Source organism: Aplidium turbinatum, chromosome 3, assembly GCF_918807975.1.
Source record: "Aplidium turbinatum chromosome 3, kaAplTurb1.1, whole genome shotgun sequence".
Taxonomy (NCBI): domain Eukaryota; kingdom Metazoa; phylum Chordata; class Ascidiacea; order Aplousobranchia; family Polyclinidae; genus Aplidium; species Aplidium turbinatum.
The window spans coordinates 10146095-10254681 of NC_137474.1; the positions used below are offsets into that span (position 1 = coordinate 10146095).

The 108587-nt window shown below is 37.6% G+C and overlaps 5 protein-coding genes across 5 annotated transcripts; 4 read left to right on the plus strand and 1 right to left on the minus strand.

The window, feature by feature from the left end:
• Positions 1–23674: 23674 nt before the first annotated feature.
• Positions 23675–38405, plus strand: LOC145766413 (alanine aminotransferase 2-like). The gene is made up of 12 exons (XM_082578120.1): positions 23675–23792; positions 26648–26781; positions 30000–30089; positions 30597–30705; positions 31180–31313; positions 31602–31715; positions 31901–32110; positions 32757–32839; positions 33389–33551; positions 34044–34265; positions 35435–35547; positions 36083–38405. Exons 2-12 carry the CDS (start codon positions 26656–26658, stop codon positions 36174–36176), a joined length of 1458 nt encoding a protein of 485 aa, XP_082434246.1. The 5' UTR covers positions 23675–23792; positions 26648–26655; the 3' UTR covers positions 36177–38405.
• Positions 38406–42495: 4090 nt separating this feature from the next.
• On the plus strand, positions 42496–51639 carry LOC145766529 (uncharacterized; the record flags this gene model as incomplete). The annotated part of the gene is made up of 10 exons (XM_082578254.1): positions 42496–42751; positions 43294–43503; positions 43864–44079; positions 46412–46603; positions 47130–47330; positions 47566–47736; positions 48638–48838; positions 49141–49398; positions 49721–49945; positions 51545–51639. Coding segments are annotated over exons 1-10 (2025 nt in total), but the record flags the coding sequence as incomplete, so codon positions are not given.
• A 1393-nt stretch (positions 51640–53032) lies between these two features.
• On the minus strand, positions 53033–59728 carry LOC145767181 (peroxisomal membrane protein 11C-like). The gene is made up of 4 exons (XM_082578953.1): positions 59447–59728; positions 59029–59207; positions 54634–54690; positions 53033–54078 (listed from the first exon to the last, which is right to left on the minus strand). The coding sequence occupies exons 1-4, from the start codon at positions 59684–59686 to the stop codon at positions 53856–53858; spliced, it is 699 nt and encodes a 232-aa protein (XP_082435079.1). The 5' UTR covers positions 59687–59728; the 3' UTR covers positions 53033–53855.
• Positions 59729–61540: 1812 nt separating this feature from the next.
• LOC145767012 (conserved oligomeric Golgi complex subunit 3-like) lies at positions 61541–99180 on the plus strand. Its single transcript, XM_082578743.1, has 21 exons — positions 61541–61795; positions 65373–65513; positions 66789–66950; positions 67696–67836; positions 68329–68421; positions 69020–69148; positions 69670–69824; positions 70243–70354; positions 71156–71262; positions 71599–71738; positions 72086–72246; positions 72576–72675; positions 73368–73510; positions 74344–74457; positions 74891–75008; positions 75640–75784; positions 76078–76159; positions 79764–79842; positions 80299–80426; positions 81802–81900; positions 96865–99180. Exons 1-21 carry the CDS (start codon positions 61637–61639, stop codon positions 96898–96900), a joined length of 2544 nt encoding a protein of 847 aa, XP_082434869.1. The 5' UTR covers positions 61541–61636; the 3' UTR covers positions 96901–99180.
• On the plus strand, positions 90908–96858 carry LOC145765939 (dopamine receptor 4-like). The gene is made up of 6 exons (XM_082577598.1): positions 90908–91558; positions 92429–92629; positions 92899–93115; positions 93466–94013; positions 94900–95040; positions 95534–96858. Exons 1-6 carry the CDS (start codon positions 90908–90910, stop codon positions 96119–96121), a joined length of 2346 nt encoding a protein of 781 aa, XP_082433724.1. The 3' UTR covers positions 96122–96858.
• Positions 99181–108587: the final 9407 nt, after the last annotated feature.

The following is a 108587-nucleotide window of genomic DNA, read 5'->3' on the forward strand; positions in this document are numbered from 1 at the left end:
ATATGTTGGATAGCGTGTATCCATGGGAGCGTTTCATCTGAAAATCATAATATTCAGAAATAAACATTACTGCATTTGTTAATGATGTACGGCAAACATCTGCCCTAATGGCATTAAACAAAATGAAGGAAAAAATGGCCCATTGCACAACATTATCAGTAGGAATATTTAAACCCCCTCTATCCATGGATTCAGTGTACTGGCCATATTTTTTAAAATAAAAGCTTGTTTTGTACATTAATTGCACTTCATCTGTGGCTTGGTCATAGCGTGTCACAACTGTCACATATCCTGATATATAAATCAAGGCCATGACTGTCTCAATCGGCACTGACTTCTCAAGTTCGGGCAACGAGTCAAATATCTCAACACTACATTCATCAAGATTATAGTTACATTTATCACACAAGTGACCAGAAGCAAAGCTAAACTCCGACATGTCAACGTCCCTTGAAAGTATGAGAGCAGCTTTACTGATGTTGCTTTTTTCCAGGATTTGTTGAACTGTGATGAAGTAAGTTCCACCACAGCCTTGGCAAAGTTTTCCGAATTCTTTCTTAAGCGGATCTGTAGTGAACCGACCTAGTGAAACATATGACTTTGAATGAGAATCATTTAACAAAGACTTGCACAATTCCACTAACCCATAGCATGTATGGTGTATAGAAAACGCAGTATCCTTGGTCAGTTGTTTTGTTCTTCTGCCTTGCTTGCTTGCCATCTTAAGAGCCATATCACCAAACTTCAAAATGATGTCGAGTCGTTGGTCACAATCATCCCTAAAAACAGCTTTCATTTCGTCATTGGAGCAAACATCGAGATACGGTCCTTTCACATTTACAATGTTCCACCATGTAAGAACAATATAAATAAATTCTGCTGTATATATCTTCTTTTCCTTTGATTCCATCCATACCGGGATGCTTTAACAGGGCAGTATAAGTTTTTTCACAAAACACCCTTAGACATGTCGAAGTTCTCTGCCGTTCTATTGGTTTGGGGTAGACTGCTGTAGCATTTAAGCTTGATAGTTGGACCAGATTTCCACTTTCAAGTTTATGCAACTCTTGTAAATGGGACCACTTGGCAACTTTTTCTTTTCCATCAACGTAAAATTTAAGCTCAGCAGTTGGTTCAGTAAGCCAGTTGTTTCTAATATTTTTTAACAAATGCACAAAATCGTACAGCAAAAAAGTTCAAGATTAAGTTAGCCAAGGTTTTTGTGAAACTGTGTCGTATAATTTAAAAAATGCTTGATTATTTCTATTTCCGTCACAAACAATAGATTTAACATGACCAGAAGATTCTTCGATTGACTTTAAGGTTGGTTCAATTTGGGATTACAAAAATCGCGAGTTCAACCTGCTAATGGGCAACATTTTTGTGATGAATTTTGGTCCTCTATACAAGCACTTTACCATTATTCCCAACACTGTTTTTGCGAGTGCTGTAGGATCATCCACAGCTTTACCAAACAAGATACCACCATGATACAGCAGCATTTTCTTCACAAATCTCATCATGTAATAATATGCAAATCTTTTGGTTTTCATCAAGTGATTCAAATATCTTTCTTATGAAACTTTTTTCATCAACTTTTGACACTTTTGATGTGATACGTGTAAGAGTATTTCTGGCGGGCAACTTATAATCAACGCGCAAACGTTGATACAGTAGAATTTGCCTATAACGGCATCTCTAGGGGATTGCAAAAATTGACGTTATAGCCGAATTGACGTTATAGACGAACTACCGGAAACTATTCCAAAACTGTCTTTTGATTAAAGAAAGAGGTGTATAATCCAGCCAGGTTTACTGTGTACCACCAAACTGACAAAAGTCACGCAGAAAATACAGTAAACAAAGAAATTGTTTTTAAAAAAAAAAGCCTAAAGCGAAAAGTACAGGAAATTTGCGCAATACAGCTCGTTACATACAGTAGTAGAAAAGTTTATTAGCAAAAAAGGCATTGATCTTTAGCTGTTAGGTTTTGACACGGATTTCTCTACTACATAGCGTTCAGCTTTTGCTAAATAATGTAGGATTTGCTCGCTATCGCCGTGACTTCGGAAGTATCGGTCTAGTTGTCTGATTGACTTCAGGGTTTCTACTGGGGTTGAAACGACTTTTACAGGATTGTCGCCATCACCATCATCATCGGCCTCCTCTTATACGACGTCTTCTGCGGCAGTTTGTACAATTGTACATGTATGTCATGCAAAATGTCACTCTCTGTTACTGTTTCACAAGTTATGACGTTTGCATCACTTTCGGAATACTCAGTAAAATCACACGTTTCTGGATTTAAAGTCCCTGCTGCGAACGACGTAGCAAAATAAAGAGAAGACATTTTGCAAGCAGCAGCGCTAACTGGATTAAAAGACTGACCGTTCGTGGTGAAGGTGATGGCTTAAAGTGACGTTATAAACGAACAAAAGACGTCTGGGGACCAATAAAGGGTGCTGTTACATGCGAATTGACGTTATAGGCGATGCTGTTATAGCCGAACTACAATGTATGTAAAAGATAGGAATTCTGCCGGGACCGAGCAAAATGTGACGTAATAGGCGAATTGACATTATAAACGAAGCCGTTATAGGCGAATTCTACTGTACAAAGCTCGTGAAGTTGCAAAATATTCAAACGCTCTTACTGTAGTTTCTGAGGTATACATTGGAACAGTTGGAAAACAACTTTTACTGGACCTAGTTCAGCAATGTGTTGGAGGATCACATTTTTGAAATGGTTAGGTTTTAAAGTGTTTAAGAAATTAATCATTTCTTCCAGGAGAGACCATGTCTTCACTTTTCTAACTCGATTTCCGCCTAATGCCGGTACTGCACATTTGATTCCAAAATGGAAGGGTTCAAAAGTGAGATCAGAGTGAAGTTTTATGACGAAATGTGGAACGCCATTTTCAAAACTTTGTGCTTGGATGTATAAATCAAAGTCCTTCATAAAACATGTCAAGTGAACTTTAAACTTTTTATCCCCCTTTGTCAATGTTTCCTTCATAGAGTCAAAAGTCACATCGTCATTGGCAAGAAAAGTAGACATCTGGTCAATATCTGGATTGCGACTAGAGCTTGTAGCCCGTTGAGTGCTTTATGGAGTTGCAACAGCTGTAGGTGTTTGACTTGTCGGTATACCAGGCCATACTGAAGGGGGATGCCTTGGGCGAAGTCTTCCCTTAATAGATTCTGTTTCATAACCAGGCGGCCAGTGCAACTCAGTCAACAGTTTCATTATTAACAGTTAAATTTGCATTCGGAATGGCTTGCTGCCACCTCTGTCTTTCTTTTGGATTTTTTGGAAACCGAAAAACAGAAACCTTGTTTCTACTTTCTTTTTTTTTCAGACAAATAATTAACTTTGCAATGATACACGCAGCACTTTTTACCCATTATTTAATGTTTAACACCTGTCATGTGATTGCAGTAAGATTTATACTTTAGTAGTAATAGGCTAGTAGTAACTTCTTAAAACTTAGCCACTGATTCAGTTACTACCAGTACTACTAGACTTATTTAACACCATCATCATAATCCATCGTCGGTTTGTTCCCCACTAGTGGGTGATTGCAGTAAGATTTATACTTTAGTAGTAATAGGCTAGTAGTAACTTCTTAAAACTTAGCCACTGATTCAGTTACTACCGGTACTGGGTCTGCTACTATTCGGTGAGTCCGATTCGGTGAGTCCGACTCGGTGAGTCCGACTCGGTGAGTCCGATTCGGTGAGTCTGATTTGATGAGTTCCTAACCTCTAACCCTAACCCTAAAACGGCAATGATAATTAGGCTACGGTACCCAATAATTTAAAAAAAAAATGAAAAAATCTCCCATTAAGGGATCGGACTCACCGAAACGGGCCATTCCGACCGGTACTACTAGACTTTGCTTTAAGCAAACACCTTCAATTTTAGTTGCATGAGTTTACAACAAATTTCATACCCTATAGGTTAAGTAAATGTCCATTTGCATAATTTGAAACCTGTTCATTTCTAAATGTTATGCTTATGTAAAGCCTTTTCCTTAACTTGTATCACAAACTAATCTCAAAACTATCAAGTTTACAATGCTAACTTCTGCACACAGCAACTCTTAACACCATACTGCAGTAGCAGCCTATACACAAATGAAACAATGCAAGGCATCCAACTGTTAAACATTTGTGCGAGATCTCTGCTTCAATTCTACACAGCCCACCATGTTGAATCGCCAGCGGTACATTTCAGTTCTAAAAAACTAACCTGGCCATGGCCTGTCTAGTAATGCTCATATGGTATGTGCTGACTAAAAATAACTTTGTAGTGTTGCCAGAACAGTAAATAAACTTCAAAAAAAAAAATATGACTGACAAAACACTTAACTAACAAATAAAGTAGACAAAAATTATTGTAAATAAATGCAAGCAAAAGTTACCGGTACTTAAAAACTTCAAGCTTGCCATGAACCATTACTTGATTTCTTTAACAACTAATCTGCAACAAAACTTGAGGGAAAGTAAAACTACACAAGTGGCAACACTGAACAGCATCTTTGTAGTTTAACCAGTATGAAACTTTCATAACACTCAGTATGTTAAAAAATTCATTTTCTAATCCAGAAGTATTTGTTTGTTAGTAATAATTCATGCAAAGACACCTTTTTATGCGCCTAATACCTGTTAGTTCCCAAAATTTAGTAGGCCCCCCTCCCACACAGGGGCGTATCCTCAATGGAAGCAAGGGAAGCATTGCTTCCCCTGCCAAAATTGAAAAAAGAGACGATGATATTTTTAAGTAAAACGATTTCGTAATTTCTTTACCTGAATATAAATTAGAACAGTTTCTAACTCACGTCCCCGTATGATTTCATTTTTTTTTTTTCTTTTTCAGCTCGGTTTTAATTTTAAAAAAGTTGGAAGCTTACGGATGCAAAGATTGTATCGCTTCTCTTACTCTCGTTTTTGCTATAAGGAGAAACAAGCGAGAGAGAAAGGAAAAAAAGCAGCGCAAAGTTTGCGAGATTTATGTTTCTTTTAACAAATCGATGGAAGCAACATTTAAATTGCTTCCAGAGTTGCCAGATTGGACGAATTCTTCAAATTAGGCTTTTTTTTAAGTTAACTCTTCAAAATGCATAATCAATATTTCCTAAATATCGTAACTTTACCAGATAAAACCATATTCAACATTGTTCAATACATGTTCTATACTTGTTTATACTCGTAATGTGGCCGATTAAAACTCATCCGCTACAGTCTTTTTATATTTGCTATTTTTTGGGCTACTTTCAGAATTATTTTTGCTACAGTTTATTAAAATCCGCTACAAGTCATAAAACATATGTAGCCTACATTTTATAATTTTTAATAGAAACAGGTAAATAGGCCTATATCCATTTGGTCTTTTTGTCTAATATTTTCCTTGTTTTGGCCTTTTTTGTATTATTTTGGCTTTAAGACCTTTTCATAGTCTGGCAATTCTGATCTGTTAGATATTGTGTCAGTGGGCTAGAACCATAGATATCTTACATAAGATATTGTGCAAGATATTATATTATGTAAGATATCTATGCTAGAACCAGGGCTGCGATTATTTCTTTCTTGTCGAACGACCAAAAATTCTGCGTTTGTTTGTCGAATAGTAATATGACGTCATAAGAGTCAGATTATAAGCGTTTGGCCGCGAATTACCGCACAAGTTGTGTGGCATCAGAGTCACTTAAATTTTTAATCGCACGCTGGTTGAGTGATTGCAAAGGAGTATCAAGCGCTAAGTTATGTACCTACCGAACATGTATAATGTATATTATTTGTTTTGCTCCATGAAAAGAACTGTTGTAAACGCGAAACTGAGGATCGCAAAAGAAAAAATCCCTTAGGCTATACCCCTAGCGTAACCTACTGTGAGAATTTTTCCTTTGGCATCTCTTTTGTCTCGCTTAGTACGTAGCCTAAATAGTTAGGCACGTACCCGCACGCAAACACAGTTATGAGCGAAATATGCAAGTTACCAAGAAATACAGCAAAAACATAGCGAAAAATGAACTGCTGATAAAAGAAAACGGAACAATACTACGATAATACGAAACAACAGCGTAATGTTACAGCGTTTAAGGTGTGCCGAGATGGCAAACAAGCCCCTTCGTACAACATTGCAACTTCAGACCGAAATCCAGATCTTTCGATTGTTGGTGGTACTTCAACATGAGAGGTCGTTTCAACTTCCTGATGAGCTTGAACATCTAGTGAAGCCGTGCTATCGCCAGGACCTGACCTTGTATTTGCAGATGGTAGCTCACCGACCGAACTGTTTGTGCAAACTCAGAAACGTCATCACTGTCTCGTCGAGAAAAGAATATAGGCTATCGATGTGTTGTTCCTTATGCACTTGAACGGGTTTATCTATAAAATTTTATTGTTGAAAAGTGAAAACGTAGTAGGCGCATTTGACTAAGCATGCTTTTGCTTACCACTATTAAATTAAACATGTTCAAAATTGAGAATGCTTTGCGACGTTAGGCTACTAAACGCTATTATCCAGAAGTTTACCTGAATGATAAGTTCCAAAGTGACGTGACAATGCTTCTCTCGATAGCTCCTTCGAACAGATCCCATACTTCACTCGCTGTTTGCTAAACCTTAACCGCTTCTCGGTAAGATCGACCGAAGCTTTTGCTATCCGTGTTGTCGGAGGATTGTTTCGTTTTTTAGTCATTATAGGATACTGACTAACTGAAGACTATCCTATCTGTAGTTGGGCAAAGCTATGCTGTTCTTACAACTTGCCTATTACCTTGCCTTGTCCACTCCCAGTGACTACCTACTATTCTTCTAGAAGCGAACTCTTATGTATAGCGACCTTTCTTATCTGTGTTTCTGATTCTGAACATCTGGTCGGAAACTAGGCTATTTTCTTGATGTAAAAAACTTGCGTAATAAGTAGGCTTTATTGTGTTCTTTTATTGTGTGCTTCTGCGATTATTTTCTCCTGTATCAATCACCTGCTTTAAGTTATATATATAACAGAAAGGAAATCTTAAATTTGTTTTCGTCATCATGCACTGGCTACATAAATCCATCATTGTTAAATCTTTCAAAGGATGGCATCTCGCCTGGTGCGAAACAAATTTCCTGCAGATGTCCAGACTTTCCAGCCAGCAAACTTGTTTATACATGTCATGCATTGTGATTCAACGTCTGCAGACGTTGAATCAATGTAAAAACGACAGGTTTTGCTAGCTGGGTTGTGTGCTTTTGTGAATGTGGAGCATCATTACGTAACCACAGAAACTCTTTTAGTGGAAGGAAGTCGAGTTGCAACCGTGTTTATCTGTCTACTATTCTTTATTCTAATTGCAAAACATTTCTGCAATCTTGGAACAACAAGTGCATAAGTCAGACATAAATACAAACTTGCAAACACGTTGACAACTAAAAGTAGCCTAACTTCGGTTATTTTATCTATAAAAGAAACCAGTTGTGTCGAATAGCACGAAACGTGTGTGGCGAAATGTTTGATGGCAGGCGTAGAACTTCGATCAAAGCATTTTCCCGCAGTGTTCAAAATGTTCTGGAAGAGAACTCCTTTCCATAAAAATAGCGGCTTTTTCATTTGTATTTCTGAACATCTGGTCGGAAACTAGGCTGTTTTCTACATGTGAAAAACTTTCAAAGCAAGTATCCAACAGTCATTTTACCAGAGCAATATTGTTAATTGGCTCAAACGGCGAAATACAAACTGGCAATCTGGCATAGACGTTAACAACTCCACGTAGCCTAGGTTATTTCATCTATAAAAGAAACCCGTTGTGTCGAATAGCACGAAACGTGTGTTGCGAAATGTTTGATGCCAGACGTTGGAACTTCGATCAAAGCATTCTCCCGCAGTCTTCAAAATGGCGGCGCTGACGCCTTGGGAGTTTCTCGTGTGAAGCGTCGCTTTTAGACCTTGCTTTGAAGTATTGAAGTACCTGGCGCAAGAAAGTTTACAAAGTCAGCACTTTTATGATTGCATCACGTGATGCCCCCCCCCCCCCCGATTGTTCCGCGACCTGACGACGTTTAGTCCTCTCTCAGTTTTTTCCTTTTTATTTTCCTTTTTTTTTTTTCGTTTTTTTTCCCGTAAGGCACGGCGTTTGTCGAATAGTGATGGCGCGTGTCGAGAGACCTCGTCACCGAAAAAGGCAAAAATCGCAGCCCTGGCTAGAACGCTAGGTAATGAGAAAATCTAAGGCGCTGTTATGGTTATAATATCGGCCTAGTAAGCAAACGTTTGAGCCAAATGTTGGCTTTACACTGTTATCTTGGCTGGGTAGACTTTGGCATAAGACATGATATGTGAGATCTAGGCTAGAATTGACTTGACTGAAATGAATTCTGGCTTAAGCTACTTCAGCAGTAGGTAGCTGTAGCTAAGTTTTTGGTGTTCTCTAATTTTAGCAGCATATTTTGCCCGTTTGTGTGTAAGAGCTACCTTTAATAAGTTAATAGCTGTTTATCTGCTAATAAATTTCATACAAATATTACCCTAAAACTATTTCTAGAAAGCATTATAATGCATTATTTGAGTGTAATTTTGCAAAAAAATTTCCGGGGGGGCATGCCCCGGACCCCCTTAGAATACACGTGCCTTCGGCACGCTCTAACCCCCCACGAGTTATATTGCTTCCCTTGCTCAACCAGCCAGGATACGCCACTGCCCCCACATTATTAGGCTGTTGCCACGTTGGGATGGCCAGTAGAATAGATCGCCATGGTTTGGGAAGAATAAAGGAAAAGCGCAAATTCTAGCTAAATTAAATCATCGCTTTGCCATCGGTTGGCTTGGCGCATTGGGTTAGGGCGGTAGTAGTCATTACATTGACGTGGGTTTGATTCCCACCTCTGCTATAGCTCCTTTTTCTTCTGTAATTACCAAACAAAGTTCAAAGTAATTATTAATTCTCTGGCTGAATGCTGGAATGGTCACAATAGCAGATAACGTAGCATCTCATTGGTTCGTAGTTGGATTGGATAAGCGCATGGATTATTAGAAATCTGCTCGTTAAAGTGCCTACCCCTTGCGACGTATGCTTGCGAAAGAGAACTATCGGCGTTGCCAGATAAAATATAAAAATTTGAAAAGAAATAGTGTTGCCAAAAACAATATGATTTTTGATAGGTTATTCTAAACCAGGAAACTACTGATTATTCCTTCGCATACTTGTAGAGGGTCTTGACGCTGGGCCGGTTACCGAGATTGGCACATTGAATTTTTACGATTTTGGAGTGTTGTTGCCGGGGTATTATTCCATTCACTAGGTGCCGCTGATCAAAAAGTAGTCCAGCATTGCGCTGCTCAAGAGCACACCCCGAGAGTCGAACCAGCACCGCGTGATCTTGAGCCGTGCGCGTAGCCAATGAGCTAACGGGGCGGAAACTTTTAGGTGATTTAGTGACTGAAGTGGCCTACTTGACTAGTTTTCCAATAGTCTTTTGGCCAGACATCTGAGACATAGTGAGTCAGCTGAATAAATACCGGACAAACACAGACATTCAAAGAAAATGAAGGGGTGTACCAGCAAACATGTATAGGATTGGCCCATGATACTAGAGAAGGATCCACAGAGGATAAAAACTGATATGAATGAATCAACAAGTGAATAAAAAAAAATTTTTTTAAATAAAAAAATTAAATATAAAAAAATGAATAAAAAATTTTTTTTATTCATTTGTAAACACAGACATTTTAAAAAATTTATTAGATGAGAATAAAAAAAATTTTTATACCGTACGTCACTTTGAAGAATTTAATAAATTGTTAGCTTGTTTGCAAAAAACACAAATATTTTTTTCTAAATTTATTTTGGAGAATTGTAATATTTTATCGCTTCTGACCAACAAGTTTTCAGAACGAAATTCGCAAAAACAACTATCCTCTGGCAACATTCAGCTTCAGCTTAGCAGAGCACTTTTGAGGGTCTCCACTCTACCACCGTCATTCTGGCAGATTAGTTTTTCCGCTTTCCGCCTAAAAAAGTCATCCGTGAATAAGTGCGAGGCATAAAATGCGACCTGACATACCTTCGAAAAACCTTAAATAAAACAAAAACTCGCAACACGTGCCACTTAAATTTTACATGCATCGGATTCAGTATTAAATTACCTTTCCAGGGATGTGCACCAATAGGTGGGCATTTGGAAGGAACTCCCAGCAGAACGCTTCAAAGATGGAGGATATATTTACGATAAACATTAAAACAATACGATGTTTGCATAATAGACACCACTTCAAACATCTTCAAATAGAACTATAATCCGCAACACGTGCCACTTAAATTTTGCATGCATCGGATTCAGTATTAAATTACCTTTCCAGGGATGTGCATCAATAGGTGGGCATTTGGAAGGAACTCCCAGCAGAACGCTTCAAAGATGGAGGATATATTTACGATAAACATTAAAATAATATGATTTTTGCATAATTGACACCTCTTCAAACATCTTGAAATAAAACTTTAATCCGCAACACGTGCCACTTAAATTTTGCATGCATCGGATTCAGTATTGAATTACCTTTCCAGGGATGTGCATCAATAGGTGGGCATTTGGAAGGAACTCCCAGCAGAACGCTCCAAAGATGGAGGATATATTTACGATAAACATTAAAATAATACGATTTTTGCATAATAGACACCACTTCAAACATCTTCGAATAGAACTATAATCCGCAACACGTGCCACTTAAATTTTGCATGCATCGGATTCAGTATTAAATTACCTTTCCAGGGATGTGCACCAATAGGTGGGCATTTGGAAGGAACTCCCAGCAGAACGCTTCAAAGATGGAGGATATATTTACGATAAACATTAAAATAATATGATGTTTGCATAATTGACACCTCTTCAAACATCTTGAAATAAAACTTTAATCCGCAACACGTGCTACTTACATTTTGCATGCATCGGATTTAGTATTGAATTACCTTTCCAGGGATGTGCATCAATAGGTGGGCATTTGGAAGGAACTCCCAGCAGAACGCTCCAAAGATGGAGGATATATTTACGATAAACATTAAAATAATACGATTTTTGCATAATAGACACCACTTCAAACATCTTCGAATAGAACTATAATCCGCAACACGTGCCACTTAAATTTTGCATGCATCGGATTCAGTATTAAATTACCTTTCCAGGGATGTGCACCAATAGGTGGGCATTTGGAAGGAACTCCCAGCAGAACGCTTCAAAGATGGAGGATATATTTACGATAAACATTAAAACAATACGATGTTTGCATAATAGACACCTCTTCAAACATCTTGAAATAAAACTATAATCCGCAACACGTGCCACTTAAATTTTGCATGCATCGGATTCAGTATTAAATTACCTTTCCAGGGATGTGCACCAATAGGTGGGCATTTGGAAGGAACTCCCAGCAGAACGCTTCAAAGATGGAGGATATATTTACGATAAACATTAAAATAATATGATTTTTGCATAATAGACACCTCTTCAAACATCTTGAAATAAAACTTTAATCCGCAACACGTGCCACTTAAATTTTGCATGCATCGGATTTAGTATTGAATTACCTTTCCAGGGATGTGCATCAATAGGTGGGCATTTGGAAGGAACTCCCAGCAGAACGCTCCAAAGATGGAGGATATATTTACGATAAACATTAAAATAATACGATTTTTGCATAATAGACACCACTTCAAACATCTTCGAATAGAACTATAATCCGCAACACGTGCCACTTAAATTTTGCATGCATCGGATTCAGTATTAAATTACCTTTCCAGGGATGTGCACCAATAGGTGGGCATTTGGAAGGAACTCCCAGCAGAACGCTTCAAAGATGGAGGATATATTTACGATAAACATTAAAACAATACGATGTTTGCATAATAGACACCACTTCAAACATCTTCAAATAGAACTATAATCCGCAACACGTGCCACTTAAATTTTGCATGCATCGGATTCAGTATTAAATTACCTTTGCAGGGATGTGCACCAATAGGTGGGCATTTGGAAGGAACTCCCAGCAGAATGCTTCAAAGATGGAGGATATATTTACGATAAACATTAAAATAATATGATTTTTGCATAATTGACACCTCTTCAAACATCTTGAAATAAAACTTTAATCCGCAACACGTGCCACTTAAATTTTGCATGCATCGGATTTAGTATTGAATTACCTTTCCAGGGATGTGCATCAATAGGTGGGCATTTAGAAGGAACTCCCAGCAGAACGCTCCAAAGATGGAGGATATATTTACGATAAACATTAAAATAATACGATTTTTGCATAATAGACACCACTTCAAACATCTTCGAATAGAACTATAATCCGCAACACGTGCCACTTAAATTTTGCATGCATCGGATTCAGTATTAAATTACCTTTCCAGGGATGTGCACCAATAGGTGGGCATTTGGAAGGAACTCCCAGCAGAACGCTTCAAAGATGGAGGATATATTTACGATAAACATTAAAATAATATGATTTTTGCATAATTGACACCTCTTCAAACATCTTGAAATAAAATGTTAATCCGCAACACGTGCCACTTAAATTTTGCATGCATCGGATTTAGTATTGAATTACCTTTCCAGGGATGTGCATCAATAGGTGGGCATTTGGAAGGAACTCCCAGCAGAACGCTCCAAAGATGGAGGATATATTTACGATAAACATTAAAATAATACGATTTTTGCATAATAGACACTACTTCAAACATCTCGAAATAAAACTTTAATCCGCAACACGTGCCACTTAAATTTTGCATGCATCGGATTTAGTATTGAATTACCTTTCCAGGGATGTGCATCAATAGGTGGGCATTTGGAAGGAACTCCCAGCAGAATGCTCCAAAGATGGAGGATATATTTACGATAAACATTAAAACAATACGATGTTTGCATAATAGACACCTCTTCAAACATCTTCAAATAGAACTATAATCCGCAACACGTGCCACTTAAATTTTGCATGCATCGGATTCAGTATTGAATTACCTTTCCAGGGATGTGCATCAATAGGTGGGCATTTGGAAGGAACTCCCAGCAGAACGCTTCAAAGATGGAGGATATATTTACGATAAACATTAAAATAATATGATTTTTGCATAATTGACACCTCTTCAAACATCTTAAAATAAAACTTTGATCCGCAACACGTGCCACTTAAATTTTGCATGCATCGGATTCAGTATTGAATTACCTTTCCAGGGATGTGCATCAATAGGTGGGCATTTGGAAGGAACTCCCAGCAGAACGCTTCAAAGATGGAGGATATATTTACGATAAACATTAAAACAATACGATGTTTGCATAATAGACACCTCTTCAAACATCTTCAAATAGAACTATAATCCGCAACACGTGCCACTTAAATTTTGCATGCATCGGATTCAGTATTGAATTACCTTTCCAGGGATGTGCATCAATAGGTGGGCATTTGGAAGGAACTCCCAGCAGAACGCTTCAAAGATGGAGGATATATTTACGATAAACATTAAAACAATACGATGTTTGCATAATAGACACCTCTTCAAACATCTTCAAATAGAACTATAATCCGCAACACGTGCCACTTAAATTTTGCATGCATCGGATTCAGTATTAAATTACCTTTCCAGGGATGTGCACCAATAGGTGGGCATTTGGAAGGAACTCCCAGCAGAACGCTTCAAAGATGGAGGATATATTTACGATAAACATTAAAACAATACGATGTTTGCATAATAGACACCACTTCAAACATCTTCAAATAGAACTATAATCCGCAACACGTGTCACTTAAATTTTGCATGCATCGGATTCAGTATTAAATTACCTTTCCAGGGATGTGCACCAATAGGTGGGCATTTGGAAGGAACTCCCAGCAGAACGCTTCAAAGATGGAGGATATATTTACGATAAACATTAAAATAATATGATTTTTGCATAATAGACACCTCTTCAAACATCTTGAAATAAAACTTTAATCCGCAACACGTGCCACTTAAATTTTGCATGCATCGGATTTAGTATTGAATTACCTTTCCAGGGATGTGCATCAATAGGTGGGCATTTGGAAGGAACTCCCAGCAGAACGCTCCAAAGATGGAGGATATATTTACGATAAACATTAAAATAATACGATTTTTGCATAATAGACACCACTTCAAACATCTTCGAATAGAACTATAATCCGCAACACGTGCCACTTAAATTTTGCATGCATCGGATTCAGTATTAAATTACCTTTCCAGGGATGTGCACCAATAGGTGGGCATTTGGAAGGAACTCCCAGCAGAACGCTTCAAAGATGGAGGATATATTTACGATAAACATTAAAACAATACGATGTTTGCATAATAGACACCACTTCAAACATCTTCAAATAGAACTATAATCCGCAACACGTGCCACTTAAATTTTGCATGCATCGGATTTAGTATTGAATTACCTTTCCAGGGATGTGCATCAATAGGTGGGCATTTGGAAGGAACTCCCAGCAGAACGCTCCAAAGATGGAGGATATATTTACGATAAACATTAAAATAATACGATTTTTGCATAATAGACACCACTTCAAACATCTCGAAATAAAATGTTAATCCGCAACACGTGCCACTTAAATTTTGCATGCATCGGATTTAGTATTGAATTACCTTTCCAGGGATGTGCATCAATAGGTGGGCATTTGGAAGGAACTCCCAGCAGAACGCTCCAAAGATGGAGGATATATTTACGATAAACATTAAAATAATACGATTTTTGCATAATAGACACTACTTCAAACATCTCGAAATAAAACTTTAATCCGCAACACGTGCCACTTAAATTTTGCATGCATCGGATTCAGTATTAAATTACCTTTCCAGGGATGTGCACCAATAGGTGGGCATTTGGAAGGAACTCCCAGCAGAACGCTTCAAAGATGGAGGATATATTTACGATAAACATTAAAATAATATGATTTTTGCATAATTGACACCTCTTCAAACATCTTGAAATAAAACTTTAATCCGCAACACGTGCCACTTAAATTTTGCATGCATCGGATTTAGTATTGAATTACCTTTCCAGGGATGTGCATCAATAGGTGGGCATTTGGAAGGAACTCCCAGCAGAACGCTTCAAAGATGGAGGATATATTTACGATAAACATTAAAATAATATGATTTTTGCATAATTGACACCTCTTCAAACATCTTGAAATAAAACTTTAATCCGCAACACGTGCCACTTAAATTTTGCATGCATCGGATTCAGTATTGAATTACCTTTCCAGGGATGTGCATCAATAGGTGGGCATTTGGAAGGAACTCCCAGCAGAACCCTCCAAAGATGGAGGATATATTTACGATAAACATTAAAATAATACGATTTTTGCATAATAGACACCACTTCAAACATCTTCGAATAGAACTATAATCCGCAACACGTGCCACTTAAATTTTGCATGCATCGGATTCAGTATTAAATTACCTTTCCAGGGATGTGCACCAATAGGTGGGCATTTGGAAGGAACTCCCAGCAGAACGCTTCAAAGATGGAGGATATATTTACGATAAACATTAAAATAATATGATTTTTGCATAATTGACACCACTTCAAACATTTTCAAATAGAACTATAATCCGCAACACGTGCCACTTAAATTTTGCATGCATCGGATTCAGTATTAAATTACCTTTCCAGGGATGTGCACCAATAGGTGGGCATTTGGAAGGAACTCCCAGCAGAACGCTTCAAAGAAGGAGGATATATTTACGATAAACATTAAAATAATATGATTTTTGCATAATAGACACCTCTTCAAACATCTTGAAATAAAACTTTAATCCGCAACACGTGCCACTTAAATTTTGCATGCATCGGATTTAGTATTGAATTACCTTTCCAGGGATGTGCATCAATAGGTGGGCATTTGGAAGGAACTCCCAGCAGAACCCTCCAAAGATGGAGGATATATTTACGATAAACATTAAAATAATACGATTTTTGCATAATAGACACCACTTCAAACATCTTCGAATAGAACTATAATCCGCAACACGTGCCACTTAAATTTTGCATGCATCGGATTCAGTATTAAATTACCTTTCCAGGGATGTGCACCAATAGGTGGGCATTTGGAAGGAACTCCCAGCAGAACGCTTCAAAGATGGAGGATATATTTACGATAAACATTAAAACAATACGATGTTTGCATAATAGACACCACTTCAAACATCTTCAAATAGAACTATAATCCGCAACACGTGCCACTTAAATTTTGCATGCATCGGATTCAGTATTAAATTACCTTTCCAGGGATGTGCACCAATAGGTGGGCATTTGGAAGGAACTCCCAGCAGAACGCTTCAAAGATGGAGGATATATTTACGATAAACATTAAAATAATATGATTTTTGCATAATTGACACCTCTTCAAACATCTTGAATTAAAACTTTAATCCGCAACACGTGCCACTTAAATTTTGCATGCATCGGATTTAGTATTGAATTACCTTTCTAGGGATGTGCATCAATAGGTGGGCATTTGGAAGGAACTCCCAGCAGAACGCTCCAAAGATGGAGGATATATTTACGATAAACATTAAAATAATATGATTTTTGCATAATTGACACCTCTTCAAACATCTTGAAATAAAACTTTAATCCGCAACACGTGCCACTTAAATTTTGCATGCATCGGATTTAGTATTGAATTACCTTTCCAGGGATGTGCATCAATAGGTGGGTATTTGGAAGGAACTCCCAGCAGAACGCTCCAAAGATGGAGGATATATTTACGATAAACATTAAAATAATACGATTTTTGCATAATAGACACCACTTCAAACATCTTCGAATAGAACTTTAATCCGCAACACGTGCCACTTAAATTTTGCATGCATCGGATTCAGTATTAAATTACCTTTCCAGGGATGTGCATCAATAGGTGGGCATTTGGAAGGAACTCCCAGCAGAACGCTTCAAAGATGGAGGATATATTTACGATAAACATTAAAACAATACGATGTTTGCATAATAGACACCACTTCAAACATCTTCAAATAGAACTATAATCCGCAACACGTGCCACTTAAATTTTGCATGCATCGGATTCAGTATTAAATTACCTTTCCAGGGATGTGCACCAATAGGTGGGCATTTGGAAGGAACTCCCAGCAGAACGCTTCAAAGATGGAGGATATATTTACGATAAACATTAAAATAATATGATTTTTGCATAATTGACACTTTTCTAAACATCTTCGAATAGAACTATTATCGGTGTGATATACAAGGTTTTCCTACCGCGCCATTGAGGCAACCTCATGCGGTCGCTAGGTTTTTTGTTGAGGCAGGACCTATCGCCAGTAGCCATATTCTACCTGCCTGGTGTGTATCTGACTGAACAATGACGACAACCAAGCATAGATACGTGACAATTAATTGTGTCAGGATTTCCTTTAAACTTGATATTGGCGAGGTTGTATGCAAGTGCACTTTCTACTAATGATTCCACATCGCTCTCATTTGCAGTTTTTACAATTTAGGCCAGGGTTGTTGCCGGGGAAATATTCCATTCACTAGGTGCCGCTGAATGGAGAGCAGTCCTAAAAAGGCATTTCTCAAGCGCACACCCCGAGAGTTCAACTTGCGCCGAATGATCTTGAGCCAGGCGCGTAACCACTGAGCTAACGGGGCGGACAAGCATATTGACCCCATAACCATGAAATTTTGGTTTTACACTTTTTTTATTAATTGGTACAACTAAAAAAACGTAACTTTAGTGACAAAAAAAATCGCTTTTGTAATGAGTGATAGGCGAGCATTTATTGATTTTTCTGCTAGCGAATTCAACGACTGCTTTCGCAATTTCGCTGTAATTGACAAAGACTTAGCTGATTGCTATTTACTTCTTTCTGTGTGAACCTGATGAGGTTCAAGTTCATTGAGCTTCGCTAGACACTTCAACATAGACCATTAGGCTACTCTGTGCAATGGAGAAAAAACATCAAGAAACGCTTAGAAAACATTGTAAAGCTGAGTAGACCAGACATTTCTCCATCATTGTATGGCAAAATTGTTCCTACTTTAGCATATGTGGAGCGATGATTTTCCTTTTTGAAATCAATGCTATATCCAAACATAAATTTTGCAGACGCAAACATTGTATATGCATAGGTCCAATAAATGAAATTGTACTTAGATGCATTAGAGTTAGACATTTGAATTCTTCTTGAGATTTTGAAGTGATATAACGTAAAAGTTTGGGTTCGTTGTTCGAATATGTTATTCTTAATTATGAAAATTAGCATAAACTTGATGTTTAAAAATTAAAGTCATATATTGTCATATACAGGGTGACCCAAAAAGATTCGTACCCATGAAAATTTCAATTGTGACTTTGATTGAAAAGCTATTTATTTCAAATTACAACCACACATTATTCAGTTTATGAAAGACCATTGACCAGAGTTTTAGCTTTTTCTGTCAATTTTTAGTCAATTTATGGCTTTTCCAAGATGTGTTCCAAATGTGAAAAAATCGAATAAAACATGGGTACGAATCTTTTTGGGTCACCCTGTATCTCAAAAAATAAAGTCATATCTTTTGATTTTTTATATCATAAAAAAGCCCTTTATTAAAGCCCTTGATTAATGATGTAACAAAAGCAAACGTGCTTCCAAATTCTTATCAGCAACAATGATTCTAGCTAATTAATTATGTGAAAACAGATAAAAATGAATATGAGAAATAGCTCGCGGCACCCCAGAGTAGGCTGTTGTAAATGGCACCCAGGTTGAGAACCACTAAATTAGACAATGGAGAATTAGTTGGAGCGAAGTTTTTCGGTAGATCTGTAGGCTATCCTATTCATAACAGCGGGTTAAGTTTGGTGCAAAAATAGTAATTCTTGAAATAAGTTGGTTAATCAACACAATTGCTATATTGGTGAATAATAACATATTTCTTTGAAGAGCTAACGGGGCGTATTGATGTTAAACTTCGCTCGACGAATAAAGCGACAAAACTGGCGCTGTAGACATCAGAGGTAAAGACTGGCAGCAAATATAATATCTCGCTTGATGAGGCAGATGCCTTCCGCGAATTTATTTTCCAGTTGAGTATTTCCAATCGCCTTCGCCGCGTGGCACATTTCTCGTAGAAGTTCTTCTAATCTTCTCATGCACCTGATGATGCTGCCTTCGTATGTGTCGGTCATCTCAGCTATCTGAGCGAACGTGGAACCATTGCACCAGCTATGAACAACGTCCATCAGCATGGTCTTGAACGACTGAATGTATTCCTCCTCATCCAAAGGTAACTTCGATTCTGACGAAATCTTTGCAATTCTCCTGGCAGCTTCGTGCATTAACCGAAGAGGTCCAGCTAATGCTTCACTCTTCACTCTTCCAGCTTCGCTTCCATCTTTGAAGCGTTCTGCTGGGAGTTCCTTCCAAATGCCCACCTATTGGTGCACATCCCTGGAAAGGTAATTTAATACTGAATCCGATGCATGCAAAATTTAAGTGGCACGTGTTGCGGATTAAAGTTTTATTTCGAGATGTTTGAAGTGGTGTCTATTATGCAAAAATCGTATTATTTTAATGTTTATCGTAAATATATCCTCCATCTTTGGAGCGTTCTGCTGGGAGTTCCTTCCAAATGCCCACCTATTGATGCACATACCTGGAAAGGTAATTTAATACTGAATCCGATGCATGCAAAATTTAAGTGGCACGTGTTGCGGATTAAAGTTCTATTTCAAGATGTTTGAAAAGGTGTCAATTATGCAAAAATCGTATTATTATAATGTTTATCGTAAATATATCCTCCATCTTTGAAGCGTTCTGCTGGGAGTTCCTTCCAAATGCCCACCTATTGGTGCACATCCCTGGAAAGGTAATTTAATACTGAATCCGATGCATGCAAAATTTAAGTGGCACATGTTGCGGATTATAGTTCTATTCGAAGATGTTTGAAGTGGTGTCTATTATGCAAAAGTCGTATTATTTTAATGTTTATCGTAAATATATCCTCCATCTTTGGAGCGTTCTGCTGGGAGTTCCTTCTAAATGCCCACCTATTGATGCACATCCCTGGAAAGGTAATTCAATACTAAATCCGATGCATGCAAAATTTAAGTGGCACGTGTTGCGGATTAAAGTTTTATTTCAAGATGTTTGAAGAGGTGTCAATTATGCAAAAATCATATTATTTTAATGTTTATCGTAAATATATCCTCCATCTTTGAAGCGTTCTGCTGGGAGTTCCTTCCAAATGCCCACCTATTGATGCACATCCCTGGAAAGGTAATTCAATACTAAATCCGATGCATGCAACATTTAAGTGGCACGTGTTGCGGATTAAAGTTTATTTCAAGATGTTTGAAGTGGTGTCAATTATGCAAAAATCATATTATTTTAATGTTTATCGTAAATATATCCTCCATCTTTGAAGCATTCTGCTGGGAGTTCCTTCCAAATGCCCACCTATTGGTGCACATCCCTGGAAAGGTAATTTAATACTAAATCCGATGCATGCAAAATTTAAGTGGCACGTGTTGCGGATTATAGTTCTATTCGAAGATGTTTGAAGTGGTGTCTATTATGCAAAAATCGTATTATTTTAATGTTTATCGTAAATATATCCTCCATCTTTGAAGCGTTCTGCTGGGAGTTCCTTCCAAATGCCCACCTATTGATGCACATCCCTGGAAAGGTAATTCAATACTAAATCCGATGCATGCAAAATTTAAGTGGCACATGTTGCGGATTAAAGTTTTATTTCAAGATGTTTGAAGAGGTGTCAATTATGCAAAAATCATATTATTTTAATGTTTATCGTAAATATATCCTCCATCTTTGGAGCGTTCTGCTGGGAGTTCCTTCCAAATGCCCACCTATTGATGCACATCCCTGCAAAGGTAATTCAATACTAAATCCGATGCATGCAAAATTTAAGTGGCACGTGTTGCGGATTAAAGTTTTATTTCAAGATGTTTGAAGAGGTGTCAATTATGCAAAAATCATATTATTTTAATGTTTATCGTAAATATATCCTCCATCTTTGAAGCGTTCTGCTGGGAGTTCCTTCCAAATGCCCACCTATTGATGCACATCCCTGGAAAGGTAATTCAATACTAAATCCGATGCATGCAAAATTTAAGTGGCACGTGTTGCGGATTATAGTTCTATTCGAAGATGTTTGAAGTGGTGTCTATTATGCAGAAATCATATTATTTTAATGTTTATCGTAAATATATCCTCCATCTTTGGAGCATTCTGCTGGAAGTTCCTTCCAAATGCCCACCTATTGATGCACATCCCTGGAAAGGTAATTCAATACTAAATCCGATGCATGCAAAATTTAAGTGGCACGTGTTGCGGATTAAAGTTTTATTTCAAGATGTTTGAAGAGGTGTCTATTATGCAAACATCGTATTGTTTTAATGTTTATCGTAAATATATCCTCCATCTTTGAAGCGTTCTGCTGGGAGTTCCTTCCAAATGCCCACCTATTGGTGCACATCCCTGGAAAGGTAATTTAATACTGAATCCGATGCATGCAAAATTTAAGTGGCACGTGTTGCGGATTATAGTTTTATTTCAAGATGTTTGAAGAGGTGTCAATTATGCAAAAATCATATTATTTTAATGTTTATCGTAAATATATCCTCCATCTTTGAAGCGTTCTGCTGGGAGTTCCTTCCAAATGCCCACCTATTGGTGCACATCCCTGGAAAGGTAATTTAATACTGAATCCGATGCATGCAAAATTTAAGTGGCACGTGTTGCGGATTATAGTTCTATTCGAAGATGTTTGAAGTGGTGTCTATTATGCAAACATCGTATTGTTTTAATGTTTATCGTAAATATATCCTCCATCTTTGAAGCGTTCTGCTGGGAGTTCCTTCCAAATGCCCACCTATTGGTGCACATCCCTGGAAAGGTAATTTAATACTGAATCCGATGCATGCAAAATTTAAGTGGCACGTGTTGCGGATTATAGTTCTATTCGAAGATGTTTGAAGTGGTGTCTATTATGCAAAAATCGTATTATTTTAATGTTTATCGTAAATATATCCTCCATCTTTGGAGCGTTCTGCTGGGAGTTCCTTCCAAATGCCCACCTATTGATGCACATCCCTGGAAAGGTAATTCAATACTAAATCCGATGCATGCAAAATTTAAGTGGCACGTGTTGCGGATTAAAGTTTTATTTCAAGATGTTTGAAGTGGTGTCAATTATGCAAAAATCATATTATTTTAATGTTTATCGTAAATATATCCTCCATCTTTGAAGCGTTCTGCTGGGAGTTCCTTCCAAATGCCCACCTATTGTTGCACATCCCTGGAAAGGTAATTTAATACTGAATCCGATGCATGCAAAATTTAAGTGGCACGTGTTGCGGATTATAGTTCTATTCGAAGATGTTTGAAGTGGTGTCTATTATGCAAAAATCATATTATTTTAATGTTTATCGTAAATATATCCTCCATCTTTGGAGCGTTCTGCTGGGAGTTCCTTCCAAATGCCCACCTATTGATGCACATCCCTGGAAAGGTAATTCAATACTAAATCCGATGCATGCAAAATTTAAGTGGCACGTGTTGCGGATTAAAGTTCTATTTGAAGATGTTTGAAGTGGTGTCCATTATGCAAACATCGTATTGTTTTAATGTTTATCGTAAATATATCCTCCATCTTTGAAGCGTTCTGCTGGGAGTTCCTTCCAAATGCCCACCTATTGGTGCACATCCCTGGAAAGGTAATTTAATACTGAATCCGATGCATGTAAAATTTAAGTGGCACGTGTTGCGAGTTATTGTTTTATTTAAGGTTTTTCGAAGCTATGTCAGGTCGCATTTTATGCCTCGCACTTATTCACGGATGACTTTTTTAGGCGGAAAGCGGAAAAACTATTCTGCCAGAATGACGGTGATTCCACTCTCCAATGTTACCAGATTATCCTTTTATTATTTGTCATTGACGCGTCAGGAGCGAAAATGTAGAGCCAACTTCAATATCAGCATGCTAATGAACAGAAAAATTTGCAAAACTTTGCGAGGTTTCTCTCTAGCAATTCATAACCATCCCTTGAAAATTGTACCGGTACGTTGCTTGTTAGCATGACCGCTCACATACAGTTGTCGATGGGACGACAACACTTCTGGGCATGGTTATGGCGAGAAGTGATCAGGACACGATGATCTTCGCTTTTGATTTGTTTATTGATTTATTCCAACATATAAAAAGCTTGACGTTGAACGACAGAATCCTGGCAACAAGAGCACCAAATGAAAAACACTGAAACGACTGACAGTCACGAGAGCTAAAAATAATGAAGTCTGAACTGAACTGATGATCTAATCAAAAAATAGAGAGCCCAAAATGTAGATTCTAAACTCATGTTCAGCAAACTTTTCAAGTTGACAGTCTTGGAAACTGGGAGTTGCTAGTCTGCGACATGAAACTTGCAAGCTTTGCTGCATGCAATTGCTACTGCAGAAGCACTTTTTTTTGCAGAGATGTGTCTGCTAAGATTGTTTACATTACACCTCATGGGTCTGCTAGACAGCCTAAGGTTGTTAGCTTTGAGCATACAAATTAAGAGCAGAAAAGGCTAAGCACCTTTTTAATTGTTTTAGTATTCCAGTTTGGTTTGGTTGCCTGTCACTTGGTCTAATGTTTATATTTTCAGTGGCCAAGGCTAGTTTGTGTTTTGTGTATTGGTTAGTGTTTGTAAAGTTGTATTGTATTGCAATCCAAGTGTGAAAAAATGGTCAGTTAATTTCACGAGATTGTCCCAGATAAAGGGTAAGGATATGTACAGGAGTACAGTCTGTGCCTGTATGATATTTCAGTTCTAGCTTAAATAGGCAGTGTAGGCTACTTTGAAAGTGGGAAAACTATATGTATCCAGAGTTTTCAGAGGGACAAGCTTTGTAAAATCTGGAATAGGCTACAGTATTAATAAACATGGGTAGTGGATACCACTGAAAGCAAAATGCAGAAATTTGTCCAGCATAAATTGGCACATTGGTTGCAGCAGTAAAGAATTAAGGGTACCTCTAAATACCCATTGTCGGGCATTGTCAGCTTTTCGGGGGGTTGTGGAGCATTTCTAGCGGTTGTCGAGCATTTTCAGGGGTTGTCAGGCATTGTAGAGTACCGTAGCTACTTTCAGGTATTGTTGGGAATTTCCAGGCATTGTCTAGGATTTCCAGGCATTGTCGATCATTATCAGTGGTTGACAATTTGTTAGGCATGATAGAACATTTTCAGGGGTTGTCAGGCATTGTAGAGTAGCTACTTTCAGGCATTGTTGATAATTTCCAGGCATTGTCTAGGATTTCCAGGCATTGTCGATCATTATCAGTAATTGACAGATTTTTTAGTCATTATAGAACATTTTCAGGCATTGTCGAACATTTTCAGGGGTTGTCTAGCATTTTCAGGGGTTGTCAAGCATTGTAGAGTAGCTACTTTCAGGCATTGTTGGGAATTTCCAGGCATTGTCTAGGATTTTCAGGCATTGTCGATCAATATCAGTGGTTGACAGGTTTGGTTTGTCAGGTTGAGGGGTTTGTCAGGCATTGTCGAACATTTTCAGGGGTAGCCAGGCATTCTAACAAACCTATCAACCACTGAATATGTTCGACAATGCCTGGAAATCCTAGACAATACCTGCCAGAAAGAATCTAAAGTACTTTACAATGCCTGAGAACCCCTGACACCTGAAAATGCTCAACAACCCCTGAATATGTTTGACAATGCTTGAAAATTTCCAACAATGCCTAACAAGCCTGTCAACCATTGATAATGATCGACAATGCCTGGAAATCCTATACAATGCCTTGAAATTATCAACAATGCCTGAAAGTAGCTACTCTACAATGCCTGACATTGACTTAGACCATTTTATGAAAATTTGGGCAAAATGTAGCCTACTAGTTTTTTATTTAATTTTAGTTAATTTCTTTTGTTACCTAGTGTTGGAGTGGACTTAGGGATGATAAATTAAAAAAATTAATATTTTTCAAATTTTCCATGGCCCCCTTGAAAAAGGTTCATGACTCACTAGGGGGCCATGAACCTAGACTCTGGCTCCTAAAACTCCTGCTCCTATAGACCTTTGACCAGAACACAAAAATACTTTCAGTTTATGTCCAGAAATTACAAACTAAAACGCAGTGAAACCAAAATAATGGCAGCAAATTACTTTTTACAAATTGTGTGCGTCAATAATAGAACCAATGGAAAATGTTTGTATGCTCTGAACTAAGGTATCTCGGTCTCTTGAGATACCACTATAAAACTTGGTCATTGCCATTATGCAAAAACTGTCATATTGTGCTAAAGCATTTGCTGGTAGGCTTCACCTCGAGGAGTGGGGGTGGACAGCAGGACTACTAGGACACACTGCATGTATATATATATCATTTCTTCAGCAGAGCGTTGTGCACCTGTTTAGTACTGTAGCCTAGTACTCACTGTTACAATTATCAACATTGTGAACATTGCTCTGTAGTTGGATCCCTGCTTCCAACACCACTGAAAAATCTTCCTGATCTTGCAGAAACTCTAGCCACTGAGCTCTGTTGGATATAAATCATTCTGTCCTTCATTTAATGAGCACTAGAGCCAAACCACTGGCTTATCTCTAAAGTTAATTCTCCACACAAGAATCTTTGTCAAGTGAATTCAGAACGCTCATTTGTGCCAGCTGTTCCAATTATGTTCAGTGAAACTGGCAACCTAATCATCTCTGCTGCTGAATAGGCAAACCACGAATGGAAAAAAAGAGTGGATACTAAATGCTACAAGGCTTTGTTCCCACCTGTTTCACTTGTCTCTAAAAGACAAGCATAGATGGGCTTCAAGCATATTTACATTGGAATAGGGCATGCAAATTGCAAAATGACATTCTTCTTTTCTTGTAAGTGTGGTGCTGTTGAATAGACTACAGACCATATCATCAGTGATTGCACCAAATTCTCTTTCCACTTAATGCAGCAAAAGGTCAGCATGGTTTGAACTACAAAGATAGCTTCTTTCCAGTAACCTCTCAGTGAAATGCTGTGGTAAAAGAATAGATAAAAACACACTTTTTGTCTGCACATTATAGTATTAATCATTCTCTATTACAAAAATACATGGAAAATCAGCAGAGGCATATGCATATCATTCATTAGTGTCTAAAAAGCAAACATAACAAAGCATTACCTAAAAGCTGTCACTAAATAAATAAATGAATCTGCAGTAGCCTAACTAAGATACTGTGTACATTATAGTATATCACACTCAGTTCAGCAGGCCATGGCCTTATGACAAGACGTAGGCATTTTTCTCTTGAGCAGTGTACTGTTCATAATTGCAAAAGCCGTTAATACACAATAATATTTTGTTTACAAACGTTGATTGATATACCAGCTCTTGTAAGATTTATTTTATGCAGTTTATGAGTGAAAGCAAGTTTTGGCACCCCAACTTTCAACTATATTTGCCAAGTATCATTAGTTGTTCAGACTATAATCACTATGTTGTAGCTTTTGTAGAAGGCACCAAAGCATATTGCAATTTATGCATTGTTAGTTTGCAAGCTATCTAATGTAAATTGTATGAGCTTGAGTGGAAATTAATGAGTTTAAATTATTGTTTTTATTTTGCAGTTGGCATCATGGCAGCTCAGAATGAAAAAGTTTTAAATCTTGATTCTATGAACCAAAACATTAAAAAAGTTGAATATGCCGTACGGGGTCCTGTTGTTGCTCGGGCTACAGCTCTTAAGCGTGAATTGCAGGAGGTTAGAAATTAAGTATATAATATATATATATGAAATAATTTTTAATGCATTTACATTAGGGTGCATCATCTGCCCCTCATTTTTTTGTTTGGTTTTCTGCAGTGGATTAAAATGTTCCTTTTTATGATTGTTGAAGATGTGCAACTTTTCAGAAGAATTCATTAACATCTAGGGGTACCACAATTGGATTAAATTATGTCATTTTTTGTTATTTTGGGGTTATTTCATGGCTACTGGTACAGTTGTGGAACGATATGTTGTAAATTTCTATGAAATTTCATTTGTAGAATTTCCGTGCAATTCTGAGAAAAGTGATACCAATTTTACCAAAATCGGCCCAGTACTTTTTGAGATATCGGCGATTGAAAATTGGCCCTTTTCGTAATCGCTCATGCGTAAAAATTAACTGCAAATTTTGTTTGACCTATTATGAAGGTGTTTCAAATGGTAACTTCAAAATTCCTATGCATATGAGTTATTCAAAGTAAGGAGATTCTGAAAAGATATATTTTTTGTTTGTTTTTATATCACTACAGGCCACCAAGTGGCTAGTTTCACACATGACTATTAGTGATCAGTCATGTATGACGAAATTTTGATCGCTTATAGCAAAAAACACTCTACTTTGATTTTTCTGCAATTTGGCTTAAATGAAAGGTAATTTTTTTCGCTTTCTAGTTTCCAAATATGAAGTGGGATATTTGAGCAAAAATGAGGTAGTTTGCTGTAGTAAGTGTACCATGTATTTTTGAAAGTGAAGTAAGGACGGGTAGCACAGTTTTAACAAATGACTGAGGGGAGACGTTAAAATCAATTCCGTGACCGATTACAATGTCTTATACAACGGTTACAACGTTAAATTGGGATTCTCATGAATTAGACAAACACAAACTGAATGGGTTCCGGAAGCTCCTGCCAACACGCACCATTTTGGTCTTAATGTGCAAAATTTTGACAAACCAATCTTGATATCTGGTTGTCTCTTTTTAAACTCCTGATACAACTCATTTAGTGTCACTAAAACCAATCTTCCAAAACCTCAACCACGTCGACAAAGGGCTTTCCCTCAAGAGATTATTGATTCTGTGTTGAAGTTCTATGAAGATGATGAATTTAGTAGGTTACTTTCAGGTCAAAAGGATAAAGTGTCTGTGCGCAAAAAGTGCTATCAACAAAAAAGATTGGTTTTGGTGACACTAAATGAGTTTTAATTAGGAGTTTAAAAAGAGACAACCAGATATCAAGATTGGTTTGTCAAAATTTTGCACATTAAGGCCAAAATGGTGCGTTTTGGCAGGAGCTTGCGGAACTCATTCAGTTTGTGTTTGTCTAATTTATCAGAATCCCAAGTTACTGATAGAGGCGAGAAACTTGGCAAAATCTTACAGACTTGCTTTCTTTAATGGTCTGTGATATTACCTTAAGAGAATGCATGTTTTGCAAGTGTGACCAATGTCCATCTTCAGAAGTTTTGAAAAGCCACCTTCACTCGCTGTTTGAGGATCATGATGAAGACATCACTTACAGTGGACGACAATTGATAGAGCAGAAATTGTTACGATGATCACGAGTGTTTCAAATTTCATAGAAACCTTGATTGAAGAGCTGGTCTAACTTCTTCCACATAGTTATGTGTCCAAAGCACAATCAAATTATTACAAGACCAGAAAAGAAAATTTTTAAGAAGGTGAAGCTTTGATTGCAAAGGACTTTTCAGAGAATTATCCCTTTCTTGTGCAAAATAAAATCCAGGGCTTTCATTGGACACACGCCCAAGCAACTGTGCATCCAGTACTTTGCTATTACAAAAACACCGACTCCAACATGGTTGAACACTTATCCCTTTGCTTTCATTCAGACATACTGATTCATGATGTGTAAATGGTGTATTACATTCAAATTGCAAAGTTTAAACGTCTTGTCAAATTTATCTTGTCGTGCTATGGCTGGTAGGCTACTGGTTTTTAACACCGTGCCAAGTCAATGCACCAACAAACGACTTGCACTTTATTGAAGTCTTACACCAATACAAAGAAGAAGACAAGCTGGTAGCAGAGGTAGCGCTCAAGTATTTCATGCTACACACATGGTACTTGCTCCCTTTGCCCTTTTCAGCACCAACACACTGCCAGCTGAGAAAGCAGAAAGGGCAAGAGCAATACTAAAGAAAATGAAAAGTTTCAGATAGCCATTAAAAGATTTGTAGAAGGTTTTGGAAAACCAAGGTTGATTCCAGTGTTGCCAGCCACCAAGTTGGCTGATCTAATCAATGAAGATTCCAGGTTCCTTTTTGCAGCAATAAAGCTTGGCCATTGTACAAGTTTCATGGACGAAGATGTTCTTCAGTGAGACAGGTGTCCTTCATATGCAGCTTGCTGCACAGTTGTAAGGCAGGATGCAGCTGAACGGGGCGTCAAGCTTGGATGCGACTATCTTTTATCGGCAAAGTCTGAACAGAGATTCCAAACTGTTCTGCAGACTGAGGCAGCTATCGGCAGTGTTCGAATTTACGGAAGAAGGAAATGAACAACAATGTTCAATGGATACTGCATAATGCATATTTATTTGAGCAGGAAACTGTGCCTTATTTAACTGTGTTATTTCAATTCGGAAAATACAGAAGTTTGCAAATTCGGCAAAACAATGTGCATTTATTGGTGTTTTGTGACCAAAACAGTGAATGTTAAAGTTTAGATAAAGTTCAGCGAATATTTTTTTGCATTAGAATGATCAAAAGGTGTGCAGTTTAGAGAGAAAAGCCCTAAAATGAATGATTTAACGCTTTTGGACTAACGGTACATATGTGTACCACAGACATGCCATCTGAAACTAGGCTTTTCGCATTGTTCGCTCGACGTCTATATGTCAAAAATTCATTCGCGATGTGGTACCCCTAGATCCAAATCATTTCGCATAAAACTTCACAGGTGTGTTTACTTTGATAAAAGGAACACTTCTGACAACTGCAGAACAAAATTTAAACGAAAAAGGGCAGATGATGCACCCTAATATACATATATCATGTTACACTTTATGTTCAGGAGAGGCTTCATCTTTATGACAGCAGATAATTTGAGAAAAAATAAATCTTTATTTTGTGTTTGAAAGTTACTTTTGTAATAGAATTGCATGGCATTGTTTTCTCAACAAAATTAGAAAACTCCAGTAGTGATGCTGGTTATGTCTGACATTAGGAGTTTAACACGTTTTTTTCCTAGGGAGTGAAGAAACCATTCACAGAAGTTATCTCAGCCAATATAGGAGATGCTCATGCCATGGGTCAATCCCCAATTACATTTCTTCGTCAGGTATAAGCTTTGGTACAAATTTAGAATGTAATTTTTTTAAGTGTCAGTGTGTAGTTTACTATATTTTACAAGAAGTGCATGATGTTTTTGAGGTGTTAATTCTTTAAGTGAGGAAGAAATGTGATTTTTATAATCATGACTATTGACTACTAGTTAGTAATAATGACAATGTGCCTTTTTTTGTAAAGAGTAAAATATTTGTTCAACTTGATATTTTAAATCTAAGTGCTCTATCACTGACAACATTGGTGGATTGCACGGCCTATTTTCCAAACCTTTTCCATTCATTTAACAAAGATTATACATTTAACCACTTCGAATTTGAAATTCGTACAGTTTAAACTGGAGTGGGATTATTGTGCGGTATTCAAATAACATATTTGCCTGTATTTAAAGTTGTTTCAGTTAAGTTTTTTCTAGATATTTGAATTCTCATCAGCCGGGAACTTATTTTACTGTTGTTGTTGTTTTTCAAGAATAACGATGTTCCCATTCTTGTCATGCCAGGTTGTTGCATTATGTGTTTATCCTGAGATGATGAAGTCAAATGACTTTCCTGAAGATGCAAAAGAAAGAGCTCGGAGGATACTGAGTGGATGTGGAGGGGGATCAATTGGTTAGTCACTTTAATAAATGTAGGGTTGTGCGAAGACCATAATTATTAATTATGATTAATGTTTGAAAGGCACTGCAGATGTGGTTTATTGTGTGCGTTTGATTACTTTTGTAGGCTTGTAGCTGTAAGAGTGTTTTTCAAATCAAACATAGAAATTAAGATGCAAATAGTTGAATTAATATTTGCTCGCAGATTATACTTTCCCAGTCAACAAAGTCAGTGTTTTTTACGTTGGAACATGATGATTGTCCCTCACAGTAACGCCAAGTTTCTCACAAAATTTCCTCTACTGGTATTCAGAAACGCTTTCGTCTGTACACCTAATATTGAATAAGCTGAGTTTTACAACACGAAAGTTAAAAACCATTTTTTCACTTCGTTTATGGCTGATAATGTCAAAATCAATTGAGCTGTTGCTGCACAGTTTCATTCTCTTCACTTTGCTTTACAAATCTTGTACATTTTTTTCACTAGGCGCTTACTCCTCCAGTCAAGGTGTTGATTTAATCCGCAATGACGTTGCTGAATACATAGAGCGTCGCGATGGAGGTTTGAAAGCAGATCCAAACAACATATACCTATGCACAGGAGCGAGCGATGGTGTTGTGGTAAGAGATACTTTTTTGAATAGCACGTAGTAAAGTAATAAAATCCTAATCAGTCTTTATGCTGTAATGTGATGGCAGTGCCCGGTTTGTTTGATTCGTAATAGCAATTTAATGAATTACTTCTGACACAGTATGTTTTTTAAGGCTTGATAAGGGCTATATGCATAACCGAAAAGGTTAACGTTTACTATTTTGGTTTTATAATGTGCAATGTTGTGTTGTTGCTCAGTTACGTCTGTTTATACTTAACAATAATAAAATTTGTAAATTTTTTGACGATTTGCTCAGGCGACGCTGAAATTGCTTGTGTCTGGAGAGGGAAAGAATCGGACAGGCGCAATGATTCCAATACCACAGTATCCATTGTACACTGCGACACTTGCTGAACAAAACGCCGTAATGGTATTGTCATAATTCGTTCTCTTATTACCACAGTCTATTATGAACACTGCGATTGAATTTTCTTTCAGGAAAAGTTATGAAACCTTGCTTTGAAGTTGGCACGTCACAAAAACGTCATACCTAGTAACCGAAACGTTTTTTCTAGAAATAATATAGCTGGTAACTGAATTTTCTTTGCTTTCAAGGTGCCGTATTACCTTGATGAAAGCAACAACTGGGCTTTGGACATTTCCGAATTACAACGGGCGTTTGACGAAGGCCAAAAAACATGTCGGCCTCGGGTACTGTGTGTCATCAATCCTGGCAACCCTACTGGACAAGTTCTCAGTCGGACCAATGTCGAAGAGATTATCAAATTCGTGAAGAAAAACCGTTTGTTCTTGATGGCGGATGAAGTATGTTGTCAGCTTTCAACGGAATTCATAATCTTAAATAGTTTCCGTTATTTTTAATGAGATTATATAACCAGGCGGTATCCTGCTGTGCAGTGTCGCCTGATATGTTGCTTGAACAAACGACGATAAAAATTTACTGCACAGAATGGTTGCAAATTCCTTTTGGTTTAACAAAATGTGTCATGATGGAAATAGGTTTTCGTCTCTTTTTTTCTAGGTTATTTTCACCTTAATGCGTGATCTGATCGTGTTGTACGAACTATTATGACTTCTGTGCGTTTTTTTTTTTTACAAACTGACTGAAAACTTTTTTCACCAAAGGATTCTTCGTTTCCCCAGCTAGCAAAGATTGCTCTTTTTACAGATCGTTTTCCTGCAAAAGGGCGACTTTCCTTGGCTCGTTTTACATTGATTTAACGTTAAACACGCAATTTTGCTAACCGTGAAGCTTTAAATGGCCACAAATGATTGCTAGATCAATTAGTTTAAATTTTATGTCAACTTATCTAGGTCCTTAGCAAAGTATGAAGTTCACTTCCAAGAACGAAAAATTGTCTTTGCGTTATTATGACATAACCCATTTTGTGGTAACTCTTCACTTTTGATAATTTCCCTGAAAACTATTGTTGCTTTGGTTATATTTCAGGTTTACCAAGACAACGTCTATGCTGAGGGTTGTGCATTCCACTCGTTCAAAAAGGTTTTGTTCGACTTGGGGCCAGAGTACAGGTAGCGTTGCATGCAAACTGATCAGATGAGGCTACGACAGAAAAAACAAATTATGTTAAACTTGTATTGATTGTGAGGCTACTTGCACCTGTTTTACTTCATACAACTAAGTTTTTTGTCAACGAAAAATTAAACTTTAAAGCCAAACCAATCTAAACATTGAAAAACTAAAGCTATCAACTTTCTTTCTCTGCGCTGAAGAGATCTCTAAAAATCGAAACAGTTGTCCTCTGTCTGCAGTTAGTGTTTAGTAATGCCTTTTTTAGCATTTTCTTTGAAATCATAAAGAAGAGTTTTTAAGTCATTTAATTTTTACTTTGTGTAGAGCTACATGTTCTTGAGAGGTTGCTTATCTTTTTTTTAATCTTTTTAAAGCTATTTAAATCAGTTTGTATCCTTTGCGGATCCATCTGTTGTTTCATTGCCCGATCTGACAGATGTTTGTAGGTGCAACCCCCTCTTTTTCTTAAAATTTCCTTAGTTTCGCTGAAAATAATGACTTTACTAAGTTCTGACGCACTAACTGCCACATCTCTTTTTGTGTTTCAGTTCTAACGTTGAATTGGTTTCTTACCATTCCATATCCAAGGGATATATGGGTGAATGTGGGTTTAGGGGTGGCTATATGGAAGTAGTTAACCTTGACCCCAAGGTCAACGACCAACTTCGTAAACTTTTGTCATGCCGCCTTTGTCCACCCGTCACTGGTCAGGTAGGCAGCCATTTGTGTGCCCTTAGGCTTCATTGCACTTTTAGAAACAGCTGTGAAGAGCTACTAAAAACTTCATGGGCTTTTGTTCTGCCCCAGACAGTAAAAATCTTTGAAAAGGCTTTGAATCCCATTGTTGAGGATTATTCTTCGCTTCATCGTTATTCTTCGTTGTTTCAATGTTCTTGCTTTACAGCAGGTCGTCAAAATCCATGCTCGTTTAATGAATGATAAATGAGCCAATGTTGTAACAGACCTTTGCGTCACTTTGTTTCGAGTTGATCTAACGTCACGAAACGTTGAAATGACAAGCAATTTGCACTTCATTGCAAGGCGGACTTTTTAATTACTGCTATCTCATAAAGGTGTTACGTAGCGTGTAGCAGTTATCGCAACCCAGGCAATCAAATTGGTCATTTTTTTGCAATTTGTAAATACTACCAATTTTGCTAGTTGGGAATGTGATAAAATAATCTGGAATTTATCATCTTTCAGGCTGCTCTCGATATTGTTGTGAACCCCCCAAAACCAGGAGATCCTTCTTTCGCTCAATTCGATTCTGAGAAGCGAGTGGTGCTGGGTACATTGGCCGAGAAAGCCCGTCTCACCGCCGAAATGTTCAATTCCATACCTGGGATCAAATGCAACATAGTCCAGGGTGCTATGTATTCGTTTCCAAGGATTGAGATGCCAAAGAAAGCAATTGAAGAGGCAGAGGTAAGCAGATCTTGCAAGTTACATAAGAGACTGAAACGGACGTTTCCTACTCATTTTTTTCTGTACATGTGCTAGGCTTGACAGACGTTTCGAAATTGCAGCCTTTGTGTCTTGAGCAACTGTTAAATTAAAAAGAAAATAAAGAATCGAAATCAAACCATGCATCTACCGTTAGATTATGGAATGGAGCAGAAGGCTCGTAAAGTTGTAGCCTACGCTACCATATCATTATCAGGTTTCCCCACTTCAAAAATTCCACATTTAAAAGCAACGTAGCAGTTCTAAATAGCGTTTTTGCTGATGCATACAATACGTTGCTTATGAATGGACTTGCTGTACGAAGTCCAAGTAAGGTAGAATGAAAGGAAAAAGTGCTTTTGTGCAAGGTTGATGCTGCGCACTTTTCAATTCATCATTTGCATTTCTCTCTAAACAAAAATGTTCTTTTCTTTTTGTTGAACGGAGACGCATAGAACGTATTACATCTCAATAACAAAATAATCCTAGGTGATATTTATAAGTAGATTGTCGCGTGCTATGCTCAGGCAAGCTGCGCAATTTGCATGATCACCAAAACGGTTTATTAATCTCTCCATCCACACGTTTGTCGCTGGTAATCGTGCCGCTCGAACCAACGATACTCACTATTCTTTGTTTGCAGTATAGCAACTTTGGTAACTTCAAAACGTTTTTCTCAAATCTGCACAATTTACGGCATTGTTTGCGTTCACCATCGCTGAGTGACATCCTGTGTCAATATCTTTGGTTACTTTTCTTAGTTTAATTAGCAGCTAACGACAAATCTGTGTGGCTTGTCCTTGTCAAAGTCACCAGCTTGTGAGACGCAATTCTCGCTCGGTTAACATTTCTGTTTGTTCACTGACACCACGCTCAATGTAAAGTGGAGCTATCACCTTGGGATTAAAACTCACTTCATCTGTCATTTTGTCATTGACGTAGCCAGTGCTGCGGGCAAGCTGATTGCAAAAAAGACTACAGGCCACCGTGATAGCTATAAAATTATATATTTATATTAACAAACTGAGTAGATCTTCACACTTTTACCCCAGCATCTTGTTCTCAAGGATAGAGATAATGTGGAACTTTCCAACAGTTGCTGCAATGAATCAGTCATGTTGGAACTAAACATATTTTCATACTTATTGCAGAGAACCGGCCAGGCACCGGATAGTTTGTACGCGCATCAGCTTCTGGAGAGTACCGGGATTTGCATTGTTCCCGGCAGCGGGTTTGGACAACGACCCGGGACACATCATTTCAGGTACATGAGACGCTTTTTTTTCGGGGACTAGTGGTTTGTGAAATGATCGCAAGACCCCACATATGTTACTCCATTACCATTTAAGGTTGTGGTAAGATTACTAACTTGTAATTGTGACCAATTTGTAATCAATTTGGGTAGAGAGGTAACTTTTTTAACCATAAACAAGACATAACTCAGCAACAACACAGTATTAAAAGAACAAAAAGAAAATAGCAAACGTTTTCGGCAACATCTAGCCCTTATCAAGCCTTAAAGTAGCATCCATTCAGATTGCAACGCTTTGACATCGTGCCAAAAATTACAGAGGAGGTGTTATGACCAAATATTTTTCAGCTCGGTTTAATCTTGCCTTTTGATTGGTCGATAAACTTCATCTGCTACAGCGACCTACAGGTTACAAATGAGCATCCCATTGTGGGTTGTTTCTTATGCAGTTGGCTATTCCTAAAATCTTGTCATGTGGATGGGTTCATTCTGGAATACAATGTTCTTATTTAATCTTAAAACGTTTGTTTTACGTGATTTGTTGCAGAATGACCATCTTGCCACCCGTGGAGAAAATGAAGTCACTCTTCAAATTATTCCGCGATTTTCATCTTTCCTTTCTCAAAAAATACGCCGACTAGAGGTGCACAGGACTGTGCACACTTTTATGTCTTATTTGCGTTTAGGAAATGTCACCACACGCGTTTTTCCGCAAACAGATTGCACTATTTCTTTAAATTCATCCAGCTTCCCAGATAGCAAATCAGTTGTTTTTTTGCATTGATTCAACGTCTGCAGACGTTGAATGAAAGGAAAAAGCGATTGATTTGCGGTCTGGGATTGCAGCTTTTCCATTATCACCCATTTTGACGTCTTTCACATCTTTTGTGACATCATCAAGTATTTTCGTACCTATTTTAAAAACTAGAGCTGTTTCTGTAAATTTCTTATGAGATCTAGTCATGAAATTTATTCGTTGATTCTTTGATTTCACATTAGACTTGTTTAGTTGTAGCATGGCTACCTAAAGATACGGCCTGATTTGTCACATTTTGCAGAAATTTCCAGATTTTGCCTACTCCGGGCGACTGTTCAAATTAATTTTTCTAAAAATTATATTTTTTTCGCCTTTACTGTTTTCCCCAGGTGACACAATAGGTTTTAACATCATCAGATGTTGAAAAACAAAGACAATTTGATTTCAAAGATTTTAGTCAGACTATTAATTTTTCAATAACAGTTTTTCTACTCACTTTTTCTCATTTGCTACTGCTTTCCCAAGCCAACAAAAAGCTTTTATATCATTAAGAGACAGCAAAAAGTAAAACTATCTCAGAAAATGTCACTCAAACACTGGTAGTAGCGGTAATCAAAATGTGGCAAATCAGGCCGCATCTCCAGATGGCCATGGTTGTAGATATCTGCATTTTCAAAGCTTCTGTGCTTTTGTTCAATTATATTGCCATTCTTGATTGTTCCTTGTTTCAACTGAACGACGCTGTGACCACTCTAAAAAGTTCACTGCATCACTTGTGCATTTTAATGTTGTTGTTGTTTTTTCTGTATGGTATTTCCCATTTCATTTTTGTTTAAACCTATTTAGCAGTTTAAGGGCCTATTAATGCATGGTTATGAACAGGGTTGCCAGATGGTCTAAAATTCGGACAAAAACACGATAAATTAGCCTAATTTCATGCCCTGTTTCCGACGGCAAGCGATCATTTTGACATTTATTTGTGCCAATGTTTAAGTTTTTACAGCACCAATGAAGTGCTGGACCACAAATAAAACAAATTTTCAGCAATTGCACAAAAAATTTCGAATTTCAGACTAATGCTGTCCGAAATCTTTTGGGATTACCTAGCAACCCTGGTGTAAATGTAGTAGTAGTAGGAGTCCAGTTTTAATCCGGTGATGTCCCCGTTACCGAGGGTGGCCGGATTCACCTCCAAGTGCCGCAATCGCATTCACACCCTGCTTCCACATCGATGCTTATGAATTAATAATAGCCATTGAACCCCCACTGTCGTGTGGTTGAGATGAGAAAATAATTACCTAGTTAATAGATCTGTTTTAGTGGGCATGTGTAAATCGACAAAACAGAATTTTTTTATTGTTAAACCTATATGCATTAAATTTTCACTGCGATATCAATTACACGCAATTAATTTGGTAATTTGGTTTCCGTGCAAGAAAAAGGTGTCATTTTTTCTTGTATGACGTACAAGAAGATGCTTGTGGCTCAATATACCTCAATCCCTTAATGTAAGACTTCCTTCGTTTCAAGACAGACATGTTGTTTTGTGAAACATGCCTTGGGATCCTAAGCGTGATCCGACGCCAGGGCTGCCATTTCTTCTTCCCTTCAATCGATCCAAATTTACATTTTACTCCTGAATTCTCTTTCCCTTACACAGCCGAATTTGTAAACTCGTATTGGAGTAATCGTTTCACGTACAGTAGTATCAGTCCATCACCCTACATCATCTTCATCCATGTAACATTTTCTTCTTCCACCCAACACCATTATCATTCATCCAACACTCTTCACGATCATTTGTCTGCGCCAACATAAAAAAATTGAAACCGATTCTGTAAGTATGCAAAAATTTAAAGGATCGTGTTCCATTTTTTTGTTAATGAAGTAGTCCAGCTAAAAGTGTGTATCTTTGAATGGAATATATAGTTGATCACCGTGTAGCTAATCTACCTAGTCAGTGTTGAATGTACGATTGCTTTGTCAGTAGGACTAAAAAGTGGTTTTAAAAATAACGTTAGTTATGAAACAACGTGATGATGTGATTTGTCGATTTTATGCAAATTTTTACCAGATCTTGCGCGATCAAAATAAACTTGCGTCCTACCTGATCTGAAAACTTTTGTCTGCTCTTAGTAACAGAGGTTCACTGTAAGAAAAGGTGCTGCTGACTGATTGTTTATGTTCAATCCGGCTACACCAATGCTTTCTGCGCGGAGGCAAACGTCCTGGCAAGCTAAATGTGAAACTCGGGGTACCTCTAATTACATTGGCGTATTTAAACCACAATCCTAGCCAATCGGCCCGTTTTGCTGTATTTATTTTTCCTGGAACTAACTTTCGAATGCGCCACAGAAAGAACAACTTCCGTAATGATTACGAGGAGTTGTGTACAGACTGATTGGTGAGAATTTTCATCTTCGCACTCAGAAGGCCTCTTTGGAAATTTATTCTGCTGTTTCGCATACCGTCCTTGTGGGGCTTTCAAACCACGGTACTTATCACAGAAAATTGACAGTGAAGTTGCCGCTTGTACTTGGTATTGTCTCTAAATTATTCAGAACACTGGATGCCACTGAGCGAAAAGCTGTCCTTAAAAATGTGCTGCTCAAGCGCGCACCCCTGGCTTTTTAACGTTTCTTCGTTCACAAAGCAGGACTCTCATTCAACAAGTTGTACAAACAATGTCAGTGTTGTTTCTAATTCTCATCGTTGGTATGAGTCGTCACTCATTTCGTTTGTCGGAGCTGTTCAAAGGAAGCCTATTCCCCAACCTCCACATTTTCTCAAGGGATACACAATATGATTTTTTTGACAACCCCTCCTACTGAAGGTATTACCGAAGGTTAACTCATGGCAGCGAAAAAACAGAAAGTCATGAAAAGTTTGGTGTAAAATCTCGTGTTGTTTGCTGTCCATCTAAACTAAAGTGTTTTAAACTAATTAAAAGGTTAATGCTATCCAAGGAGATTGCCGCAGCTACGCAGACAGCAAATCAGTCGTTTTTTTTTACATTGATTCAACGTCTGTAGACGTTGAGTATGGTGAATGCCACATATCAGGCTACATTAGTTTTCTGTTCATTTTTGGAGTTTTGGTTTTAAAACAGTCGAAAATAAATTATTTAACCTTGTTATGTAGCCATGCACGCCTGTGACAATTGCAGGTTACACTACAACTCTTTACACAAACTGTTAAAAAATCATGTAGTTTCAAAACCATCATTTTTATAGCTCAGTTGGTTAGCAAGTCACTTCGTGAACGAAAAAGCTTCAAAATCAAGCAGTCCTGTTTCGATTCTCGGGAGGGTGTGCGCTTGAGCAACACATTGTATGGACTGCTCCCCATTCAGTGGCACCTAGTGGATTGATAATAAGTAATTGCCCTGCAATAACACTTTAACAATCGGAAAATTTCACTCTGTCAATTTCGGTGACCGGTCCTGCGTCAAAAACCTCTACAAGAATGCGAAACTATCAGGAATAACGCATCATGGCTTTGTCAATCCAAAGATAAAGATTCCAAACCAATCAAAGCCAAGCCAAGTAAAGAAGCGTTGCCGGCAACAACTATTAGCCTACATCGTCAATTACGGTACCAATTTTTCGAGCAATGTTTTTGTGTCTTAAACGATTTCTAAGCTATTTTATGACAAAGCTGCGCCTTTCAAACTTTGATTTGAAAAATATACAAACAAGTAAGATGATAAAGCAAACCAGAAGATCATCTTTTCAAAACGGTAATTTGGAAAGGTATAAAACCACAATGGTAGAAATACCAATCAAAGTAACCTCAATGCACCCACCTCCTTTATTGTTGACTGATTGTTGTCAAATCTGGTAGTTTTGAGTGAAATAACTTACGCCTTTTGTGTATGTTGCCGACTCTTTAGCGCAAATATTTGAAAGTTCAAATTTTTCACTTTCTGTCTTTGGAGTTTGTGATTTTAGTCTCTTGGTCAGTCGTAGATGTAGCTTGGCTTATATGGCAATTTCATATTTTTTTAACTCAATTAATTTTATTTTTTATTTTTTTTGAAAGAAGAGCAAGTTTTTGATATATGGCTTCGCAGCCCTAACAAGTCGATAGCAACTATGCCTAATAAACTGCAACAGGCTTTCCAACGAAGAAACTAGCTGGATTAAGCTGAGGAGTTAGATTAAAAGTAAAAATGTAATAAAAGCGTGACTGACTTTTTTCACTTTTGCATGACATTTAAAAAGCAACATGATTGTCTCGCGACATTTAATAATTAAAAAGGGAAAAAAAGAAAAGGAAGTATATATACGAAAAAAATAGAAAGGGAAGTACACAAATAAAAAATGTCGTCTTGTCAAATTGTTTAAACACAAAGGAATTAAGAGAAATCGTTTAATTTGTTACTCATCAGCTCAAACTGCAAAGAAAAAAAAAAAGTTTAGCTGTCATCGCTTGACTTCGTCTGGAAGATATGAAACATAGAGTTATATTAAACAATTATTATTATTTTTTTAAAGTAGCCTAAGCAAAACTAATATTAACCATGTCAATTGCAAACCTAAAATTTTCTCAAAACTTAAGTGAATTCAGACATAAATTGAAACAAAGTAATATCCTACAAAACAAAGGAAGCATTCTGTCAAAAAGTAAGAGTTAAATATAGTGATTAACATTATCACAACGCTATTTTAAAATTAGCAAATTTTGTCTAATAACTACTGTTGCTCTATACTCTATTTTTCAGAATAACTTTCTTTACTTTGTTAAAGATTTATATTACTATAATTTAACATGACAATCAAGATCTACTTTCAAATCTCTTTGATGCTAAGTTTCGTGTTCATTGTAACACATTCAACAAACGTGGGTGAGTGTACGTCATATATTTACTTATGCTAACAATAAATTTGATTCTTTACAATTAAGTGTAATATATATCAGGTTCAGTTGTAGAAGTTCATGCTATTTATACAATTTTTTGTATCAGACTGAATTGTCAATTACTTTAGTCGCATGCCAACAACTCAGTTGGCCTATTTTCTTTACGAAACCTAGTTTTTCAATCTAAAAAATCAACCAGATGTAAATGAAGTTGCAGGATAAATAACTTAGATGTTTTTGAAATGATAATTGAAAGAGAAAGATTGTTTACTTCAACCAGGTAACGCATAAGTTTAATGCGCATCGCGTATAAAATAATAATTAAGTGTAACAATAGAGTAGACCTAAGTGTAACCATTAATTTTGATCAGATTGACCAATTGCAATAACTTTTTTTCATCATTTTATATCTCTTTTATCTAAATTACGACTTTGGTGAAAGGAAAATCTTCTTCATCAACTTTTAAATATTTTGTATTTTTGTAACTACTCAGCTTGCTTCTTCGGTCTTGTGAGGAGTTAATTCAATATCATAATGCTATCCAGACAGCAGAATCCGTCATTTTTGCATTGATGTAAAATTTCAATGTAAAAATGACGGATTTTGCTCTCTGGCTAACAATATGTTTTTTATTGCCGGTTAAAACGGGACATCGTGTTTTCACGTTGAAAAAAGGTAACGCGATTAGGATTGGGAAGTGAACTAGAATTCAGCAGTGTATCAATATTTGAAACATTTTTGCCGTGAGCGAATGACGTATTTTTTTGATACAACAATGTTGATAATAATAATGCTTGTTTTTCTATAGCGCTGGATCCATCGCAGAATGCGTTGCTCCTCAACGTTCACAATAAAGTTAATTTGAATGATGTTTGTTGTAAAAATGGTTTACTAATTTTAAATTAATTTTTAAATTTTTTTGTTAAATTGTTTTGAGAAGGCATTCGTTTGCAGTTGAGCGCAGTGAAAAAAATTAGAAGCTGTCTCCAAACGTTTTTTTAAAGTTTGGCTTTTGACTTCGTCACTGACAGGCTATGCCGATTGAAGTTAGATAATGTTTTGTTACAAAATGTTATTTTACGAATGATGGGTTACAGAATAGATTGTGATGCAATATGACTACTTGAATGACGTTTCACACAAATCTTAAACTAATAACATTTATTTTCGATTAAAAATAAACTCGTCTGAATATGCACGTAGCAACCGACGTAAAACTACGCGTTTTAATTTCCTTGTTTGTTCTATTTAAACAACAAAACAACATGACCCGGCAAAGCGTCATGGATTTTGCAAGACAGTAACTTTTCAAAATGCCGCAGTTGACGCAAAACGATGACTCATGGTGCAAACGTTCAATACTTTAGATCTTCAGCCAACTTTGCCCATATATGGAGGACGGTGTTTAACGGAAAGGAGAAACAGACTTCCGCTTTTTGAATCGACGTGGTACCCAACCTGTTCCTTGTTTGGAGCTTGGGCACCTGAGCAGTGTGACATATTTGGAGACTGCTGGTGTGTGGATACTCGCAATGGCCGACCGATCTTCCAGCGTATGCATGGCCGTGGTGAAGTAAATTGTTTCAACACATTAAGATGTAAGTTTCAATCCTGGTTTATTATCAATTAAATATTGAAGAAACAAATTAAATTATATCAACAAAGGTGACAATTTTGGCAACATTTCATCTCCTGTTTTCAAAGTTGAGTAGCATTGCTGATGGTCAGCAATAGATGAATGGTAAAAAGCAATAGCATTGGCTTAACTCTTATGGCGAGAGTAGAGTACATAAACTAAAAGCCTTGCTTTCAATCATACGATCCTGGTTTGACGTAAGTGCTGGTAGGTGATCCTCGTTGGGATAAGAGATGAAGAGAAAGTGGCTGAGCCATGGGAACTGGCCACTGTACTATCGTCAGTGTCAAAAGCATACTGTAATTTAATCTAGTGTAATTAAAACCTTCCCAGACAATCACTTTATTTGGTCCAGATCTTTACTGGATCGGGTAGGCTACGGATCTGGACTATGTGAAGTGGCTGTCTGGGTTATCTTCTGACCCCTCAATAGGCTACTTGGTATTAAGTGTTGGACCAACTTTTTCAAGGCTACAATGTACATTTCCAAGTTGTGATTCACAGATTGCAACCACGCTTTAAATGAAGAGTTTCGTTATTGTATCTCCCAATGTGATCGGAAATGTGACAGCAATTCAATCTGCTCCCAAACCTGCACATCATCACCACAAAGTACTGGGTGCAATAATGGCAACTGCTACAATCGATGTGCCTGTCCCCGTGGATGGCTAAGAAACGATCAAGGAGAGTGTGTTGAGCGCTGCCAAGTTCCAGGTTTGTGTCTCCTGTATCATACGTGCTTACATTTACGATAATCATTAAAGTTGTTTGGTCACTCAAGTTCTTTGCACAAACACCAGTCGCCTACGATGGTTCCATGTATATAAGCTGTGGGTCTTTTAGTCTTCGTCTGAGTTTATGTCACGATAATTCTAATTTGTTAAAGTTCTGGTTTCAATCTAGAATTCTTGCCACTTTGATTTGAAAACTTTTAATATAGCCTAAGCCACGTTTCTTTTAAAAAAAAAAGCGTTCAAAAACAACACAATGATAGGTTACTTTGTTTAGAATACAGCATGTGTCAATTCTTGAAAGTTTAATCTAAGCTAATCTTGCTTTTATGAACTTTTACAGAGTGCGTTGAGAAAACAATGGTTTACAGCAACTGTGCCAGCTGCACAGTTTCTTGTGAAGAGCGCCACAATCCCCCACCATGTTCATCAGTTTGTAAGCAGCGCTGCACATGCCCAGAAAACACATTTTTGCACCAGGGAAGTTGTGTTCCAGAATCGCAATGTCCAGCCATTTCGACAACTCCCTTAGTATCACAAAGTACTCCAAAAGCTTCAGGTAGGCACCGTAGGCTACAGTGATAATTTCTCAATGTAGAACTTAGAAGGATGCAAAAACAAGTGCGGCTCTGTGACCTTTGTAGCCTATGTTCCTCACAGATTTTTTAGAAATAGGCTGCTGTAGATCCGCTTTGTTTATCGCAGTTGACAGAAGAGGTTCGTCCATCCCGGATTGACCGATGGGCGTTATGCATGCAGTTTAACAGAGTTTTGTTGAGCGTCTTTACATTTTAAAGTGCAACGATTATGTATCAGCCCTGTGCGAAACTCATACAGACTTAATTTGTCGCATTATAAGAACAAGTCATTATGTAAAAAATGACCAGTGCCAAAAGAAATTACGAATAGGTTTATTGATAGGCTATCGGTCACGACAGTTAGGTAGCGGTTTTCTTACAGGATGTAACCACGTTTCACACCGCGCATTACCTTTAAAAGACCTTTTGTTATTCCTTTAGCTTATACCTTCCTAGTAAAGTAACATATACATAGCTGTTTCAGTTCATGAGACATTTCACTCGAACTGTTTGAGAAGCGAACCAGCTTTTATGTTTAGTTTTTTAACGCCAACATTTAGCTAATTATAAAGTAATTTACGCGACAAGAAACACGGACTAGTTTGAAGTTTAATATATCAAAAACGGCTGCGCTTCAAATCAACAAAATCGTAGAAACTAAATTGAAAAGTTTAATTTATTTTTAAAATGTCAGAAGACGCCACCGACGTCGACTACGCTTTGAGTGGCGAGCCTTGCAAAAATAGACACACCAAAGCTCCATGCAAGCTCATTTTTCATAGAAAAAACGTTTTTTGAACCACGCATTATTAGACAGAGACAGTCGCTTTAACAATCGACCACAAGTGCAAGTTTTAGAACTGACACTCTGCCAAAGTGAACCCTTTCACATCGCACAAGACTTGGTGTTAACTGGGACGATAATATTTTTAGAAAAAAAAATTAAACGGAAATGTTGTGATGCAACAGCGACTGTCTCATGCTTATAAACGTTTACAAGTATTTTGTCTGCCATAATCATACAACCACACTTGATTAATAATACATTTGAAAAATAAAATATTGTCATTGAAATATTATTAAGCCTTATTTGGAATAACAATAAAAATGCAGTTCTTCATTTTTAGGTTCTCAAAACGTTTAGCGTTGAAAATTGTCCGTGATATAATAAGTAGTTATTCTAATAATGAATTCAACCATTTAAGTAAGTTGGTAAATAAGTAACATGAGCTGATTCAGCTTAGTTATTGTAAAATATATTAAATCTACATTTTGCGTCATCTGAGATTGAAAATAAAACTTCGTCAATGTTAAGATGACAAAGTTTTCAAACCACCGATCCAGGGCAAAGCTTTTATTTTTCGTTTGAAACTGATCAAACAAAGTTACCTCAAAGTTAGTGCAAAATTATAACGTTAATTTAACTTGTGCTTTTTATTCGGTTGAGCTGTTGGAGTCTTGGCCCGAGAGTCTTTGAAAGACAATCTTTTACCCTTATATTGTGCAAAAGTATGTATCATAAAGTGCAAAAGTTGAATTTGTAAATGTGCACAGACTAAATACTTTAAATTACGGTTGATTCGAGGCATAGCACGTTTGAACAAAATCGTGGCCATGTATGTAATTTTTGCGTTGATTTAATGTTAGGAAACTCTAAAAGTTATTGTAAACAAGACAATTGCAGATTGGTTCAGTGAAATGTCATGTTTTGAAAGAGTTTACCACATTACAATCAGGTTGTAAGGTTAGAAAATATCGCATGTTAGGTGAACTGAGTGACCTTAGTTCAGTTCAGTTCAGTTTGTTTTTATTTCTGACTATGCAAACATAGCAGAAAACATAGTTCTAAAAAAAAATATGCCAAACATAGCAGAGGTCTAAAAAAGGTAGAAGCGACAAAACACGGACGTTATAACGTGCATGATACCAAAGCAGAACAGCCAGTTTAAAATCTAATTCTAATCTCTAATCCTAATCTCTTCAACGTAATGTAGTGCGATTTGCCAACCTTTCTCTTATGAAAGGGGACGCTTCACCGACCTACAGCCGTGGTAAACACAGTTGGCTACAAAATCAAACAATAAATTCAACCATCGTAAGTCAATTTTTTTTTTTTTTTTTTGTACAACGTTTTAAAACTGACAGACATTTCATTGGCTGACACACTCCGTTGTTTGTGATTACCATATTGCTGAAATGAATTAAATATTTTGAAAATTTAATGCTATTGATATAGCTTAAAATGACTAATTATTCACAAATACTGTAGCATCATCCTCTCTTCTTATACAAAATACTCGCCTTTCTTTTCAGCTTGCAACCCCAGCTTAAATGAAGAGTTTCGTGAGTGTGCGCCACCGTGCGACGCCACTTGCACAGAGCCATTCAAAGCTTGCAGTCAAAAGGAATCTTGCAATCAAAGATGCGCTTGCGCAAACGGGAACGTGAGAGACGTAAATGACGTTTGCGTCAATCGAAATCAATGCGTTCTTAAAAGAAGTGACAGTGAGTTATTTTTCTATCAATGTTTTGATTTTGTTTAGCTATGCCCTGCTATGGTAACAACTTACCGTCAAAGGAAATAACTTGGAAAGTGATTGTCCATGCTACTGTTCTTAAATCTACAACAGCAATCATTATCTAATGTTGTAAGCAGGGCCGGATTTAGCTGATGGGAGGCCCGGGGCACTTTTACATCGGGGGGCCCCCGTGCAAAAACCACCTCTACGTCTACAGTAGCATTAATCCAGCACTGCACAGCATTTTGCAGAAACTTTAAAAGCTGAAAGAAAAAAAAATGACACAAAATCACATTTTTTCCACGTAGGGGAGGCCTTCAAAAGTCGGGGGGCCCGGGGCACCTGCACCCTCTGCTCCCCTAAATCCGGGCCTGGTTGTAAGATTCTACAACTATGGTGAGAATGGTTTAAACTTCCAATACGCCTGCTTGATTTTTGCTTGCCTCAATAAAGAAATTTACTTGACTCACAATATTGAATTTAACTTTTAAAAAATAGATTACTTTCTTTAGGAAATGAACTGACCCCATGCCTGGCTCAACGACAACTTGGCTTGCCACGATTAGCCACTGAATGTGATGCAGCTGGACACTTCAACACAACTCAGTGTGGAAATGAAGAATGCTATTGCGTGAACAAATATAGCGGAGAGTTATTGGACGGAACAAGAATGCCAAAAAACAATTTTTTTTTGGATTGTGAATTTCTAGGGGGTAAGTAGGCTATTGCTCAGTTATTTTTGAAAAAGTTGCTTTTAACCAAGAAAGCATTTTAACAAAGGATCGGTTTTAGAACAAATTGTTTAGCCTTTCATATGAGAGTTACAAAACAAAAAAAAATATTATTTGCTTGAAAAACTTTTGTGACAAAAGCACCTTTTCACAGAATTTAACAAAGTGACACAAGCCAACAAAATGTCCGTATAATAACAATGGTTCAAATGTTTAGACTGCCCAAAGCACATGTCTTACTCGCCTTGCGCTGCAATGTGTCCTCCAACCTGCGACGACCCTATTCCAAAGTGCACACGCGGCTGTGCCTATGATTGCTTCTGCCCTAAAGGAATGGTGAGAACAAGCACGTCAAACTTAACTTGTGTTCCAATCCAAGATTGTCCAAGTAAGTTCAAAATAGAGCATCTGACATCGGCACCTGTTTACGCTTGATTGTATCTCTGATAATAATTTGTTTTACACCACTTGGGTGCAATATAGCGTAAATAAAAAGTGTCCGTAGTGAGCGATTTTCAGCCAACACTTTTTTATCTTTTGCTTTTTTCAGCCACTTGTCGCAATTTTCACCCAACCCGTTATTCTGGGCTGTGCTCTGTTGGATAGGATTATCTCTAATACTGAAGCTATTTATTGATCAAATGTAGAATTGTGTTTGAGACCAAATAGAGACTTAGAAGATAAAAAATCAACGAAGCCGATCTTTATGTTTCTTTTTAAGCGTATACGCCTAGTCTTGTTGTCGGCCCTACACGTATTTTGCCAAGACCCAGTCACGTGCTCAAAAAAGACATTGGAATTATCCACCAATGCCTTTACCGAGTAGTCTATCAATCTGTTCAGCCGTGTGGCATTATTGGCGTGAGGACAAAAATAAAAAATATGATTCTACTTTAAGATTTTTGTAAGGTCACCTGTTTCACAGAAAGATCACCAGAATAAAGGGAACTTCGGTGAAAAGTGTCAGTCATAAATCGTTATAGACACGTTTGAAAACAAGACTTAACAGATTGTACGAGCACAACACGAAGTTACAAAATGTCGGCATGTAGGATCAAGGGATTTGTTAATTAACACATGCGATAGCTAATGCGTTCTATAAAATACTATTCTTTGAGCACGGCATTACACCTTTTTGCAATTTAGTCTTCTAGGTAGGCTAGTTTTCTGTAAAAACTGACATTAAAGCGCAACTGAATAGACCCATTTTTGGTTGTTAAGATTTTATGGTGGCGATTTTCTCGAATTAAAAGTATCGATAAAACGTTTATTGCTGAATGTCTTTCTAGAACCGTACACTTGCAAATACATGCGTGACACAGCTGCTTTTGGAGAAACGGTGGCTTGCAATATAGAACGTGACTCTGTTTCTCATCAGTGCAACAGCTCAGGGGTGTGTTGGTGCTTGGATGAAAATGGCGCTAGCATCTCCGACACTGTGGCCCCCATAGAGTCTTTCAACAACGGAGCAACTTGTGACCGATTTAAAGGTAGGTTTTTGATTGCAATTCCAAAATGTGAAAACCATAGAGTAGGTTACAGCAGGCTAATATCATTTGTGACTGAAAAGTTGCTGATATTGAATACGAAAATAGGACTAGCCTACCATTCACCAATACCAAAATCAAATAATTTTATCGTTTTGTTTAATTTTGAAAAGGCAGTATTTAATTTTCTTTGTTTGATGATTTCTAGTTATGCCAACAATTGCATAGCGCTACGCCTGCGAATTTACGTGGTAGACTATTTCGTCCGTTCATGGTGATACATGATAGCCTACTTATTTTTACAGATTTGTTGTGCAATTCTACACTTGGAGAAGTGTTCAATCCTTGTTCAGCAAACTGTGATGCAACCTGCACTAGCCCAGTCATAAAATGCAGCTTGTCCACGAGTTGTGTTCCCAGATGCGCTTGTCCAACAAATTGGTTCAGGAACGACAATTTGAAATGTGTTCCCAAAGAAAACTGCCCAAAGGATGCCGCAACAAAAACTTTAAACAAAACGCCATCTCAAGACGCAGATAAACACAAAAACGCAACAAGACCAGGTAGGTTACTTTTAGTTAATAAGATATAAGAAAGCCTACGCTTAGGCTGCTATACGAAACAAAAATACTTTGAAAGAAGTCTACAGGCTAGCTATTGAAAAAACTGATGGACAAGCACTTTAGTTTAGTGGTTTATCGCATGGCTGCTGGAAACGAATGGTAGGCTATGCAGTCGCAATGAAACAAAATTGTATTAACAATATTTTTCATAATCTCACAGTCTCACAGAACCAAAGAAATTTAGCACATTAGGTCTAATTGAATTTTTTTTACTTTTGTTGCTACTCTCTATTTTTATTCGTGTTTTGCAATTAATATTCAGAAACGAACTGCGAAGGAGAAAGAAGTAAAAACGAAGTAGAGTCCCTTTTTGACACTTTCATACCAGAATGTGACGAAAATGGATTTTACGTGAGCAAGCAGTGCTACGGGTTCCTGAAGGAATGCTGGTGTGTGGATAAAATCTGGGGGTTTGAAATGGATGGAAGTAGACGCAATCAATATAAACCAGATTATAGTATTGACTGCGAAAAGTATAGGCCTAATGGTAAGTGCTGTAAGCTGTAGGTAATTTCAAGCAAAAATTAACAAAAGTAGGCTACACTTTTTGTAGGCTATGACTTTGGTGTGAGCTTGAAACTTAGCTGAAACAGCAATTCGACATTTTCTTTTCTTAAATAGAACAATCGTTTTAATCGTTAGCAAGCCTACGTTTTAAAACAGTGGTTCTTAACTTTTTTTGTTTTGGCGGCCCATGGCTACATGAAGATCTCCAGGTGGCCATGGGCGGCCCCATTACTGATGTCCTCGAAGTGGTCGTAGACCCCTAAATTTTTTTTTATCTGAAATGCTACTATAATATCCCCTAGAAACAATGTTTCAGAAGCGACACGCTTAGAAGAGTTTGTTGAACTCGCAACGCGCTTACGACGATTGATGACATTGACAAAGCTATGTTATGACTCATGAATTATATGTTGGCACACTAAACCAAAAATCAGTGATTTACAGTATATATAAATGTTTTTTCTATAACTGCTATCGAAAGTTAATAAAATATTTGCGACGTTTACAACGAATTCCTACCTATTTTCATGTGCAATTAATAATTTGTTGTAATCACAGTCATGGCAAAACTGTGAGAGCTGATAGGCTAACGTTCGGATTATTAAACTGAGCATTGATCAACAATCTGTTGTCTCAAAAGAATTAAGTTGAACAATTGAATGTAGCCTACATAGCCTTATAAAAGTACCGTATGTAACTTAAATGAATCTTTTTTTAGTTGGGAAGCCGAACCTTTGTGCGCAGCATCAGGGCGTCGCGATTCACAGTTTGAGAATCATTGTACGCCTAATACACAATAAAGCACAACCCATTTTCTAATGTCGCGATTTTTCAAATTAAAATACTTTCGTGGATCCCGGTTGAGAACTACTGTTTTAAATTAGTTTTTGAAGCAAAAATTACAAATAATTACAAAAATACAGTTTTAAAGAATGATAGGCTAAATTGGTTTAGGCCACAGGACAGAATACTAAACTGGCTCAAGATTAGCCTATTAGTCTTGATGAAGTAGGTTTTTTGCTACCAAGATGAGCCTAGCGTTTGGCTTCCAGTTCCAGTCCAGATGCTATTATAGCGACGTCCACGCTTAGGCCTATTTACATGATCTTTTACCAATCAGGTTTGGCATTTTAGAAAAAAGAAATCGCTTGATTGATTTTGAAACATAGCCTAAGCAAAAAACATTTTTTCTCTAACAAAAAGTGAAACGGCTTTTGGTTGGTTTTGAATGTTTATCCTCGTAGCCTATTGACAAAGCTTTTGATGGGTTATTCCTGACTAGTTTCGCATAGCCTACTTGTAGAGGCTTTTGACGCAGGGCCGGTTACCGAGATTGGCAGAGTGAAGTTTCTGATTGTTGTCGGGAAATTATTCCATCTACTAGCTGCTGCTGAATGAAGAGCAGTCCTAAAGTGTGTCACTCAAGTGCACAACTTGAGAACCCAACCAGCGCCGCTTGATCTTGAGTCGGGCGCAACCACTGAGCTAACGGGCTTTGTTTATGAAACTTGCTAGACAAGGATGTCTACTTTCTTGTGAAACTATCAAAGGAAATTTATAGCTGTTAATGTATTTGCAGTTCTTCCTCCTGCACCAAAACTTGAATCCGAAGCTTCTTCGGTATTCCCACCAGTGCCTGGATCTTACAAGCCCGATATTTTCCCTCAGTTTCCTCTATTAGTCGAAGGAGGATCCCCTTCCGAGGAAAATTTACAGATAGAATTTTTTAGAACAGGTAAATAAAAAGGCCTAGGTTACTGGAAATAGTAGGCAAGGCTATTTGTGTTTCTGAAATGGTGTATAGGCTAATGCTCCGAAAAAACCCCTAAAAAAAGTCTAATTCCAAGCGACTTAGCTTACTGGCTTCAAAATAAAGTATCGGATTAACATCTGTGCCCAATTGTCTAAAAGCTCTACCTGGCATTTTTGTCCTTCTCTGCACTTTCTTACCACCTTCCCTGGAACCTTTGATAAGGTTGCATATGTTTCAGTTACTTCGTATGACGAAAGGTAAGCTCGATTTTGCCCTTTTGCTGTTTCGAACGGTCGACCAACTAGGTTTTTTCCCTTTGTCCACTAAGTTTTTACACAAATAAAAGGCTAGGAAAATGCAAAATACTTTAACATTTAAATCAAAACATTTAAAAGGTTTAATATTTAAATTAGGTTTTCAATATACCTAATTTTGGTGGAAGTTTAAGTTTACGTTCTAAGACCATAAATTTTCTTCAAAGGAGCTTGTGAACTTGCAAGAAATAGAATAACATCGTCACGGCAGCCAGACAATTCTATCCCGCAATGCGACAGCGAGGGATGGTATGAGAGACGTCAATGCGATGACAACCACTGCTGGTGTGTAGAGAAAACAAGTGGAGAAGAAATAGAAGGCAGCAGGGTGTCATTAAACGATCGAAGAAGTCGAAAAAAATTGGACTGTGAAAATCACTCAACCGATGAGCTTGTTCTTAAATAAGTAATTTTTCCCAATGTTTTGGTACGTCTTAATCAAGCTTTTACGTAGACCTAAAATGTGAATTTTGTGTCAGCTATGTTTTGTAGTTGGGTTCACTTAAAGGATCCCCAGTAATGTGAAATAGCTTTCGTGTATGAATTAGTTTAAAGTAGCCAAACACTATGTGTTAAATGAAGATCTTACCTCCTTGCCGTAAATACATGAACAGTGAATGCTTGTTTACATACTTATGTTCATTACCGTACCCATTTTGTGTAACGAACATGGAGTTAGTTATTCAGTAATAAACAAGATGCGAAATAAAGGTGGTTTTGAGCATATTGATTGATTGAATCTTTATCCTCGGACTGGGAAAGCTTCTTGCAGAGCTTATTCCTGGCAGTTTCGCATACTTGTAGAGGCTTTGAATCACTGACGCAGGTCCGGTCACCGAGATTGACAGAGTGAAGTTTCCGATTGTTGCCGGGGAAATGTTCCATCCATTAGATGCCGCTGAATGGAGAGCAGTCCTTAACGTGCTTAACCCTTAACGTGCTTAACCTACAGGTAAAAGACAAACAGCTTGAACAGGCTGAAACAGTTTGATTCAAGAAATTTATTATTAACAAATCTAACAGCGACGCAGCAAATTACAATAACACAATTAACACTTTAATATTTCAGCAATATAATGTGAGCTTATAACATCTTTAAACCCGCATTGCCCTAAATCAACGACATTTTTCTTTGCAATCCCAGTAAGGCATTTCGGAACAAGAGTATTGCATAGTTTACCACGTGCAGGCAGTATAAATCCGTGAATCATATAGAAATTAACGCACATTATTGCAGGCGTTTATTAGAAAGCTCGGGCTACACTGCATAGTGTATAGGCTTTAATTCACTATAGTACGCTTTAGTGTATAAAACAGATCAAAATTACTGGCATCGTCAACCATTTGGTTTAAAGAGAACCTACGAATTAAGCAACAGAAGGTAAAAATATAGAATGGTGCAGTAACCTTGGAACTCAATTGTAAAGTTCTTTGTGTTTTTGTAACGGTAGGCTGAGCTGAACTACCAAAGATCTGAGTAAAAAAGTTCTCAGCTTTTTGGTTAGTCTGTGGATTTTGTTCATTCATATCGTCAGTATTTGCGACATACAAATATATTTTACCAGTTCTGCCTCTTGATCAAGCCAGACGTACTCAGTGACGAAACAAAATAAATAACGTTGAATATCATTAATATCTGATGGTAGCCTAACCCTTGAGTCATCAAAACAACGCAGAAGGGTGTAAAATGCAAAAATATCCAGAAAAGCATTTTTTGGATGAAATTGATCAATGAAAATTGTTCAACATAATGTTAAATTAAAAAACTACAGTTTACAAAATTAGAAAGGAATAATTAAAATCTAAAATAATTTAAAACAAAATCAGTTCAAAACTGTCAACTTCATAATTCCAACAAGTGATGACACAATCCCGAGGAACCCGACGGCTGCGTTGCTGAGCTTCCCTGACCATAAGCGACCGCCAGGAAGCCAGTGAATGGCTAGACCAAGGTTTGCGATACTTTCAACGACATTGAAATATTCCTTCTTCTGCATGTGACGGATTTCCTTCACCTCAACGCTCTCGGAATATAAGGACGGTGATCTAACCAAATAAGTTTTGAAAACAAGTTAAGCCAGCATAGAACACGAGCAGAAGCAGGGTTGCCATTTATGCGTACCAAACAACAAAGAAAAATAAATGGTTTAATAGGTGTGTCAAGTTATTTTTTGTACTTAGAAGGTTTAGCCACAGTTTCATTTAAAAATTTGTTGCTAATGGAAACAGCGTTAATGATTTTTTATAAAGTTAAATTATGGCAAAAGTTATACCTTGAGTACAAAGCAAAGCCATGGTGAATTGTGATGTCCCTGAATATGCCAATAAAGTACAAAATCAACTTGATCTCTTATATTTATAAAACAAACCAAAATCGTTTTTCAAAAGCACAGTATTTCTGCTATTAAGGAATAAAGTATTAACTTAAAGCTATATTTTACAATATAATAATCGCTGTGCCATCACTTAAAACACATCACACTCCAACAAAAAAGTGAACTGTAGATATGAGTTAATATAAAAGTAAACATGCTTTTAAAAGTCAACATCAGAACACATTTTAGCATTAAAAACTGTATAGCGTAAAACAGCATGACTCACATTTTTGATGCAATCCCTGCCATACGTCTATGCAATTTCATCAGCCTCCACAGACAGCTGAAATATAACTCTGGATAACTTTCATGTTAAGTGAAAATTTTTTCATACTTTGACAGCAATTTATGCATATGAAGTTGTCTATGGTACCATAGTGCTGAACTACAACATGTGTAGTTCTGGCTAAGCCTTTTATAAATGTAAAAAAGATTTACAAACTATAATTTGAAGGATTTACCTATTGTATGAGAGTGGGTTAAATGTTTTCACAAACTTGTCCAGCAAACTCTTTTTTAAGTTACAGTACAATCAATTGTCTGCACATGCACACCTGATGGCAGTCTGAAAACTTTTGTTTGTTCCTCGCCTATGCCACCAATCATCGACATTATCATACATGTTTAAAGCCAGATGCTTTAAACAAAATTATACCAAAAATTCTACGCTTGTTTGTCGAATAGTAATATGACGTCACAAGAGTCAGATTATAAGCGTTTGTCCGCGAGTTACCGCACAAGTTGTGTGGTATCGGAGTCACTTTAAGTTTTTAATCGCACGCTGGTTGAGTGATTCCATCTACGACGGCAAAAACACTGCCGTCGCCAAATCAACACACCTTAGATTGCTGCGACAATTGCCGTATGCTTTAATGTTTAATCAAACGAAATTTTATGCGCTTTTTCATCGCGTGTCACACGGCGGTAGCCCAGAGCATCACGCAAGCTATTTTATGCGCTGACAATGCTCTTGTGAACTGTAAAAAGTTTGCCACCTTATGAATACTGGCTTAATTGTTACGCAAATGTTATTCTTTCATCGAATGCTTATTGTTTACTGGTGTCGTTGCGAATATAAATCATCGTGAAAGAAGATACAGTTAAAAAGTGGAATTTACCTGCTATAGATTATCAAACAGAAGGAAAAGTTAGTGTGGTATTTTGCAAAATTTGTAAAGAATTTTATGGCGGAAACAAATCGGAATTAGAAAAGCTACGGGGTCAAGTTAAAAAAGTAATACGAAATTAGATAAACGGTTCTTCGGCAGAAAAGAAAAATAATGCTTCTGATCATATGGCATTGCGCGTTCATGAACGGGCAGTTTTGCGTCTTCAAGTATTCCAGTGACGATGCGACAGCTTCATCCTCCCATACAGCGTCTTATGATTCCGATTCTGACAGCTAGTTCTTTATCAAACAGACTCGTGTTTGCTCGCAGTATCTCAATTGTGCCGAAACTATGTTAGGGTAAACGTAAATCGAGGCAATTATCTCGCAGTGAGATGTTAATTTGTTACCGATACCTGGTTGAACAATTAACATTATTTTATGATAATTCAAAGTCGCTAGATGTCGAATTAATGTAAAACAAACGTAAATTTCTTCTTGGGCATTGTTACGCAGACAGCAAAATTCGTTATTTTTGCATTGACTTCACGTCTGTAGACGTTGAATCAATGTAAAAATGATGATTTTTGCTGTCTGGGTACGCAATGTAACCCGCCAGGAAAATTAAATAGATTTGTGCTGACTCGAACGTTGAATCAACCCAAAATTAACTTACTTTTCCCCCTGAGTTATTTAACGTAACAGCGTGCGTATCGCTACTTTTGGTACATCACTACAAATCAAACAGTGCGATCGTGACTCGTGATAGACTACTCTAGTGTATTTTTCGCTTCTCGTTTTTTCGATTCAATGTCTGCAGACGTTGAATCAATGTAAAAACGACAGGTTTTGCCAGCTGGGTTGTGTGCTTTTGTGAACGCAAATGCAAAATCGCCCATTACGCAATCACAGAAACCCTTTTCAGGCCTCGAAATTTGTATTTTTTTCCGGCAGTCAAGCATGTCCTATCGGACTGGCCCTTTCAGCGGACATTTATTATCTCAACCGGACATATTTTTTACATGTAGATTTTGCACAAAATCACACTACAGTATTGTGTAGTCGTGTTTGTAGAAGAAGATTTTCTACAACAGAATAACTCTGCAATGGTTGATGGCTTAATTAACCGACCCTAAAGTATACTGGAACAGATTGCTTGCAAATCAATCAGTGCGTTAATGACAGTCGTGTAATGATGCAATAAGCACAATTGAACACAACAATCCAAATTTCCTTATTACAAAAGCAACTACGATCACTTATTCCGTGGTTTTCGCGTTATAGAATCGTTGTGCCAAGCGATTACTGCCGGCGCGGGTTGTAAATCTCCATGTCAGGACCGTCCAGACAAATGCGTATTAGTGACTCAAGTCAATAGTGTTAGCCCTCAATAGTGTTAGTGTTAACTAACACAATAGTGTTAGTCTAACAACCTCCCTTCTGTGCAGAAATTCTATCTCTATCAGTATCAGCGTGAATAAGGTCGCCACATTCGCCTAAGCACGTGCGGACTGCGGAACCCAGCTGAGACTTGCTTCTCTGTGACGTTTCTTTTTAACAAACGATCAATGTAACGCAATAATCCTGCCGAAAAGTTCAGACAACTTTATTTCAAGGCACCATTGCAAGGCGTTGAAATGATGTAAAAATGGCTACTTTTGCCATCAGCTCGTTAACCACGCCACTCTAATGTGATCTTTAAAGCAATTGCCTGTACTATGAGGCTACGTTTACATGATGGGCGAAATGAAAATGACCGAAATCTCAAAGCGGCGTGAAAAAGGTTTTGTTCACATGCCATCTCATTGCGGCGGCTTTTGGTTTCGGGCGAAAGGAATACAGCCTCTACGCATGAGTGATTTTCGTGCCTGTAACTAGGCTACTGAGTACGCTGAAAATAAAGCTGGTTCTTCTACCAAAAAAAGAACAACATAGATTCTACAATAAAACATGCAATTCCAAAGGGAAAGGGTACATTAACCACTACTGAAATACCACAAGTATTTTCAAAATTCTTTTGGGTCAATAGACTGACATCACAAGTTCAGAGCCAATAATTTACTTGTGTTCTTCAAGAATGGACTAGCTTAATTTATTGGTTAATTTGCTATTTAGCCTACTACTAGAGCACCAGTCCATTGCATGTCTCAAATGATTACAGATGACATTGACAATAAGTCTTTGTACTCAGTCTAAAAAACTGCCAACGTTCTAGACTAGTCCCAGTTGAAAATGTAGGCTATATCATGCAGATGGCTGGTTCTAAAGCGCAACCGACATTCTAAACCAGTGGAAAAGTTTTATTATTATGACTTCAAAAACAAAACTATTTTATTTATGATATATTCAAGTTCTTTTTACGTGTTACACTACAAATTACTACACTACCAGTTAACTGACTATAATCAAACTACTAGGGCTAATTTCATTGCTAGGATCTCATTGAGGCATGTTTACATAGCCGCAACCACTTGATATCGGTTTCATTTCTGTCAAAACTACCGATGTGAAATCCAGACCGCCATGAATCTCACTTCGGTCGCCGCGTGTTAACAGATTACGCGTCCACCAAACGAACCGAAATGGAAATCTTTCATTTCGGGCGCAATGAAACGTTATGTAAACGTAGCCTTATTGTTTCAGCTCCGTATTTGTTCGCGATAAGGTTTTTAAACAAACAATTGTAACAATTCAAATTTAAAATATATTTTTGCTGCATTAGCTCTATTTTTGTCAAGAATTTTGCGGCGGTCATTTATGACCGACCAATGAGTCGGCTTCGGCAGACATTCAAGGTCATTCCGGAGGTCATGTCCACCATGACCGCCGGAATTTCGAGGCCTGCCTTTTAGTGGATGGAAGTCAAGTTGCAACCGTGTTTATCTGTCTACTATTCCTTATTCACATTGCAAAACATTTCTGCAAGCTTGGAACAACAAGTGCATAAGTCAGACATAAATACAAACTTGCAAACACGTTGACAATTAAAATAGCCTACTTCGGTTATTTTATCTATAAAAGAAACCCGTTGTGTCGAATAGCACAAAACGTGTGTGGCGAAATGTTTGATGCCAGGCGTTGGAACTTCGATCAAAGCATTCTCCCGCAGTGTTCAAAATGGCGGCGCTGGCGCCTTGGGAGTTTCTCGTGTGAAGCGTCACATTTAGACCTTGCTTTGAAGTACCTGGCGCAAGAAAGTTTACGTAAGTCAGCACTCTTATGATTGCATCACGTGATGCCCCTCCCCCCAGATTGTTCCTCGACCTGACGACGTTTAGTCCTCTTTCAGTTTTTTTTTACCTTTTTATTTTCGTTTTTTTTGTAAGGCACGGCGTTTGTCGAATAGTGATGGCGCGTGTCGAGTGACCTCGTCACCGAAAAAGGCAAAAATCGCAGCCCTGTATGAGTTGTTATCAAATTCTAATAAATAATTGTTGGCAACTGCTCAACATAAATGTGACAAAATGTTGCAGTGAAACAGTCATAGCTGTTATTACTATTTGAAGCAGTTACCTCAATATGTTGATAGTAAGAGAAGATATCCAAGTCAGTAAACTAGCAAACCACCAAGGTGCAGCAGAGACAGATATCAAACCTTTTTCAGCCGCCCAGGCAATGTGTTCAATTGGAAAGAATAGCTGATTCACAGCATTGCTCAAAAGACTGAATATTCGCTGAATAATATCCCTTTCCTAAATCAAAAGAAGTAATCTGTAGATAATTGTTTGTGTATGTGTACAATTGTACATTCTACAGCTATAAACTTTATGGATCAACAATAAGCTCAGAAAACATTTTTTAAGTTTATTAAAACGTTCTTGTTCTGCACCATACTAAAATAGTATAAAATAAACTTAATAAAGGTTATACAAATTATACATAAGTTATATCACACTTACTTATCCAATACAGAAACAGTTTTCATACTTACATGCTTTCCAAAGCCATATTTTAAAGTCATTGCCAACATAGAAAGATCATCAAATAAGCGTAAGATTGTTCGACAAGAACTGATTTCAGACATTACTTTCATAAGTTTGTCAGACATATCTTCAGATTTGGCAAGTCCACTCCCCATACACGCCGCAAAACAAGCTGTTCTCATAATTTTGTCACGACCTCGATAAGATTCAAGTAATGTAACAGCACTTTTGAGGGAAGATGCAGACATAATAAAGTTTGAAGTTTTGAAATTTTCTAAATTAAAAGTTTTTCAAAGACTAAGAAAATATAAAGATGCTGTGTTTTAGTTAATAAACAAACAAAATAATGTAAAAAGTAAAGGTTCCAATTCCATATAATACTTCAATCCAAGCATCAGGGGATGATAAAATAAAGTTCTCATTACACTAAGCCTTTGACAATATTAATGAGAATAAGGTAACCAGTTCCTTACTCTCAGCTGCCTTTCCTTCAGCAACTAAGTCAACCCAATTTATTACACTCTGGGTAGAGGTGAGCAGTGTTTTTCAATAACCAGCTTAAACCGGGAGTAAAGCGAACACCATATCAGCTGCACAATTCCACCGCCAGCGAAAAATAGTGTAGAATAGACAAATGATTTCCTGCACTACTTGCCAGCATGCTGAGTTTCCTGATACCTATCTTACTGTTAAAAAAACGGTAAAAATTTCTAAATAACTTGGTCATAAGCCTGAGGTTGAGTAAAACCATAGATGTAAATCATCTATTGTAAAATTAAAACTAGGAGGATTGCAAAATAGCAATAAACCTTGCAAGTTGCAAAGTGAATGTATCGGTGTTGCCATGTGCTGTCAAAGACCAACATTAATTTAATTATTTTTGGATTGCGAAACAAGCGATATTGTAAAAATATTAAAATAAAATACCAAGCAAATCCAACAAACAAAACGAACAAAAGGAAAAGATGTCAAAACTAAAAGGGTTTGAGACGTGCATGCCATAAAAATCTAAGGTGTATGTGACGATGAAAACAATTCCGCAATACAACCAATTTTTTTTTCAATTGGAACCAAACAGGTAAGGTTTTAACTATTTTTTTATTCTATAAAAAAAACGTAAAAGTCAACACCAAAAAATAAAGTTCATGAAGTTTGTTGATGTATTCTTGGAAATTTTCATATGTCAAGCCAATTTAGAGCATGACAATCAAAAGCGGCTTCGTTTCGTCTGAAAAAAAAATTGAAAATGATTTAATTAACTTGTCCTTTACACAAAAACCTATAATTAAATAAGCAAAAATGAAAACAATGTCTTCATCAGGACTCAGGAGTCTATTAGGTTCTCTTCATCAGGAGTCTATTCGGACACAGTACCAACAAATGACTGCACAAATAGTCTATTCCAACACAGTACAAAAAATCAAAGTTTCTATAAACTTGCTACCACAAAACATGCAACGCAAAATAATTTGTTTTTTCTCAAGGTTTTATCAATAGGTGACCAAAATTCTCAAAAATAGGTCTCAAAAATATGAGAATATATGAACAATTATGCTGTGAATTTTATTGAATTTAAATCACATAAATATTCGTATAATAAAATTAAATTGATTTTAATCAAAGGCAACTTTTTATCAAAAGAGTGGTTTTGGTTTTACAATCTTTTTTGGGCCGAACTTTCCTCCTTCTCTAACTATTGGCAACTGCACTCTGATTTTTCCAAGAACCTTCTTTGAGATTTCAGTATTCCGATTCCGAATTGTGAAAAAGTTTCCAATTTGGTAACACTGTTATTATCTCGTAAACAGGGGTTCCATTTCCAAAAATCTTACAAGGTTGATGATATCCACAATAATTTTGCTATATTGTTTTGTGAGGAAGCTTTTATGCAATACATAAAATATAACGTTATTTTAGGCTTTTAGAGTATTTCAGACAAATGCGTCTGTGCGTTTTGAGAATGCTTATTCTGACCTAAACCTAACATTATATGGCTACAGTAGGCTACAGAGCTTCAGAAAATTGCAATAATTACGGTAGGCTATTCGTTTTTGTCTTGATTAGATTACAGATTTGCATGAACTTCGTTTTTCAGTTGCATATAACTTGCGCCTGGGCTAAAATATAATTGTCTCATCCCTTAGAGATTTATTAAGTTTTTGCAAAGTGTACAGTGGTTGGGCTTGCAGGTTATCAGCATGGAGCAGGAAAGTTTTAAACCAACTGAAATACAATTGATTGACAAGCTTAGTAAATGGGATGGAGATAAAAACTGCTTAGCTCCGCTAAGTGCAGCACAAAAGGATAGCTTTTTAGACTTGGCATCAATTGCTTCAAATCGAGCCATGCCAATTGAGGTAAGAGCTGACAAGCTACGGAATGGTACCGTACAGTATAATGTTTTGAATTGTAAATGTTTTAAAATAATCTTAAATATATGAATTGTGAACTAAATGCATATTTGTTATCTGTCAGTTGCTGCAACAGATAGAGTGTTTGACCAGTAGACACTTTTAAATAGAGGTAGGGGATAAAGTGTGACCTTCTCAGATTTTGCTCTGTCCGCATTTTTTGGAAAGTATTTGTGATAACTATCAACAATATGCAAAAATTTTTGAAAAGTATTTATTTTTCATCAGTAGACACAATTTTTAAAATTTTGACCATATTTGTGAGAAAAAACGTAAATTTCGGCTTTCTGCGTGTTTTGATGAATTCATAATTAGGAGTGTAGGTCCTCTAAGTCTACATAGCTACATGCACATTATTATGTTACGTTCCACTTGAACCACTTTATTCTTCCGCACATCCCTAATTTTACTTTGACCTTAGTTGACCCCTAGAGCAGAGGCATGACCTTTCGTTTCGTGACCTTTAAAATAGTGAAAATTCCTACATTTATGAAGAACTAGTTATAAAGTTGAGTTAGCCCAGGGGTCCGCAAATAGTGGGTCGCAACCTAAATTTGGGTCACGAGACCATCCACGGTGGGTCACAAAACAGTTTGAATTTACTATCAATATAACTTGTATAACAAAAATAAATACAATCATACACTCTTTGATGTGCTGAGTTTCGTAGAAAAAAAATGTATATGTACTTTCGATTGTAGTAGCCTACAGTAGCCCTCGCTTATTAAGCCTACGGTTATAAAGTCTAAAAGACACTTTGAGCCAGGACATGAAAACTCTCTCAGCTTATCCCCAGAACTGGCGACTGAAACACAGCAAAACCAAAACTGTGGCAGAAGCTTTCCACCTACACAATCGGGAAGTTGATCGTGAGCTACATGTTCAAAACAATGGAAAACCTCTGTCTTTCTGTCCCGAACGAAAATATCTTGAGAGGGATACTGGACAGATCACTCACATACCACCACCATTTGGTGTCACTGCGCAAGAAACTGACATCCGGCGCTGCGCTACTCAAGCGCCTGGAAGGCTCCATCTGGGGGCGAGGGCTGACACTTTGCGTACAGTAGCCTTAGCTCTTGTCTACTCTTCAGCAGAGCACTGTGCAGCTGTTTGGTGCCGCAGTGCTCACTGCCAAAAAAAGCGCCCTGCGCACAGTGACTAGATCTCTGCGTCTCACACCCTTGGATAATCTCCCCATTCTCGCTGGCATCCAACTTGCCGAGCTTCGTCGCGAAGAAGCCACTTTGTCTCTCGGCCGACAGGCACTGGAGCCTAACATCTTCTCCACCACAACCAGACGATTTCTGCTCCCCCAAACGAGCACCCTTGTCGAATGAAATCCTGACATCCATTCGTGGCAGCCGCTCAACTACTGATCAACGAAGCTGGTGAACAAGACATCTATGCAACTATTTGGGTAATGGACAGACCATAAATGGAATTCTGAATGGAAGTCAAATAGCCTACCACCACACTTCATCCGTTTATCTCCGAAGCCAACATATGCCACATCGGCCTGACACTACAAAAACAGACCTGGGTGGGCTTCAACTGTCTTCATACGGGCGTCGGGCTTTTCCGCTCAACCATGCAACAATGGGGAATGGCCTATTCCTCCTCCTGTGAATGTGTTGCCGAGGAACACACCACAGACCACATCATCAATGACTGTACCATCTTCAAGCCATCAAACGGAGTGCAAGGTCTGCGCGTCATGGATGATGAAACCAAAGACTGGCTGCTCTCTAGTAGCCTTCCAGTGTAGTCTGGGAACATCGTGAATCTGGGGTGGTAAAAGGATAGACCCTCGGCCCCAGAAGCTCACACGATGACGGTTAGTAGGTCCACCGGCTTATTTAGCCCAATTTGGTCCATTCCGGAATTACTGAAGGTATAGGAGTGGTAGAAAATTGTCTCCCGCTTAATAAGCCCGAAATCGTCCAGTTCCGATGTGGGCTTAATAAGCAGACGACCGTATTGAATTTGATATTAAATTGCAAAATATTTTCTTCAAAATTTTATGCTTCTAAAACGTTTGGGTCGCGAAGGCTTCGAACGATTGTTTTTTGGGTTGCGCCAAAAAGTATTTGCGGACCCCTGAGTTAGCCTAGTTAACAAAGCAATCACCTTTACTTATTGATGATGACTGAAAAACTGAATCTAGTTTTTGTGTTAGGTGATAAGTTGCCATTTTTATCGGAAACCGTTATTGCAATATTATCTTATGCACCTGGTGGATCTCCAAAAAAAGATAAAGAAACGAAGCTTCAGAGAGAAGCGATCAATGCATATGTCGTATCAAAAATTAAAAACGCATTTTTATCTTTGAACTTAAAATAAAAAAGATAAAAATGCACTTGAATTTAATGTGTATATTCTAAAAGTGACTTTTTTCCAGGCTCCGTGCATGCAAGTGTGAGTTTCATGCTACGGTACCCAGATTCCTGCTACTGAAGTGTGAAACTCACATTTCCGTACAAGGAGTCTGCTACCAAACTGTGAAACTGTAACTATGGTACCCAAAAACTGTTATGCAGGATGTGCAGGGTGTGTTTTCACACTTTGGGTAAAGGAATCGGGCATGCAACCGCCGTTTTCACATTTGCCCCCCCTCGAAAGTTTTGTTACCGAACTTCCATTTTCTAGCTTCAATTCCAGGAAAAAAATGGTCATGGTCATACATCCGAGAACCGAAGCTTGGAAACTAGACCGGCGTACCCGATTTCTTTGAAAATTGAGGCTGCTATATATTTTGAGTTGTTGGTGTGAGTTAATTGTATTGTATACTGTATATCATTGAAATTTAGCGTGATTTTTCGTTTCGCAAATTTGATGAAGATAATCTTACGAATGATGTCTACTGATGTGTATTTGACGGATTTTATTATTTTTTGAAGTTTTGAGGTCGTACAACCAAACTGTTTCCAAAAAGGTTGGACACTGATGTTTTTGACACTACCCCCAAAAAAATGTGTTGTATCCCCTACCTCTATTTTAAAGATATATACAACAATTTTCTTTATGCAGCAGTTGACTGCAGTCGTTGTGACCCTTCTAGCATTCAGATGGAGAATTGATTCTTGCTTTGAACTTTGTTTAGTAATTAAGGATAAAAAAGGTAGCTGTGGAAATCGAATGCACATCATGAAAATGAATACCTCTGAAACTCTATCAACCAAACCATTATGCTAGTCTGCGGTACTGAATCGTTCATTTAATTTATTTCATATCAGCAAAGTTTCGAGAAGAACTCTCACAATACCGTATCACATGGTTGCTGCAGCGACCTGCAAGCTACAATTATACGTAAACCAAATCCATGCAGTTTGTTTGTATACATATGAATTTAACTTCAGCGGGTTTAACATGATGAATTACATACACAAATATAACATAATTAAAAATAAACTCTACGTGTCGAAAACGTTAGTTTGTTTTATTTCTCTATGGTTCAACAAAGAAACTCTCTACCAAAGTTTTAACATATGAATTTATTGTCAATATTTATGTTGTGTCTTAGGTCCCTTTGGAAGAGCCTGTAAATATTGCACACAAAGTTCCTGTGAAAGGTGTCATTGTCCCAGGGTCAACAGAAGATATTCTTGCACAAGGATTTGCAAATTTGGGAATGGCCAGAGAAAAGATTGAAAATGCACAGCAAGTAAAATTGAAATTTATATATTTGTATGTGTTTAACAAATTGTAGATTGTACAAACACAAATATAAAAGGTATTTTTGCTTTGAAGAATTATGTCACTGTGCTAGCTGCAGATATGTACGTTATTATCTGAACAACTGTGTTTATGCACATTTCGACATGTAAGGTTTTGTCACTTGTTCTTACCGGTATTTATTGATTTTATAGGCTATTTGGTAACTCGTTTATCTTTGAGACCTCAATGATATCAATGAAATAATATATTTATATTCCTTATGAATTCACATCATTTTACTTTTGATAACTTTTTTCTGAACTTACAAATTTGGTTCATTCTTTGAAATATAGTGTAATCACAAAGATAATATTATGTGCTTTTTTGCAAAATTTTTAAGAGAGAGTGCGATATTTTATATTACTGTAGTTAAAATGTAATTTTTAGTGTGTTGTGCAGTTCAACAGTAGAGATATCTAAAGACGGAATGGCCCGTTTCGATGAGTCCGATCCCTATTCGGTGATTTTTTTTTGTGAATGATCGGGTACCGTAGCCTAATTAAAGTAATTATCATTGCCATTTTAGGATTAGGAGTTAGAGGTTAGGAACTCACCGAATCGGACACACTGAATCAGACTCACCGAATCGGACTCACCGAATAGTAGCAGACCCATCTAAATAAGGGGATACGAAGGCTTTTGTTATGTCTGACAATAGACTGGCTTTTGTTTATAATATCGTAAATAATTTCTGTTTATAATAAAATGGCAATTGGCATCCATAGTAGTTTAATAAATCTTGTTTATGATAACCTGCATTGCGCTATAAGCATCAGGCCTGGATATTCATTACATGCTCATGGTTACTTGTAAATTCAACTACCCATATACTTGCTTTACATCTAGCCTACTGCAAAGGCTTTGTTAAAACAGCTTACTGGTAACATTTGAACTGTCTTTCCAAACAATTATTCTTGAAATATGCGCTACGTAACATTTTGCTAACTATCTTCTGTAGCTGACTGTACCAGCTGCACTATAAAACTTTTTGAACCGCATGTTTATCACGCTACAAACTACCGCCCTGGTAGTGCCGTGAGAATAAGGCAATCGCTGCGAGCCTTCATATCCCCTTTTTTAGATATCCCTGTTCAACAGTTGCATACGTTTTTTGGTAAATTGTAATTCTTGGATTTTAAAACGTTTTGTTTAATGTGGATAAAATTTCTTATATGTAGAGTTTTTTAGCAGTTTTGCATTTGATTGCTACTTTGCATTACAGTTTTATAGCTGGTTTTCCAAGATAGAAGAACAAATGAGCGTACTAGAAGCTGAAGACTACATGGAACATGTTAAAACTCTGAAAAATTACAGAGAGTATTGTCAGCACATTATTAAAGATGTTAGTAATGCATTAGAGGCATTAGATAAACTAGAAACAGAGGTAATTTGCATATGCACTACCATATTTGTTTTTCTAATTTGTTAGCATGCTAATAATGATATGAATTGCCATTGCTATTCCTAAATTTGATTTAAATGCTGTATATTATATATTTTGATTTTATTTATGTTTTGATGCCAGGGATTTTTTCGACGAACACATGTAAATGTGATACTATCATAGAATGTGCATCACTAAATCTTAATCAAAACTCTGATGTACTCATTGATGCAAAGATTCTGTGTTGGCACTTTTACACTTTGTAAAGTTGTTGATAAATGGCTGGGCTGTGGAGTCGGAAGGATTTTGGCATGGTTGGAGTCGTTGAAAAATGGCCGACTCCGGCTTGATACAAAAATTTTACTTGCAATCTTTTTTTGAAATATTGTTTCTCGTTCTCCATATTGAGCTCTACGATTTCACCGGAAGATAGAAGTGTTTGTTATTGTTAGTTTTTATGAAAGTTGCCGTTTCAATTTCGATCACAACTTAAAGAGAAATTTAGTTTAAAAAAAAAAACGAAAAAAGAACAAAAATTAAAAAAACCCTGGCAATCCTCCAAAATCTGGCAACACTGAAGTCGAAGTCATACATTTTTTGCCCGACTCCACAGCCCCGGTAAATGTCATATTGCAGTTGGTTTTATTTTAACAAACATTAAACCGCTGACAATGACATAAATCAAACAAGGTATGTTTTCATACTGTAATATTTCTTGTATAATCTGTGTATTTTTATTTTTTAGTATGTGTTCGTGTCAACAAAAACAAACGCACTCCACGAAGCTTGTGAACAGTTGCTTGCTGACCAAACCGCTTTGATCAACACTGCTGATGCTATACAAGAAAACCTTGAATATTTTATAGAACACGATCGTATAAACACGGTAGGATATTTGCTTCTTTTGGCTGACTTGCACGTTAATTTATTATGCTGAGACGTCATGGGCGGATGGGTAATTGGGTATATATATATATAAAAATACAGTTAGACAACATTAACCTAATTACGATGCTAAACAGCATGCCTGAATTTTTTGTTATTAAAAACGAAAGACAGAGCAACATAGAAGGTCACAATTGATCAAACATGATCAATTTGTTGCAGAAAAATGATAAAATAACGTAACGGCATGCTTTTTACTATATTGTTATTCATCAAAGCAAAGCTTTTATTGCAAAATCAACATGGATAAAAAATATTATTTTCTGACGTGACATTTGGTGCCAATCCTTTTTAACGCCATTTGGTGTCAAAAAAGCACAACACATTTAAAATAATTCTAATAAACCTTACTGAACGGTATTTGACAGACTTTTGTATCCAATTCTCCTCGACTTTGTGTACCGTACTTAATGTGGCCTATATTTTTTTTTAGAAATTATCATCTCCAAATCTGCAAGTTACAGGAGACTCATTTCAAGCCATGCTTTCCAGAATAGATGAATGCATTGAGTTTATGAAAGCACATGTTAGTATTCAGAATTTAGTGCATTAAATCGTACATTCAAAAAATAGTTTGCATGATTTTTTATGATATGAGATATGAATGTTTGTACATTGTTATTTCTTTCATATAATTTATATGTTATATATACATACTGTTTGTGTGCTAAATTGTCAAAATGGATTGTTTGATTGACAAATGACAGCAGGCCGTGGTGGCGCAATTTTGAATTGAGTTGGAAGCACCGTTAATGATATGCAAGTTAGAAGTTGTGTGTCAATGCGATTTTGTGTCAATAATTTGATGCGACATAAGAAAAAATTGAAAATTCCAAAACTGTTTGTGATATAGAGAGATTGTTAAAATTACAACTGAAAACAAAAGTAACTAGACTAGTTTTCCCAAGCAGAGTTTGAAATTGCATTTATTACAAACATATCTTATGGTTTTATAGAAATGGATTTTTTTTAATCTTACAAACTTGCTCATGGACAGTGTCCTCGAAGACATCAATAGACGTTTGCAGACATTGAATGAACGTAGAAAGAACGGATTACCTGACTGGGAAGAAGATGCAACATAGTCAGATTGAGTGATTTTAAAAATCTGTTTTTTTTCACAGCCTTCTTACAAGGATTCCACTGCGTACATGGCCAAGTACAAGTCTAGCCTGTCTGCTGCGCTGGGAATGATTAAATCCTTTGTTGTAAAGTCGCTAGAGGGCACCACACAGGCGATATTGAATCGCAAAGTATGTTGTCACAGTTGTACAGAGTAACAGATGGTAATAAAACGTTTTTGAAATGTTACTGCGGCAATGATTTACTTTTCCTTGCCCAACATGAACAGGAATTGTAAGGATGAAGACGACGCCAGATCAAGCGACAGTAGTTCAAATCTCGGCGTGTGGGCTTGAGTTACTGTGGGCTTCAGTTACACCTCAAAAGGACTTACTGTGACAAGTGACAACACTTCAACAACAAGCTTCACTCTGTGGAATTTGGTGACAGGGCATGCGTCGGTGGTTTACAAGTAGTAGTAGTTTACCAAGTCTTTACAAGTATGCAAAATTGCCACGATCTAGATTCCGAAAAGTCTTTTTACTCCGAAGATAAACATTTTCCTCAATCTATAAGCAAATATAAACCGCATATTATTTGGAATATTTAACCAATTTTTAATGAGTTTTTACCCACGGCTACTCAAGTAAATACAGTTGAGAGACCAACTAGCTGTATTTTTTCCATCTGGCAGCAAATTGTTGTTTTTTAGAATGAAAATGCCACAAAAATCGCACAAGGAGACGGAGCAGTCAACACAGGATCAGATGATGCTTTCACATTGTACTACGGAAAATTCCGCACAAACGCACCCAAAGTTAAAGCTCTCATGGAACAAATTGAAGCTCGTGTGGAGAAGAATGACGAGTTGGTTGCACTTTTGTTATGCTTCATATTTCACTTTCAAAAAACTGTCTTCTATTGATCGCACAAGCTGAAGCAGTATATTGCAGTGGCGGATCCAGAGGAGGGAGATAAAAATTATTAACGATATATTTGCAAGATGTGATTAATAACACCATTGTGTTTTGTTGAAATCACCCTCCCGCCCCCCCCCCAGGACTGCTTGCTGGATCCGCCCCTGGTGTGTTGGTTCATCATTTGGTGATATAAAAAGTGTTTAGGCTATTGTTGTTCTTTTCGCGTAACTAACTGTGGAATTAAGTAAGCAATTTCAAGGTGCTAGTAAAAACCACTTTGGAATTTTGCGGTTAATGTGTGACCTTTTACCATTGGTTCGTATTGTGCGCCAAATCGACTGACCCGAACAATTGCATTATTCCAGATATCAGCACCTGTTGTCGGACATTCATCTTTGTTATTTCAATCAGCGCGAATTGCTCCTTTCTCCATCCGTCATTTCGGCCATGGCAGATCTTGTAAACATCAATAAACAGGTTTGTTTGTTTGCTCCTATATGCATTGTATTTGTTATCCCAAATCAAACATGGTAATCTCAAATTTCGATTTGTCATTTTTGACGTTATTTTTGCTTGTAGATCAATATCAAACTCCAGTTTTTCACTACTGTTTTTGGGGCATTTTCTGTAGATTAAACCTGCCTTTAGATTCGACTTCTTTGTGTAGAAAATGGCGACATTGCAGCGGATTGTTTGCTCTAATGCAGCATCACCCAATCTCGAAATGTAAATAGAGTTTTGTCATTCGACGACGTTTTAACCCTCCCAGTTTTCAACATCTTTCCGCTAGATGTAGCATTCTGTGGGTCCCCTACCCATCACTGTCATGCGATTAGAGTTCTGAGGTGTACTGTATAGCGTGCTGTTTGCTGTAGTTTATTCTTATATGTAGCCTCACTTTTGAAAACTGACATGCAGGCTAAACAGTAATTAGTAATCGGTACCTCCATTGACTACAGTAATTATGAAAAAAAAAAAAAAAAATTAGCCAATCTAGAGCACTTTAGGACACTGCACGTTATAAGAAGCACTGGAAAAACTTACAAACTGAGCTTCTAGTTCATCAAAGGCCGCATCCGCTGCGATACAAACAGACATAGTAAAACTAACGAAACGATGAAGTAGCGCTTGTTGGACCGACTTGGAAATCTGGTGGCTCACATCACCCATGCAATATGGCTCGTGACAATGAATAGTAAGGCTTCTGTCATGGAGCAATTGGAGCACCATCCTTTTCTAACGAGTTTTCAAACGTTAATTGACGTCATTTATACGAAGGATCACTGCGCATTGGTTCGTAGCGGCTGTGCCTTCATGGTCCATGTATGCGAGGATGAACACCAACTCTTCAGCCATTTCTTCTCAGCGAGCTCACCGAAGTTACAGTAAGATGCACGGTGTTATAGTAAATGTCATTTTTTGAACCGGTCTGAACCGGTTCAAAAAAACCGGTTATAAATCGGCCTACTTTTTAACCGCAGTCTGAAGTAGTGTGACGTTCACACATGACATCTGCAGTCTACACGGTATCTTTAAAAATTTATCCTGTTTTGACATTGTACGACTTACCATGGAAAGATGATGTATTTTCCCCTCTAGCAAAATCCGTCTTTTTTTTACAGCTTACATTGAATCAATGTAAAAAGAACAGAATTTGCCTGCTGCTAGGTTTGAGGCTTAGCTGAGTTCACTTGTTAAAATAAATTTCAACTTCTGATTAGCGAAATGCTGCTGCGATTATGTGGAAACTTATACGATCTTCTGCGGCCGCTCATTATTCACGTTTATCACTTGGAAACACTGGCCGAGCTTTGCAACATTCTCAAAACCGAAATGATTGACGATCACGTGCAAAATAATCGTAAGTTTCAATTTCCACACACAATTTCAACACAAAATCGAATCGTAAGTTTCAATTTCCAGGATGTTTTGCGGCTTGGTTGATATTATTAACGTATGCAAGTTTGTAAATAATGGAATATCAAAGTCAGACAAGAGATTCTTCGCACCCCCTGCCCATTTAAGGGCTGTCGAGGACTGGAGGCCTTCCTTTTTAATACTTATCCTTAGGATTTTAGTCTTAAACTTTAGTCATTAGGAAAGCATAACGCAAAAATTTTGATAAAATCAAAGTAATTGTAAAGTTTGGACTTTGAATGAAGGCCTTTGCTTAAGAAATCAAATCACAACGTTTCACGTTTGTCATAGCTGAACAACTTCAAGCTTTCCACTCCATCGCCCTTCAGATGCTGGAGGATGTCCAGGAGCGGTTGGTCTACAGAGCCAACATTTACATCAGAGACGACATCAGAGGCTACAAATTTTCTCCTGGAGACATTGCCTACCCAGAGAAATTAGAAATGATGGAGGTATGCATCTTGCCATTCGATGAAGTCTAGTCAAATACGTGATTAGACGTCTTTACACAAGTTAACTTTAAAATTCATGTCAAATCTAACTTCCTTAATTCAATTAGTGTCGGAGAGTGGAGTTTTTGTGCTTTTAGATGCAAACACGTTAAATACACGGAGCGTTATTGCATGTCAGTATAAACTGTACAGTACAAAGACCTAATTCGTTCACTTTTCCGAGTATACGGTATGACCCTACTCATAATTCTTTTCTTACACGTAATTTCACCGTCTGCTTTCACCAGCTGGGTACACTTGTCACCTGCAAATCAGTTGCTGTCTTTTAGGAAATTGCCCGAAACTTGAAGCAGTCCAAGCCTGAAGGAGACGGTTCATTCACGGAGATCAAGCTGGACGAAAGCGATCCTGGATTACCTAGTCTTGATGGTATAATTTTGCTTTTTGCCTATATTACATAACAAAAACTTCCGGAAAGCTAATCAGTCCTTTTCTTCATTACGTCTGCGGACGCTGAATCACTGTGAAAAGATACTGATTTGATGGCTGGATTTAACTTTAAGACAATACCAACAATCTCATTTGATAATGTTTATTTTAAAGTAGTGAGATTTTTTCATATGTGTTATGTTAATTCTAACTCGTTTGCACACACGCCATCTATTGCTAACTTAACAATAAGTACTTTAATTCGTTATTTTACAGTTATCAACTTTACGTAACAATATCAAAGTTTAAATGGCGCATTTCCTTTGGAAATTTAACGGTAAAAAACGCTAGGAAGATCTTTTGTTTTTTGTTTTATACGTAAAACTTTCAGAAATAATGTAAGTTATCGGTGTTTAAGCTTTGTTCTGTTGGTCGCTTGCGTACTGGATGTGATGTGAAATCTCCTCTAGCTGTTTAGAAATTTGAGGTGATTGTACAATAAGTTAATGCCAACAAACTAAGTTTTTACTCCATCCGTTTATTGTTTGGTTCTCAGAGCCTGTTCAAAATGCTTTAATCTACATAACAATTCACTTTTTTTGGTAAATTTGTCTCTAAACATAAACGTGCTTTCGATGTTAGTTAAGTTAAGTTCTTTTTTTAAATGCCATAAAATCTATCGCCCACACCAGATTCCATCACCTCAGCAAGCTCAATGCGCAAGCCACAGCAGCCGAATAAATTTCAGACCTCTCCGGCTGACATGCATGGCATGTGGTTTCCAACCGTCCGCCGTGTGCTCGTATGCCTATCCAAGTTGTACAGATGCATTGACGTAAGTTCTGTCAACGACATTAGTTTTACATTGTTCACAACGTCAAATCGTAGCAGAAGTTTAACTCAGATACTCAGCTTTGTTTTTCTATCAACTGGTTTGTCGGAAGATTGGTTCAATGTCGATTGCACAGCTGAGTGATAAGAGTCATGGTACTACGATCGAAAGGGCACCGGTTCGGCACCGCTCAAAGCATGCGGCCGTGTCGTTGGTAATGGGCCTGCATTGGTGGCTGGTAACTACTTTTAATGGATATGCTTCAAATTTTTTTACTAAAACAGCTTAAAAACTTACTACCAAGAATCAGCATCATTGTTAACCGGATTGTGCACTTATGTTATGATGGTATACACTATACACAATACATATTACTTCTATGTAATGTACCAGTGTATTTGTCGTGATAATTTGAGAAAAAAAATAAACCAGTGATTGATTGATATTAGGCTATACAATATACATGTACACCAGGACTATTAATCTATTTATGGGAAAATATAACGGCATTCACCAATTTCACCTGCAAGGCTGCAGCTTATTAGAACGAGTTGCCGCTGTGGGCCGGTGTCATGCGGCTGTCTTTGGTAGGATACTTGACACCATGCCTGAAGATGGACACGAAGATTGGAGTCTTTGTCTTTCGTCAACTTAATCTGCATTTTCCGACTTCAATTGCCAGGCGTAAGCCTGAAAACCGCAATAAAAAACTTGGTTTGATGTTTACTGCAACGTGTTATCAATTTTATCAAAAAACAACATATGGTAAACTTACGTTTAAGCCCACACTATACCGAAAGAGTTGCCTGTTCAGGAAACTCCATTGCTTTTTGCAGAAAACTATATTTCAAGGTTTGTCACAAGAGGCGCTGGAGGCTTGTGTGCAGTCGCTAGTGGTCGCCGCTAACTCGATAAAGACCAACACAAAATCGAATTCAACCGACAAAAAGGTATTAAGTAGGCGGGACATCGACGCACGAAAAACAACTTTACTGTTCGAGCAGGCTATTGTCTTTGTTATAAGTTCATATAAACATACAAAATCATGCAAATAAAAATATGATTTGGGATATGTTTACAATCTAAGTTTTTGCAGCTGACAACAGTTTTCTGCTTTTGCGCCTGTCAATAGTAGTTTGATGCTGGAAGCCCCCTTAAAATAGTTCACCAGACAACCGTTGGTGTTGGAGAGGTGTAATATTTTGGTGTCGATGCATTGCCTCGTGAGAGATAGTTCGACTGCTTTTCTTAATGTAGCTCAAGATTTATGAAGCTGCCGATTGAGGTGAATACACAGCATCAGTGTGTCGCAATTCTCCAGTAATTTTGTTGAACTTATTTTTCTGACTGGATTTTTCAATTTGAAGACTTCTTTCTGTCCAGGTCATTGATGGTCAATTATTTCTCATCAAGCATCTCCTCATCCTCCGGGAGCAGATTGCTCCATTCCACGCCGAGTTTGCCATCAAAGAAACTCAGTTGGACTTCAGTCGAACGAAAGGTTGGAAATTTTATATCATTTTTAAAAGCTCGGTATGGTTGCAGGTTATCTTCAAGACGTTACCGCTTTTCGCATACTGCCGAAGCTTAGGAGATGCAAAGTATTCATACATCGTCACAGTTATGAAATAAAATTGTTTGTATTTTACTGTCTTGTGAAAACCAACACGCTGCAAACGTGCCTCTGGGTCATCAGTCCAAAATTGAAATCGAAATTTACTTCCGTAGCCCCGCTTGGGCGGCATCACAGCAGGGGTTTCGGCGAGTGCAGGCATGTGTCTCCACATTCATATGACCAAAACATGGCTACACTGGTTCTATTGATATGCTTCTGTGACGTCATGGCAGCACAAATATAGCAGCTACGCTACAACAACAAAATTTAAGGTTAATATAATTAACAATTTTAATTCAAACATAACAACATCATATACGGTTTGAAAGAATGAATTAAGCTTTTTTGTTTCCACAGATCTCTTTTCAGACAATATACTGTATGCAGTATGCAATAAATTGGTAGTTAGAAATTAAGTGTATGAAGTATATTGTCGCAGTAAATTGACTAAAATTCATTTGTAACTTTTATTCTATACACTTCTATTCGTGCATTATAATTTTTCGCTACTTTTCAGACGCCGCTTTTCGCTTCGTGCTTGAACCGAAATCTATTTCTAATTTGCTCAAAGTGAATTCCAACAACTCCCTGCTGCAGCTTCTCTATGAAGGCACGCCCGAAGTTAAAGAGTATTATATTGACAGCAAGAAAGATGTTGACAGGTTGGGTGTAAATTTGTTTAGGAACATTTAAGTTAAAAAACTGTTGTGTATTGATGTATTGTTTGCATTTTGCTTGGACCTGGTGTTATAACAACTCCCTTGACAACAAAATCCATCAATCAACGTCTCAGACGTTGAATCTTAGTCAAAATGACAGATTTTTCTGCCTGGGTCAAACGACTTTGTTATGTAACTTATTGACAGCGAGAAAAACATAACGAACATACTTCGTTTCTGAGTCAAGATCTCAGCCAATGGAATTTCGGGTCTAATACGCTTGCCTTCTGTTTCAGGCAACTCAAAGTGGTTTGCGAGGAATTCATACAACATCAAACGGATAAGATCCTGACTCCACTGACAGCATTTTTGCAAAAGGTTTTCACGTGTTACAAATATTTATAAAATTACTTCACAATGTAGATGCTAACGATTTGTTTTAGCCTGGTGCTGCGAGTTTGCTGTGGCAGTAGCGGTACGCACTAGCGTTTGGAGCACAGTTCCCAAGTCATGTGCTATGATGATCATATAGCATCATAGCACATCAACTGTGTTCCGAAAGCTAGTGCAAACCGCTACTACCACAGCAAACTCGCAGCATCAGGCTGCGAGTTCGTTAGCTCGTTAGCATCTACTTAGATCGTTAGCATCTACACTGTGAAGTAAGCAACGATCATGCTGCTGAAAAGGAAACTCAAATTGTTGAATTTATGAGATTGTCAGAAGTTATCTGAAACGACAGCGGCAACAGCTCTGGACAGCAAATCAACCATATCCATTGGTTTGCTGTCTGGGGCTGTTGTCTTCGTCATTGCTAAGGTGTCATGTTGAGAGCAATGTCCTTTAAGGCCGTTTTAACTTATCGAGGTGAGTTGATACATAGAATGTTTATCATAGAACAGAAAAACCCGACATCTTTGTGGACTTTCACCTGCTCGATGCCGGCGATGGTTTAGTCAGCGGATAGAATGCCTGACTTTGCGTATCGGCATTTAAGATTAAAAAAGCACTGAATTTCACATCTGCTCAGCACTCATGGAATGAATGTAAAATAATGATGAAGGCTGCATTATGTCTCCGTTGCGCTGTCTGGTTTACGAAGCGTTGAGAGCAATGCGCATCTTGGATGGATAATTATAAGAACACACATTATTAGTTTGATTGCTTGTGTAGATTAGGGCAGGTCGATTTTATACTTTTTTTGGAATATTAAAGTGAATAATGTACCGGTAGTTAGATTTAGTTAAAAAACTCACTTCTGTGAAATATCAGCCATATCGGATGAGAAACGGGTTGCGGAAATTGATTTGAATTTTTTTCAATATTTGAAAGAAAATTGCATTACCGCTAGATGGCGCAAAACCAACTTCAAAAATGGCTGCTTATTTTTCGTTTAAACTGCTTTGACTCAATCCTTCGGGAACTCAAAATGAAAACTTTTATGTTCAGGCGTACTCTTCGAAGTAAAAAATTAATAAAAATGAAACAAATATTCAGTATATACGCGAACTACAGTGAGTGAAAGTTGGTTAGGCTACTGAGCTACTACAGCTTGGACTGCAAGTCGTCGTAAGAGTGACGATAATGACCTTAAGACGGAAACGGCCGGCGCGTATTTCTACTGAGAGCTTTGGCAACAATTGTTTTGTGACGATTTTCGAAACCGTAGGAAACTTGCGAAGCTTCCGAAACCAGTTTTACGCATCTCTCCACACTTTGCGAATGTGAAGGTCCATCAGAAATGTTCAGTTTTCAATCGTTGTCAACGAATGATTGAAGGTCCTAATTTGAAACTTCCTGTGTCAGTGGTGGGTTTGGGCTTTCAAGATCGTTGATATCAATTAACTCTTGCCACTCGTTTGCATTCCAGTTGACTAATGGAATCTTTTTTGCTGCCCTGTGCTCGCTAGAAAAATACAAAAATAAGTTAGCGACTGCTAAAATTTTTACTATCCACGCCAAGAAAAAATCAGTTCAGATTTTGCTGCTGTCTGTAATTTTTCGCCGATAACTTTGGTTTTTGCTTTGGCTCGATCCAGTTTGGACTTATTCATTAAAATGTGACGGAGATCAATTTCCGGTCTCAAAAAATGTTTTGTGTCATGTAATAATGCATTGCCAAGCAATGATACAGTCACTCCTCACAAGCTCTAAACGGAAAAAAGGAAATTTTACGGTGCTGTATTTGCAGGCCGGCACTCTTGCTTGTCCTAAAATAAAACATGATGACATTAAAAAAAAAGTAACTTACGGTAATAATAAATCTGTGATACAACTCAAATGTTACCGGCCTAAATTATAAACATTCAAACATCAGGGATTTATGGCAAACAAAGGTAAAATACCGTAGTTTCGGTATGTAAATTTTTAGGTTACTTATACTCTTTGTGCACTGAGACTGAGCTTATTAAAAAACATCAATATGATGCACGTGTTGATTTTTTCATTGTGGTACCAATTCATATTATGTAACCTATCACTTTCAATCCACTAAATAAATCGTGCTTACCTTGTCTGACGCCGAACCTGACGTGCTTGAGCTACTTATCCATTCGGGTAATTCTGATGGTCCAGGTATGTCGCCTTCCTCCTCGTGGAAGTCATGGGGAAGTTTTTGTAGCCATTCTTCATTATTTTGTGCTTTAGAAACTGCTGATCGATCAATCAATAACATTTGAAAGATACCTTTAGGACCAATTTTTAGCGTTTAATCTATCAGATTAACTCTTTCTTCCAATGGAATTTTGGCATTTGCAGAGAATCCACAGAGAATGTGCTCTTTCTTGCAATCCAATAGCTTGCAGTTGACTCGAGTATCCCTGCATGCCACAACTTCCAGCGAACAAATACATGTCCAGATTAGCTTTTGCTGAGCCTTTTGCGTGTATGCAGTTTATATTCTTAACCAATTTCACTAAATCTTTAATTTTTCTGTTGATGGCTTTGTCAGACATCAAACGTAGGCGAGGATTTAGCTTACTGCCTGCCAGATAGGCTACTAATTAAATCCTCGCTGATGCGCAAAACAATACCCCAAATATTTCTTTTAATTTTAGCATTGTTAAGGTGGTAATAATATTGAATTAGTTGTTTATAAGTGCTAGGTTCCGTTTTAGCAAGCTCGCAAGGGCCTCTTCCATGATGCTGTTCACTTTGTCGTGTTGGACGCGGATTTTCTTTTGGCATATTTCAATAAGAGTTTGTAAACAAGAAAGTTTATCACATACTAGCTGAAATTAAATAAGATTTAAAAAAAAATTTATTTAGATCAACTGATTCACTGGCTTGTCAAATCATTGCTCAAAAACGATCTATTATATTCATGTAAGAAGCACATCTCCAATCCTGTAATGATAAGCTGATTAGGTTACGGTACTCAAGCTAATGAATAGCCTAAATATATAGAGACGCGTCAGGCTTATAACAAGCACTAGACCTACAGTCTATCACTGAATTAAGTGCTTAATTTCAATTCGAGCTAAACAACAACTTTTTCACTGTTCAGGTCTCCTATTCTTATAAAATTCCGCTAACTTACTGTGATTAGGCAAGCCTACATCATCTATAAAGTATGGAGAAAGTCATCGCGCGTTTGCGGCTGTTATGACGACTTCCGCTAACGGCGCTACATATTCGCGCTTTTCAAAAAAAACGCGGGGAGCAACTTTTAAGAATTTAATCGTATTTCCGCAAGCGATCGTTGCACTTTACTTATTTTTTTTACTTGCGAAAGATGTTTTTCACTTATTGGCAACTACCGGTACTTTATTCCATATCAAATTTTAAAATCGACCTGCCCTAGTGTAGATGCTTGATCGACTGCCTCGTCACCGTTGCCACTCAGACAGCAAATCAACCGTTTTTTACATGATTCAACGTCTGCAACGGTTGATTTGCTGTCTGGGCTGGGTTAACGGTTTCAGGTTTGCGCTATTGTCGCATGAACCACAAAGCAAACTTTCACCATTATTTGAATATTTAGGCGTCACATCTTTTAAACATGAGCACTGAAGATGGCGGCCACAAGACATCACTCAGGCAACAACAATTCGCAACACCAGGTATCCATGTTAAGAATATACTTGGAAAGCTGCTTTAGTCTAATCCAATCTTGCTTGATGCTGTAGCAGCCTACGTCAAAATATTTTTGTATGCTGCCACACCTTAGGAAAAAAAAAATCTCTTCTTCGATGGGTATGAGACAACTGCGCTGTGTCAATCTTTTCCCAATCAAAGGAATTATGTTGACATTGTTGAGGTGGTGTCTGTTTTTAGCTAAAGCCCAGTAAAGTCTTTCGGTATTGCATTTCTATGTCTTTCCGTTGCCACTTAGCCTGACCTCAATCCTCGCGTTTCGGGAGAGAATCTTTTGTAAACTCAATTTTTTTGGTTAATTTGTCAAACAAAAGGTTTAGTTTTGTCAACAGATCGCACCTATCCGGGTATTTAGTGTTTTTTTCAAGTTTTTGTGTTAATGTTTGTTTGTTTAGTTATTGCTTTTTTTTTCTTCAATTCAGAAATGCTCCACAATTTAGTTGGGCAAGTCTACAGAGATTTGAAGCTCAACGTCAAAAAGACCGCTGCTAGCATGGGGCTTTACCTGGCCAACAGAGAAACCGAAAACATATTATTTAAACCTATCAAGGTAATTTGTATTACTGGCCTGCCTTTTTTACTAACTTACATGTAGCAGTAGTTTTGCGTGTCGAGAAAGGCAATCTCGAATGCATGATTTCGTGCGCTCGCTACCGAGCGCCAGCAGGCATATTACTGTTCCGTTGGAGGGCGTTGACGTATGCTATGAAAGTTAAGCACCTTTGCGTATGTCAGTTGCTGCATTTCAAAATTTTCATTGACGTTTAATTTGTTCCAGTGTGAGAGTGTTCATTGCTAAAGACAATGTAGTTACCCTGTTTGGTTTCAAACCGCAAATTCTTTGAAAATGTCTTAAAAATTTTCAAGTCATTTGCATTCAAACATTTCTGCAACAGATGATTGAGTTGTTTTTAATCAATTCACTGCTTAATAATTTCCATTCGGTTGAATTTCTAGCTTCTGAAAACTCCTTGCATTATTGGAATACGAACGCAACTTTAATCTTATTGGTCACTGACCAAGCTTTGGTGATATTTGCTTTCATTTCATCCATCAATATTATGAATATTTGTGTCAATATTTCCTTTTTGATAACAGCACAATGAACACATAGACACAATAATACTACTATTTGCTGCACCTTTAAGCCGTAGATCAGAATCCAATAAAATTGATTGGGTTTTGCTAGTTTGCTGTACTAAGTTATTAATTATTGTTCGAATGCGCTCTGCTCATTTTTATGTTTGGATTATTTTCATTATTATCTATTGTGAAACGTGATTGACTGTCAAATTGTTCTAACTGAAAAAAAAGAAGTAAATTTTTCATTTCTAAGCGCTTGGTACTGTAGATGCAATAATTCCTCAATCGTTTTTAATGACTGTGAACATTGAAATAACGTCGTCATTTTAGTTGTTAAACTAGCTTGAAATACACGTTTCGGCTTTTCTACATCACTTCATTCGCGAGCCTAATAACAAACGAGTTACCAACGAGTGTGGCAATGAACTGAGAAAGGTGGCAGGCTCTTGTTAGGTTTAAAATGCCTGGATAGTTGTTTGAGTAGCGAGATACACGTTGACTGCCAGCACAATCATAAAACCACAACAAAGAAATAAATGATACAAACACAACAAGAGATGTTGCTGTTTGAACTCTCGGGTCAGAAATGTTTTTTTCCTGTTTTGACCATCTCATTTCAAAAGCGAAGCGTTTTAATGCTTTAATATGCAACGTATTCCTAATTTAACTGAAAAATATCGAATAAATTTGCAATGAAACACCTTGCCACTGCATTGACTGCAGCAGTATAAATTGACTTTTATTGAAAATGCTTTGGTTTTACTGTCAATGAATCAATCCAGCTTGAATATTTTCCAGCTCATTCATAATCGAAATTCATGTTCAACATCGCTACATTGCAGCTTCACGTCCAACATTCATTTCAACAACTCCACTCTCTCCTGCTGGACAACTACACAGAAGAAGACCGAGCCATCATAGCAGCACCAAGCGCAGACCAGGTATGTGCACTTGTGCAGCCATTTTATATACCCAGCCAGCAAAGGTTGCAGTTTTTGTATCGTACGTCCGTAGATAGTAGGCTACGATGTACGTACAACGTCGCTGGACGTTGAAACGATGTAAAAACGGCAATTTTGCTAGCTGGGTAGATCCTTTGGTCCAAGTTCAAAACAACTATCGTCTGTTTTGCTGAGTAATGTAAAAGATTAAACGACACTCCAAAGGACCTGAGTTCGACACCGATCGTGAGCACGCGGCTGTAATTATAAAGACAATGACATGCTTAAGGTAGGCACGAAGATTGACTTCTTATTGTTCTAATCAATCAATCAGCAGGCAGATCCCTGTGAGCTACAAGTCCCAAGACAAGATGAAATAAGTTTCTGGGCAGCCGATTTGTAGCAAGAATTGACAGCGATAGACACGTGTTTCGCCCATGAGGCTGGGCTCATCAGTATCGCACCGTACCGCTTTACCAGTCAGTTTAACTCTTATCTTTGTGGAAAGAAAAGAGCCAACAAAAACAAGATGAAATAATGTTTTTTTGACATGCTGTCAATAACCTCGCCTGACTACAATAAGCACGACGAGAAATAGACATATTCTGATTAATAGATGGCGGAGATTGCTCAGACGCGCGCAATCCTACACGCAGTATCAGAATCTAACTAGGAATAATGAGAACCACCTGCATTCCAGACTGTTGAAGTTGAAAATGTTTAAAAACCCGTAGAGTCCAAGAAAAAAAAATCAGAATTTTTATCAGAAAGGTACCAACACTGATTATTTAGCTGTAAAACTTGTTGCAAATTTGCAACATTGGGCTATAAAGGGTCAATTGAATTTATTTTTTGTTTCATTTTCTTCAAAAAATTTCTTCGTTCTACTCTTTCAAAGTCATGTGCTTCCCTAAAATTTTTGTTGCATGTATGCAACAGGGCGCTACAGGGTTAAAATGGCTAGTAAAGTTGTGTTCAAACAGTGATGATTGAAGCGACGTCCCCAATTTTAGATCGCGGATAAAAATAAATCTTGATTCCATGATCGTTTCTTACCTAGTTTTACCCCCTTGTTAGATGAAGTTTTGTCTATTTTTGTTTAATTTTTTGCCGTACATTCACTTGACATTCTTTGTACAGTGCCAACAACGACAGGATTTAATTACTTATTTGCAAAGTTTCCTCTTCCCGCCATTATCAAGTAAACCTTTTCAACCAGCCAAAAATTTGCTTTTTAATAAAATGTTAATCTCGCGAAGCGGTTAGCGAATGCAAATCGATGACGTAGCCTGATTTGTATCTGATGCTTCAAATTGTCTCAACATCTCGCCCAAGGAACTGACAGGTTGATGCATGAAAATGCTGAAAATAGCAAACCAGGAATCCGAGAAACTTTATTGGAAAATTATTTGTAACTTTCGCGAAATTAATCGAATTTTTTTAACCGCACTGCTGAGAAAGAAGTTAGATAGATTAGAAACGTACGATGTCAGATGGTTCTTAAAATTAGTATTTTTTGCATTGATTCTACGTTTGCAAACGTCGAACCAACTACTTTATTCAAAAATGCATTGCTGAGAACATTCCATTTGTTAATTGTCAGAACAACCTGCATTTTCTGTTTTTGTCAAAATTCTTTGGGATTTTTGCTTCAAGTAATGCACGCAAACTCCCTTTCTCTTTTTGGCTAAACACGTCATTCTGACGATGTAAGGACGTCATCGACTTTTTAAAAGACCCATTAAACGCTGTGACTCGGTTGTCTACGAACGCAGCAGGCCCATGGTCGTAAAGAAGGCTGTTGGAACTGGCGCCTGTTTCTTGGCAACATTCCTTCCAAGCTCAACCAATGTATTATTTGTTCGGGTAGTCCTTGTGTTTACATGCAACGGCTGATTTATCGTGACAGCCAAGTGCTCTTTCGAGTGCCTGGCATATGGCCGATGCGGTCTTGCTTAGTGTTTGCTTGTTTCTTTATTTTTTCGTCTCTTTGCATCGAATCAGCGACTGGCGTTGTTCGATCGAAGACTTTGACTGCAAATAAAGACATCGGATCGATGTCAATTGACAAAATCAATCTTCAGCAAAGCAAATATTGAACTTATTCAGAGAAACAGAATTGTTCTCATGACGTTTGGTTTGATTAAAGGATGACATGTTGTCTATCAAAGGTGATATATTTATATAGACTTAATACCTCCTTGTAGGATGACAAATGATATATCTCCATGCGGCTAGGGTCTTCGGTAGGAAAGCTCTGAAGCAGTGGTAATAGAGTATTCAGATAGCGGCAAGATTTTTGCTGCCACGAATTTATAACAATACAGAATTAAACAAGATTTAATGCCCATCTCTATCAAGCTTTTTGTTCCCGCTGTGATTCAATGCGAGGCTTCACTTGTGTACGAGAGTGTCTTGTTAACGAACCCGCGCGAAAAATATCTACCAGCGACGTAGAAAGCAAACAGACATTCAACTGCTTCTGGTCTCTCACTCAACCTTGAAAGTAAATCAAGGAGCTAACCGAACTTTTTTTTACTTTTTCAACTTGAAAGCAAATGTTCTCTGTTCTCAACTTAGCTGATCAAGACGACGAGTGCGCAGAAGTAGTGTAAACTTCATATCCCACATGAAACAACGGGCAGAATATAAAACCTTTTCTGCTAAACTACGGCTTCAAGGGATTCATCGTGTGTTGTGACTCAGTTCTAACCAGTGGCGGCTCGTGCCATGGGGCTGCAGGGCTGCAGCCCCCCCTGAAAGAAAGAGAAAAAAGGGAAGATATGTTTTCCTCTGTGTTTGTCCGACCCGATTACTTTTTTCACTTATGGATTGCGGATTGAAAATTAAAATATTTAAAAATTTGTTTGGAAACATGGCTTTGGGACAACATTCTTTGCAGCCCCAGATTTTGGATTTCAAGTGCTCTGATTGGCTAAAAAATATCCTTGAAGCTCCACCTCTTTTGGTATTTTACAGAATACATAACAGCAATTTTTGAATCTGTTGGGGCTGCATGGAAAACAGCCCCCCCCCTAACCGAATAATTCTACAGACTTTTTAAAGTTAAGTTTTGTTTCGCAGAGTAGCGATGAGACATGACTGTAAATGTGATAGCTGTAGGATTAGGGTATTCAACAGGTTATAGGATGTACCGGTACTAGGGCAAGAAAACAACAGTGCTAGGACAAGAAACAATAGTGCTAGGACAAGAAACAATAACTTACACTGGATCTCGAACCTCAATCGTCTTAGGCTACTGTGTGACTGTGATGTGCAGTCTGACCATAAAAAGAGCTCAACACCTGCTCTCCTGGGCCACATCGAAACCTGCTTTTGCCTGAGGATGGGTTTCTTTTATGTCCGGTTTTCTTTATCCATCCTATTATTGTTATTACAAAGTGGCTATTTTTACACACTTGTTGCCATAGTTACAATCAGGTGTTGCCAGAGTTAGGATTAAAGTTAGGTAGGGTTAATTAAGGTAAGGGTTAGAGTTAGGAATAAGGTTAGGGTTTTGATCTTTGCCCAGTTTTGATCTTTGCATGTGACTCCATGCTGCTGAGGGTTGGTATAGTATTTTCTAGGGCAAGGAACGATAATTGTTTCCACTCAGTGATCCGTCAGGAGTGATAGATAGTTAAGTTAGGTGCTTCACTAGTGTCTGCCCTCTAGGTCTAGTACCGGTATGCTGCAGAAATGCATCTACATGAATGATTTATCTTCTGAATTAAACGGTCTTTCTGTTGGCTGCTGCATTGGCAACTCCTGTCTTCAATCATTTAATGTATGCTGAAGGCTTGTGTTGTTTTGCATCAAGTGTCAAGGGACTCCAGAAACTCATCAATGTTTGTCAAATGTATGTAGTTTCTCATGACATTATATTTAATTGCAACAAAACTGTTGGTGTTTTATATAAAGCCTAGATGTTGAAATTTGGCTATAATCCGATCATATATAATACGGTATTTAAATAAAAATCGTATCTGCTTTGAGACCCTTGAAATATATTGGAGTAATAATTAACGCTTCTACCTGATGATAAAGACATGAAACGACAATTACGGTCATTGTATTGTTCTGAAAACATGTTGAAAGCAAGGGTTCCAAACGTTTGATTGCTGTTAAAAATGTGTTGTTTCGTTCCTATTGTATGCCTTTATATGCCTGTCAACTATGGTGTAACTATCTTCTATCCAGTAGTAATCGCTTACGTGTTGGATACAATAATTGTTACAGAATGTTGTTTAATCTGCAGAGACGATGCAGCATCACCTCTGCATTCGTTGATAACAATATCACCATTTTTCAAGCTTTCATTTGTAAAAAATTATATCAGTTTGTAACCCGCTGTAACTTGTCTTCCAACCAATGGATATATGAACTAATGCGAACAGACTGTTACACTCAATCTTTGTATTTGGTACATTACGACTCAGCTCTTCGGAGTTGAGTATCTGCTTTGTTTCTACTTTCATCTTGAGTCTGATGCAAATAAATAAAAAAAAAAATCATATATATATGGATACTCTTATTTTGACTCTGAATCTACCTTCATTTAAAAAAATTGACAATGATTTCATTTGTCTTAACAGGTTTATGCTATAATAATTTACACTTTAATTGGAGCATTTTGCAATTTATATACAATGGATAATTCTGTAATGCCATTGAAAAAAATTAGGTTTTCCCAGTTGTCTCTGCAAGAAAAACTTAGCATCAAAGCACAAGGAAGACCCACTCCAAACCTTGACATTTCCCAATCATCCACCAGTAGAGGTAACCCTTATGCAAGGAAGTTTAACAGAAATGTGTATGATGATCATGACTGGCTGTGTGGCTGCAACAGTGAAAATGCTTTCTTTTGCTTTCCCTGTTTACTGTTTGGTGGAGATCAAGAACATTCCTGGACCAAAGTAGGTGTGAAAGACCTGAAACATCTCAGTAGAAAGACAGAGAAGCATAGTAGATCAACTTTCCACATGAACAATACTTTGAGTCTTTCAGTGCTTGGCAGAGTTAATATTGCTACACTTATAGATTCTGGATATCAACTCTCCATTACTAAACATAATGAAGAAGTAACGAAGAACAGAACAGTATTGTCAAAGATTATAGATTGTATAAAATTTTGTGGCAGATTTGAATTGCCATTAAGGGGACATGATGAAAGTCAAGGCTCAAAAAATCCTGGTGTGTTCATGAGGTTAATTGATTTTGCTTCCAATCTTGACTCACGCTTCCAAAATCATTTTAATTCTGCAAAGGTATTCAAAGGTACATCCAAAACTATTCAAAATGAGCTTTTGGAAACGATTCTTGAGCTTTGCAAAAGCAAAATTAAAGAAGAAATATCACAGTCTGAATTTGTAGCAATCATGTGTGATGAAACTACTGACATCTCAGAGAAGACACAGATGGTGATTGTACTACGGTATGAAAGTCATGGGAAGCCTGTTGAAAGATTTTGGGTTTTTTTTAATCCTGCTAACCAGACAGCAGAAGCTCTGTCTTCAATCCTATTTCAGGAACTTAAAGTTTTGCTTGGGAGCAATACATCCAAACTTGTAGCACAAACTTATGATGGTGCTGCTGCTATGAGTGGTGCAAGAAATGGTGTGCAATCAAGAATCAAGCAAGTATATAGCAATGCACTGCACACTTTGTCCATTGTTATGCACACCAGCTAAACTTGGTTATACAAAAAGCCACTTCGCAGAATACCAGTGTCAGAGTCTTTTTTAACAGTCTTTCGGGAATCCCAAGTTTTTTCTCCAAATCTCCTCAAAGAATGGCTGCTTTGGACCAAGTTGCTCAAAGGCGTATTCCTCGCCCATCAGCAACACGATGGAATTTTAAAAGCAGGACGGTGAATGCTGTATCGGAGGTAAAAGACGCACTTATAGAATGCTGCTCAACTTTGGAACAAAGCAACTCTTCGATGACTGGCTTTGCTGCTGCTGGTATAAAACGAATGCTCATAGATCCAAAATTTGTGTTTTGGTTAGATTTCTTTTCGAAAATCATGCCTCATGTTGACATACTGTTTGCTCAGCTGCAGTCTGTGGAGCTTGAGTCATTCAAAGTGCAGTGCTCTCTGGATAATTTTCTGTCAGCAATACAAAGAATAAGGGAAGGCATTGCTGCAGACAATGAGTCACCTTCACCCACACGGAGAATGCCTGAATCCCAAATCATTGATGCTAAAGAAGTATGTGATGTTGTCTTAATGCAGTGTCAAGAAAGGTTCAAGTTCACCAATCATCTTGAAGCAAGCACTTTATTTAATTTGAAAAATGCTTCACAATATGCAAGACAGTTTCCAGAAAAAGCTTTAGAAAAATGTTGTGAAGCATACCCTATGTTAATCAAAGACAAGCTCAAACCGGAGCTGTCTGTTCTCTATTCTAGAAATGACATGCATTCAGTGAGTGGACTTGTGCAGCTGCTTTCGTTGCTAAACCTGGAAGGAATGCAATCAACTTTTTCTGAAGTAATAAAGCTAGCTAAAATTCTACTTACCACTCCAATGTCAACAGCAGAACCAGAACGTTGCTTTTCATCACTGAAAAGGATTAAAACCTTTTCCCGCAGCACCATGTGTACTGAAAGACTTTCTGCATTAGCCATGGTGTCAATAGAAAATCGCTTAATAACTGAAACCAAAGATTTCAACGAGAGGGTAATTGACCATTTTGCCATGGCAAAAAGTCGCCGAATGGAATTCATCTATAAATAAAGGTCCGCTGTCCTTTATATGTGATGCTCAGTAATGTGTAGCAAAGAGTAAATGTGGCACCTATGGCTTGAGCGAGATCAATGGTTATAATTACAATATGTGTGTGTGTATTTGTTTGTTTTTGTAATGTTAGGTTCAGTCGTGTTCTCATTGCTTTAAGAATTGGCGCTCCAATTGTTTCTGGAATGAGGAGGCGACTGATTCTTAACTAATTCATCTACTTGTTTTAAAGTGTCAGGTTTGGTGGCCGTGCTTAACTATATTTATCGATGCATATACCGCAATATTAGATCCTTTCATGCACGTCTTAAACCATTAAGGTTTTGCCACCTTTTCCTTTTGTTGGTTTTGTTACTGTATTTCTTTTTTACAATATCATTTCTTTTGCATTCTGACAAAGAAAAATAATTTGAATTGAACTGAATTATACTTGCCATCCAGTGGGCATTTACACTTGTGATAGAATTGAGATTTTGTCTTTGTCCTTCTGTATTGTGATACATGCAGGGTTGCTAGCTGGCTTCAGCTGGCAAAAGATAATTTTTGTAGGAAAGAATAAAAAATGTTAACTTCCAAGCATTTTTAGTTCTGGAGCAGTGGGTGCATACATGCAGGGTGCTCCAAAAAAGATGTAGCTACGGTTATACTACATGTATACTGCAATATACTGTGTGTGTGCGAAGATTATGTACTTTGTAATGAGATCGTTTTTAACTGCAAAAAGTCGTTTGCTATGTATTTTCTAACTAATCACTTAAAGTTAAATTTAAATCCAATTTCACGGCTCAACGGAAGTCAAATCAAATCTGTAGATAGCGTCAGATACTTGGGTGTATTTCTTGACACGGCAATGTGTGATGACAAGGATATAAACCGACAAGTACGATCATTATACTGTTTTACCAATAAATTAAAATTTTACAAGAGCTCCAGTGAAGTTAAAAATGTTCTCTTCCGTTCATATTGTACCCCAATGTATGCATGTCACCATGGGAAAATTATCACCAACGTGAATTAATCGCTTGCGTGTTGCATTCAATAATGCATTTAGAATTATTCACCATTTGCCCAAACATTATAGCGTAGGCTACGTGAACATCAAGTCTTGTGTAACATTGTATGTCATATAACATTTGATGCATTACAACGGAAAAGGGCCTTTTTTTTGTTGGGTAATGTGAATCATCGTCAAACTCTATTGTTGATTCCCTGATAAGGTATGACTGCTATCGTAACTCAAACTACCTCCTTCATTATAATACCACTATGTAGGCTATGCCGTTACCTAGCCTTGATGGCTGCTATGGCACAGCAGTGATATCAACATTCATCGATTGATAAAGTTTAAATTTCTTTTTATAGTTGGGTGTTTGAACAGATTAAGTATGATATTTCATTTTGAATATTGATTTTTGTTTCGCATGTTTAATTTGTGTGATATGGATCGCATGATCTGAAATGGACGCTTGATTAATAAATTAATTGCTTACTTCAGCGTCATTCCTGTGAATGTACTTCTGTTTGTCTTTTGTTTCTGTGTATTTTTTTGTGTGGATCGTATGTGGACAATCGTGTCCGATGCCGGCGATCGACAATAAATATTTGCAGACAACAAACTGAGCGAACTATTGAGAAAACGACGAAGTGCATAGAACATAGTTTGATTTGTATTTAGCACTGATTTTGAATATAAAAATTTGAAATATTAGTATTTTTCAAGCTCTACAGCAGCATTTTTGACTGTTATTCCACTCCCAAATTTCTTTTGAAAATGCTCTCAAAATGCACCAAATTAAATGTAATTGTAAAAAATTTTCTGGGGGAGGCCCCCCAGACCCCCCGCCGTGGGTGTCGCCTTCGGCGACACGCCCGCAAGGTTCGCCTGATATCGCCCTCCAACAATTCTTGGATATGCTGTCTTGCAGCCCCCCCAATTCAGGAGGCCACCAGCCGCCACTGGTTCTAACCATAACTGTCCTCTCTGTTTCTCAATAATTCAGTGAGCGGTCGTTCAGGCTTTTGTTCGATTTACTTCTGATTGCTGTAAATCGTCTGTGTAAAACATATGCAACTTATTTGGATCTTTCAAATAATTCCATTGTTTATAGGGATTTAACATAGGTTAGGAACTTATTTTGTAGTTGTTACTTTTATGCCTCGAAAAAAAAAGAACATGGCAGATGCCGTTTAGAAATCTCGGCAAATTTTGGTTTTCGGTTTGTCAAAAAACAATTTTTGTGTCTTGTTTAACCAGCTTGCTTGGCTATCATGGGCAACAACATACATACACATCCGGATTTATCCAGCTGCGACTGCCCGGTTGCCGTGACAACCGAAGAAACACATCAGCTCGACATTAAAGAGGCATCTAGCGTCGTTCAAACAAGATTATCGACGACGACGACAGAAGAAGTTTACAGATTCCAGTCAAAAAACGAGCCCGTTGCATTTTGGCCGGCTCGGTCGTTTAAGTTTTCTAAACTTAGTCATTTGCTCGTGACGTTTCACGAAGGACACAAACACAATGTGCGCATAGAAAGGAAAAGCGTTCATGAAAGTGAAGTCTTGTGGCGTTCCTACAAGAGAAGGATAACAGTAGCCTCGCTTTCCGGCCAGCGCAGCTCCACCAATGACAAGTTAATGACTGAAATCAGTGACGGTTTTCCGTCTATCATTGCTACAAATACAATAACGACTGACTGTGGTTGTAATGAGAGTAGTACAGTTAGTTCCTGGTTCCTACATAGCCAGATAGCAGGGATCCTCACGTCAGTAGTGTGTTCCATTGTGGTTGTTGCCAACCTGTTTGTGCTGGTCAGTGTTTGCCTCATTCTCGTGCGAAATGCGAAGAAGCAAGGGCATTCTAGACTCAACAATTCTTATATCTTTGTCTTCAACTTGGCTTTGGCGGATTTTTTCGTAAGTACCAATGAAAAATTATGTCTGACAACATTATTACAATTTTTATAACATTATTATAATTTTTTAATTCAATAAAAGTAGAATCATAAACAGATAAAACCAAGCAACCACACGGCATTTAACATAATATATTAAACTGAACATAAACTATAAACTACGAACGTTTTCGGCCATACACACGTTAGCCCTTTTCAAGTAACTAAAAATAACTGATTTGACAGTTATTTATTTGATTAGATCAGTTATTTATTTCAATGTAGATGTAAAATTAGCTTTTTTTTGTTACTTGAAAAGGGCTAACATATGTATGGCCGAAAACGTTCGTAGTTTATGGTTTATGTTCACTTTAATGTATTATGTTAAATGCCTTGTGGTTGCTTGGTTTTATATGTGTATGGTTGAAGAAAGTCACCTCTTTACCAAAATTGCATTAAAAAGTAGAATCGTTGCATAAACTCGTGTTTAATTTATCAATCAATCATACGTTCTTTTTACTTAATTTTATTTTTGTAGCTGCAGTCGTACCTGTTTATAATATTAGTTATAAGCTATCATTATACCTGCTATCAGTGGGTCTGCTGGCAATGTTTGACTTTGTTAGCCGGCATTGTCACACTTTCTGCCAACGGAATTTGCCATTTAGTTTTTTTCACTTAACTAATTGATAATAAACCGCCTGGAATTTCTTGAATCACCGTAATTGTCAGAAAATAAAATTGAAGCGATTTGATAAAAATACAGTATGAATGTTTGTGATTGGCATCAAATAACCTGAATAAGTTCCTTTGTTTCTTGTAGCCTACTGATGATGATGTGAAAACAACAACCGCTCATCGAAATTCACTTAGAGTTGTTACAATTTTATAGGTCGGAGTGACTTCTATTGTCAATTTTGCACTAAATGAAGTTAGAAACGGTGAAAACTTGCATACAGAATGCTTGCTTCAAACCTGCTTCTTGATCACACCTTGTATGGCTTCTATATTTACAATGACAATCATAAGCTTGGATAGATACTTTTCTATAATGCACCCTCTCAAGTACGACTTGTTCATCAATGTTTTGAAGGTAAGAGAGTTATTATGTGGTCTTCATAAAACCCAGGCAGCATATTATTGGCTACCATAAAAGGTTTTAATTTGACTACGCTTATTTATTGATAAAATACAAATCAAAAACAAACTGAGTGCAAAAAAAAGTTTTGCTTTGGATTAATTGGGAAGCTAAAAGATCAACAGATCTAGTGCAATCTTCACATAGATTTTGCATCCACAAATGTCATATTATTACGACAATTACAAAAAGCTGCTACTCGCCAGTTATATATTTTTTTCCAGTCGGTGATCATAATCATTATCACATGGATAGTTTCGATTTTGATTGGGTTTGCCCCCCTGATGGGCTGGGGAGTCTTGAACCGGGATTACATCCAGGAAGGAAGCATTTGCTCCTATCTCTTCGTGGTAGATTCCTCCTATGTCCTCTTCTCTTTGTTTGGAATGTTTTTACCTCAACTTGTTCTCATCATTTACCTTTATGTGAAGATATTTAAAGGTGGGTGCTGCTTAAAAAATTGTTGTGCTTTTTTCTCTGTTGTTTTACGACAATGTCAGTCGATTGGGTTAATGACAAACTGAAACCTAACATAAGAAAACATGTTATTCGAAATGTGACGTCATTTCCTGCTTTCATTGCACAACTTATTTTTTGCTTTTTTGTCGTTTTTGTTGTTGTTGGAGACCAAAAATAAATTACTACTCACAGGATGCGATTTTCCGGCTGGCTAATACACAACAGCAAAGTTAACCAAAAAGGTCCTATTGTTTCAATAACGTAAAAGCTGAGAGCTTTTTCTGCAGCTTTGCATTTTTTTTGCTGTTGCTAACCGTCGTGCACTTTTGCAGTGTCGAGAAAACATCGAAGAAAAATATCTCACATCCATATGTCAAGCGTAAGGCTCTCTCGGCCGCGCAGCAGCGACGACACCATTAGCATGCCTGACTACGCTAGTCCCACCTTTACCCAGTCTTGTCCTGTGACACCTGTAATGCCTCGAATTCAGGTGTCAGAACTACGGCCGCACGAACTCGCGCAAAAACTGCGCGAAACTCGTCAGAAGAAACCTCGGCGGACTGTGAGTTTTAGCCCGGCTACGTTTGATGAAAGTGGCTCTAACGAGAATACATCTCTGTCCGCTGACTCAGCTGTTTATTTAAAAGGAGAAGATGATGACTCTGTTATGGATAATGTCTTTGAGGCTCTTCCGGGAAGCGCGTTCACTATTCCTGGCAGTGGTTGTCCTCTTAAACCAATACCAAAGATCACAACCACGTATGAGTTGAGCTCTTCCTCCATGCATCAAGATTTATCCAGAGATAAGAAAAACAGCCACAAATTGAGACGAACCGTATCATATGGAGGAAGTATGGTCATTTCATCTCTAACCTCACAGGTAAGCACGACGATTTCTTGAACCCTAAACCAGCTCCAATTTCACAGATAGACATTGTCCATCTTCTGCTAAAGTCTTTGTTGCTCTGCTTCTGCCATGCCGTTTACGCCAACCTGATACTGCCAGGATTATTTCGGTAACGTTTTATTAGGAGGGGGTGGGGGCTTAGAAGGGTTTTTGGCGAAAAGTCATGCTCTACACTCTACAGGCTGAAAATATGGACCATGATATGACAATTCCAACAAGCTCAAATTTATTTCTCTTGACCATCGTTTACCCTCTTGAAGGTGATCACTCAGTGATTACAGATATTATCATGCAGTGTTGCCATGTATAAAATAACATTATCACTTTTAAATCTTTTTTGTTTTACGAAGTTAATTCATTTATACATATGAAGAGTTTTCTTTAATTAACCAGAACATAAAATTATGTTTGAGTTGTTGAATGACATGTGTTATTGAATTTGGCTTAAAATATTTCACAATTTTTTTGAATGGCAACACCAGTTCTGCTTGAAAAGTATATAGAGTTATTGCGAGTGATGGTACAAGCCAACTAGGTCTTTTTGTTGCATGCGTGATAGTTCCTAGTCTAAGCTCTTCTCACACGCTGCAGCTTTTCGTAAAAATAACTTTTAGCCTATTGGAATCTGTGATATAGCACCGTACTGTAGTTACAACAAAGGTGTTACTTCATGTTGTCTGGTTGATGTCTTTAATTTGGTATTGCCCTTGTGTTAATCCCAATCCTGTCCGAATATCCATCGGTTAACAATAAAAGACTTTAAAAGCAAACGTTGTCCAGGGAAGGAAAACGAAAGACATGACAATCGAAAGGTCTATGTCCCCCCTAGTTATATGTCTTTTTTATATTTTATTTGCAGCTGTCAAATCGGTTGAGAAGTTATGGAAGTTTACGAAAAATTGGCATAAAAAATGATGTCAAAGCGCTCCGGACGGTTGCCTTGATAATTGGATTTTTCTTTGTCATGTGGGCTCCTTTCTTAATTGTATCTGTTGTACAGGTACCTATCAACAAACTGTTGTTTACTTTAGTGTACGTGTGTTTGTAACACATCGATTTAATGTCAAACGACGTTTTGGCAATGCCACGTGCTGACATTTAGTGACGTTGCATTTACACCTTACGCACTTTAAGACGAGAAACTTTTCTTCGCAGAGAAAAGTGTCCTTTCGAAGAATAGTTTTTTTATTGGTTAAATTCTTTTATATGGTTCACAACAACCTACAATTTGTAAATTCGCTTCCCATTAACTAAATTTAAATCTTTATCTATTAATCACAATGTAGAAGCGTTAAATTGTAACGCTTGGACAACCTACTGTATACATACTTATTACTTATGCAATAAATTGAGCTTTGCTTTTAGCAGCATGATTGTTGCTTACTTCACAAGTGCTGATACAAACGACCTGTTTTAGTCTGATGCTGCATATTCTATGTCTACTCAAACTGACTTGTCTTTTGCTCCACCTTTTGACGCTCTACATTTTTTAGATGATATGCGGTTCTGGCTGTCAGCTACAGAACTTGGTTGGCACATACTTGCTGTTGTTGGGTGTCACGAATTCAGCCATTAACCCGCTCGTCTATACCTACACGAACAGGGAGTTGAAAAAACACATCAGCCTTTTCTGCTGCAAGAAACCCCGGCGGTCAAAAGTTGTGACTGAGCACGAGCCGTCTATGACAGGATCACTGCATAAGATTCAAGCCAATAATTCCAGCGACTTACTCACCGTGCCTGCCGCCGGTTGGTGTGGCACCACCAGAAATTCTTCTTCAAGTTCAGATGGTGCAGAAACTTTTGACTCTCAAACCCAATCATCTCGCACTGCAGTTGTTTCAGTGTCGGCCAAAATTGAGTCTCCTAAACGAACTGCGCTAAGCCGAAGGCGCAGTTGTTTTTATAATTTGAAGCCGAATGTAACTTGTCATGATTTGAGTTCACCCGCTTGTGAAGCTCACCCGTGCTCTTTATTGCCGCCTAGCGGAAGGAAATCCTGTCTACATAACCATCCCTTGGTCCAATGTCATGCTTCCGATTCTTGTGCTAATTTATTAGAAAATATTCGCGATATATAAAGTGAATGCGTTCTTTGTGTTTTACCCACTGTGCTCGCTGTATATTTAACATCTAATGTGAACTTTGCAGTTGCTTTTTTAAGGGATGTTATTTCAGAACTTCTGTACAAATCGTTGAATACGTTATCGTTACTCCAAGAGTAGGCTGCTTGTGTGCTTGCTCGAATATATCTTCAGTACTGGAATATCGTGTAAGAATTATTGACCGGGCAAAAGTGAAACTCATGAATCGCTAAAGTCACTTTTGGTCGTTATTATCTAATTTATCTCTCTTCAGCGCTTGTGGGCAAAACAATTGCTCCAGAAAAGATTATTTAGAATTGAAAAGTTGCATTCTGCATCTTTGATAAAACAGATCCTAAGTTTTTAACATTGTTTGAAATTCAAAAGTTAAAAAAATAACAAATTTTCACTCCGGTATGGTTAAAATATGTGAACTACAGCATATTTGCTTTTTCACCTTCATAATTTTTTTGTTTGTCATATCCTGCTTGATATTCGATGGTTGAAGATTTAGTTTTAGTGGACAGGAAGGCAAGGAAGCCAATTTTCGTGGCACCTTCAGGCATGTCGTCAGGTATCCTGCCAAAAACGCAGCCCCATGCTCTTATGCGGTGTCAAACCGGCTCTCTTTCGAGGGTCGCACTGGAGGTCTCACCACGGCTATGTAGCCGACTTCACAACTGTATGGCAGCGATTCATACATGAAAATACGATATCATGAATTGTATCTGTGCTTGCAGGTCGGTCTCCTGATGACAACAACCATGAAGATTTGAAGCCGCTTTTCGAGGTTGTGAATGCTTGGCTTGCTGATGAAGGCCACAGAGAACAGTGCAATATTGTCCGGATATCATATATTCTATAAACTAGCTTGGGTGTTTTACGCCTGTGAGCTTTTGTGCTCCCCAAACGTCAGTACTGTACTAATGTTAACGCTTCATAGGGGTCTCAAAACTCAGGTTTTTGCTAAACCGGTGTCATGAGGTGCTATTTCTACGTAAATAGAGAGGTTTAAAGTTCATTTCTTGAATATCTCGATGATTTTGGACTTGCAACAGAAGGCTGATGTGCCCCGGTACGTGGCAGTTTTATTTAACCACCGATTCATCTCAGCCAATACAGTTATTTAAGCATTGGTGTTAATGCAACTTTCACCACTGTTGGCTGTTTGTTGTTTTTGGTTACATTCTGCGTAAAAAACGCAATAAAATCCTGCATAAATTTCTTTCTCAAAATGATGCTAACAAGTCTCGATAGCGCAGCGTTTTCTGCCCGTTCAATTTACTGTCCAGTGGATCAGCCAAAGTGTGGTTGAGAGAGGGCAAGCATACAAAGAGGAACCCAGGAGCCACATTTCTCAACCAAATGCGAGCCAAAAAAAAATAATATTTCAGATGTGCAAACATTTGCAAACAAAATGTTGAGCTTGTTTCGCTCAACATATTTGTGTGTGCGGACATTCTCGGTTATAAATTTGAACAAGCAACGCTTGAGATCAAAACTGAGCGACTCCCGCCTTCGTGGTGCTTTACGCTGTACCACTTAACCCGAACCAGACTTGACCTGTGTTTTGATATCAAGACTTCAGTTTCATCCTTCACATTAACACAGCTGTGTTTTACAACGTTTCTGGGTGTTTTAATTTATAATAGAAAAGCAAATGACTTATATAGCCTAACTTATCATATCCCGTGATATGTGGGCTAAATTACCTCATGTAACAAAATACTTAAACCTGCATATTGCTTTATTATATGAAAATAACATTAAATAACACAATATTACTATATAATGCACCTTTAATGCGTAAAACAAGAGTAGGCCTACCTGTATTTAAGATTATTGGCCCTCGGGTACTTCTGCATTATCAAATCTGGTCGGCCATGTAAAAAGTTGGGACACCTCTAGGCTACAAGATGGTAAAGAAAATACTTCTGTCACTCCTTGTTGACATTTGCTATCAGCTGTCTGCTGATCCACATTACCAATCAGATTCCGCATTAGCCTTTGCCCAGTAAAACCATCTCTGGTAAAACCTAACCAAGCTCGGCATCATTGAACCTACACTGAATTGACGTATTACAAAGCAGGAGTTGCCAGCTTCACGGTACGCTTGGAATAGGAGTTGATTCAAGTTTTGTTTTGGAGTTGCCGCTAATGTTAAGCAATCCTATTTTGCATGGCAGTATTGTGTGAAATACGTTGCTTTAAATTTGCTGGAATTAGCTTACTATTTCGACAAAAAGTGTTTTTTTGCCTAGAAAGTTAAATAATACCATTTTAAAATTCTGCATTTTAACACCTCACAGTTCCAGTTTTATTGGCCAAATAAGTTTTTTTCTCAGTAAATGTTTCTTTTTTGTTATTGATCAGTTCTGAGTGCAGATGCTGAACAAAAGTAGCCTAGGTTTTACAAAATTTGTATTTAATACTCTGCCCGGTCTCCAGCATGTGGCTTGATCTTTAATTGCTTTAACTCAGGGGTGTCCAAACTTTTCCCCAGGTGGGCCAGATTTGATAATGCGGAAGTGGGCCAGATTTGATAATGCGGACCAACAGCCTCTGACAATCTTGTTTTACGTAAAAAAATGCATTTATAGTAGGGGAAGGTAGGGTAAAGTGGAATACCTAAGGGTTAATTCAGTACAGTTCACTGATTTTGCCAAAAAAATTAACTTTTTTTATTTGAGCGTTAACCCTTTCTGGTATTCGTGTCAAAGACACGCGAAAAGCATGAGACGGGACCATTTGGCCACGCCCTGATTAATGGGTTATAACTCAGCCGCTAAATATGGCACATTTGAGAAAATTGGCATGCACATAGTCAAATGCTTTTATTTTATATTGTAATTATTTGTTTTCGAAATAAATGCTTAGTTTGTGTATTCTGAAGACATATGTTGCAAAAAAGCTCTAAAAACGCGAATTTTGCTGGCATTTAGTCATTTTATGTCCGATTTTCTTCGTTCGAATTTTAATTTTGATGATTTTGTGACCATTCAAAAAAATACTTTGAAACAAATTATTTTTTCCTACAATAAATACAGTATTTTTCATATTCATACTACATCAAGCGATTTTGAGTTTATTGTGATGAATTGCACTGATAGGTTCTCCACATGTGGTCATGGCTGCTTAGCATCGCAGTATCTCTAATGACAAATCAAGATGAATGAAAGCATAAAATAGTTGTCGCGTCCCAGCCAGCAAATCATTTTTTTACATTGATTCAACCTTCGCAGATTGATTTTCTGGTTGAAAGAACTCTAGGTTATCACATTCTTTCCCAGCCAGCAAAATTGGTCCTTTTTACATTTATTTAACGTCTGCAGACGTCGAATCATTGTTGAAAGTGGTTGATTTACTGGCTGGGTTAGAAGTATAGGTAACACGATTTCCAGTCAGCTGTTTTTTCAGGCGTTTCATTTCATAACATAGAGTGTAGCTTTCATTTCAACCTGCCAAAATGTTTTAGAATCAGAAAACAAGCTTCTTTTTGATACTTTTCAATGTAGCTAAACGTTGAAACGATATAAAAGCCAACTTTTCTGCCTGGGCTGCTGCTTTTAGCTAAATTTCCCAGACAGCAAAACCCGTCATTTTTCAGACGTTGAATCAATGTAAAAATGACTGGTTTTTCTGTCTGGGTTGTTTAACTTGAGTCTGGCAATGTCGAGACAATGTAAGAATAGTTAATTTTACTTTTACATAATTAAAAATGAAATGTACCACAATTCTGGTTCAACACACAAATGATCGTGGAGTTATGAAAAATTCAGTTTACAAGCATTTAGAGAAACACAATGCTCGCTGTTCTGTTGTGAGTAGTCAGGTAGTGCTTACGCCGGGAAGATCGCTCCTTCTCAACTGTAGCCTACATGTCATGAATGGCATGACATACATAGTTTCAATATGTGCTTTGTGCAAAAAGGCATATTGCATTTGGAGCGACGATCAGAAATTTTGCCGAGATTATTTCTTTTTTTGGAATAACCCGTTCCTCTGATGTCGTCTACACATAATGGTACAACGCTTTGTGGATAACTGTGGTTGATGATTCGGTTGTGATTAGCCCTGTTTTTCTTTTCAGAAGTAGCAAAGTGTAAATACTAAACTAAAGTAACGGATTATTCCTAGTAGCCAAAGTTTGCTTTTCATGTTTTGAACACGTCGAATCTTCGCAAAAACTGGTCAACTTCACTTGCCGAGATTGTGCAATGACGTAACAAAAACTGCCTGGGATTTAGATAAAACGATAAATTACACTATGAGTTCCATTGCGTTTAGTTCTAAGTTTAAATGTGTGATTGATGACTTGACTCGCGGTTGACTGCGGCCACTGTGTACACAATAGCAGAAGCGATGAGTCATTTCGAGGCCGATTGCCAAAATATAGGAATTTAGACAAAATTTCTGAACAACCTGTGACAAAATGCTTATTGTGAACCACATAATGTTCCAAAAATAACCAAATTAGGTTTAAACGATGCTCAAATGATAAAAAGTAAAAGTCAAGAAGTATCAGCGCTTTAGGAGAATTCCTTCTATATAAAATTTCAAAACTAGTGAAGGGCGGGACCATCAGGTCCCGGCTGATAACAGGTCGAGTTAACTCTAACATATTTCGACAATTTTTAAAGTGCACTTTTGATGACTGCCAGCTTTTTTATATAAATTTTTTTAATTTTAAAATTACCTCCAATAATCCACTTTACCCCACATATGTGGGGTAAACTGGACCGTTGTAAGTTTTGAGCAAATTCCGTAATTTTTTTCCACGCAATCAAATTATTTACAACTAGCATCATTAGCGAAGACATTATGAAACTTCACAACTGCAGTTCATAAGTCCATTAAGAATCAAACTTTGAATTTTTTTTTTAAAAACGGAGTTCACAGATAAATTTGTCATCCTCTTCATTGCAACCAGCACAGGCTTCATACGCCCACAGGATGTCCTTTGGTGATAACGAAGCATTCTCAAAAACAAGAATATAACTAAGTTAAGAACCAGCTCGTCTACTCGATCATGATTGGTGGGATATTCCGCCCCGTTAGCTCAGTGGTTACGAGCCCGGCTCAAGATTACACGGCGCTGGTTCGACTCTCGGGATGTGCGCTTGAGCAACGCATTTCAGGACTGCTCTCCATTTAGCAGTACTTAATGGATGGAATAATTTCAGGCAACAACACGTCAGCAATCGGAAACTTCACTCAGCCAATCTCGGTAACCGGCCCTGCGTCAAGAGCCTCTACAAGTGTGCGAAACTACCAGAAATAGCCTATCAAGGCTTTGTCAGTCCGAGGATAAAGATTCAATAACCAACCATATCAGAACAACTATCCACTTGAGTGCTAATTAGGCCTACACAGCTGTTGTGTAAAATAAGCTACAAGATTATAAGTAACACAACACCTTATTCGGTCAAGAAATCATAAACAAGAAAAAATATTTATGACGGGGTAAAGTGGATCACCACTGGTCTACTTTACCCCACCTCTACATTACTACTAATTTAACTGTTGGTCAAATTTAGGCTAGTCAGCAACAAGAGTGAATCTACGTAATGCGTACGTGATATAGTGAGGCTCATTTTTATTATTCAAAAAAACTTCTACCTTATGTACATAAGATACAATTTAAGTTACCATACATACCTTTCAATAGATCAGAGGGTGCCAAAAGTAATTTCCACGCTTTTTTGTGTCTTCTAAACCATGAAACCTTGAATAATGGCGTGTGCAGCTACTTTTCGTCATGCTTCACTAAACTTAATGGTATCCGCACAATAGTGAAACTTCAATAGCAAAAAAAGGCGGGGTTCCACTTTACCCCGTTGGTCCGCTTTACCCCACCTTCCCCTAAGTATTGAGTTATTTAATGTTATTTTCATACAGCAAAGCAATATGCAAGTTTAAATATTTTGTTAAATACAGTAGCCTACATATCATGGGATATGATAGGCTAAGTTATATAACGTAACTTATCTACTTTCAGTTTGGTTTTTGAATTTTTATCCTCGGACTGACAAACCCTTGATAGGTTATTTCTGGTAGTTTCGCATACTTGTAGAGGCTCTTGACGCAGAGCCAGTTACCGAGATTGACACTAGTGACGTTTTCCGATTGTTGAAGTGTTGCTCGGGAATTATTCCATTCACTAGGTGCCGCTGAATGGAGAGCAGTCCTGAAATGAGTTGCTCAAACGCAAACCCCGAAAGTCGAACCAGCGCCGCTTGATCTTGACATTTTCTATCAAAGATCAACACATCCAAAAACTTTGTAAAGCACATCGGTCACTCGGTGTTAATGTGAAGGAAGAATTGACGTCTTGATTTCAATACTCTGGTTAGTGGTAGACAAGCGAAATATCAAATAATTGGCAGTTGCTCAGTTTTGATCTCGAGCGGTTATTGTATAAGTTTATAACCGAAAACGTCTGATCTCACAATTGTTTTGCCAGACAAACTCAATATTTTCTTTGCTAACTTTCGCATTTTTGGAATTCTTTTTTTATCCGGTCGCTGATAGACAGGCACGAGAGAAAGATGTTGCTGTCGGCTTTGCAAAGAAACCCAATTTGGTACAGGTAATCTGGAACGTTACCACTGAGATAAAAACGGCTGAAGCCTCATCAGGGTTCAAGCAGAAAGAATAGAATCGCAATAAATCTTTTGCATTTGCTGCAAAATCTCGAAAGCGGTGGTTGCATTTGCTAGCAAGGAAATGAATGAATGCACCACTGCATCACTCCTTATAAAACTTTCCAGGTGATAGTAGATGACTTCGCTATTATGGTGGAACAATGATATTTTTCTGTTGGAAAATGGTATTTCCACTAATTAAATAAAAAGAAAGTTGACTTTGTATGATTTCTGGGTGTGTGTGGGTCAAAAATAACACATTGTGCAACAACAGGCGCGGGCCATACAAAAACGTATCGCGGGCCAGATTTGGCCCGCGGGCCGGACTTTAATTACCCCTGCTTTAACTAAATTAGCCAATAGTACAGTATTTGTACGATGCACAAAAACCGGACGATGTAGCCTAGTTGGAAATTGTTGAGTTGTCGGCATTGCATGACTGTGTGGTGAGTACTTTAGACAAGTAGCGTTGACTGGAGCTATTTTTGCACCCAGGATCATTTTGAAGACCGGGAACCTTTCCAAAACTGTCTGGAACGAAGAAAACACTATGCTATTTTGTAGAAGTCTTATTGCGTTTTAGAAACGTCTTCTCAGACAACCGCTTCGTCTGATATACCCGGATATCTTCACCAGGTCCAGTTAGATCGATCTTATCCAGACCTGTGCCAGATAAAGTTGCTGTCCGGGTTGTTTGGAGGACCCGGGCTCCTGCTGGTACGGGACCCAAATTATCTTAACGGCTTTGCTTAAAACACTTAGGCCATTGGAGTACCAAAATCAAGGCAGCTGACTGACTAGTCTTTCTGCAGCTTTGTAGGCTATCTGTAATTGCATTGCAGCCTAGCATAAAAGCAGCACAGAGCGTTTAGCATAAAAATATGTCGTTTTTAAACAATTGTTTTGTCTTGATAAACTCTGCAAATAATCTTGTTTTTACCACAAAATATTCATTTTGCACGCAGCCCAAGTCACAGGCACAAATGTCCTAGCCGTTAAAAGACGTTAGAGAGGAAAAACAGCTACTACAGAGTATTAATAAAAAAAGCGCTCAAGCGTCACTGAATTTCCCTTCCAGCACTTCGAGTTTCTCGCGTGGTTTGACTCGAGTTCAGCTGAGAGATTGCAGTTGTAATTGTTTACTAAACAACCATTATTTGGCAATTTTTTCTCAGACATTCAAAAGTGCTTTAAGCCAAAAGGTAACTTTTGTGTCTGCTAATGTTGATCTCACATTAGCACAATCAGTGTTTACTTTGTGTAGGCTAAAAATGCAATCCCAAATTTGCTACCAGTAACGTGCAAATATGGATTGCAGCAGGCTTGTTTAATGTTTAGAGCTGAAAGTTTGCGTCGAGCAGGAACTTAGTGACAAACTTTTGTAATCACTCTTTTTTATTAAAGCGCAGCATTTCAGGCCGTCAATCAACAATAAACAAGTCATAGGCCTACATCGATAAAAAAGTGACTGGTGTGGGCCAAATGTTTAAATTTAAATGACTCATTGGCAAGTAGCCTAAATAGTCAATTGAGACTTGTTAGAAAGATAGATATATCGCGTATACGAAAATCTAGTGCCAGCGACTGCCAAATACTGTATGCTAAAGCCAACTGACCCCGCAAGGCTTAGAAATTAGCATCATTAAACTTAGGGTAAAGCGTAGGCTTACTACAACTGCACAAAAATATATCGACGGCTTTTTGTTCAGCTTTCATATAATTGACCTCTGTGATGTAGGGTAGAGTATTGGTTTTATGTTATTTTATATGTTGTTGATAAACAAGGCCATGCTTCAATTATATTTAAGGTAAAAGTTGCTTTTATTTAAGTTAAATTTAGTTCCCACTGCTACGTCATAGCATTGTGATAAGAACTTACATCAATACCGAGTTAAAGAAACACCAAAAAACTCATTTCGTAGCTACTGGTCAAAGCTGGGGTTTGTTGGTTTTTGCGCAGTCAAGCATGGGCAGAGGATACTCAAAATGTTCCCAAAAAAATCCTTGCAGGCTCACAGCTTTGGGTCTATATTGCTAAAATATTCAAGGCTTTGGATGTGTAAATGCAGAGTCATTTGTTTTGAAAGGAGCAAGGAAAGCAACTGGGTCAATGTATAAATTTTTAATGGAAACAGCCAATACTGTAGTTTCAAATTTCACCTGCGTTTTAACTTTTAGTTTAGGTTATTTCTTATTAGGCCTATGGAATGAATAGAACAAAATCGTTTCAAGCTATTTTTCATCCAGGCTATATAATTGGTTACATATACCCATAAACCAAAGATAGATTATCTCAATTCTGGGCTTTCATAGCCTACTGAATGTGTATTGACAAACTAGCTTTGCAGCTTGGTAACTTGTGGTCTGGTGATAAAAAGCTTCGAGACGGAGCAGCGTTATACGTTATACCTCCTACAAAGCCTGTTTCAGATTCTAAGCACGTGAAAGGAAGTTGGAGTTTGTAAAAGGCGTAGACTATTGGCTACATGGACGCTGTCTTCTTTGAGATAAAGTTTAAACAAAAGATATTTCAGTATAAAGCGTTAATAGGATATATTTAAAGTACAGATTAACTGCAGACAGTGCACAGCGTTTCGGCTTTCCAGCCTCCTCAGAACAGTAGGTCCACTGGGTATGGCCACGGAGATGTAAGCTCTCGGAAACTTGAATAATAGCTACACTAGAGTAGACAACCTTACTACAAACCTTCCCTAGAGCAAAAGCCGTCATTTTGACATTGATTTAACGTCTGCAGACGTTGAATCAATGTAAAAATCACTGATTTTGAAGACTGGGTCAATGCACTATAGCTGCAGTAATACTACCAATAGGATACTAAATTCTGAAAATTGAATAAGGCTGTTCACCAGGCATTTAGTTAAATAACATGATGCGTTCTCCAGATGCAAATTAAGCTGGACTATCACAAGATTTATAAAGTGAAATCTGCTTTTTTTCCCGACGTCTCGTCAATCAAACACGACTGACTTCTTCAAGGGGCTAGAGTAGACCATGTAGCGACTACCTGTCTGGCATGGCAAAACACAGGACCATGTTGCAGAAATCAACTAAACAACTAAGGATACTAAATTGTGGCTTTAATCATGTAAATACTTTTTCATGTTAAATGGGTGCATTAAATTCGAAGGTGCAAGCTAAAAAGTTGGTTTCAGTGTAGCGAAAGAGTCTCTTATGGCATCTTGAATAATGCCATTGTCAACATCACTGCTCGTCGTGGTCGTGTGAGCCTCTGGGGCCGAGGGTCTAGTCTGGTTTACTGCGAGGTTTTTATTAGAGAGCAGTCAGTCTGGTTTTTACTGCTGTTGAGTGTTGAGTAGGAAAAATCTTAGCCTACTCCGACCAAAATTGTTCCTCTAAAGTCTAAACGCTCGCTCTTCTAAACTTTCGCTTTTGCGGAAGCCAGTATTTTATTTATAGCTGTCAGGATGTTGAGTTGTGCAGCCGAAAGAAATTTGGCACTTTCAGAGTCGTAGCCTACATTATTCTTTGACTATTTGCACAGTCGCATGTCTGCAGTCCGGCTATAGTCTTTCTTAATACAGCGGAAACGCACTGGTATCCTATATTAATATTACTATTTCACGGATATGTTAGGTGCATTGAAATATAAGTATAGGCCTCTATAGTTGGAATCGATTTATTAATTATGAATATCTCAATAAAAATGACTAAACTTTTATAGTAGCCTATATACCTCCAGAAGAGTTGATACAAAACAAGACGTTTTGATTTTTAAGTTTTCTATTTTATAGGCTGCTTTATTGGACAACAACTACCTGTATTTCTGTTTCTGTGAAGGTATTTAAAGATTTTGTTTTTGTGAAATGAAGTATTTTCACCTGCGTCAATTTCCAATCGCAAAAACAACTTAAAAAATGAAACTGTATTTTTCTGTCTGTTTGTTTCTGTGTTTTTTTACCACTTGCTTCGGAAAACGAACTCGCAACTTCGACGTTGAATATCCCAGCTCAAATGTTGCGTTAAATTTTGATGGAAGATGCAACGGTATGTAATTGCTGGTGTTGGTTACTTTATGTTTTAAACGTACAATAGTTTTCCGTGGAACCAACAACCGCTCTTTGATGCAGAAAATTAACTTAATTTTGCTTGAAACAAAATATAATTTTCTGAAATGAATTATGTAGCCTTAGCCGATGCACCTTTTAATTACCAACAACAGATTTCATTTTGTTATAAAATCACTTGCAAATTCTCATGACGCATGGAGAAGAACAAATTTTACCTGAAAGAGCCGAAATGTTAACTCATGAAAAAGCTTCTCACTGAGAAACTTAATGTTAACTGAAATCAATTCAAAATTTTTTCGTTTCAATGATTTTTTACTGTATTTTTTCTGTTGTGTTTGAATTCTCACTTTGTTAGAATGTAAACTATTCATTTTCTTTACACAGATCCAACCCCGATAGAGTTTCAAACTCTCATCAGTCACCGCAACACAATCTATGTTGGGGCAACCAATGCAATTCTTCAATTTTCTGTCTCTGGTTTATCGCTTGAAAGCGCTTTTGTCAGCGGACCAGATTTGAATGCGCAGGAGTGCACTTCGCCTATTTATTGCCTAGATGGTATTTGTAGCGCAAAAAGGACTTGTGACCCCAATTACAGTAAACTTCTTATTCCATATGGAGACCAGTTGCTTGCATGCGGATCCCTCTTTGGGGCCTGCGATCTTCTACGATTAAGCGACCTTTCCATGGTTTATAAAAAGAACAGCACTATCCGTTGCTATGCAGATTCCGAAAACAACCTTGTTCAATTTTCACGAGTAAATGTTGGGGATTCGTTCCTGGGAACTATATACGTAGATGAGACTGGCAGCGATCGAAATATTTTTTATTTTACTCAAGCTGACTTAAATATCGCACTAGCTCCAAGTGAGAATTTTCCTTATTTTTCATCGCTTGGATTCATTCAGTTGCAAAGCAAAGAAGACACATACCGACTTGCCTGGACGTCAGGCCGACATACATATATTATGTCGACGTTGTCTGGTAAAATACGGTTGGTTCGGTTTTGTAACAAGGGCTTAGAATTACCGGGTAGGAGTTTCCCCAGCTATACTCAGACATCCCTTCTGCAATCGACGCATACACAAATTAATTTGGAATGTAAGAATAATCAAGCTGGTGTTGGACGTTTTGTAGAAGCCAAGTTTCTGTCTGGCAAAGTCTACATTCTTTTTCAGTCCAGTCAAAATCTGACATTGTGTTCAGTATCTTTGACCGACATTAATAAAGAAATTAATTTCGTGCGTGAAAAGTGCTTGAACTCGACCGAAACAAGTGTTGCTGAACATATTACCGGGTCAAACACATGTGGTGTTCGAGATGGTTACACTGAGGAATGGGTAAGATATGTTTTTTTTATTTGTTATTACATTAATATTGCTATAGGCTATTCAAGCTTTTATATGACTTTTATCAGATATGTACTGTACGTTTAAAGCTATTTTATAATCAATTTTATAATTTGATGCCGATCTTTAAAGATGCTGTTTTTAGATCGCTCTGCCTAGTACGCTACTTTATCTGACTGTTTTTTATTTTAAACTCGAATGGTCTGCGTCAGTGCGTCGCGTTTTATCCTTTCCACCCAGTGACACCTAATGTTGGTGGTCAGAAGTTTAGATGTGTAGGTGTTATTATAGGCAAAGTGTTATTGTATGTCTGGCAGCCTTTAAAACTGCTTTTGTTTACTTGCAGGCAGATTGTAATTTGCCTGAAAGTGAGAGGAAAAAACCTGTGAATCCAATAAGTGGACTAAACCCGCTTCGAATG

What these genes read in the sequence shown, in the direction of transcription:
- LOC145766413 (XM_082578120.1), top strand. Translation starts at nt 26,656, where the DNA reads ATGGCAGCTCAGAATGAAAAAGTTTTAAATCTTGATTCTATGAACCAA. An exon ending in GAGCGAGCGATGGTGTTGTG is followed by an intron (nt 31,314 to 31,601) that starts GTAAGAGATACT and finishes CGATTTGCTCAG; the next exon opens with GCGACGCTGAAATTGCTTGT. An exon ending in AAGCAATTGAAGAGGCAGAG is followed by an intron (nt 34,266 to 35,434) that starts GTAAGCAGATCT and finishes TACTTATTGCAG; the next exon opens with AGAACCGGCCAGGCACCGGA.
- LOC145767181 (XM_082578953.1), bottom strand. Translation starts at nt 59,686, where the DNA reads ATGTCTGCATCTTCCCTCAAAAGTGCTGTTACATTACTTGAATCTTAT. An exon ending in AATATGGCTTTGGAAAGCAT is followed by an intron (nt 59,208 to 59,446) that starts GTAAGTATGAAA and finishes CTTTTGATTTAG; the next exon opens with GAAAGGGATATTATTCAGCG. An exon ending in CTTACTATCAACATATTGAG is followed by an intron (nt 54,691 to 59,028) that starts GTAACTGCTTCA and finishes GTTATATTTCAG; the next exon opens with CTGTCTGTGGAGGCTGATGA.
- LOC145767012 (XM_082578743.1), top strand. Translation starts at nt 61,637, where the DNA reads ATGGAGCAGGAAAGTTTTAAACCAACTGAAATACAATTGATTGACAAG. An exon ending in AGATTGAAAATGCACAGCAA is followed by an intron (nt 65,514 to 66,788) that starts GTAAAATTGAAA and finishes TTTGCATTACAG; the next exon opens with TTTTATAGCTGGTTTTCCAA. An exon ending in CGATCACGTGCAAAATAATC is followed by an intron (nt 71,739 to 72,085) that starts GTAAGTTTCAAT and finishes CGTTTGTCATAG; the next exon opens with CTGAACAACTTCAAGCTTTC.
- LOC145765939 (XM_082577598.1), top strand. Translation starts at nt 90,908, where the DNA reads ATGGGCAACAACATACATACACATCCGGATTTATCCAGCTGCGACTGC. An exon ending in TGGCTTTGGCGGATTTTTTC is followed by an intron (nt 91,559 to 92,428) that starts GTAAGTACCAAT and finishes ACAATTTTATAG; the next exon opens with GTCGGAGTGACTTCTATTGT. An exon ending in TTATGTGAAGATATTTAAAG is followed by an intron (nt 93,116 to 93,465) that starts GTGGGTGCTGCT and finishes GCACTTTTGCAG; the next exon opens with TGTCGAGAAAACATCGAAGA.